This window comes from Amblyomma maculatum, chromosome 10 (genome assembly GCF_055883805.1).
Source record: "Amblyomma maculatum isolate TAMU_Amacu chromosome 10, ASM5588380v1, whole genome shotgun sequence".
Lineage (NCBI taxonomy): Eukaryota > Metazoa > Arthropoda > Arachnida > Ixodida > Ixodidae > Amblyomma > Amblyomma maculatum.
Window position 1 is genome coordinate 2413983 of NC_139353.1, and position 119409 is coordinate 2533391.

Here is a 119409-nt window from a genome sequence, read left to right on the forward strand (position 1 = left end):
CCTGCTCTCGGTTTGCGGCTTACGAACAGGATGCTCTTCGCCCCGCATGTCGCCCTGCACTACTCCCATACCCCTGTCGCTCGCATCGCATTGGAGGATGAAAGGACGGTCATAGACTGGAGCCCTCAGAATTGGCTTGCTCATCAGTGCCATCTTTAACGCTACGAATGAACTCTCCTTAGCCTCATTCCACCCGAACAGGTTCGGTCTTTCTGTCAGTAAGAGCTATCTCTGAGTAGTTCGGAATGTAGCCATGATAATAACCCGTCAAGCCCAGATATGCCCGGACGTCGGTTTTGGTAACTGGCCGAGGGTAGTCCTGAATGGCATAAACCTTTGCATCTAGGGGCCTCCGGGATCCTCCGCCAATGACATGATACCCAGGTATTCGACCTCGGCCTTTGCAAGTTGGCACTTTTCGGCTCTGACAATCAAGTTTGCTTTCCGCAGGCGGGTCAGGACTTCGCGCAAATGACACAAGTGCTCTTCTCAGCTGTTAGAAAAAACCGCAATGTCGTCAAGGTAAGGTAGCACGAAACCTTCTGTTCCTTTTAGGACATGGTCCATGAGTCGAGAGAAACAAAATGGGGCATTTTTCAACCCGAAGCTCATCACGAGAGGCCGAAAACTGCCTACGGGCGAGGCGAAATGAACGCCGTGTAACGGCTCGCTCTTTCCGTCAAATGAACCTGCCAGTATCCTCGCGTGAGATCAAATGTCGAAACATAGGCAGCCCTGCTGACAGTCTCTACGCGTTCCTCCAGATTTGAAATTGGGTAGAGTTGGTCCTTAGTCACAGCATTCAATTTACGGTAATCGATGCAAGGTCTTGAGTCTTTGCCAGGCACCTGTACCATGCAGTATACGAGCAGTGACGCATATTCACTGTCGGAGGGTACAATGACTCCCAGCTCCAGCATGCGTTGGATCTCTGATGCTGTATCTCTTTCTGCTTTGGAGAGACTCGGTAGGCGCGACAGCGAATGGGTTCGTTTGAAGTTAGCTCAATGTCGTGCTGTAACAGATCTGTCCTTCCGGGCCGATCCGCAAAAAGGTCTTCATACTCTAGAAAAAGTTGTTGAAGATGGTCCTGCTGTTCTTTGTTTAACCTATCGTTTACGTTGATTTTATCTAGCAGGCCCCTGAATGAAAGATTCGGCGTCACAAACCGGAAAAACGAATTCCGTATCGACCTCCTCCGGTACGTTAAGTGCAAGCTGAGCTATAGCTTCACGCTCTCGGTATTTTCATAACGGTTCGAGTGGTAAATTCTAGTTTCCTTTCTCTTGCCGGGTAACTTTACCATGTAGTTAGTGTCAGACAGCTTACTGGTTACCTCAGCCTGTCCCTCCCATTGAACGTCCAACTTGTTGGCCTTGGAAGCTACCAGAAGCAACACCTTATCGCCCACCGTAAACGTACGTTGGTGCGCCTTTCTGTCGTAGTACCGCTTTGTCGTCTCCTGTGCGGACCTCATGTTACTCTCTACTAGCTCCCTGCATAACCTCAGACTTTCAAGCAGGCAGCACATAGTCTACCACGGTTGCATCGTCGCCGGTACCCTCCCAGGCCTCTCTGACCATTTTGAGGGGTGATCTCAGCGATCGTCCATAGATCAATTCTGCTGGGCTGAAGCCTGTGGTCTCATGAGGCACTGACCGCAGCGCGAACATAGTTGCAGGCAGACAGGCCTCCAGTCTTTGCGATGCTTGTAGCACATGGCCCTTAGCACCCGTTTTAGAACGGAGTGCCACGCTTCCACGCTGTTGCTTTGAGGGTGCCTGACTGAACTATGAATATGGATGCCGCACCTTTCCAAGAAAGTGGTTCAGTTCAGTTCAATCGTTCAGTCGTGTCCGACTCTTCGTGACCCTATGGACCATGTCACGCCACGCTTTCCGGTCTCTCACTATCTTCCTAACATCACATAACTTCATCTGCAGTGCCTCGAGGATGCCATCTAACCACCGCGTTCGCTGCCTACCCCTTTTCCGCCGACCCTCAACCTTTCCCAACGTCAAATCTTTCTCCAGCGACTCCTCTCTTCTCATCAGATGACCAAAGAAAGTGGTTAGTGCGCTTGTAAAAACGCTTCCCTGGTCGCTCTGTATCTCAGCTGGAAAGCCTACCCGAGAAAAGACCGACAACAACCCGTCCACAATATTCACTGAGTTCAGTTCCTTGAGCGGAACTGCCTCTGGGAATTTGGTTGCTGGGCGAATTATTGCCAAAATGTGGTGACATCCAGACTGAGTCACAGGGAGCGGACTGACTACGCCTACCACGAGGCGACGAAAGGGTTCACTAATCACCGGTACATAGCTTCATGGGAGCCTTCAGTACTTCGCCCTGTTTCCCGACTCACTGGTAAGTATCGCAACTTTTGACAAATTCTTCGACATCCCTGAAGCACCCGGGCCAGTAGAATTCCTGTAGCAAACTTACTTCATTTTCTTCACACCAAGGTGGCCCGACCATCCGCCCCCATGGCAAAAATTAAGGATATGCCTGCCCGGTACTTTTGTGGCACTATGAGCTGGTCGAACCGAACTCCCTTGGAGTCTCTACACTGGCGGTACCAAACTCCGGATCGCGCCTGAAAAGATATGTTCTTCTTTGATATGCCGTCTCCTACTTGGTTGGTTATATTTTTGAGCGTTACATCCGCTGCTTGTTCTGCTACAATCGTTTCTCGGTTTACCTTTGCGAAATCTAGCAAGGAATTCAAGCGCGGTGGCACAAGGGACGACACAGCTTCTGGCGGTTCATTTGGTGACCTCACGCTTTCTACATTCCTCCGAATCTTCCTCCTCCAGCCTATGATGATGTTGTTCTGCTCTCAATCGAACATGTTATAACCCGTCATAGCAAGCACAAACTTCTTATTTTAGGCGATTTTAATACTCCTGGTATCAACTGGAACTCATTAACTTCTTCTCACAACAATCATTACATATTAAGTAAGTGTAACACTCTACTTGATTTTATAGCCTTTAACTCTTTGCAGCAACACAATTTCATTGGAAACTGCTGTGGTAATATTCTTGACATCTGTCTATCGAATTTTGAAAGTGTTCGAGTCTAGAGTTCAGACATACCGCTGACTCGCTGTGACAAATTTCACCCTCCGCTTCTAGTTACTACTGCTGTCTCATCCTCACCTTCTACTAATTCAGATCGGGTGAGGAATTCGCCCCGTTTCGCGTATGCACGTGGTGATTATGTCGGTCTTTTCAATTCTCTTTCGTCGACTGGTCCCTTTTAAATGGCATTAATGATTCAGACGGACAAGTCAGTCGCTTCACTGAAATAGTTCTTGATGGTATGCGTCGGTACATACCGTTGCATACTCCTATGCGTAGGAAGTTCCCTTCCTGGTTTTCAAGGGAACTAATAACGGCGTTAAAACTCAAGGAACGGGTCCATCGTAAAGCGAAACGCTGTGGGTTTCACAATTGGGCAGATGAGTTTCGCCGCTTGCGTTCTCTTTGCAAACGCTTATACAAGCGGGACTATACGACTCCTATCTTGAGTCTTTAGAGAGGAGTGCCTCAAATCGTCCTAGTCAGTTCCGACGATAAGTTCGCAAGCGTTCCATTAAATCAGATTTGAGTATCAGCTTAGTTGACTCTCAGGGGTCGGAAATTCGGGATGTTGCCGACAGTTTTGCCCAACATTTTTCCTCCGTTTACAAACATCCACATTGTGATTCCGTTTGCCTCCCATCTGGTGCGCTGTCTAATTCCGTTCTCTTTGACGAGGAATTGATAACTGAGAGTCTTAAGCGTCTGAGACCATCTTTGTCTCCTGGACCCGATGGCATTTCAGCCGCCATAATAAAAGCCTTCAGTTATATCTTTGTACCAGTACTGACTGCCATATTTAATAACTGTTTAAAAAATGCTGCCTTTCCTCGCGTGTGGAAAATGGCACGCGTGTTTCCTGTCTTCAAGTCTGGAAACAAATCTGATGTTTCCAATTATCGCTCGATTTCTCTTCTATGTGCAACCTCTAAACTTTTCGAATTAGCTTTGCACAACGTACTTTCCTTCCATCTCAAACATATCATAGTACCGAATCAACATGGCTTCATGTCGGCTCGCTCTGCTTCTACCAACCTAGTCACGTTTATGACGTATGCCTCTGCAGCAGTCCTTCAGAGGGGTCAGGTTGACACTGTGTACTGTGATATGAGCAAAGCTTTCGACGTTGTTACTCACTCACTACTTCTTGAAAAACTTCTACTCTCTGGCGTTGAAGTCTCACTCGTAGCCCTCCTACGCAACTATCTCCTTGATCGCTTCTGCTTTGTCAGTGTCAATGGACAGACTTCTTTCGTTTACCCTGCAACGAGTGGAGTTCCTCAAGGTTCAGTACTAGGCCCGCTTCTCTTCTCCGTTTGTATTAATGATGTTTCCTCGGCGATAAAGAACTCCTCGTTTCTTCTTTATGCTGATGATATAAAAATATTCAAGGTAATACATTCTTTTCAAGATTGCTTGTTGTTGCAATCGGACATATCTGCTTTTTCTGATTGGTGTGCGAAAAATCGACTTGCCACCAATTCTTCCAAAATTAGGGTTGTCTCCTTTACTCGTAAAACACACAGCTTTCTCTACCATTATTCTGTGAATTCTGTGCTGTTGGACAAGGTTGATGAAATTAATGACCTTGGTGTACTTTTTGACCGCACCCTCAGCTTCCTTTCTCATACAAAGCGCTTTGCTCAGCGGGCTATGCGCACACTCGGATTCGTTTGCAGACTTTCCAGAGAGTTCAGTACTCCACTTCCGTTCTTAAAACTGTACCTGTCCATATGCTTGCCTGTTTGGAATGGCACTTGCAAATCGAACTTGGACAAGGTTGACAGAGTACAAAAAAAAAAAAAACGAATATTTCATTATCGCTTTCCTTGCGCAACTTCCTCCTCTCGCTCCACCAGGAGCGCCCCACTAAATCTTCCTTCTCTTCACTTCCGTCGTATCAGAGTTGATATCATTTTTCTGTACAAACTCCTTCATGGCCACATTATGTGCCCTCAGCTCTTAGAGTACATCCTACTGCGCGTTCCGAGAAAGAGCATGAGGGAATTCAGACCATTTCAAGGTTCTCCGTCTCTTCATTCCCATTCCCCCCTAGACAGAGTGCAGTGGTTATTTAACTCTTTTTGTCCTCACCTTGACATCTTCCAAAACTCGCTCTGTTCATTTATATTGGATGTTCGTAGCGTTGTATTCTAAATAGTACTTTATCACATATAACTCCCACTTTCTAGCCTAAAATATTGTATTTACTTCACTTTTTGCTTTTTCTTCTGTTCAATGCTGTCTGTATCTTGAACTGCTTTCTATCCGTTTCTTACTTATATTTCAACTTTAAACTTTATATTTGAATCTTACTGTCCCGTGTTCAATTTGATTTCTTTATTAAATTATTCTGTATTTCTAGCCTGTGTTTTAAGTACCATTATTAACTACCATTATGATCGGAAGGCGCTACTGGAGCCTGCAGCAGCTACAAAAGGCTACGCGAGCCACTTCGACCCTGCAGTCAGCGGCAATCTGTTGCAGCGCTCTGAATGTCACTCTATTGGCAGGTGAGCTGCATATGTATATATATATATATATATATATATATATTATTTTTTTTTTCCGCCGTTGACTGCAAAGTGTTTCTTCGTGCAGTGTTTGATCTGGTACTATGACTGATGCCAGTGCAGAGTGTGGTTTATGCAATGCGATTTTTGAAGATGAGTGTAGCATTACTTGCGCAGAATGCAGTTTGTCTTATCATTTTGGGCAGCACTGTTCTGGTATTGCTCAGTCGACATCAATGGGGTCTGCAAAACGGGAGAAGTGGCGTTGTCGTGCATGTCGCGGAGAGCTGCTGTCGCTTCTGAGATGCTGTCGCTCTTCAGGCATATTACAAGGTTATCATCCCTCGAAGATACGTGGACAGCTATCCTTGGTCTAAAAGACGCCATTGACAGTCTTGCACTGATACCAATGCACGTTGATAAGTTGACGCTCACTTGTCGGACCTTGCAAACCACGACTGTTGAATTAAAAGCATCAGTCACGTTCATGTCATCACAATACGACAAGCTTCTGGAACAGTGCATTAGCATCTCGCAAGCAACGATGAAACTTGATCAGAAAGTGGTCTATCTTGAGGAAACTGTATCGGAGCAAGCAAAACAGACAATCGCAACTAAATGACACTGAACAGTGTACTCGCAGAGCTAACCTGGAAATAAGCGGATTGCCGGTCACGGCAAATGAGGACTTGCCGGCGGTCTTGTCGGACCTGGCTGTGAAGCTTAATTTGCATGACCATACGGCGGAACACCGCTTATCAGGAGGGAAAGACGCCGGTGGTATTGGCTAGATTCACGTCGCCAGACAAATGGCTGCATGCAAGGGCTCGACTCAGGGCCTTGGCTGAAAACAAAAAATTCCAGACATTTTTTTCAGTGAGAACCTGACTCGTGCGAACAGTGAAATTTTTGGGGGGACTAGGGTTCAAGGCAAAGCAAATGGATTGGGTGCGAAACGGGAAAATATTTGCGAGGAAGACCGAGGGTGCTACAGCTTTAAAAATCACGTCTTTAAGTGACGTTGATGGTCTAAGGTTAGTACTTCTTCGCAAAATAGTATGTCGCTTCCAGATTTCGACTCCTTTGTTAAGACAGCCTTGGGTTGTTCTTGTACCATTCTTCACATTAATATTCGGAACATTAGGAAATACTGGGATCAATTTGCGGTTACGGCCAGTGCTCTCAGTGACTTTGTTGAGGTGTTTGCATTAACGGAAATTAACATTACCGACACTCTAACCGATGCCTTTGGGCTTCCCGGTTACCATGCCTACTTCCTTACACGCAACAACAGCAGGGGTGGTGGCACTGCGGTATACTTTAAGGAATCACTGATGGCCTGCGAGGTTAGCGTTTCCTTCGGCACAGCAGAGGTCATGGGCTTTGAAATATTCTGTCGTGGTATTTCATTTAACCTTCTTGCTATGTATCGCCCTCCTAGTCTAAATGTGTCGGGATTTATTGAAGAATTACAAACAATATTGAAAACCAATTTCGTTGCTAAAAACGTGTGCATGATAGGGGATATCAATATCGATTTGAATTTTTATGAAGGGTGAACCACAGATCGCCGGTTTTACTAGAGGAGAATTTCTTAATAATCGCATTACAACTACTTACACTGACCACTCTAACGTCCGTGCGTCGGACATTTCCTCAGTGTCCGGAGCTGTAATCAGACAGAAACTGGCAGACCATTATTACATTGCGTGTCGCCTTACGAAAACAGACTCTATGCAGCACGCCAACTCTACGTAGTGTGTTATGACCACTTTAGACCAAAAAAAGTTCGATAATCATGTTACTGAATATGTTTGGGATTCATTTATTCATCATAACACTAGCGACACTGCGTACAATAGCTTGGTCAAGGTATTAGGCGAAATAAAAAAAAAAGTGTGCAAAAACACTTTGGTCGTGAAGAAACGTAAAATTGACTGTCAGTGGCTGACTGCTGATCTCCTGGCTGCTATCAAAAAAAGGACGCTATCTGGTCTCGATGCCGCAGGGCACCAAAAAATTACAAGCTTCAAGCAGAATATCGTTGCATCAGAAACAAGGTAACTGCGCTTATTTGCTTATCAAAGAGGAAGTTCTTTTCACAGCAGTTTCACAACACTCGTCGGGACGTAAGGAACACTTAGTCTCTAATAAACCAGTTACGCGGTAACATACGCTTGTCCATCCAGGAATCAGTGGAACAAAATTTCGGTGTAGTGTCGCCTATTTTGGCAAATGAGTTCCACGAAATTTCCTATTCGCCTTCTCAGCCCAAAAATACCAAGGTCATTCGAGAGAAGTTAGCTTTCTCTAGTTAAGCGAGATTTCTAGGCTACAGCGAGGTCAATAAAAAAACAAGCAGAACACATTTGCGCATCCTGTATGCCATGGTAAAGCTGTTCTCCGATGTGCGGCAGGCAGCTCCCAAAAAGAGCCTTAAAGGTCAACTCCGGTGGTTTTTTCATCATTCTGTGTTTTTGGTTGAATTACATTCCTCGGCACGTCCTGACTCGAACACAAAAAACCGTTTTTCGAAATTCCAATTAGAAGTATTTTTAAAAAGAAAAAACAGCAAATCGAAACCGAAACTGCTTTCACGACCAGAAACGACGTCCCAGGTGACGAAATGGTGACGTCACACTCAGTATTAGAGAAACACTCGTACGTGCGTTGGATGGTGAAAATAAAGTATGGAAATCATGAAGCATTGCATAAAATGTCTGAGGTAGTTCAATATTAGCCTCACAATTTCATAATCGTGCGGGAAGTGGACAGTAACGCCGGTATACTGATTGTGACGTCAGAAACTCAGTGTTGCCGGCTGAAATAGTCTCAACTTAAGCCATGAAAACAGCATATTTTAAAGTCGTGTTGAGCGCGAACGGATTATCGTACGGCGCCCAAATTTTGTAGAATGCGTCAGGACGAAGAGGAGAATCTACAGTAAAATTTTTATTAGAATATTCGAATGTCAAAAAAACCCCGGAGTTGCCCTTTAAGCCTCGTCGTTTTAGTACTAAGCACATTGTCTAGAACACAATGCCTCGAGGATGTCCATCTCTGCCAAGGAACCCAGGGTGGCCATACTCCCTCACTGCCATCCAAAAGCAACTTCTGAGCAAACAGCTTCCACCTCGTCCAGCGGTATCGGAGCGCCCCGGTGCTTTCTGGCAATCACCAGATTGCGGCACCCGGCTCCCAGAGCCAAAGAGATAGAAGAGAAAATATTTACGACTATGGCACAAGAAAAGTACGGCCACCGTTCCGGTTGAGGCACTCACTCGCTTCCGGCTTGCTGTTCTCCGTGCTGTTCTCCTTCAGCTGCAAATCTTAATATGGCAGGTATCCCTGCAGTCGCATGGAAACTACCATCTGCTGCCGACGCAGATGGAATTTCGAGCCCCTTTTCGATGTCTGAGCTGCTGGCTGCAATTGACGATGTGAAACGGAAAACAGCGCCCGGCCTGGACAAAATTCAGTATGAGGCTTACAAGAATCTCAGTACTGCTGCACTTCCTGAACTACTAGACACCACACAAAGTGTGGCGCGTGATGGTGTCGTACCCGAGAGCTGGAAAACCGCTGTCGTGATCCCTATTCCCAAACCTGGGAAGCCTCTAACAGACCTCGCCAGCTTACGACCAATCTCCTTAACATCAACGCTTTGCAAGCTTGCAGAGAAAATGCTAGCCACGCGGCTTTCTTGGTGGCTTGAACAGCACGGTTTTTATCACCCTGCTCAAATTGGATTTCGTCCATACATAGGTACAGAGGACAGGTTGGCTGTCTTGGCATCAGCAGTTCTGACATCTACCCGCAGCCGCAATGTACGTACCATATTAGCAATGGACGTTGAAAAGGCATATGACATCAGCCATGCTGCAATCCTGAATGCCATTGACATGCTTCATCTCCCTCCAAGAGTACGCACTTTTGTCGCATCATTTTTAGACGGAAGAAAATCTGCAATAATCCTCAGCATGGTGACACAGTTGGTTCATTCGTTTCACTACGTGGCATGCCCCAGGGATCGGTATTAGAGAGATTTAGCTTACCGTGATCCGCGATCCGCCACCGTGGCTCTCTACTGCGCGTGGGCGGGGCGGTCAAGCTGATTGTCCCGACGCGGCAGGTCTGTGTGCCGACATCCGGTATGTGGCGCCATCTGTCGGCGTCAAGGGGGGTCTGGGCATGCGCAGTGGAACGCGCGGTGGCGGATCCCAGTAGCGGATCGCGGATCACGGTAAGCTAAAACTCTCTATTGTCTCCGACGTTGTTCAATATTACTTTCATCCCATTGGCGTGGCGCTTACATGATGTCCCTAAAACCAAGTTTTTGCAATACGCAGATGATATCACGGTATGGAGCACTCACCATGATCTTCTCACTCAAGAGGCCGCCCTTCAGTCAACATTAGACGTCACCTCTGATTACGCATCCTCCATTGGCCTTCAACTTTCTGTGTGTAACTTCATACACGTCAGTCGCCAACCGCTGGGGACGCCGTAAACTTACCTCAAATCCAATTCGTCTCTCTCTATCAGGCACCCCAATACAAAAAAGTTCGAGCCTGAAAATTCTGGGCTTAACAATTCACCAATCAGGATCAGCGACTGCTTGGCTTTCTCAGGCAAAAAAGCAAGCACTTCAAACTATGAGTTTAATAAGAATTGCACCTAAAACGGGTGGCGCTGGCTCGTCTGTTGCACGCCAGTTAGTGAGGGCGGTTCTGCAGCCACGTATTGTTTATCAGGCCCAGTTCCAGCATCTTACAAGAGCACAATGGGATCGCCTTGAAGCCGTAAATCGAGAAGCTATGAGGACCATAACATGCCTTCCACGACTTACACCGCTCGTAGCGTTACAGGAGAATGCGCAGTCAACACTATCGATGAGCTGGTGCAGCAGCGCCGTGATGCTCGCAGACTCAAGGCCACTTTGTCACATTCCACGCAAGCACAGAGGGCGTATGCAACGTCGCACATTATTCTTGAGCCACCTGCGCCAGTTCTCCCTCCCTGGAAATTTGTACAGTTAGGAAACAACAAGTCAGCTGATATCCGCAGACCAACGTCTGCTAACTCGGCATTGTTGCTTCGCCAGAAGTTTGAAGAGCACGATACTCACCTGCCTCAAGATTCCATAGTAGTCTACGTGGATGGAAGCCTGCAAGGCTGTGAAGCCAAAACGGCAATCTACTGTTCACGGAGACCTAGCCTGAATCAGACCACTACGTTTCAACTTTCGGTACCACTTACATCTTTCTGCGCTGAGCTCGTGGCAATTCAGGAGGCACTCTGCTCCGTGGCTTCCATAACCATGCTCCCTACAGCCCACGTTGTCATCAGCACTGACGCACTTCAAGCAGTACGTCTGCTCCGACGTGTCAACCGCTGCCCTAAAATTTGCCAAGACATCCACCAGCTTGCGGCGCGCATCCCACAGTCAATACGCATTGAGTGGGTCCCATGGGATCTGCTGCCTTCCCAAAGTCAAGCTGACTTAGCAACCCGCCTGACGCATCAATCCCACGGCTCCTCGAAGTAGACGACGCTACCCTCCTTTTGTCAAGAAAGGATCACCTCCGGCGCCGCACACGTGCACTTATGTGCGATATCCCTTCCCCGCGGTCTCACCCGTGCAGAGGAGGTTGCGCTTAGGAGGATCCGGGTCGGTGTTGCCCTTACACCAGCTGTCACTAGGACGTGGTCATACTTCCAACACTTATATCCTCGCCCAGGGTGCCCGATCTGTAAAAACGAAGATATTGAGGCCGACAGCCACCACTTGCTGTGGGACTGCCCAGCACTCAAACCAACCCGAATCCGGCACCTGAGCAAAGCTGGCCTTTCAGCAACCAATCCTGCTTCATACGTCACTTGGACGCAGGGACCTCATCATCGCTGACTTCTGGACTTCATAAAATCAGCCAACCTTTTTCCATTCATTTAATCATTTATTCATCCTTCATCTCATAACCTACTGATGCCCTCAGGCAATAAATATCGATTAAAAAGCACACACACACACACACACACAAAAGAAAATAATAATATTACCACGTGCCTAGCGCCGCGCGACAGCTGTGCTTGGGGCCGACGACGACGAAGCGGTTGTTGGCACGAGCGGTGCGCTGGTGCTGGACTCTGTGATCGGAACTACAAGCCGACCTTATTCTCGGGTCCTCGGCTACGTGTACCTTCACGGCTCCCTGTGACTTGAGTCGTGACAATATAATAATTGGTTCATAGGAAGGGAAAGGCGCAGTATCTCAAGAACACAACGTTTCGAATGTGACGTTTTGCAGTCCATCCCGACCAGACGAGTTTTCATCAAACTCTCGATTTCAAAGAGACGACGTCGCTATATATGTTTTTTCGCTGCGTTCCGCAAATTCCCAACTCATCTACCCTGTGGCCGCCTGTACAGCGAGAGCTCGTATTCCCGATCGTTCGTATATACCTCGAACGATCGGGAACGTTATGCCAGAGTTCACCCGTAACGAGAGCCTGACGTATGTCACGCTATGCGTTCTCGTTCGTCGAATCGCGGCCAGCGCAAAGCTTGACATGGTTCGATCTATGTCCTGTGACACTTCCCATGAGCCGAAGCCTTCCCTTTGGCACAAAAATCCCCCATTAAACCAATTTGTCCAACATTCGGGGGCCGTTTTAGCAACCATCCAGAAATAACTTTCTTATAGAGTCAACCGTATACAGTTTCCTTTAAACTTGAACGGACCACGCAGTGTTCATGCGGTTGTTTATTTTGTTCATTTTCGAGCCCCAAGTGCATTCCACGAAGTTATTCACGCTCGTGATATATACAGACGCCAACCCCCAAACCACAGCGACCAAGCTGTGGCGTCTGGTGTAGGATATATACTCGCGGGATATATAATAATAATAATAATAATAATAATAATAATAATAATAATAATAATAATAATAATAATAATAATAATAATAATAATAATAATCAATCTTTATTTAATGTGAGCAGGAACAACCGCATGATCTTCGTGCTGCAGCACAAAAAAAGAATGCACACACAGATAGACTACAAAAGGAGAAACAAAAACACATGAAATGAAACTGAGACGAAAACAGTCACGGAGAAAGAGAAATCGCTGAGTAGAATGTCTCGTATACACGGTGTGAGAATTGGAGAGCACACCACGAAAAAAAAAATGATAGAGGGAAAAACAACAGCTGTCATTGACTATAGTAATATAGAAATATACGTCAAATAAACAACCACTCCAGGCGCAACAAGTATGTGGTACCTAAAACAGAGTCTAGAAATGCAGGGAAATACGATAAAGAAATAGAATTGAACACAGGACAGTAAGATTCGAATATAAAGTTTAAAGTTGAAATATAAATAAGAAACGGATAAAAAGCAGTTCAATATACAGACAGCATTGAACAGGAGAAAAAGCAAAAAGTGAAGTAAATACAATATTTAGGCTAGAAAGTGGAAATTATATGTCATAAAGTACTGTTTAGAATACAACACTATGAAGATCCAATATAAACGAAGAGAGCGAGTATTGAAACATGTCAAGGTGAAGACAAAAATGAGTTAAACAACCTCTGCATTCTGTCTAGAGGGGAATGGGAATGAAGAGACGGAGAAACTTGAAATGGTCTGAATCCCCTCATGTTATTTCGCGGAACGCGCAGTAGGATGTGCTCTAAGAGCCGAGGGCACATAATGTGGCCATGAAGGAGCTTGTACAGAAAACTTATATCTACTCTGACACGACGGCAGTTAAGAGAAGAAAGATTCAGTTGGGTGCTCCTGGTGGAGCGAGAGGAGGAAGTTGCGCAAGGAAAGTGATATCGAAATATCTGCAAAAATTTTTGCAGATATTTCGCAGATACTGCAATATCTGCAAAATATATTTACAGATATTGCAGAAATGTCTTGCAGAAAAAAAAAGATAAACATTGAAAAGGAACAAAGAACAGTCGTTGGCTGTATACAAAAAATAAACAACCATTCCAAGCGAAACAAATATGTAGTACCTAAATAACAAGCTAGAGATACAACGAATGCACATGTGTTAAAGTGAAAATATCAATAAAAGCAGTTTAAAAACCATTTTGAGAACATTGAGAAATAAAAGGAGGAGTAAAAGTATAAGCGAAGTAAATACAAATGACTCGAAAGAGCAAGTAATATGTGATAAAAAGGGCCGCAGTCTCCTATTATGAACGCGTTCAAAATAGGAGACTATACGAACTTGCAATAAAAATGAAGAAAGCGAGTTGCCGAAGACATCAACATGAGGACAGAGAGAAAAACAGCCTCTACATTCTTTCCAGGGGGGAGTGAGAATACAGAAGCGGAGAAACTTGAGATGGTCTGAATTCCCTCATGCTCTTCCGCGGAATTCGCAGTAGGATGCACTCCAGGATCTTACAGCACATATATGTGGCCATGCAGGATGTAAGGTACCGATGGGCACAACGTATTAGCGCGGAAAGTCGGGGAAAGCATGTGGCCTGTAGCTCCTCTTTGTTCTCGTAGCAGGAGTCGACGCAGGCGGTGTGCAGACTGGAGGGCGCCGCGAGGCACCGGGCGAAGCCATTTAGGATGACGAGCGTTACGAACTGAGTGACAGTCAGTGACGTGGTGAACACCAGCTTGCACGCGCCGTCTTAGCAGTCCGCAACATAGAGACTGCGGAGGAAGTTGCGATAGCGCTAGTTTGCGTAGGAACGAAAGCCAAGCTCATAATTAGCGACAGCAAAACTGCCATTTAAAATTTTGGAAAGGGGAGGATATCGCCGGAGGCGGCCAAACTCCTCACCCAAAGAATGCTGAATAGGAAAATTCAGTTAATTTGGATATCCGCTCACGCTGCCGTCCCTGGTAACGAGGCGGCTCACGAGCTAGTCCGAGCTCTCTACTTCCGGGTAGCCTTCGAGACCCCCGAACACTGGGCATACGACGAGCGTTTGCAAAATTACGGGGAAATCATCGACCATTATAAATTGGGACGTAGACATGGTACCCCCGCCAGATGTTAGCCTAAATAATAGAGACGCTGTCGCGTGGAGGCGGCTACAAACTAATACGTTCATGAACCCTGTCTGGGCGTTTCACGCGCTACCAGACCTTAGGTACAATGATCTGTGGAAACACTGTGGAGCGAGAGGGACCTTCGACCACATAATTTGGGAGTGCCCACAATCTCCAGGGATAGGACAAAATATTACGAGTAGCCTGGGATACCCTGCTGCGAAGCGCGGACCCTGCGATCCAGCACCAAGCACCGTCCATCTGGCGGAAGAGGCCGCAACAATACAAGGGCTATACCTGCCAGCCTCGCGGGCGCACGATTCCCCGTCTTCCCCGGCACGGGTGCCGGGGGCGGGGAAGAGGACGCCCATTTCCGATGGAAATAAAAGTTGTGCAACCTACCGCAGTCGCAGGCGATACACACATTCATGCGGGCACCCAATGGAATGCTGTGGCGTGCGCCTAACAATAGCACTGCACTCGTGACGATGGGCGAGTCTCGACCTCGCGGTTGCGGGTGAGACGCTCGTTCACGCGAGCGCCCAACTGAATGTGGTGGCGAGCACTAACAAAAGCGGTTTACTCGTGAGCTGTGAGAGAACCACGGACCACTCTTTTTTTTTTCTTTTTTTTAAGCAACTGTACCCATTGATTTGAACGTTGCAACGGCCAGGTGAACGGCCACGTGTACCGCGTGATCCTAGGAGTTTTGCTTTTTTGTTTTCAATGAGAGAGAGAGGGTTTAGCTGGACGTCGGAACCAACCAATCAGGGTGGTGATTGAACGTTGTGTAAGGCAGGGCTGGACCTCAGGGGGTTAAAACCGAGCCCAGTCCGGTGTTCTGGGCTAGGTTTAGATGCTCTGCATCTTCGGCTATGCCGAAGTGAGAATATTTCCCTGTTAGCCACTTCCACCTTGCCACTATGTTGTAAAAGTTGTTCTTGTAAATATTTGTTGTGTACATAAATATTCAGTTATTCTTCTAGCAACCTCCTGTCTTCAAGTCATCGCTACATACCGTCACTGACGGGGCGCCTCTGGCGCAAGGAACCTCCGCTGCAACACGGTATACCGTCTCTGACGGCGCAACCCTGGTGCACAGAGCAAAAGAACGAAACATCACTGAGGAGTTTGTACAAGAACATATCTGCCCTGAGCCGACGGCTGTTAGGAGAAGGCAGGTGCGGTGAGTTACGCCGTGTGGAGCGGGAGCTGTAAGTTGTGAAACGATGCTGAAATATGCATAAAACTTTTGCTGTACTCTGTCGATGTTGTCACAGTTCGATTTGTAAGTGCTGTTCCAAACAACAGACGCCTATTTCAAGAGCAGCAAGTACGCGGACAAGTACAGCTTTAAGAAAGGAGTACGGAACTCTCGCGAAAGCCTACAGATGAATCCGAGTGTCCACATAGCTCGCATAGCAATGCGTTTAGTATGAAAGGAGAAGGTGCGGGCACATTCGAAAAGCACACCGAGGTCATTAATTTCATCCGTCCTGGACAACCAATTCACAGAATAAGGTTTTAAAGAAGATTCTGCGTTTAGTTAAATGAGACCACCTTAGTTTAGGAAGAATTGAGAGTAAGCCTATTCTTCGTGCACCAGTTAGAGGAAGCAGATATGTCCAATTCCAAAGACAAGCAATCTTGAAAAGAATGGCTTACCTTGAATATTTTTATATCGTCAGCATAAATGAGGAAAGAGGAGTTCTTGACCGCGGACGAAACGTCATGATAAAAACGGAGAATAGAAGCGGGCCTAATACTGAACCTTGAGGAATACCACTGGTTGCAAGGTAAACGAAGGAGGTCTGTCCATTGATACTGGCAAAGCAGGAGTGATCAAGGAGGTAGCTACGCAGGAGGGTTACGAAACTTCGATTCCAGAGAGCAGAAGCTTTTCGAGAAGTAATGAGTGAGTGACAGCGTCGAAAGGTTTGCTCAAATCACAGTACACAGCGCCAACTTGTTCTCTCTGAAAGACTGCAGCAGAGTTATACGTCATAAACGTGGATAGGTTAGTTGTAGTAGGACGACCCTATATGAAGCCATGCTAAATGGGTATATGATGGCTTATTTGAGATGAACGGAAAGTGCTTTATGCAAGGCTTATTCGAAAAGCTTAGAAGTTGCACACAAATAATAATAATAATAATAATAATAATAATAATAATAATAATAATAATAATAATAATAATAATAATAATAATAATAATAATAATAATAATCATCATCAATTGTATCAATAAATGATGTAGTTGCTAGTCGGGGCAAGCGTCTGTATCGCTCTCTGATACTGTCGTCTCAGAGCCGTTACTTCCTTACCGCTTACCCAACGCGCGTGCGGCTTAGAAATACGATTATACGGAAGAGAGTTAGGTTGACAGGGATAGCAGGCCTCTAACTTAATCTTGCTATTCGCTATTTTTTTTTTCGGCGTTAACCTTCTGCGTGTGGCGCTAACTGATAAAGTCGCCCTATTATAAATCTGTAGTCTGATTCAATTACTCAAGTATACAGTAACTGTAGGGCCGCCGCTCGAGGTTAATCACTTCCTGGTGCGCGTGTCGCCGCCACCTGCTTATCTGCTTCTCCCACACACGCACCATGTACGAGGGAGACCGACCCGACCTATACCGCTGTCGCCGGCTTTGCGGGGAGTCAATCAGCGCAAAGTCGTTCTTTTTTGCAAATTCAGTTTTTCTTCCAGTTTATATATATATATATATATATATATATATATATATATATATATATATATATATATATATATATATATATATATATTAGAAATTATATGCTTTATTGTAGTCTAAAAACATAACAAGGTTTTACTGACGTTTCGACTGGGGCCCAGTCTTCATCAGAGTCAGTTGAAGATTAGTCCCCAGTCGAAATGTTTTAAGCTTGTGTCAGCCTACTTTATAAACATATCAATTGTTACGGTGGGGAAGAAAAGGTAGGATGGTGCTAACGCGTGGAAGGTGGAGCGTGCAGAGGAGATGACAAAGATGGAGACCGGTTGGTCGGGGCTTGTTTATCGTCCTTTAAAACAGAATCCAGTCATAATTGTTTTGCAAGAAACTTGGCTTACAACTGAAAAACATTTTCATTTACAAAATTATCGATCATTCCGACAAGATCGCCAGTCAAGAGGTGGTGGGTTACTAATTCTAGTTTCTTCAAAATTTTGTCATAGGGCTAAGATTTCTTTTCAATATTCTACTTTAGATTCTGAATTATTGGCTTTAGATTTGGAATTTCCAGGGTTCAGTCCGTTTACATTAGCGAATGTTTATTTCCCTCATGGTGTTCAGGACACCAGATCTCTAGACCCCTTACTAGTTAATTTTTTTTAGTTAATTGTCAAAATTCGGTTATTTTGGCTGGAGATCTTAATGCGCGCCATGTTTCGTGGGGTTACAAGACGGATCCCTGCGGCAAGCGTCTGGGGGATTGGCTTTCAAATAATAACCTTAACTGCATGGATTCTGGCTTACCAAATTTTGTACGTGCTCGCAGTCAATATGTGATAGATTTAACTCTTTCCAGCACTAGTGTTTCTATACTCAATTGGTCGAAAGTTGACGGTGGCACCTCTAGCGACCATATACCTATTGTTTTTTAGGTTAACTGCTGCTTAACTCCGCCGACATCTCAGTTGAGGTCATACGTTAATTATAACCAGTTTCACTCATTTTTGATTCCGTCTCTTGAGTCAGTGGTTGAGGCTACGGAAGAGTTAAAATCGCAAACATTATGCCAGACTATTGCATCCTGTCGTAAGAAGTGTGTATTCTTAGTCCGTGCATCAAAAGACAATACATCAACAAAATGTTGGAATGCAGATTGTTCGCGTGTTTATAGAAGAAGAAAGGCTGCATGGAAGAGGCTCCTTCACAACCAGTGCCCCAAAAATTGGCATGATTATAAATGTTTTGGAGCTACATTTAAACGCACAGTCGCACAAGCGAAAGATAATTATGATATTGAGCATTTCAATTACCTTTCACAATCTAATAACCAACGTGCACTTTTCAGGTTTTTAAAATCACGGAAAAAGATTCGTCTCAGAAAATTTACCCTCATGTGTTTCGACTCCTAAAGAAGCTCTCAAAACAGTAGAAAACGTTGCTAAAGGTTTAGAAAAGCGTTTTTTGTCAACACTTCCCAAATTCCCCATGTTTGTAGGCCCTGTAGATACGGTTAAGGATGTCCCTAAAATTATATTTTCTCAGCTTTCTTCGACAGTAATGACATTGCCAGCTGCTGCGCCTGGCCCTGATGGAGTAACGTCAAAAATGTTAAAGATCCTCTTTGAGGTGTCTCCAAATTCCTTGTTAGAGTTGGTAAATTACTCAATTATTCATTCTTGGATATCTGGTGACTGGACATTAGCCAAAGTGATTCCTTTACTGAAACATAATGGTGGTGGCTATACTTTGGACAATATCAGATCAATATCATTAACATCAAACTTGTTAATTGAAAGGGTCGTACTCCAACGGGTTACCGAGTTTGTGGAACAAAAAAATATTCTTAGTCCCTACCAAATCGGATTTCGCGCAAAATGTTCAATATGGAATGCGCATACCGACCTTGAGAGTCGAATTCTTCTTGCGCGGCGCAAAAAAATGCATGCTGCATTGGGGACTCTCGATATAGAGAAGGCTTATGATAGTGTAGAGCCCCAAATTTGATTGCACAGATTAGAAACTCTAAGTTTTCCACATTATTTAATTGAGTGGATATCTACATTCCTACAAAACAGACAATTTTACTGTTCATTGAATGTTGTGCATTCTGGCAGATATCAGCAAACCAGAGGTGTTCCTCAAGGGGCAGTTCTCTCGCCCGTGCTCTTTAACATTTTAATGAGTTCTATTCCCACTCATCTAGACGTTCGCGCGTATGTCTATGCGGATGACATCGCGTTCTTTACGACTGCACCTGACATTTAATCCCTCAACAGGCGCCTGCAATCGTACCTAAGCTCCCTTCAGAATTGGTTATGTGACTTAAGATTTACATTAAACGTTAAAAAGTGCGCTTTCCTTGTTTTCCAAATTCAGGATCCGGTAAATATTTCTCTAACATTTAAGCAGGGCATGATTCCTCAAGTTAAGTCATTGAGGTATCTAGGGGTGATTTACGATGACCATCTGGCATGGAGGGATCACATTGAACAGGTTGCAGCGAAAGGGGCTCGTGCTGTAGGTATGTTACGCAGGTTAAGCAATCCAAGGTCTGGGATGCGGCGAGACGCTCTTTTAATGACTTATGTTATGTATGTCCGACCAATTATGGAATTTGTATCTGTGTTGTTTTCTGGTTCACCTGCTTACAAAATTCGTCCGCTTGTTCTTTTAGAGCGGGAAGCGCTTAGATTATGCCTTGGGCTCCCCAAATTTGTGGCTAACAATGTATTATACCTTGAAGCCAGAATAGCACCTTTGTTAGCTAGATTACAATTCTTGACTGTCCAGATGTATCTAAAATATATGAATCACAATTCCACCGCTCCCTATCAATTTTTTGTAGCGAGCCAGACTCCTTTTTTGGAGTCAGTTGGCCTCGGTTTCATACCCCGCAGGTAATACTAGTGCAAAATCTTTTACAACCTTTGCACATAGTCCTTTCTAACATCCTTCCAACAAAAATAAGTGCATCTTCGGTTCAAATTGTCTATGATGACATTTTCCCAAATAATACAAAACACTTATCATCTCAAATTTTAAATGGATTATTAGAAGATCATTTACAGTCTTCCCGTTAGTATAATGATATTAACTGATGCTTCTCAATGTCATGAAAAGGCCGGCGTTGGAATATACTGTCCGCTTCTAGACTAGGCTTTTTCAGTCCGTCTTCCGGATTTTACCCCAATTTTCCAGGCGGAGTTGCTGGCTGTGGTGCTTGCTTGCTCTGCGCAAACTAGACCCACCATACTCAACAGTGGCTGTAATTACAGACTCTTATTCCTTGTGCTTGTCGCTTTCTTCGAATATGGATTCGCCAATATTAAACACCTTTCTTTCATTGCTCCCCTCACATTTTAGCCTCATACATATAGTGTGAGTACCAGGCCACAGTAATGTGACAGCCAATGAGGTTGCTGATAGACTAGCTAAAGAATCTCTGAACGGCCCTGTGTTTCCCATCCTCCCGGCAACAGCGTACATAACAGCAGCACGATTTCGTAGGCGTTCCTTATTAAGCACGCAGTCTGGATCTATTTTATCATCGGACGGCTACCTGCATCTCAAGTATTCCTGGAATAGGAAATCATGCCAATCAAGGCAGACTGAGGTCTCTCTAACCAGGCTACGCTGTCGTACTCCGCCCCTAAATTTCTATATGCACAGGTCTGGTTTGGCGCTTTCTCCCGTCTGCGCATTCTGCCGGGAACCGGAAACAATAGATCATTTCTTGATATTTTGCCGCCGTTTTACCATGATGAGAAAACGGTATTTGGAGAAGCCGTTACAACGGCTGGGTCTTAATTTGAGCAGCCAGATTTTATTATCGTTCGGTGCCACCATGCTTGGGTACAGCCACAGGTCTGTTTTTAACGCCATTCAAAACTTCTTAATAGAAACAAAACGTCTGCCTTGCTAATATGCTTTGATTTTTTAATCTGTACAAATAAATCTTAGTATTTTCCTACTGCTTGCGTTAGTATTTATCCTTTTTTATTTTGGTTTTTCATATTTACATTTCCTTCTCTATTCCCTAGCAATTATTTCAATTTATTTTTTGCGATGTAGTTACACATCTCAAAATCTACTATCTCTGCACCCGAATTCTTGGCCGATTCCCCTGTGTGGATATGTGCCATCAAATTAGAAGAGAACAACAACAACAACAGCTGGTGTCTATGTCCCTCCTTAGGTACCATTCTCCACCGTAACATTTTGGTGGCAGCGGCGGGATGGCGCTCACTCCCACCCACCGCCGAGCGCCATACGAGGTTGTCGGTAGATCTCCGCTACCTAGGCAGCCATACCAGCTCATGTGTGTTCGCCAGTATACGGTCCCGGGGAAAGCCTCCAGCAGCATCCAGTAGTTGGCGTTGCAGTCGCTGCCGGGGGCGCCTAAGAATGCCGCGGCCTTGATCGGCACCGAGACCTTTCTTGACGCCATCGGGGATCCTAAGGTCCGGCGCCAGGTACGTCTCTTGATTCGATCCCCGCCGCTTTGAGTGTCGCCATCGAGGCGACCGGCAAGTGACGCAGGCGGGGCCTCGATCAAGAGGCCCACACACAGAGGAAGCTGGACGACATGGAGCGGGCGCGCAGCGATCGATGCTGCCATGCGCTGCTAGAGGCTGCAGAGTGATCTCGACCAGGCCAACGGGGCGCTTGAGGAGCTTGAGTTCCGTGCCTCTCAGGCTCTCAAGAGTGCACAGGCCTTTAAGACATGGAACGCAGAGGTCCAGGAACTGCTGCACGAAGAGACCAAGCAGAAACTGGCACTAAGTTTGCGTCTTCGCCAGCTAGAGAGCGAGCGCACGGCCTTCCAGGAGCAAGGGGAGGAGGAGGCCAAGCGCAACCTGAAGAAGCAGATCGCCACCCTCACGCAGCAGGTGGCCGAGATTAAGAAGAAGGTGGACGAGGAGGGCGAGGTGGCTGCACAGGTGGAGGATACCCGCAAGTGACTCCAGAAAGACATGGAAGCCCAGGATGCGGCAGATCCATGAACTGCAGGCCCTCAATGACAAGCTGGACAAGTCCAAGCGCAAGCTCCAGACCGAGGTCGAGGACATCACTATCGAGCTTGAGAGCCAGAGGACCAAGGTTTCGGAGCTAGAGAAGAAGCAGCTCAAATTTTACCAGCCGTGACGGAGCAGAAGACCGTGTCGGAGCGGCTAACCGCCGAACGGGACACGGCCGAGCAGGTGTGGCGCGAGAAGGATACCCGCATCCTTGCCCTGGTCATTGAGGCCAGCTCTTCTTTGACAATGCTACGCAGGTCGGCACTTGAAGGATGTGGCTCAGATGCAGGGCGGCACAAATTACCTTGAGCTGAGAGCTCTTCACGAATTAATCCGCGAAAAAGCGTACGGAGGTCAGCGCCGGCAGTGAAACCAAAGGAAGTGGGGTCAGGCTGCAGGCCGTATTGACTGTAGTTCGTCAAGGCGTTGACAAGTCGATATGATGGCGTCGATAGTGGTAGGGTTCTGCACAGCCAGGGCGTTAAAGGCGAGTGGCCCAATACCTTTAAGGACGTGCCGAACCCGCTCGGCCTCTGGCATGGTGTCATTTATGCGCCGGCAAAGTGCAAGAACATCTTCTATATAAGAGGTATAGGTCTCATGGGACCGCTTAAGTCGGGCTTCTAGCTTCTTCTTGGCGGACTCCGTGCGAACAGCAGGAGCGCAGAAAATCTGGCGTAACTTTTGTTTCAAGGTAGCCCAGTCCGGAATCGTCGATTCATGATTTAGGAACCACGTTTTGGCCACATCCGTCAAATAAAAGGGCATATTAATTAGTTTAAGGGAATCGTCCCACCGGTTGAAAGCACTGACCCGGTCGTAGCTGCCGAGCCAGTCATCAGCGTCGTCGCCGCGGAGACCGGCGAACATCTACGGGTCGCGCTGACGGCTACTGACAGTCCAAGTGGCAAGGGGAGCTGGGGTCGAGTTGGTAGAAGCCGGAATAGCGGAGTGGCCCTCTTGAGTCATGACGATGGTGGTCGGGGTCAAACGGCGGCCAGAACGGAGCTCTAGGTGGATGCAGGTGACGAAGCAGCGGGGAAATCAAGGCGCACCTCCACCACGTGTAAGGTAACGCGAAGGTCGGACTTGGGGGATCAAGTTAATTATTGGAGACCTGAAGCCTTGGCCGCACACTGCAGCCAACCACACTCCGCGATGACGATGGGTATCTACAAGAGGGAGCAGGATGAAGATGAAGCAGCACGTTCAGCCGGTTCAGCCGTGTGGAAGATGAAGCGCCGCACAGTGCTCACACTATATATATATATATAGTAATAGAATACTTTATTAAAGCGTATGTATATGCGTTCTGCTGTAAATATACGCTCTGCTGTCATCACCTTCAAGTACGCCTCCTGGTCTTCTTCCACGCTTAACTACACGACTGGAAGAGTTTAGGAACATTCAGACAAGGAAAACGAACATCATAAATTCTACTGTAACCGTCGTACACAATTCCACCATGATGAAGTCATCATCAGCGGGACTATACCCACTGCAGAGAGTAGTGCTGCGGAGTAATTGAAACCAACATCATAAATTCTACTGTAACCGTTGTACACGATTCCTCCACGAGAAAAAGTCGTCATCATCATCATCATCAGCCAGACTATACCAGTGCCTGATCTCCTGGCCTGATCCAGAACTTTGTGATCCCCCGATACAAAGGGGAATGGCCGAATCAGCATCAGCCTCCTTCAGGAGGCACTGACTATACCCACTGCAGTGAGTATTTCAACCACCATGGGGATTAACGTGCACTGACATTCCACAGCACACAGACGCCTCTACGCTTCGCCTCCGAACGCAGCCGCGGGCGGTCGGGTTTAACCACTGAGCCACCGCGTCTTTAAGTTGATTTTGGAGGAAAGGAATGCGCAATGTCTGTCTCACGTTTGGGGGGTACACTAGCTTTAATTAGGTCAAGGTCGTTCGGACCCAGTGAGGCGAAATGCGAAGTTGTACTCCGAGCGGTAGAGCTAACGCTCCAAAGATGTGTTTTATTTTTGTTTTTTATTGTAGCCGTTATGATTACGTGTAGCACATAAACAAGAAGAACCAGCTGCAACTTCCCTCCTGGTTTTCGCCATAAAAGCACTGTGTATATAGAATGAACAAGTTGATGCTAGTCGCATCCTCTCCACTTTATGCGCAGGATCTCATGTACATAGAGTCCTAATTTTCATCTTCAGCTATATGTATTTCATTTCCATGGGGTAAACGCAACTCGCAGGCGTCGATTTTCCGGGAGAATAGCAGAAAGATTTTCGTCAGATAGTATATGCTTCCGCCGTGTATTCCACGTATATTGGCTTACTCATAAACGCCTTTTAACGGAGACACTTCCATAAACACAAACAAAAATATTTCATTTCATCTGTCAAAGTAATTATACCACAGGTGGAGCTCCTGGAGGCCTGTTCTTCATTTTTATAACGCGGGCCCTCGCTAAAAACTGTCATCGTTGAAAACTCTGCCTTTGGCAACACAATAACCAGCAAAGTTCAATTTACGAGCCTGCCAAAGCAAAACACGGGCTCATCGTCAGATGAGAGCATTGATAATTCTGTGAAATACAAACATCTGTCAAAGTAATTATACCACAGGTGGAGCTCCTGGAGGCCTGTTCTTCATTTTTATAACGCGGGCCCTCGCTAAAAACTGTCATCGTTGAAAACTCTGCCTTTGGCAACACAATAACCAGCAAAGTTCAATTTACGAGCCTGCCAAAGCAAAACACGGGCTCATCGTCAGATGAGAGCATTGATAATTCTGTGAAATACAAACATCAATAGAATAAAAAAACAAGCACCTGAATGGTGTTTCATAATTAATGTTGTAAATCAGCTTTTTGTGGGAATGGAATAAGAACATTCCTCCGCATGATAGAGGTCGTGGGTTCGGATCCCACCGGCGGCATGTAGCTGTTTCCTACCGTTTTATAAGTTATTTTTCAGAAAAAAAAAAAAGTAATTTACGATTGATCGACACCAAAATATTCCCCTAAGCTTTCCTAGGTGCAATGACCGTTGGCTTCCTTCATATGCATGTCTTAATGAGCATCTATTATACCCTTGGCTGCTAGGAATGTCTGCCATTTTCAAACATGAAAACACATTTAAGCGCGTCAACAAGGCATGCTCCATTGTGATAACTGATAAACAATCCTAAAATATGAAATAATATGTAGCCCTTACCTATTGTCCAAAACATACGGTATACATACAGCTACAGCTGTGGGTATACATATGCGCGACAACATATATGCGAACACCACTGCGCAGTAAGCTGCCATTGCTTCCTTATTGTTTATGTGCCATGGAATAAGTTGTGCATCGTTTACCTTTTCGGGACGTCCTTGAACTCATGGTGAATTATAAAGATTATTTCCAACTGCGATTCTGAATAAGCAGCACTATATATCAAACATAGCCAAACAGTTTAAGTATATATTTTGATATCTTCGACGCAACTCAGGGAAATTAGCATTAAAAAAGCTCAAATGCATCATTTATAGTCACATAAAATATTTAAAAACAAAATTTTGGCTGTTTAGGAAGATGTGCTGTTGAGACATGCGTGACGCGGAAATAACACGCAGACCGCGGTGAAATTGAACTCCGGCAGCTCCGGCTACGCCTTTCACGTTTTATCAAAATGTGTCGTCGCTAAGTTGGTTATATATTTCTTATAAGTTCGTTAGATATGCCTTATGGTTATATATATGGCGAACAAATGGTGTTTGGGCCGATCGAGATGGACAGGTATTTCCCATTCCGAAGGGATATAGCTGAGGAAACAAGCTCGCCGAATTAAACTCCGCTCCGGAAGCCATCTGCTTGCGCCAAAGCGCCGCCAAAAGCAAAACAAAAAGCCGCCGTGGAAGCGGATGCTTGCGAAAAAAGCGAACAAAAGCTCACAAAAAAAGCGCAAAAAAAAAGAAAAAGAAAAGCCGGTTTGCGTGTGTTCGCCGCTCCGTGCGGAGCAGCGTGACAGTCGCCCAAGCTCTAGCGCATGCGCCGTCGGGGTGCTCTCGATGTCATCAGCGGGTGAAAATGGCGGAGGGAGACCTGAACGTAGACAGCATAATTTCCAGGCTCTTAGAAGGTGAGTAAATCTTGCTTCTGAACGGTTTAACCGCTTGTAGAAGGAAGCATGTGTCCGTAATTACTACCGGGCGGTTTCTAGCTGTGGTTCTTGTGAAATGCGACTTGATTTTGGACGCCGGCAGCGACAGGTTTTTTGCTGTCATTGTCATTCGTATAGCCGCGGGGTTGAGCAGGCACTTCATCAGTTTTTTCTTACCTTGTTTTTTTGAGAAACGCGCCTTTAAACGCTTGATGTAAAAAGTTTTTCTTCTTTGTATGTAGCTGAAGTCGGTGCAAGTTTGGTCACACCCGCAAAATAGCTCGTAGGTCCGTTCAAAACTCGAGCATCCTACTTCGGCCGCTGCGAGCGGTTGTTGGGAAGGGGGGAAAGGCGTCCTGAAAGAAATGGCCGATGCCCGGGGTTTGGTGCGCACGATAGGTAGTACGGTCTTGCCTGTGATAAGCTGGGGCGTTGTTTTCGATTGTTTCTTTTCCTACCCACGCCGAATTCTTCGCGGCGTGTATCTCATGCACGCGAGCGGGAATCTCGTGTTTGCGTCGCCCTGTGAATAAGCCACGGTTGCGGAGTCTGCAAGCTGAGTCCGTGAACCTGCGACTGTGTCTGTAGCGCCGCACCTTGCCCAGGGGCTGTAGACGCCCAGAGCGGAAAAGCACTGCTGCGCAGTGCAGTTTTCTTCGATTTCAGGTGTTTCGGGCTGTGGCGTGGCAGCTCTACGGTGCATCGCGCGGGTCAGTCTCCTCGCCAATCGGTGGTCGGTACTGCCGCGTCGGTATTGCCGGACAGTGTCGGTGTCGTGGGTAGGCTTAGCTGTCGCTCGCCTCGAGCGTAGCGTGCTGGCTGGAATCGGCTGTGGCGCATGGGCGAGCGGGTTCCAACTCTGCTTCGAGTCGCTGTCGAATGGAGAATGAAAGACAAAACTAAGAACTCTGATTAATGCCGAGTGTGCTTAGCATCTGCTGTTACCCGGCGGCGTATGGATGGTGGAGTGGAGCTGTGTTGAGAGGCTCCGAAGTGCTCCTCGTGTATTTTAACCTTGAATCTCGGGTGTTTCGTCACTTGGCGTGACGAGAGGGTAGGGCACGAGCTCCGCGTCCGGCGTTTTCGGCTCACAGCGTCTCCTACTGCCGGCGGTCGTAAGGCGACGCGCCTTGGTGGTTTATGCTGCTCGTATTATTTTTACGACACTGCGGGCGTGCGTGCTAGCAGCATTCTTTTTCTTGCGGCAGCACAAATAGGGCTGCATCATCGTCTGCCCGTTTATTTTCGTTTTGTTGCGCAAATACCTGTGCTGGGTTTCGCGCTGCGTCTAGAGTTGCCCCTCCTCCATTATTCCTTTTTATAAACACGTTGCCGGTAAACCGTTTCCGTCTCTTCTAGGGTTGCGAAACACGGAAATCGACCCGGGGGCGCCTGGCTCGTTTTCTGGGCGTCTTTATAATTGCGGATCGCGGACAGCAGACGCGAATAAGGGAGAATAGTGTCATGCGGTCAGATGACCTGGCTGCCCCGTTGGAAGACGACTCGATCGAACGGTGTCCTGCGCAATAGCTGCATGTATTAAATTCTTCCGATCAGTCCGTCCGCCAATGAGCGTTCACTATCACGCCCGATAAATCCCTGGCGCAAATGCCTCTTCCTTGCTGCAGCCGCTCTTGCCGCATTAGCCGCGGGCGGCTTGATAAGGGTCGAGTGTTTTTCTTACGCAGTTGGGGAACAGGCTTAGATTTTAACGGTATTGGGGAGTATATATAATAACTAGCTCATGAAAAAAAAAAAAAACGCCTGCAGGGAAGATTCTGTCCGGCGTGTTTTGTAGGCGGCTGTCGAGGGAGACCCTGTTTGAGGTGCGACTGTTGCATGCGACGCGCCTAGCGTCAGTGATGATGAATCACTGCCGGTTTTTGCACGGCTATTGTTTCTAATTGGCAGGGCAGAGCGTTTCGGCGGCTAGCTGGGGCCGTTCCTTTGTCGGCCCTTAGAGTGGAAAGAGGGAGCACGCCTTCTCACCGCCTTTCACGATGCTCGTCTAGGTCCGTGTTGCATTTTGGTTACGGGCCACCATCGCCTCTACCTTCCCTGCCGTCTCCGAGACGCGCGGTTTCTGAAATAAAAACTAAAGGGGGAAGCAAAAAAGAAAAGCAGCCCCACTGTGCCCACAAGCAGTTTGCCGCTGTCGCACAGAGCTCACGTGAGTTGCCCCGTTCCAGCAGGAGTTATTTGTTCCGCCTAATTGGGGAGCGAGGTTGCGCGGGTCCGTCCCCTCTTTTTCTGGAGCTTTGTCGGAGACGAGTTTGCCTCCTCGTTGTTTTCATTCGCTTCAGTCGCCTTATGCTTCTCTCTCTTTGGGGAGGGGGGCTTTAATCCGTGCAGCACGAAAACCGGAAAGTGTGTGTGTGTGTGTGCGTTTTTCTTTTTTTTTTTTTTTTACATGGTCCGGAGTCGGAACAAACACAGGCGTCTAACGTCACCGCTTAGGGAAGAGAACATCGTAGCATCCTTCGCTGCGGCTTACTCCAAAGTGATCTTTTATTTGGGTGTCAAGAGGCACATCCACAAGTTGAAGATGACCGCTGTCTTTTGTTGTTCCTTCACTCCTGGGCAGAGATAGATATCGGCAGAATTGTATGTTTGCTGCAGGAAATCAGTGTACCAGCAACAAGGATTAGGACTTCGTGCTGACAGTTGACAATTTTCGGGGGCATTGGAATGCGGCTTTCAGTTATCAGTGTTTTAAGCCTGCGTCTGGGGAGAGCCTGCGCATGTGACATTCTATGCAGTTGCATAGCACTGCCAGCTGTGGAATGCTTGTGTCGTGCGAGGCTAGATGGGACAGCTTTGATCTGGTCGCGTGACAGGCCTGAGCCTAGTGGATGCCACTGTTTTGCAGTGGCATTGAATTTGCTGCCTGCACTTGCATTATGCACCTCCCAGCACCTTGTTGCTCTATGTGAATATATTAATTACTCTCCCCTAAATAGCTCTGTGCAGACTGAGGATAGGTCACACATATGCAACACATTCATACCTTTTAACAAACTCTCCTGCACCACATTGCCCGAGATGCGGAGACCGACTAACAGTGATCCATGTTTTAATTGAATGTCCGAGACTTCAACGGCAAAGGAGACGTCATTTTCCCGAATTGCACAAGCAACATATACCCACAAATCCGTCCATCTTTCTTGGTGATGATCCAATGTTCTCTTTAGATAGAGTTTTTAAATATTTATTTTAAATATTTTAAATATTTTTATTTATATTTATTTATTTATTTATACGGAATTATTCATCAACGTGGGCGTAAGCCCGTTTCTTTTACTTAGATAGCTTTCTTTTTCTTTTTACTTGGACCACTATACATCGAAATTCAATGTTTTAGGCCCTATACACCACTGTTTTTAGACTATACACTCCGAAATAACTTTTAGGCCCTATACACCACCGTTTTTAAGTTCATCATAAACACCACACATCGGACATTTTATTAACTTCAGTTGACACTTCACCTTGTGTTTGGCGCTCTTTGGCCTAAGATGCCCTTGCGCCAAAAAAAAACCAGTTCATCATCATCATCAATTACTCTCCCCTCATTCCATCTGCTGCTGAGGAATTCATTGCTTTGCTTGCAATGCTGAATTTATCCTTGCTCTCCAGCTGGTGTAGTGGGTGCAGTTTGAGTCATCACGCAGCCTGCTGTGCTTTGTTTGCTTGCAAGGTACATGCATCCTCTTACTCATATGTTTAGTTGCTAACTGCTTGTAAATTGTTAGGTTTAGGTAGCAAAGCCCTTGCCAACATTTTTCTCCCAGTTTGACTTGCTTGGCAGAGGCAGTTCAAACACTTGATTACAGTGTTACAGTGTTATTGTAACTGTTTAAACATGAATAGGCTTTTATTGTGAGTCATGTTGCCTTGGCAGCAAGTGCTGACCATGTGTGTGGTGTTATGGCAGCAGGTTATACAGCAAAAGGGACATACTGCTCCGAGGTGGGGACAAAACATTTCGGCAAACCTCCGTTTCACTACTTACCTCCTGCAGTCTTCCTCCTTTTTGGAAAATATCTGGTTTCAAGGTTATGTAGAAAATTTGATCGTTGTGCCTTTCGCTGACATTTTTGTTGGTGACATTTTGGCGACCGGGTATTGCAAAGGCTGCAAATAGTACTCATCTGCTGTTGTGTGACAAATGAATTGTCAGATTCTAGGGTGGTTAACTTGGACAACCGCTTGTTGTCGCAGGGTGCCTGTAATGTCTAAGGGTAAACTAGAACATACCAGGGGAATATTATTTTGGGCTAGTTAGGTGTCACTGGATTTTGATTCTTTGGTCATCAGCAATGATAGGAAGCAAACCGATCAGCAGCAATGGGCATTGTCTTCACTGAGCAAATAGGTTAATATTTAAATTTCACTAAATGGTTCACTCCATCGTTCACTTCAGTTCAAAGCCAGTTTTCTGACACTGTTATGGATTGGCTCGCATAAAATTACCTGAGAACGATAGATATTGTCAGTGTGCCATGAGAAGCACCTTCTGCGCTTGCCGGGCTGTGGTGGGATGCAGGCTGTGTTGTATATCGCACACTGCAGTCTCTGTGCTCTTGTTCCAAGGTGCATAACCTGCAGAAGTTTCTGGGAAGGACATGTGCTACCTGGGGTTTGAAGCTGTAGCAAAAGTGGAGACTCGGCCGGAAGTTTAGTCTGTGCTGTGGTGGAGAGCACGGAGGATGGAGAGGGTGACATGACAGGAGGCTGTGTCTTGCCCGCAGTCCGGGGATGCCGCCCAGGGAAGACTGTGCAACTGACGGAGGCGGAAGTGCGGGGCCTCTGCCTCAAGTCTCGAGAGATCTTCCTCAGCCAGCCAATCCTGCTTGAGCTCGAGGCCCCACTTAAGATTTGTGGTGAGTTGGTTGCTCCTTTCGGGTGTGTGGAAGAATGGAAGGAAAAGCATTTTGCCCAGTTTTACCTACGACACCTTTCTTGCCCCTGGCCTGCTATTGGGAGACAATGCAGCTGTAGATGCTTCATCTTTACATGTTACCAGGTTGTGAGGAGGAGGAGGTGCTGTATTTTTTATTTTTAACAGCTTAAGACCTTCTGTTCCCATGGTGCTAACCCTTTAACATAAGAGCACTGCCAAACTGCATCAAATGAAAAATCCTGCTATGTGCTGCTATGAAATAGTTTTTGCTCATTATGGCACCACACTGGTGCCAGAAGGCTATTGAAAACATTCGGGGAGGATGAAACTAAAGCTGGTGGGTTCATAAATTGTGGCAAGCGCCTTTCAAGATTGTCACAAAAAAAGAAAAGGACTGAAAATATTCTGGCTCCACTACGAGGTGTTCCGGAAGAAACCCACTCTGAACCTTAAACGTAAAAACTCTATGGTGCAAATGGGATTTGCTGCTGCATATGTGGTGCACAGAGTATACATTCGGTTCGAGATCAAATACAGTCGAGTTCCTCAAACTCAACGTCATTTGAGCATATTGGCATTAAATGTTCCCTCCTAGTAGCTGATTAATAACATTGGATGGCAATACCATTTCATCTAAACGGCATTAAAATGGGCTAGCAAGACTGGTATAGCCTGTTAGGCTCAGTTCCAGAGCGTGCTGGTAAATGGATAAGGCTGAACTGCATATTCATATGCTAGTCTTAAAGGGCCCCTTCACTGAAAATGAGGCACCGCTGTTGTGAGCAAAAATCGCGAGCATGGCGCTGGCTGGCAGCTGACATGGCCGCACTTTGACTGGCCGTAGGGTTGCCTGATGCAGGAGCTGCCAACTCGGCGCTCTCCTTCCATATGGGAGGGTAATAGAATCAGCCTGCCAGTACCGTTGCATTCGCATTACCCCTAAGCCACACGGGCACATTGCTTGTTTAAAGCGGAGCTTTATACGTGGCGTGGTAGCCTGCACTTATTGTATCATACCGTTAGAGGTGGAGCTTGAGTGTCTTGCCATAATTTAAAAAAAAAATTTCTGGTGTCATAAGGCATCTCAAAAATGAACTGGCAGGATGGAGTGTTGTTGTCTAATGGAAGTATGCTACTTTCTTGATGAGGGCTTTATTCATTGCCGTAATTCAGATATTAGCCACCTTATGCTTGGCTTGGCAAGATTGTTGCCACAAATGAGGATTCTTCTGTCCAGTCATTTTCCTTTTTGATGGAGGCAAAACTTGAAATGATGCCTCAATGATTTCAGTAGATCCCCAGGGGGGCTGTCGTTCACTGTGGTGTTGCCACAGGTGATATTCACGGCCAGTACACGGACCTGCTGCGGCTCTTCGAGTATGGCGGCTTCCCTCCTGAGGCCAACTACCTGTTCCTGGGCGACTACGTGGACCGGGGCAAGCAGTCACTGGAGACCATCTGCCTGCTGCTCGCCTACAAGATCAAGTATCCCGAGAACTTCTTCCTGCTGCGGGGAAACCACGAATGCGCCTCCATTAACCGCATCTATGGCTTCTACGACGAGTGCAAGCGGCGCTACAACATCAAGCTCTGGAAGACGTTCACCGACTGCTTCAACTGCCTGCCCATTGCCGCCATTATTGACGAGAAGATCTTCTGCTGCCACGGGGGTGAGCATCATTGAAATTGCATTTTGATGCGCGGTAGCATCCATCTTGTCTCCTTGTGTGGCTTGAACTGAAATGTTGGGATGGGTGCCTATTGCATATTTCGCAACACCGTTGTTTTCGTGAAGGATGGTACAGTAAAACCCCATTAATACATAGTTGGCAGGACGCGGCAAAAGTATGTACAATCTGTCAGTACACCTTAACCGATTACTACAAATTTGCCATTACTCACCCTCCAAAAGTGAAGAAAAAAACCAGGCACTGTAAATTTCCCGTGAATACACGTACATGCACTTTATTCCCGTCCTGCCAACCAGAAGTCGGTCATTTTCATTTGCCGCCGTGGCGGTCACGCGGCGACAACAGCCGTCTCAAAATCAGCGAGACGGCGATCAAGCTTCTTCATAAGGCCCATCTTCTCAGTGAACGCTCTCATAACAGTTATGCCTGAGCGGCTTCCGTCACAGTAAGGCCTGAATTGGCTCTTTTCAAGTCATCGCCGCTGTCCTCATTCTCAATATCCTCGTCGCTTTGGGGAGGGGCATAGTGCCGCCTTTTCACACACACACACACACACGCAACAACCACTTCGCAAAACACCACAGCTCAATACAGACAATGCAATCACCGGTTGCATACTACATCCACAAAGAAAAGAAAGAAAGATAGGCTACGTTCGCTACGTCGCAACTGCACACCTGCATGCGTAGCGCGAAGTCACGTGGGTGGGTTGGATTAGATTGGTACTGAGGCTGGGTTGGCTTTGATGGTTACTGCGATAGGGCTGCCAACAACGATATCGAAGCGGCCAACGATTTCCGGGCTGTCTATTGACATGGACATCACCGCGGCGAACAGTGTTCGTTAGAACATGGTCAAAATAACCACATACTTTCTCTAGAATACTTTCTAGTACACTATAGTTGTATAACCGGCAGTCCGCATGTTCATAACGCTTTTTGGAAAGGTGAAAACGGTTTGCGTCGCAGCGTGGCGTCAGCCGAACTGCAACAAAAAGTGCGTATTAACAGGTAGGCATTTCACGCGCCACTACGCTTTAAGTGGTCAACCAATACATGGGGTTCAATAGCGGCTCAGCCGGGGAATCTTCACAACTACGTTTTAACCGCAACTACTTGGTAAGCGGGTACATATTAACGAAGTTTCATTGTAATCACGATCAGAGCTCTTTCAACATATCAGTTAAAAACTCTATGCTTCAAAAAGCAACTGGTCCTAGTGCCCATTCTGCTGGTGCTTGCAGATGGCAGCACCATCAGGAAGCTGCTAAATAAGACGTCAGCCATTACATTCTCAAGAGCATTTTTTGCTTCACCTCTAAATTTATTTTTCGGGACTGTTATCTTGCAAAATTTTCAAGGGTGGGACAGCTGCGCCATTATGATACAAATTCAATTTTCTGCGCTGTGCTGTACCAAAAGCATTAAATTGGTCCAAATTGCACCAAAAAGGCCACACAACGCAACACGATTTTGCTTCTCACTGCTTGCCGTGGCATCAGTGCAGTGGTTGAAAACTCGTTTGTTGAATCCTTGTTGATTCAGACTAGGAGTGCCATCCAGGCCCATGTAAGTCTGATGTCATTGGCCGGTTGCTTGTTAATTCGGACATGGTCGGGCTTGCACAGGTAAATTGGGATGGGAGATCGCATCAAGGTACGAGCGGCGCAGCCAGCAGTTGGCGCAATTGTCCTCCCAAAGCTGAATTTAGTGGAACAGTGGTGCACGGGCACTTCTAGCAGGCTGGCAATGGTCTCCCACTTCTGAAGTGCAGCTCAGTGGTGCAGTTTTGGTTTTCTTAGTTTTGTGCCATATCACGGCTGCGGTCAAGCATGTGCATCGGCCAGTCGCGCAGTTTCGAATGCTGATTGGCACATCACTGGTTTTCTATTTTTCGGAGTGGAGGGGGCATTCACTCGCTCTATAATGCCTAGGGTTATTTCCTTCGCTTACATCCATGTGCATCTGCCAGCATGCTATAAAAGTGCATGGTGGTCACGCGCTGTTCAGTTTGTGCTGTGAAGCATTCTCCAAACATAGTGGGGCTGTTTGTAAGGAGGCACCACTTCTACTGCGTTGAACTCTGAAGGGGGTAGTGAAGGCCTTTAAAACTTTTATGGGGATTTTGCCACATGCTCTCAAGTTGCTCCAAAATTCTGATATTGCTCCATAGCGGCTTAAAAACTCGCATTTTCTAGCTCCAAGAGCTGCTTTGAAACCTATTTTGGCCATCCCACCCCGATTTTTTTTTATTTCATCTGTTTCAATTTGTTGTCAGGCGTTCGTAAGCAGTCTCGAAGTTAGCAACTCGGACATAGTGTACATTATTCATCACTGGTTTTGCAACAGTCTGTTAACTGTCGAACAGTGGCCCTTTAATGGGGGACACTGGTTGGTCTTAAAGCTATTTTCCCCATTTTAAAGCCAATCCTGATGAAATTGCTATTTCAAATATGCAACATCTTCCCCTCTAAGTCAATTAGGTTGATATATTAATTGGTCACTAATTAGTACCTCAGTGAGAAAAAATTGCCTAGGTAATACAGTCGAACCCGGATAATTCGAATTTTGGTTATATCGAACTCGTGGAATATCTCCTTGAAAATTTCATGTAAAAGTATAGGAAAGCTGCATCGTATATCAAACTCAATTTCACAAGTCATTCGATATATCGAACTCCGCACCACGCATTGGACGGTGCGCCTTCCCCAAAGACGATCGCATCACCCTCGGCCGTTTGCCGCGTGACGTTTTCAAGCCACGCGCAGAAGGAATGAGAGATCACAGTTCGGCGACGGCTGGTCTAGGCAGCACCGCGCCCTTTCCCCAGAGGCGCCCACGTCTGCGGTGATCGCTGCCGCATTGGCACGTGACGTTTGCAAGCCATGTGCGTGAAGGAACGAGGGGAAACCAATGCAGCCATGGTGTTCGAGAGAGGGGAAAAACACGATAGAGCGAAGCGCAAGGATGTGTCCATTCTTCTGCCTAGCTTTATCTCTCCCCTTCCTCTTAGTTTCCCGGTCTTCGTTTGCAGCTGCCCGCACTACGCATGCGCGGACAAGCCAGCTCAGCCCGGGGTAGACGCTTTCTCTTGGCGCGCTGCCAATAAATGAGCTGCGAATGCTAGGACCTAAGCCACCACCGAATGCTTTTTTTTTTTTTTTTAATTCTCGGGGGCAAAAGTGGGGAGTGGGTTCATTATTCGAGTTGGTTGATTACACGACAAATACAGTATCATTTTTCACGATCGCAAGTGGCAAAGCCGATTTCTGTATGTCGAATGATCGATATATTGAACTGTTTTGCGATCCCCTTCGTGTTCGATATATCCAGGTTCAACTGTAAAATGACTCCCATTTTATCCTTAGCAATTTTACAGCTCTTGGAATATCATCACTCCAGTTGGGACCATTATGCTTGAATTAACTTTGAAACAAAATATTTTTGAAGGTTAACTGAAGAACCCTGCTTTGATCGTTGCACTCTTCACACTTTCAGCTTCCTGTAGCGAAAGAAAGTGTGTCTCTGTCTTCTTGATGCAGAGATATCGATGAACTAAAACAGCCAGGTGACCAAAATTTGCATTTCGAGAAAAAGAGAAAAAACAAGCTAGGTATAATTTATTCAAAATTTCAGAAAGATGTATGTATATTTACATATCTTATGGGCACATGAGCACCAGGCATGTAATCTGACTGTTTGTTCTGGCCTGAATGCTGCTTTTCCATAGTCCGATGGATGTTTTCAGCCGAGGCACACTTGTGTACAGACTCTGCGGTTTGACGCCTGTCCTTTTCAGCCATCCTTCTGATGTTTTGGAGGCCTGGATCCATACTGAGCTCACTCAGTATTTGGGTGTGCCTATTCCAGGCACGGTTTGTCTATTCCCCATAATTTTCAGAGCTAGTGCAGCAAAAATGTTCACGGCAAACGGATTTATCTTTTGGCTGCCTTGCACGCGCAGTGAACTCCATCTTGATGAAATGCCTCTGCATTTTGTGCACACCAAAAGCAATTTCTCCGCTAGACTGTACTCACGATCGCCTCTTGAAGCCTGTACCACACACTTTGAGCTTCACGGTACACAACAGTTCATTGAGGCACTCCGAATTCACAGTACTGAGCACTGTCGTCTGCACTGTGATAATTTGTATCGTCAGTAGGACGGGCACCACAGCTGTCGATGAGGCAGACTTTTCTCTTCGTCATTGCGGTCAACTCCAACTGCTGTATCATTTTTTGCTTTTTTCTGGTTTTCAACCAAGTCCGAAGATTGCAGTATCGTGTCGCAGCGGTCGCTTGGCGCTGACGCCTACGCGCTCGGTAGGCGTACTTCAACCGCGGTGCCGTTTTCGCTCGCCGTTGACTCCTGCACATCCTTGGAGCTTTCGAGTGACGCTGGACGCTTTGGAAGTTGTCACTGCACGCACTCTTTTTCTTGCGAAATTTTGTGACAGGCGTGGTCTCATATCGATCACGTCTTCTAACAAAATGGCATTTTGCAACGGCGGGCTGGACTTCTGCCGATGGGCCAAGCAGACGACGCATGGCAGAATCTGCCAATCAAGTGGCTCGATTGCAGTCGCGTGCGTTTTGCAGTGAACAGAACTCATCCTTTTTGTATTGTTTGTGGTTTTTCTCAGTAGCCATTGAGGGCAGGCGAGCAGCAGCAGCAGGAAATTGAAGCCCAGAGTGTGCTCTTTCAAACGAGCCCAACATGGCCGAGATCGGTACGGTAGAACGGCAGTTCCGTGTAATAAAAAATCTGCTTTTTTTTTTTTTCGTCTGCTACTGCGCAAATTCTGCCTGTGCGACGATCTGAACTCAATACAGCAGAACCCTGATATAGGAAAAGTGAAAGTCCCAGTTCATCTTCCATAGACAACTGTACATTTTCCCCCCTTTCTTAGTAAAGACATTTTGTATAGAAATCGGTTATAGTAAAGTGCCTCTGGCTGCGGCAATGCCTTCCCACGAAATGACATCGCCGAGTGTTCTTTTGTCTTTACCGCTAGGCTTAGTAGCACTAAGAAGACAATTTTATGTAAGCCTTGGAGCCGTGAGGGAAAGCATGCAGCACATATGAAAAAAAGAAGTAAACCTGTCTACAAACATGGTAAGAAGGCAGCGTGACCCGTTCAGAAGGTAAAGGAGAGTAAAAGTGCAATGAGAAATAGGGGAGGGAAGAAACGACCGAACATTCACAGCACTATGTAGCACGAGGCAGCAGTGGCAAGAACTGGACGTGCAGCATGTGCGGTTTTGCAGCCTTTGACTGCCGTGCACATTTCTCACCTATTGCGTTCTTAGTAAGGAAAGCGAAGATGACAGTGTTCATGCAACGTTTTTGGTTTTCACATGAAATCAAGCATTCATAGCCACATTGCCCTTATGCAAGATGAAGTACTTCCGCAAGATCTGAACAAAAAATCTTATAACTGAAAAAATGGGATGAAAAGATAGTAACAGAGAGATAAAAGATATGTTCAGGAAGTAGCCATATGTTACCAAACGGCAACTTCAGGACCATGTTATCACCAACCGCCGATATAGTAAAGACCCTGGTATAGTAAAGATTTTTGGTGGTCCCACTGACTTTGCTATAAAAAGGTTCTACTGTATTATGCTGAAAGTACTGACTTTTGGAAGAATTGCTGAACTTTAAGAATAATAGATTCCAAAAATGCCATTATCAGAAAATCAATTCTTTTGGTTATTTTTTGGCCGAAAAAGACCAGTGTCCCCCCTTTAATATGTGTACCTTGTCGGAAATTTGGCAACTGGTGAGATTAAAGAGCTGTGCGTTGCTGTGCACTTGTCAACCCACCACCAATTCTTGGGCTATAAAATTACTGAGTAATGACTGGCAAGAATTTTGTTGTACCTGTGACTCGAGTACAAACGACCAGAGGTGTAGAAACGAAAATAAATTATGCCACCTCGAGAGGCGGACGGCACTTCCAATGTGCTGCTTTGGGGCATTTGTTTGTGCACTCTGGTTTTCCCTGGTCACCTGCAGGCTACACATGAGTTTTTAGCTTCAAGTAGGCAAATGTTATTTAGGATTTCAATCAATCTGCACATTTTATTTTCACCAAAGAAGGAATGTCCTATGCAGAAAGGCACTGTGGCACTAGTGTTTCTGAGGCTCGGACTTTCTCCTCACTGCTACCTCCTTTTCACATATACTTGCCTGCACAATCCGAGACCCTTTACAAGGATGATGTATGTGTGTGGAACTATCGAGAGCCAGAACGTCATGAAAATTATCGGAGTGTCTTGCATTTGCTGGAACTAGAAACGAAAATTTGGTGGAATGTGTTGTGAACATTTATTGCCTGTTGTGCTTGGCTGCTGCTGTGTTTCTCGGCTAGTACATTTCATTTCAGTAGGCCTCTATGCCTTATTGTACTGTGCTGCTATATCACTATACTTAGGGGTTGGTCGTTTTCGTTTAAGATAAAAATTTTGTACACGGAATTGGGTTTGGGAATGCGGTTTTAACTGACAGAGGTTAGTATGCAGCGCCGGCTGGCTGTTGAGTAGGAGTTACGCAGTGAAAGGGTCTGTTAATGGAGTATGGAAACCAGGAGTGTAGCGAGATAGTGATAATGCAGTTGTGCATACTCGGGTACTGGTCTGATACTCTACATGTCCAGACGCTCTGCATCATTGTTATCTGTTAAGTGGACCTCTGCGAGAACAGTGGCGCGAAAACTTGCATAAGCTACTACTGAATCAAATAATTGCACTGAAGAAATGATGGCAATTCCCTTTTCGAAAACATTTCCTGGAAAAAGAAGTGCGTTCTGAAATGAACTGTGAAAGAAATACATTCATTTTTTAATGAATGGGAACTGAAAATTCCAACCGATAGCTACACTACAGCACAGTGCCCGAATGGAATGGGTGGAGTATGTCTGCCACGAACAGCTATGTGGTATTAATTTTGAAGTGAGGCCAGAGGAACAGTTGGGGCCAGGGCATTTATGAGAAAATTAAAACAGCACCCCAAGGAATGGAGGGCAGCACTTGAAAATGCCTATCAGCTGAAATGAAAGCTGTAACAGGTGGAAGCCAAATGAAATAGTAAGCAGGTGGCTGGGCATAGATGGAGTTGTTTGATGTGACATGACATTGAGTTGGCAGGAGCTGCCACTAATGGGTATGTGAGAGAAATAAGATTGGGGGATTCATGGTTAAGCAAGCAGCAAATCATGCTTACATGCGTGAGGATCGGTGGACAGGAGCCATTCACACTGCCTCGAAGGCGGAGCTACAAGGATTTGCAAATCTTCTTTTATGCTTGTCTCGAGGCAGTCGCCTGTTAAAGTGCAGGTACCAAATTTTAGTTGTGTTCTTTCTTTGGAATGACACAGAGCAGATAGATGGCATGAGGCAGCCACATTGGTTGTACCAACAAGGTGCAAATAATTTACAGATCGTATCGCACTTTTTATGTGTCTCATGGGACCTTGTCTTTTGTGGCACTGTGCTGTTCAAACCTGAACGACGTAAGAGAAATTTGGTTATTAAAAAATTCTAAGGGGCACTTTGGACCACTGAAGTGCGATGAGGCAAAAGCATCTGTTCGCGGTGGTCCGAAGCCCTCTACTACAGCACCTCTCTCTCTATTTTTAACTCCCACCTTCCTCCTTTTCCTTATGCCTTGGTTAAGGTGTCCGCGGAGAATTGTGACAGATACTGTACTTTTTCTTTCCTGTAAACCAATTTGAAATGCCGCTGATGCCTGCTGTACTGTGTCTGCTTCTATATGCTGTCTGGTGCGGCGTTCGAGGAAGCGCCAAATGAAAGGCCCCGACGGACGCCTACATTGAACGCCCGGTGGGGTCAGCTTTGTATAAGCGTGAATCGCCTGGTGACGTCATAGCCACACTCATTTCAAGGCACGCTATACTACACCACTGATGATGTCTCATTTATTTTAAGGTTCGACATACTACACTACTTTGACATCGTCATTAATTTCAAGGCACAACATACTACACCGCTGATGATGTCACTAATTTCAAGGTATGACATGCTACACTGATGACGCCATAAAACAAACATTATGGACAGACGGACACAATCATGGCCGCGAGCCATTAAAGGGTTTTGCCTAAATACTCTGCCGCTGTAGGCACCTTCCACACCTCGGTTTGGGTATGCTCTCCCCATTCCAAAAAGGCATGTTAAAATAAATTTACTGATGATTACGTTACTTCCTAAAGGGAAATTTGAGCGCAGCTCATCAGTTATTTCACCTTTGTCGATAGATTGAGGCAAAGGTTTCGAGCAAGACATGCGTGTACAATGACAGACAACTATTTTATTTTTCACACATATTCCTTCAAGGAACATTCCACTAACAGTTCTTGACTGTCATGAAGGAAGCTTTGTGGTCGGAGAAATGAAGAGAGCAATTAAGTTATCGGAAGGTTGCAGGAGGCAGCACGTGGGCCCATAGGAACGTTGCGCGGTGAAGAGACTAATGTCACAAGCTGCAGACGAGAAGAACCTTCGCAGATATCTTAAACTGACTTGAAAATGCTGTAGCCAAAGCTAGCAAGCGTCTCATCGAGTTTCTAGCAGTATGTTTTAAAAGAAAATGAGGGCGGGCTAAATCCTGGCCAGGCCTTCCTCGATCGGCTAGAGATTCCGACTATCAAACTAGCTGTATATACGCACACTACGTTAAAATATGATGCTTTTCTTTGTGAGTGTGTGAATTATCAGCTACTGCACATGTTTGGTTTGTTTTGCGGGGTTTAACGTCCCAAAGAACTCTGGCTGCGAGAGACGCCGTAGTGGAGGGCTCCGGGAATTCGACCACCTGGGGTTTTTTACCGTGCACTGACATTGCACAGCACACGGGCGCCTTGCTTTTCTCCTCTATCGAAAAGCGGCCGCCGAGGCTGGGATTCGATCCTGCATCTGTGGGAACAGTAGTCGAGCGCCGTAACCACTGCGCCACCCCGGCGGGGGGTTACTGCACATGTTATCCTGCAGTTCGGTGTGGGCGCTTTCATTATTCATGAAATGATTTTGCAGTGTGCACCATGTCTTCCACTTGAGCTCTGAAGCGTGCCTTTCATAAAGAGTTCACAGGAATGGAAAGGCGCAGTATCTGTCACACTTGTTTCTGTCACACCTGTTTCTGTGGACAGCGCTGTTAAGGAAGGAAGGAAAATGGGAGTGAAAGTGGAACTGGTTACAGTGGAAAGGCGCAATATCTGTCACACTTGTTTCTGTGGACACCTGAATCGTGCCATAAGGGAAGGAAGGAAGGTGGGAGTGTGTCTAGCTGGTTACAAGGGACAACGCTGACGCCACGATACCCAGGAACAGGCGTCAAAGAGCTGCAAAATTTGGCGTGTTGGAAACTTGGACCTTTATACAACAGCAGTGCACGAGTGGCCCTTCTCTCGCTATTGTAAAATGTGAACCAAGTGTAATGAGTTTTCTCCTGGGTGCAGGGCTTTCTCCCGACCTCCAGTCCATGGAACAGATCAGGCGCATCATGCGACCAACGGACGTCCCTGACACAGGTACGTTAATGTGGGACTCTTTTGCTTGTGCTAGCCTACAATTGGAGGCAGTGCAGAGACAATGCTTATTTACCTGGATCATGTGATGAGACGCGAGACGAGCACTTCAAGAAGGGCATGTGGCAGGGACTCTCAATTTCTACAACTTTTCTCCTTTTGTTGTGAATAATTAGTGCGGTACAGGCACTCTTCTTAACTTTTAAATTAACCGCTGCATTCTGAAATTGCCTTGATATCTTGCATGCTTTGGTTGTGCGGTGGAGGGCTTGAAACATTTAGCTCCATGCTTTCTCCACCTAACGGTGGCTACCCTTTGCTGTCTGCACAGTCTCTTGTGCGGTTCATAGCGGCACTGTCTTGCAGAAGCGATCTTTTGCTGGTGTCTGCTTCTCTTTGGTGGTGGTGGTATAGAGTCGTTGGATGCAGCATACAAGATATGACTCCGGCGCCACACTTCGTAGTTGGCTGTGACACTTGTGCAAGTTCTAGCTCCTAGCAGGAGTTAAGTGGATGTGTCCAATCACGGGTCATCCCTGCGTCAGAAGTGGTAGCAGCAAGCGTGATTGGTTGGGTGGTTTTCAAGCATCTGTTGATCAGTTCATTTCATAAAGTGTGCATGCTCTCTACACCCGGGGATTGCTTTCACCATGGGGCATGGACCTTTAACGGTGTTCGCAAAGTGCCAACCAGTGACACCTGGTGCTTTACTTTTGATGTAGGCCTATTGTGCGACCTGCTGTGGTCTGATCCGGACAAGGATGTCCAGGGCTGGGGCGAGAATGATCGCGGTGTCTCCTTCACCTTTGGGGCTGATGTGGTCTCCAAGTTCCTCAACAGGCACGACCTGGACTTAATATGCAGAGCACATCAGGTGGGTACCATGTGGAGAGTTGCCGTGGCATCCTCACAGGAATGGGGCTTTTAAATGTTTTACACTTCATCTGCTACATAGAAATCTTTATATAATGGATTATGCGGGACCGCCTAGAATCATTTGTTATTTTGAAATATTGTTGTAATAAAACATTTCCGGTTATACACCATTGGCGAAATGTAGGTATGAAAAACTTACCTTGGCAGTTGACACGTGCGCAGACAAGCAAAACCTGAAATGAAAATCTTCCACTGACTTCAAAGGTGCTTTGTTTGAATAAATAAATTGCTTTTCTCTGTCACGTGGAGTACACGACAACGCACTACACTACACCTGCGTTGTATGTTCGCATCACGAGCAGTTTGCGCTGATGTGTGGCTCGCACCTCGCTGACGTCGCGATTGTCTGTTGCGCTCATGCCGGGAAAAATTTTCAGCAGTGCATGGTCCACAAACCGTGGACGTCGCAACCGCAGGAGTTGGCGGTGGTGTACGTGGCAGGCACGCACGGGAAGCCCATCGCTGGCTCCGCGATCCACGAGCAGTTTGCAGCGGCATGCTGTCCGCATGTAGTCTCCTGTCGTACTGTACGCGGAGGCGGGTGGATCACACATTGCCGGCATCGCAATCATTTTCCACGCCGTGGAAAGTTTGCACTGACGCACATCCGTTAATAGTCGGCGGTGGGCGCACATGGCCCGCACATCGTAGACTTCACGACCTCTAGTCGCGCTCTATGCATCGCGATTAGTCTGCGGCGCCACACGGCCGGCACGTCGTCATCTCTTCTCGTGCTGTACGCGCTGCGAGAAGTTCGCGGAGGCCCGCATGCATGTAGGAAAGGAAACTAAGGAGGGAGCGTGCGGCAATACTCTTGAAGCCTAGTCATGAAAAATAAAAGGAAGCAAGTCGGTCTCCACGTGATAGCGTGCAGTGATATCTACTAATGCTGCGTATAGGGAACCCAAGCTCAAGTTTTGCCGCACAACGGCAGCGCCGCATTCCTGGCATTGTGGCGAAATGTGAAACGATGGGGCTTCACCGGAACAGACGCTCCGCTAGCGTCCTGTGCACGCGCGGCGATCACGTTGCGTCTGGCGGTTATTTGGCGATACAAAAACGCTTCCGCTGATGCGAAACGGATGTACTAAGTAGCATTGTGTCATGGGAAGCCACAATAGTAGGCGAAGCACCAAAAGACTAGGCTCACGTGTGAAACTTTGCAGATTCCTTTGGAAGCGTGTCCGCAAGACCTGTTTTTCAACCGCATGACAGCGTTCTGAAAAGTCTCGCATTCTTTGTGGAAACGAAAAGAGCCAATTTCCCCTTTCTTCGTAAACTCAGAAATGTTGACAGTTGACAGACTCTTGGAGAGGCATCAAAAAAGTACAGTGGTTTAACACCATGCATAAAAAGTGAAGAGGATGGAAGATTATCCTGCTCTTCGCTCCCCGCGTGTCTAGTTTTGACGATTTTCTGTGCTCTCTCCCTGCTTTGTGAGTGCTCTGAAAGCAACGAATTCAACAGATGAGACGTCCGCGATCGAGACTGATGTGTGAATGTGCCTTAAGTGTCCACAGCTGCCTTCTCATTTTTAGCTTTTTTTTTCGTGGGTGGGAGCGGCGTTGGAAAACATGCCTTGCTGAGACGCTTTTACAGATTTTCGCAAATTGGCCAATAAATGAACCAATTATTATTATTATTAATAATAACGAAGATATGTCGGAAGTGCAGTACAAAAGTGATCCTAGCTATATGGCTCGACTGACATTACTCGCACAGAGCACCCCATTCGCGTCACAGGGTTTGCGAGTGCAAACCAAATATCATAAAGGAAGCACAATCATTTAATAAGAACTGAAATAAAACGCAATGTACTACAAGCTTGGATTTCACCTGCCTTCCGAGCCAGCGAGCCGGTTATGTCGCGTGCAGCACACTGAGTACGCATGTGCTTATGAGATTGCTAGCGTTCTTGTCTTTAGAGAAACACCTCCTTCGGACTATATACTTATTCTTCTACTGCACGATTTCCTTTGGTAACATTGTAATAATAAAAAACAAATCCGTATATAGATCGCATGCTGCAGGCCAAAACAATGGTCAACGAGCGGGCCACTTTATTTCACAGTACTGATGATACTTTAGCAGTTTTTAAACATAAAATATACAATAATGTGGGACGCATTCACAATCAATATTTACTCATCCCAGTCTGTTGTCTGCTCTACAGTGCAGACGTGAATGAAAAGTTTCCCGCCTATAATCAAGTATCCTTCATGAAAATATGCATCAAGTTGCCCAATCAAGACTGAATGCAGATGGCATGTCGCGGTGCGCCTGCGGGGGCGCGTCAAGGCGCGTGCTCGTTTGAGAGAAAGCGCACGGCGCACGCCGTGAAGGCAGCGAGCTGAGCCGGCAGCGTCCAGTGTGTGCCCGCGCAACAAAGCAGGGCGAAACGTCTGCACGTGTGCGGAAGCGAGCGAGCGAAAGGAGAAAACTTGCACGGGATGCCTAGGTGGTGCTGCCGCGTGTATCCCCAGTTTCTATTTTTCTGTCAGAGATGGCACTCCCTGTCAGGAGCAGCAGCGCCGATCAACGGTGCTTTGGAAGCCTATAGCGCATGCGCAAATCGGCGAACGGGGAATCTGCGCGATAACCCATGCTCGCCATAGCAGACAGCAGCGCGCCCGCGCCAAGGCAGACACATGCATTGAAGGCAATCAAGAGATTGCCTTGGCTTGTGAAGGTTGGCCTCGTGACATCCCGCTCTGTCCTTGGTTTTTTAACCTCCGTGCCCACACGTCGTGATCGCCTGTCGCGATGTGTGCGCCTTGAGTGGCAAGCTGTGATCGCACGACGGTAATAGATCTCTGACATAAACAAATCTGCGCGACTACCCTTCCCTTCTGCACACTTATTTTCTTCTGTTTCTGATGATAGAAATGTTTGGATGGTAAGGATATTTTTGCGACTCCGTGAAATTCGTGTCACCGAGGTTCTACTGTACCTGGGCGGTCTAGGGGTAACATGAATGTAAGGGTCCTGGTAGGCTGATTCCGATGGCACTTTCCTGGAACGGGACTAAAAGATGAGGTCTAAATGTGCGACAAAAAAAAAAAAAAAAAGAACGCAGTGTGCATAGATTTAAAATTTTATTTCTCTCTCATCGGGGCAATCGGGCTGAGAAGTGTGCTTCGAGACATCTGCGAGCTGCTACGCAGCATGTTCTCTCTGTGCCGCCGCCGATGCTAATTGTTCCGTGCCCACCACCAATGTTTTCACTCTGCGTGCCGTTTAAACATGCTGAGATATTCTTTATTTCATCACTATCTCCCGCCAAGACAGCAGCCACCTGCTCTGTGGGTCGCGCGCATCAGATGTTTCACTCGCAATGTTCATCTGGCGCCTGCTGTCAGCAGTGATTTCCCAACACAATCCCCAGGGAGCAGGGGTGTTTGTGTTAGTGATGTTTTTTGAGATTGGATTGTATTGTGGGACTGGATGGGGCTGGAATTGCTGCCTGAGAAGCAGGTAGGCACTGTGTGGGAAAGAGGGGGACGCTTTTCCGGAATGACACAGAAATTGGCAGTGAAGTTGGGCGCTTATATGGATGAGGGCGCTTGCTCGGAACTTTACGGAGACTCTCTGTAGTGCAGTCGTTAGGGCATTCGACTACTGGGCCCAAGGTTGCGGGTTCAAATTCCAGCCACAGTGACCAATTTTTGATGGAGGCAAAACGCAAGGCGCCCGTGTACTGTGAGACGTCAGGGCATGTTAGAGAATCCCAGATAATCTACAATTTTCGGTGCCCTCCACTGCTGCATCCCTCATAGCCCGAGTCACTTTGGGATGTTAAGGGGGGACACGGGTCTTTGGGACCAAAAAATGACCAAAAAACCGATTTTCTGAAAATGGCATTTTTGGAATCTGTGGCTATTAATCTACAAGTTCACCAATTTTCTTCTTCCAGAAGTCAGTATTTTCAGCATAATAACGAATTGAAATCATCGCGCGGGCTGAATTTGCGCAGCAGCAGACGATAAAACGGCACAATTTTCGTTGCGCGCAACTGCCGTTCCGCCGGACCGATCTCGGCCATGTTAGGCTCATTTGAAAGAGCGCTTTCTGGGTTTCAATTTCCCGCCGCTAGCGCTTGTCTGCCCTCAATGGCCACTGAGAAAAATAACCACAAAGAAAAACGAAAACGCGGCGTCTGATTCGCTGCTGAGCGCACGTGACTGCAACTGAGCCATCCGATTGGCTGATTCTATCGCACGTCGTCCGCATGCGGCGGGCCAGCAGCCGTTGAAAGCGTCCGAGACGCCATTTTGTTCCGAGTCGAGACCGAGGCGAGACGATGCCCCTCAGTAAATTCCGCTCGCGCCACAAATTCGGCAAAAAGAAGAAGAGTGCGCGCGGCGACAACTTTCGGAACCGTCCTGCGGCACCCGAAAGCTCCGAGGATGTGCAGGAGCCAGCGGCAAGTCAAGAAGTCCCCGCGGCCGAAATAGGCCTAGCGAGCTCGGCGGCGCCTACGCCCAGCGGACGCGTCCGCCACGACACGACGATGCTGCAGCCTTCGGACTTGATTGAAAAGAAAAGAAAAGCCGAAGGAATGCTGCAGGAGCTGGGTTCAACCGCAGCGACGAAGAGGAAAGCGGATTTCATCGCCACTTCTGACGCCCGTCTTCTTGACGCGACCGGCGGTTGCCGTGCGGACGATACGACGTTCACTGTTGTGAGTTTGGAGTCGCTAAACGAACTGTTGTCTGCTGTGAAATGTAAAGTGTGTGGCGGGGATGTCCATATTTCAAAAGGAAATCGTGAATATGGTCTAGCCGTTAAACTCTCTCTCGCGTGCGTTATTTGCGGGGACATTTCATCGGCATGGAGTTCGCCGCGCGTGCAAGGCAGCCAGAAGATAAATCCGTTTGCCGTGAATATCCTTGCTGCACGCGCGATGCAAAGTACCGGACATAGGCAAACGGCGCTGAATGATGTGTTTGCGGCGATGAACATATCTCATCGTGGCCTGCACACGAAAACGTGGCAGGACTACGTAAAGAGTAAGCTGACGCCCGCAGCAACACGCGCAGCCGAAGGAGTGTTGAAAGACAGCGCCCGTTCTGTTCGGCAACTCTATAACGAGTTGAACCTTGACAACCCCGGGAACATTTCTGTCTCTTTCGATGGTTCATGGATGACCCGGGGTCATTCATCCCACATCGGTGTCGGCGCCGTAGTAGAACTTTTTACTGGACTGGTACTTGACTATGTAGTTTTCAGTAACTTTTGTGCTGGGTGTGAGCGTGGGCCCAAAGAAGGTGACCCGTCCTATGAGGCGTGGAAAGAAAGCCACTTGTGCCAAAAGAACACGGACAAAAAGTCCAGTGAAATGGAAGTTCAGGCCGGACTTGTTTTGTTCGAAAGGTCACTGGAGAAACATGGCCTTAGGTACACGACCATGCACTCAGACGGCGATAGCCGCACATTTCTTGCATTGCAAGAATCAGCTGTGTACGGCTACATCGAAATCAGCAAAGAAGATTGCACAAACCATGTGCAGAAGCGGATGGGAACGGCCCTACGCAATGCAATTGCCAAGCATAAAGGTGATGCAAAAGAGAGCTTGAGTGGCAAAGGAAAGCTGACAGGCGACCTTGTCACCAAGTTGACATCGTATTACAGCTGGGCCCTGAAGTCCCATGCTGGAGATGTTGGGGCAATGCATAAGGCAGTGATGGCTACCTATCATCACGTAACCTCCAATGATACCGTGTCAAATCACACCCTCTGCCCGACAGGCGCAAACTCGTGGTGCCGCCAGAATGCTGCTGCAGCCAAGGGAGAGCCTGCTCCCAAGCACAGATACAGTTTGCCACCACATGTGTGCAAAGCACTTTTGCCTATTTATGAGCGTTTGGCAGACCCAAAGCTGCTGGAGCGGTGCCAGCAGGGAAAAACCCAGAACAGTAATGAAAGCTTGCACTCCCTAATATGGTCACTCGCACCAAAGGAGCGCCATGCGTCACTGTTCTCCGTTCAAGCAGCTGTTGCAGAGGCTGTTGTCCGCTTCAATGCAGGAAACCTACAAGCATGCTCAAAAATACTGAGTGAGCTAAATATGAACCCTGGCGTCCAGAATATCAGGAGGATGGCTGAGAAGGACAGGCGCCGAACAGCCGAATCAGTACGCAAGCGTGCCTCTGCGGAAAACATGCATCGGGCACTGAAAAAGCGGCATTCTAGTCAGCCCAAGCAGTCAGATTACATGCCTGGTGCATATTAGCTGTCTGCAAGTGTAAATATGCATATATCTTTTCGAAATTTTGAATAAATTGTGCCTAGTTTGTTTTTTCCCATTTTCTCAAAACTCAAATTTTGGACACTTGGCTGGTTTAGTTCGTCGATATCTCTGCATCTAGGACAGATAGAGATGTAATTCCTTTTTCTACATAAAGCTGAAGGTGCAGTGAATGCAATGATCGAAACAGAATTCTTTATTCAAGCTTCAAAAATTTTTTATTTTGCCAAGTTAATTGAAGCATGATAGATAGGCACGTCTTGAAGGACAACTTTCAAAGTGCAGCAAAATTGCTAATAAGGGTAAAATGGAAAAACTGCTTTGATCATTGCACTCTTTGGTCTTTGTACTGTACCGCCATGCATTAAAAATGATGTTTTATAGAGGCGTTTTTTTTGCGCGGAAGTACTAATTAAATGAATAATTAATATTGTTATCTCGGGAATTAACTGACATAGAGAAAAACAAGTTACATTTTTGAAATCAGCATAAAAATCTGAACAAGAGGGTATGATTTTATCAGGATTGGCTTTAAAATAATGAAAATAGCTCTAAGACCAGTGTCCCCCCTTAAGGGGACACTGGTCGTTGCCGAACACGGGAGTTGCCGAACAGAACGGGCGCTGTCTTTCAACACTCCTTCGGCTGCGCGTGTTGCTGCGGGCGTCAGCTTACTCTTTACGTAGTCCTGCCACGTTTTCGTGTGCAGGCCACGATGAGATATGTTCATCGCCGCAAACACATCATTCAGCGCCGTTTGCCTATGTCCGGTACTTTGCATCGCGCGTGCAGCAAGGATATTCACGGCAAACGGATTTATCTTCTGGCTGCCTTGCACGCGCGGCGAACTCCATGCCGATGAAATGTCCCCGCAAATAACGCACGCGAGAGAGAGTTTAACGGCTAGACCATATTCACGATTTCCTTTTGAAATATGGACATCCCCGCCACACACTTTACATTTCACAGCAGACAACAGTTCGTTTAGCGACTCCAAACTCACAACAGTGAACGTCGTATCGTCCGCACGGCAACCGCCGGTCGCGTCAAGAAGACGGGCGTCAGAAGTGGCGATGAAATCCGCTTTCCTCTTCGTCGCTGCGGTTGAACCCAGCTCCTGCAGCATTCCTTCGGCTTTTCTTTTCTTTTCAATCAAGTCCGAAGGCTGCAGCATCGTCGTGTCGTGGCGGACGCGTCCGCTGGGCGTAGGCGCCGCCGAGCTCGCTAGGCCTATTTCGGCCGCGGGGACTTCTTGACTTGCCGCTGGCTCCTGCACATCCTCGGAGCTTTCGGGTGCCGCAGGACGGTTCCGAAAGTTGTCGCCGCGCGCACTCTTCTTCTTTTTGCCGAATTTGTGGCGCGAGCGGAGTTTACTGAGGGGCATCGTCTCGCCTCGGTCTCGACTCAGAACAAAATGGCGTCTCGGACGCTTTCAACGGCTGCTGGCCCGCCGCAAGCAGACGACGTGCGATAGAATCAGCCAATCGGATGGCTCAGTTGCAGTCACGTGCGCTCAGCAGCGAATCAGATGCCGCGTTTTCGTTTTTCTTTGTGGTTATTTTTCTCAGTGGCCATTGAGGGCAGACAAGCGCTAGCGGCGGGAAATTGAAACCCAGAAAGCGCTCTTTCAAACGAGCCTAACATGGCCGAGATCGGTCCGGCGGAACGGCAGTTGCGCGCAACGAAAAATGTGCCGTTTTATCGTCTGCTGCTGCGCAAATTCAGCCCGCGCGATGATTTCAATTCGTTATTATGCTGAAAATACTGACTTCTGGAAGAAGAAAATTGGTGAACTTGTAGATTAATAGCCACAGATTCCAAAAATGCCATTTTCAGAAAATCGGTTTTTTGGTCATTTTTTGGTCCCAAAGACCCGTGTCCCCCCTTAAGGGGGGACACCCCTCTTAAAACTTTTTTCCTTATTTATGGGTGGATCTGACTGAAACTTGCACCATTAATGTACTTTTGCATGCTGATTTCAAATATCTGATTAGTTTTCTTGTAGATGAAATAGCTTTCAAAATAATCCCTAATTCATGTTCTTCGTTTGGAGGTGAGTTAATTACTAAACACTTTATGGCATGAGGAGAATAGCCCTGCCAGAGTGATCTAGAAGGATCATAGAGTGCCGCTAGTCATGAAATAACGTGGTAGAAGAATTTGAACCAAAGTTACAATAAGTCAAACTTTTATGAATAAAAGCCCAGGTTGGCACCTAAGATTGATAATTAATTCGGTAAATGTTGCCGCATAATAACTGTACATATTTTTGTCCTACGGCACTGTCGAAGGTTTTCTGTTTCTAACAAGACAAGAATGAGAGCTATAGCACAAATAGACTAAGAGATATCTCTCCTCCAAAATTGCAGCACCCTCAAAATTGCAGTTTTGAGAAAACGAGGAAAAACACTTCACAGCATGTAGGTGCAAATTATGTCAATGATTGATATGTCAACAAGATCAGAAACAGGTGGAAAGTGATCTGAAGCGAAAATTAATGGCCTATGCCAATTTGAGCCAAAGTTACGCAATAGGAAACGTTTGAAAGGAAAATTCCATTTGGGTACCGAAGACAACATAACCTTCTCAGCAAATTTTCTTTTGTGGTCACTGCATTTACCTTGGTTTCATGAGACTCGCAGGATTCCCTTTCTAGAAAAAAAATTTTCAAAGCAATAGCAAGAACAGGACCAGAGATATTGATCTTTAAAAAATGCAATACTACCAAAATTGGGGGATTGTCGGAAGCACTCAAGCCTCACGGCATTTAATCAGGAAGGGCAACCCCAAAGACTTCATGCTATTAAAATGCACCAGGAGCATAGTCGGGGTGCATGCTGTCGCGGTGTTTTCTTTTTTCTGTTTTAGCAACGCCAAGCGAAGCCGCCCGCTTCTTTGCAGAATGTGCGCTACGGCGCAAGTCCTTTTCTTCAGCTCTCCTGGACCCAGTTGCTGTCACATTTGTACTGCATTCTTGCAGAATTGCTGCTGCTGTATGCTTGCAGCCGGCATTGAAGCGCAGCACAGCTTCTGCTGTGGCTGCTTCCACAGCAAACAGTGATGAGTGCCGCTCTTTGTGGATCAAGGTCCAGATGACCGAGTGGAAGCTTTCGTTCGAGTTCTGGGTCTTCCCCCGAATGCACCTCTGCAGCAGGCTCTTCTCTGATAAACGACTATAAACAGGCAAAAGAGCATCAGCCACATCTCTTGGCAGACTGTAATTGTGCTTTGGTGCAGGCTCCTCTTTTGCCTTTGCAGCGTTGTGGCGGCACCATGACTTATCACCGGTAGGACACAAACTGTGTTTGGGGCAGTCATCAGTAGATGTGATGTGGTAATATGTCGCCATCACAGCTCGCTGCATGGCATCCACATCACCTACATTTGATCGAAGCGCTCGGCCATAATATATTGCCAGCTTGTCAACTAGATCAGCTGTCAGCCTTCCTCTGCCGCCAAGACTTTGCTTCCCTGCACCCTTGTGTCTCTGCAAGAGGTTGCGCAAAGCTGCTCCCATACGCTTGTGCACGTGATTTATGCAGTCCTCTTTGACTATTTCAATGTAGCCATAGATTGCAGCATCTTTAAGAGCACTGAACGTGCGACTGTCCCCATCGCATAGCATGGTTGTGTAGCGCATGTTGTGGCGCTGCAGAGATCTTTCAAACAGAATTTTGCCAGCCTCTACCTCCATTTGACCAGCCTTGGAGTTGGTGTTTTTTTGGCACTGGTGGCGTGATTTCCAAAGTTCGTAGCCGTCAGTGTTTGGCTTAGGACCAATTTCGCAGCCCAGACAAAAGTTTGACAACACCACATAATCAAGCACGTAACCAGTGAAGAGTTCCACCACGGCACCGACGCCTATATGTGATGAGTGTCCGCGCGTCATCCATGTGCCGTCGTAGCACACGGCAATGTTCCCCCTATGCCCAAAACACAAGTCATCGTAGACCTTCGCCACTGCCTGCGCGGCTTGTGCCATAGCGGTCGTGGCGGCTCGGGTAGCAGCGGGTTGCAGTGTGTTCTTCAGATGCCGTTGAAACGTCTTGTTGTGCATCCCACGCCGCGACAACCCCATCGCCGAAAAGATATCGTTCATTGCTGTCTGGCCGTTACCGGTCGACAGCATTGCTCGACTAGCCAGAATATTCAGCTCAAAAGGATTGCACCTTTTCTCGCCGTCAATCCTCCGCGAGTTCCACTCGGCCGCAATCTCACCGCAGTTGTCACACAGCACGATCAGTTTTACGGCGAGGCCATAGCTCCGGTCGCTGGTAATTAAACGCACGCATCCACGACACGTTTTGCACCGCACGGCATCCAGAAGGATATTCACAATGCTGAGGTCAATTACCGCATAGGAGGCCGTTCCGTCCGCATCTGACTCTGCGGACGCACCACTTGCATCGGCGAACAGCGCGGTCTTTCGTGCCGTCGCCGGCGTCGATACCAGTCTATCAAGCGTAGCCTGCTCACGGGCACTCACTTGAGTTATGTCACTGTTAGTGACAGGCGCGGTATCAATACGTACACGACTGCAGTCGGCACGAAGAACGGCGCCGTTGTCCAGCGGAATCGGAGAAGCGTCGCCGCCCGCAACGTGATCGTCACACAATCCCGCAGCACTGGCACTTGCTTCTTGCACAGTATGCAACGAAGTCGCATTCTTAACGCGTTTCTTTGGTTGCTTTCGCCCGTACTTGTGCAAAGAGCGGTACTTCTTCGCGCCTGGCATGACTCTCGCGTTGCACTAGCGTGGTCGGCAGAAAGACAAAATGGCGTCACTGGGAGTCCGCATTTCAGGGCTAGCTTGCCGGAACCAACCAAACGACGCCATTTTGATCACGTGCCTTAACCGGCCAATAGTAGCGCGCGCTGCATGCTATCTTTTTGTTTGTTTTTTATGGAGAAGGCGGAGCGCACAGGGTTGCTTTCCGAAAGAAAAAATAAGCCGAAAGCGCGCACTTTCGAACGAGACCAAAATCGCCGCGGTGGAGCGCGTAGTTCTCATGCGCCGGGCGATCGAAATTGGGTGTCGTTTGTCCACAATTTAAAGGGCAGTGGGTGTGGTACTGCATTTTTTAATCGCTATAACTTCATAAATACGCGGGGTATAAGGATGAAAATTTGCGTGCAGATGCGGAATGGTGCGAGGAATACGAAAATGAAAAAATTGAAAATCCGATTTTCAGGCAGATTTTCGGTGCCAAAGAGCCGTGTCCCCCCTTAAACCCCGTGAACCAAACAAAGCCACTTAGTCAAATCCTGCAGCAAGGAACGCCTGTACAACAAATTTTCAGTTGCCTCAATGTGTTTTTGGTTTCCTGTCAGGAAGCCATAATACAGTCGCCGACCTATTTTTCGGACCCTCAAGGGGCCGAGATAGCGTCCGGAAAATCAGGCAGTCTGAAAAAATGAATTCACGCAAAAAAAAAGTCACTTTATTTAGCGACTGGCTTGAAAAAGGGGTCCATATGCCTCTGCGGGGCGCTACGTTGCCGTACAAGTAAGTCTGCTTGCATGTCGGCAAGGGTGACATTCTCGCTGTATACAGCTGAAAGCACCATCAGAGCTCGGGTTCACTGCTGGTTGGCAGCACAGCCTCTGGCTCCTCACTGTTGGAGCCCGAGTCATCACTTTCAAGCACCTGGCGAACAATTTTGTCGTCAATAGCTCGCTGTCAGGTCACTTCCATGGGAACGGCTCCTGCAGCGCGCAAGTGCTCGCTGAGGTCATCAGATGAAGATGGCTGATGGGGTTCACTGGTGCTACCATCGGATGACGACGGCACTTTATCTCTGATCGCAAAACCAGCGTGGCGGAAGCAGTTCTGCAGTGTCTCCTCGGTCACCGCTTTCCATGCATCGGAAAGCATGCCGAGTGCGGACAACAAGTCGACGCTGTGGGTTTTGCCGCTCTCCATGCATAACACCATGCAACTAAGCACGTGTGACCGATAGAGATGCTTGAGTGTCCAGATAGCTCCCGACGTTAGTGTCCGGTAGTTGACGCGGCGATGTAAACAGCAGAACACACACTTGAATGACGACCGCGGCACTGACGACTGCACTAGCGGGAGTGTGACGGTGCAGCAAGCGGTGCCTGCTATCGAGGCTATACCGGGTATGCGAGGTTCCGATGGCATGATCAGCTGACAATATGACACGTGGGTTCGAGGTTGCAGAAAACCAAAATGGCAGCGGCCAGGAAAGCAAAAGGGCACTGGCATTGTTTGCATTTTCGGTAACTCTGGAGTCTCGAATCGAAAGAAGTCCGGAAAATAAAACGAGAAGGATTTGACACGTCCGAAATTTCGGTTGGTGTTATACATTGACTCTATGGAGTGCTTGGTGGTGCCATGGCAAGGTCCAGATTTTCAGGCAGGTCCGGAAAATTGGGCGTCCGAAATATTGGTCGGTGACTCTATAAGGAAATGCAGTTATTTCCCCTCATTCGACGTCTTTTGCAGCGGTATTCCGATTCAATGAAATGTTAAGAGCGGAAGCAGATTTTTAATTTTATTGATCTATTTTTTGGTGCACCAGAATATGTCAATCTTGTTTGGTTTCATCACAAAGGCCTGCTGAAGTCATTTTGCTTTTTTAATAGCACAGCGGGAACTGTGTGCAGAATTGCATGTAATAAACAGTCACGTGCACAACAAGATGCGATCTGACCACAACTATGAGCAGTGGTTTGGTGCCAGCCTGCTTTGAACCCTGCACATTCGAATCACCGTTTTGCCGCTTGCTTCGCTTGTGAGATAAGGCGTAATAAAAATAACTTCTGCATTCATTACAACGTAGAGAGATTGTGGCAACAGTGACAGGTATGGCGTCAAATGTTCTATGAAAAACTGTTGGCTAGTTCCAAAGTTCTATCGCTGTGGCTTCGTTGCGAAGTACATTAGGCCCAGCGACACCAAGCAAGCGACGCACAGCGGTCCGCTGACGCCCGGCATGCCCGCCGGTGGCACGTTGTTGCAGAAAGTGTTTTGCAGGCGTGAAGTGAATGCACTATAATTTAGCCTTTCGCATCCAGTGATCTTGTTTCCAAATGTCAGAATTCCTGCTTGAAGGATAGGGACAGTGGAATTTGTTTGCAGGCTCAGTCAAATAATTCAGATGGTGTGTGATCTCACATCGATGCATCTTTTCTCCCTGTCTAGGTGGTTGAGGACGGTTATGAGTTCTTTGCCAAACGTCAGCTGGTGACCCTCTTCTCGGCACCCAATTATTGCGGTGAATTTGACAATGCGGGCGGCATGATGTCTGTCGACGAGACGCTCATGTGCAGTTTCCAGGTACGTGTGCTTTTGTGTTTCAACTGGAACTGGCCAGTTGCCTCTTAGGTGTTGCGATTTGTAACACTGAATAGGAACGCTAGCATTGTTTTGTCGAACCTTCGAGTAATTTGGTAATTTGTACCGGTACTTTCCAGTACAAATTAACAGCATTTTAAGGTTCTTCGAAATGCGTTGTTCGTAGCCTTTATTGCCGCAGAGTGGAGGTGCACATTGTGGTGATGGAGGGCAGCATCATGTTGCAAATCTGCTTGTGTGAGAATTCGTCTTGTGTAAGCGAATTTAGGAAGTGCTGAAAGCTTGCTATTAGCACCTCCCTCCCACCTCCCAACCCTCTTTATTTTTTTTTTATTTTTCGGCATTACCTCTTAGTTTGTTCTCATAATTTGCAACTAAATTAAGGCTTCTAGGATCGTTTAGTTTCTCTGCCACTTCACCTGCTGTAGCTGTAATTCTTGCTTGGTCACATTCGGGGAATGCTGGCTGCTTTTGTTTTGTGCGTTGACAACTGCCAGATGAGTTTTTGCTCTTCAAGGCAATTGGGGGGAAAGCCTTGAATAGTCCAGCAGTTAGATAAGAAAAAAGGCTTTCCGTTAACTCTGTAGTGTTGTAGTGGTTCTGTGAGATGTCTGAGTGGTTGAGATGTTAAAATTTTGGGTGTTCAGTAAGCCAATTTTGAGATTGGTGCATTTGAAATCTCTGATAATTGGTAGCACATTTGAAGTCTTACCTAAAGTTTGCCGGGTAATTGGAGCTGGCAGCTTGCACTGGTCTGGCAGGAAGATCCGGGTTGCTGTGCAGTGGCTAATTGCACGGTTGATTGCTTCATGCACAGTTGCGTGGACAGCGGCAGCACTCTGATTTGGTGCGCCACATGAGACGAAAACTGTCAACATTTCTGCTACAGCGACGTGGAAACCTGTTTTGAGAGGCCAAAGTGACAAAGCTCCAATAATTTGGAAATTTTTCACTGCATCTCTGCCACTTGTTGCAGAGCCTACTCATTCACATGCTTGCAAACCAGCCAGCGCTATCTTGCCCCTTAAAAGTTGACCCTGTAGACTTACCTGTCTAAAATAAAGTTGACTCCAAATATAAGCCGAAGCAAGTCCTTGTAGCAGCACTCCCATCTTGTAGTTTCCGGTAGGTTGACGTCAGGGCACATACTCAAACTGCATCGGTGTAATAAACAAGTGAAGATGCTATTGCGAGAACAGCGGTTTGCAACCAGTAGAGATCAAAAGCGGAGAAAGCGCCACTGCACCCTGTCGCCCACATGCTTGTATGGCCTGAATTAGCGGCAAACCGAACTGCAAACATTTCTTTGCAATTCCAGACTCCAGCATGGGGCCAACCTTAGAGTTTCTCACACTGCTTGAATTCGCCATTTTCTTTGGTGGAAGTGATTTGTGTAGGAATTACATTTTAGCATGAAAGTGCTACTTTATGACCAAATCTGCAAAAAGCCAGGTGGGGTTTGAGCCCCGCATAGCAACAGTCAAATGTAAAAAGAACAGTCATCTGTAAAAATAAAATGTCTGAGAGGATTTGAATCCAGGTATTTCACGTGGGAAGCGAGTACAGAACCTCGTAGCTATCGCTGCAGCCAGTGACACTGCATGTTTTACTCCCACTCCTCTGAGCAGACGATCTCAGTTTCAATTTGTTTCATTTTTCACTGCGTGGTGGGATTTGAAACCCTGCTGGAGTCTGGTCAGATGACACGTGTGCATTGCTTACATATCATGGCGTCGGCACTGGAGGCACATGGAAACGGCGCAGTTTCTTCAAGTCTTGTGCACCCGAGGACAAGTTTTGGGTGATGGACTGCATCGGTTTGCAAAATATTAGTATGGTCAGTGAAACTGGGTCAGACCTACCCTGAATACCAACACTCATTTGCCGCTAGGTTTCGCTTTCTTCGAACGGTTGCGCGGCTGCCTCGTGCTGATCTAAAGGTATTCTGTGTGTACTAAATTTATAGTCTTATGTGCAAATATGGTGATTGAGACCAGTACCATTAGAGAGGGAATTTTTTCCTCCAAAAATTAATTCTTAGCATGTTCCGGTAACCGCAGAAAAATATTAGCTCTACCAGCCAAAAGCTGCCACTTTTCTCGTGGGCAGGGAAGTGTTAGACAATATGCTTCTGACATTGTGCCGTGCCACTAACCTGAGTTATGTGACCTTGGCCTATTCAGCATCTCTTGTCCCCTTCGACATTCTGCTAAAATTGCCCTATGCCTTAGTCTGATAGAACTCAACTTTGCAGTAACCACCACACACAATTCCTCTGCAACGGAAAGTAGTCCCCTGTTAAGGCTTTTCTTGATACCTTGGTAAACCGGTAGCCATCTAACCAAGTTATAGGCTCAGCAATTTAATTTTCTCTGGCTTGTATGGTATAATCAAATATGAAAAACTCATTCCATTCTGTTTACTGTTCAGCAAAGTATTGCATGCGTTGCGAACCACTGCCCATAAATGGCAACTGCTGCTTTCTTTTTTTATAGCATTTGTATCCTACTATAGAGTCTTCTTTTTATTTTATTTTAAACAATGTTGTTTATTGCATCAAGGCGTAAACCACGGAGGTTTCTAACTGTATTGTGCGAATACATTTGCGCTGCAGGTTTTGACCATGTGTTATCCTGTTGTCTGTTCTCTTTGGGAGATGACTGCTCTTGTTTGCAATTTGATTTTGCTGCCTGACATTGCTTTGCAAATTAAAGGCAGTCGAGTTGTTAACCTCTGCTGTGATTTTCTTGTCGTTTGTATTCCGGCAGATTCTGAAGCCCTCAGAAAAGAAGGCGAAGTACCAGTACGGTGGTCTCAATTCCGGCCGGCCCGTCACGCCGCCCCGGGGGCCCGTCAAGAAGAAATGAATATCTTATTTCTGGGGATGTACGGAGGACAGGACCGAGGGGGGAACAAAGAAAATCACACGGAGTGTCTCCACCCAACATGACGCCGCCACCACCACCGCCGCCGCCAGACAAGAACTTAAACGCTTGCCTCTTCCCCGCATCCCCTGAGTTTCCACGCCAATGTCACCACCACTGCTCCCGCGCTGGCCCAGTGCTGGCTCTTCCTTGGGGTCACCGTTTTCATAGCTCGTGTGCGGATGCCTTCTTTTTTTTGGCGGCTCTGTCCACATATGATGTTATGTTTAGTTCTTATTTTTTTGCCCTTCCAGCTCTTTCTACTGTTGTTTTATACCTCTTATCTCATTGTGCGATGGTTCTTGTGTAAAACTTTCTCATCTTTCATCTTTTCTCTGTTGCGCATGTTGTCCGCTGCATTCTTTAATTCTCCCTTTCCGTGCCTGTTTCGGCACCTGCTCTATGTGAAGGCCAGAAGGCACTGTTATGAACAGGGTAGGAGCTTTCCCCCATCCCCCTTGCTGCTTGCATCTGGCCCTGTAATCCTCAGTGGACTGGGGGAGTTGCCGTTTTTGTGCGAGATGAACTTGAGATTGGGAGTGCTGCTGTATGTTTCGAGTGGTGTGTTTTAAGCCCGCCGGTAACCGAAGCTCAAGTTTGCGCTGACCTTTTATTTTTGATGCACTTGTGTATACAACTGTTCCTTGAGATATGGCAATCGAACATTTGGTTAAAAAAAAAAAAAAAAATAGAGGCTTCGATGCCGAGTGAGTTGTGTGGTGCATCTATAAGCAGCCTGACGAACTACTAGACTTGCCCCACCTCACTCATTCACCAAGTTTGCTGTGGTGTTTACAGATTAGCCCGAGCGGCAAGTGTAAATTTCCTTCGTTGTTTCATGATGTTATGTCTGGAATTTATCTTGTCCCCCCTTTTTTCTTGTGGTGTATGAAAGGAGGCTTAGTGCCAGTAGCATTTTTTTTTATGTGGGCTTGTGCCATCAACAAGTTTCCCATTTGGTTTTTACATTTTCTTTTCCTTTCGGACATAATGAAGACCCCTGCCTGGAAACGTAGGCCAGGTGTTATTTTTGCCGGCAATTTCTTGTGTGGAGGAAGGGAGGTCTCAGGCATCCCGATTCCTCCCCTCACCCTACACACTTATTTGCCTTTTCAGTACTTTCAGAGAGTATGCAGATGAGTGTTCTTGCGGCCTTTTTCTAATTAGTATTTGAGATGCATCTTCCTCGTAGAAGCTTACACTGCAGTCATTACAAGCCTTCATTTGCATATGAAGCAGTTCGTGTGTCATTTGCACATCATCCACTCGTCTGTCTGCCTTATGGCGAAGGAGCTGTGTGTGTGGCACGTAATGCTTGCATCCTGCGAATAAAAAAAGGAAAATTGACATCTTTGCAATTGAAAAGTGGCAGATTTTGAACATTGCTCAGTGAGTGGCAGATTGGATTCCTTCGTGTTCACATAACCGTTTTTCGCTGTAGGCTTTCAGTAGTTTTGCTGGCAGAATAGTTTTTCTTTGGACGTTCTGATTTTCGATGTGCTCCTGTGTCTGGAGTAACGTGTCTGTAACATATTTTAAGCTCTTCTTTTCAAAAGAAGTCCTCCCACTGTGGTACAGGTTCCAGCAAGACCACCCATAATGACAACCCACAAACTTGCTTTTCTGCATTTTTTTTTTTCTTGATGGTGCGGTCCAAGTGCGTCACAAACTGATATTGTGCAGTGTTGGCAGTGAAAAGCAGATGAAGCCCAGCGCTCACCTTTCCCTGGGTCCTAAATATTGCACGGCCATCGGTGTTTTTGGCTTGCATCATGCAGTGAACATCGTGATAAGTGGCACAACAGACGTTTTTGTTCAGAGCAGAATAAAATGAGCAGAGATGGATGCCATTGTGTTAGCTGGCTGTGGGGCCGGTAATGGGAGTAACACCGCTGAGCCAGTGTGGTTGCTGTCCTAGGCGCCGTGGCATTAGCGGCCACCGACGCGGCTTGCCGTGTAGCGGCCGTTTCTCTTCTGGAAGCTTGAGGTTGTTAAGAGGCATGTCTTTCTCCTTTCAGAGGTTAATAAACAGTTGGGAAAGAAATAGACTCCTGTGTCCTTCATTTGCTAAATACCCCATCACCTTGCCGAGCGAAGAAAATTGTTTTTGGCCTGCTGGGAGCTACCTACCATGGTTTCTTAATAGCTACAGCATTGAGGTGTTGAACACAAGGTTGCGTTATTGAATGTTGGCATTGGCAGGTGCGTTCAGATGCAAGCAGAATGCTAACCACCCCCTGCACTTTTTAAGGCAAGTGTGGTTGAAAAAATTTGAAACTATGGGAGAATGCAAAAGCATAAGTGCTGCAATCATGATTTATTTTTAATTGTTTGCTATCAAGTGTCATTGGGATCGTCACAAATTTTTTTACATAGCCTACTACTGCTTTAGTAATCGATTTACAGGAAGGCAAAGTGCAGTATCTGTCAGACCTGAACCTAGGTCTTGTGGCTTCACTTTTTGCATCTACGATTTTATTGAGGCTTTTGCCTCAACTTGGAGCCCTGAAAATTGGCCAAACCCTTTCTGTGCTTTTACATCCTCCATCCATTCCCTTTAGCAGTCTTGTAATTCAATGTTAGGTGGCTGCTTTTGTCTCGAGAGGTTGCAAGAGCAGACACCTCGCTTGCAGGCCTCCGATCTGCGCAGCAAGGCCACATAGTTTTCATTGGCACATTCAACCTCTTCATGTTTGTTCAAGCTTGTTTATATGTTCAAGCATGTGAAGTTGTTGCCAAATGCATCATTGCTGCTGAGAAAATTTTCCAGTGTGCAGAAACATGAGAACAAGGCTGATGTTTTCGTCTGTTGCTTTTCTCTCTTGCTACTAATGTAGTTACACTGCAAAGTTTGCAATTAGTATACAATTCACCAGCGACGCAAGTATAGAAATGCATTTCAATAAAGCAAGTGCCACAAATAGTTTGTTCTAATCTGTTGCATATGCCAGATGTGGCTTCTTGAACAGAGCCTGCTTCTGTTGAATGCACACCTACAACCAGCTGTGGCCTTAAGTACACCTTGAATGTATGCCTGTACAGAGTGAGGAGCCTTATCTTGAGCATGGAGGACATGTTCCGGAGACAGTCTGCGCTATCAAACATCGCTCCTGTGCTTGAGATGTGTTGTGTGGGCATGCACGTCCTAAATACTGTGGTGTCCTCCGCTTCTCTCCTGCTGTCGATCTTCGCGCTTGCTACTAGGACATTCTCATTGGCATTGTCGACATGCAAGTTGGCAGTTGGCTAAGTGTTTTACAATGCACTGTGATCACCTCCTCTAGCTGTGGGCAAGTCTGCACTCTGTTTAGGAACAGCATAGTGCATTTTGGGCCCATGCAGACCAGCAACTTAGTTTCATGCACAGGTGAGCATACATTATCATGGAGGGTTTGTATGTTGTGCTTTAGACAAGGCTGCCTGTACTTGTCACCAGTCTTTCTGAGGCATGAAGTCGTACAGATCTCTATGGGACCCATCATGCCATGTGGGGGCAGTCTACTTCAACATGCAGTATGTGGACAGATAAGGAAGGGGCCAGGATTACTCACCCTTTTGTCACCATGTTTTGTGCACTTGATGCAATGTAGACTACTGAGCATGCAGAGTCAGTGTACAAGTGCTTGAATAGGCACATCAACTTCATGATGTATTGAGCTAGTACATGTGACTAAAAACCATTCAGCTTGCAAATATCTTAGTCACACCAAAGAAGAGCTACTACTCGCAAAACGGTTTTATATCACATTTGCTATACACAAGCAGTTGCATGTTGAATCAGCTGCCTGTGTCACGGGCGGCAAAATGGGCGGACACCCAAGCCAGTCCCCACTTGAGGTTGGTGAGCATGAACTTGAGTGCTTTGGTCCACTGCTCTTCTGAGTTGAACTGAATCTTGATGGAGCACGACTGGCCCGTGCTGCTGTCTTCAATTTTGCCCTTGTCTATTCGGTACGGAAGGCAAAAGTTGGAGTCCATCTTGCTCACCTGCATGGCAAATGAGATTTTCTGACATGTTTGCACCAGATGCTGCACTTTGGCTACAAGAGGCGCCACAGTGGAGGGGCTTCCAATTTTGATGACCTGGGGATTCACCGAGAACAATTCTATCCCATTTACATTCCTAGTAAAAATTGCTGCCTGTAGCCGATCTGACATTTGTCTTGCAGAAAAGGATGGATTCATTATTGTAGAAATCGGAAGATGAAAAACTTTCTTGCCTCCGCTCAATTAAAACTCTTAGAGGGATTATGTGGAAGTGATGCAACCTAGCCGATCTCGACGCACTGCAGCTTGCTTGCAAGGACGGCCGATAATGCTGCTACCTGTATTTCATTTCTCGACCTTTACTACATTTTCAGTGAAGGCAGAGCCACTGTCATTAGAATGCGCTAATCTATTAATACGGGCCAACTTATATTTGCTGACACTAGAAAGCATGTTAGCACTTTTGCATTGTGAATGCTGAATTGCAAAGTATTTTTAACCGCACACGCTATCCACTAAAGTGAACAGCAAATAACACAAGCTGCTATGCGGCGTGGTGTGGCTGCAGCGAAGTGGGCAGAAAAACTAGGTCTGCAATCTTCATAGAGCAAAAATGTTGATGAACGCAAGGGATAAGTGCAGTGGCTGCAAACTTTTTGCTTGTGTGGCATAAGATTTAATGTCCAAAACCGACACTGGCTTTGCAGGACGACATGGCTGTAGTGCAGGGCATTAATTTTAACCACTTGGGGTTCTTTAAAAATGCACTGACACCTCTTAGCACATAAGTGCTTTGTGCTTAACCTTTATAGAAATGCAGCCAGTGTAGTCTGGATTGTGCAAGTGAGAGAGATGGAACAAGCACATCTAAGTCCTATGAAAGCATGCACCAACCAGTATGCCAGCGAATATTAGGCTCCGCAGCCTAGTGCTCTAACCGCTCTGACACTATCATCATCATCAGCCTGACTATACACACTGCAGGGCGAAGGCCTCTCCCATATTTCTCCAATTAACCCGGTTCTGTGCTAGCTGCATCCACTTCACTCCTGCGAACTTTCTGCCGCCCCCTGCTACGCTTTCCTTCTCTTGGAATCCAGTTTGTTACCCTAAGCGACCATAGGTTATCCTCTCTTCGCACTACATATCCTGCACATGCCCATTTCTTCTTAATTTCCACTAGAATGTCATTAACAAGTTATTTCTGACTCACTCTGCACGCTTCCCATCTCTTCATGTTACCCCTACCATTTTTCGTTCCATACCCCTCTGCGTTGTCCTCAACTTAAGTAGAACCCTCTTGGTTAACCTCCACGTTTCAGCCCCATAGGTGAGTACAGGTAAGATGCAACTGTTGTATACTTTCCTCTTGAACGATACCGATAAGCTGCTAGTTATAATCTGCGAGTGCTTGCCAAATGCGCTTCATCTCAATTTTATTCTTATTTCCTTTTCATGGTCCGGATCTGTGGTTACTACCTGTCTTAAGTAGACATATTCGCTTACTAGTTCCAGTGCTTTGCAACCTAATGTAAACTGCTGTTCCTTCCCGAGGCTGTTGAACATTACCTTAGTCTTCTGTATATTAATTTTCAATCCTACCTTTCTACTTTTCCTGTCTAGGTCACCAATCCTTCTTTGCAGTTCATCTCCTGAGTTACTAAGCAAGGCAATGTCATCAGCAAATTGCAGATTACTGAGGTATTCTCCATCTACCCTTATCCCTAATTGCTCCCATTCCAAGTCTCTGAATACTTCCTCTAAGCAAGCTGCGAATAGTACTGGGGAGATCGTGTCTCCTTGCCTAACACCTTTCTTTATTGGAATTTTGTTACTTACTTTATGCAGAACTATGGTTGCTGTGCAGCCACTATATATATCTTTCAGCACTTCCACGTACGGCTCGTCTACCCCCTTATTTCGCAATGCCTGCATCACCGCCAAGGTTTCTACTAAGTCAAATGCTTTTTCATAATCAATGAATGCTATGTATAAGGGCTGGTTATATTCCGAGCATTTTTCTATCACCTGGTTCATGGTATGGATAAGATCGATAGTAGAGTATCGTTTCCGAAACCCTGCTTGATCCTTTGCTTGATTGCAGTGTAAGATTGCCCTGATTCTATAAGCGATTACCTTAGTAAATACCTTATACATAACAGACAGTAAGCTGATTGGTCTGTAATTTTTAAGGTCCTTAGCATCCCTTTCTTATGAATGAGGATAATGTTTGCGTTCTTCCATGGTTTGGGTATCGTCGATGACGCCAGGCATTCCGTATACAAGGTGGCCAGTTCTTCTAGCATGATATCCCCCCCGTCCTTCAACAAATCTATAGTTATCTGATCCTCTCCAGCTGCTTTCCCCCTTTTTCATAGTTTCTATTGCTTTCTTAACCTCGTCCTTCGTCACTGGTGAAACGTCTGACTGTTTTTTCCTACCACCAATCTCATTACGGTCCTGACTGCTTTGGCTACTGTAGAGATCAGTATAGAACTCCTCGGCCACTTTGACTACCTTGTCCATATTCGTGATGACGTTGCCCGCCTTGTCCCTTAGCGCATACATCTGATTTTTGCCTATGCCCAATTTCTTCACCGCTTTAAGGCTTCCCCCGTTCTTTACAGCATGCTCAATTTTCTCCATGTTATACATCCTTGCATTGGCCACTTTGCGCTTATTGATTAGCTTTGATAGATCTGCCAATTCTATCTGGTCTGTTGGATTGGAAGTTTTCATGCTCTGGCATTTCTTAATCAAATCTTTCGTCTCCTTAGACAGCTTACCGGTATCCTCTCTAACTATCCTACTGCCTACTTCTACAGCGCACACAGTAATGATATCTCTGAAATGATTGTTTATTGCTTCTAGAGTAATGTCGCCATCCTCGGTTAGAGCTGAATATCTATTCTGTAGCGAGATTCTGAACTCTTCTGCCCTGCCCCTCACCGCTAATTCGTTAATCGGTTTCTTTCTTACTAATCTGTTGCGTTCCTTCTTCAGATTAGGCTAATTCGAGACCTCACCATCCTGTGGTCACTGCATCGCACTTTCCCGATTACCTCTACATCTTGCATAATGGCGGGGATTGAACACAGTATGAAGCCAATTTCATTTTTAGTCTTCCCGTTAGGACTTTTCCATGTCCATTTCGGTTCTTCCATTTGCTGAAGAAGATATTCATGATTCTCAAGTTATTGCGCTCTGCAAACTCGCTTAGTAACTCACCCTGCTATTCCTAGAACCAATGCTATAGTCACCTACTGCCTGATCTCCTGCCCGCTTTTTCGCTACCCTGGCATTGAAGTCGCCCATTAGTACAGTATACTGTGTCTTTACTTTTCACACTGCCAATTCTACATCTTCGTAGAAGCTTTCAACTGCCTGGTCATCATAACTACATGTAGGTGCATAGGCCTGTACAACCTTTAGTTTATACCGCTTATTAAGCCTAATTACAATGCCTGCCACCCTTTCATTAATACTATAGAATTGATCTATATTACCTGCTATATACTTATTGACAAGGAAACCTACGCCTAGTTGTCGCCTCTCCGGTAAACCTCGATAACACAGTACATGCCCATCCTTCAGCACAGTTATGCCTCATTCGGCCTCCTAACCTCGCTAAGCCCCATGACATCCCATTTCATATCCTCTAGTTCCTCTAACAGCACTGCTAAACTAGCTTTACTAGCTAGGGTTCTAGCGTTAAACGTTGCCAGGGTCAGTTTTCAATGGCGGCCTATCCAGCGGAGCCAGGAATTCTTAGCACCCCCTGCTGCGTCACAGGTCTGACCGCCGCCGTGGTCACACCTGTGTTGGAGCGACCACCACACGTGTGTTGGAGGTGCGAGTGGATGAACTCTTTACGTCATTTTCTCTGCTTACATATTATGAACACATCAGGCGGTCAACCATGACATGATAAAGCACTCCAGTGCTGGTACAGAGCAAGACCAAAACTGCCTGTACAAAATCAATTGCAATTATAGTTCATCTCGCAGCACACTGGGGACATTCGATTTTAAGCCCTAGTGGACAGTCCCCGCATGCTGACAGCAGGTGTGCATTACATTTTTTGCCTAGATTATTCATCTAGAGATACGCCTAGATTATTCCACTGCAGAAATGCGTATGTACAGTCGTGAGCAAAAGTGGTATACAACACTCAGCCGGTGGCGGAGCTAGCGAAAACTGCATGCCAACTTCATCTAGCAACAGATATCTGTGATCGGAACAAGAGTGGCACAGCCCCATTTTATCCACATGCATGTGTCACTGTCGCTGTCTCGTGCGCTGTCGCTTACGCATTTTTCCTGAGCTCTGTCACTGGCTGAGTGTTGTATACCACTTTTGCTCACGACTGTACTGGTCCAGGTTCTGTTAGCATGAAAACAAAGTAGAGATTTTGAGGAAGGTTAGTCATGCATGCACTCCTGTGCAATGGCATGTGATAACGAAGTAACACAAATAGTTGATGCTGGTTACATCGACGTGTCGCGCAAAGTTGCAATGTACTCCTGGTACTGGCTTGAAGTGGGTTATTACCAATAATGACAGCTCAGAGCACCTTAGCAACATAGGTGGCAGTTGACGAGTGAAAAAGGAAACATTACAGCCGATTTTCATAGTTTATCAAATGCGATGTAGGTGCGTAGCACTGCTTGCCCCAACTATACTTTCACAAGCATTCTTATACAGGGGTTAAATGCTGCTGAACAAAATGTGGAGCGAAAGCTTTTGCTGTAGGCCACCGAGTGTTGCAGCGGACACCACCAGCGTCCCGTTGAAGTCCACCAGCAAACGCTTTACTGCTCCACCCGATCAGCTCCCCGCGGCAGAGCATCCGTCTCCTCTCCGGACCGGCACGCGCATCTGCTGGAATGCAGCTACCCTCCTCCTCCTCTCTGTGGCAAACACCATGTGCCTGAGGAGTCACTGGGTGACATAAGTAACATAACTTGCAAGAACGGGTTGCACTATATGCAGTAGCGGAAACCAGCTTCCAGGACCTAGAGGAGCCACTGATACACTCCATAAGGCAGTGGTTGCACTGCAATAGGAACAGTGACTTCCAAAAAAGAGTGGTGGTGTCAGTGTGCTCTGGTGCAAGGATATTACATGGACAAGGTTGGAGGGTCCATGGCATGAGCATATGTGGATGATAGGCACCATCTTGGACATGCCAGTGATTTCGGGTGTGGTATACCTTGGTGCGCGACATCAAGATTGGGAAAGCAACCAGCAAGCATTAAACAAGACTTGGCCCGCTGGGAAGCTAATAGGGAGATACTCATGGTAGCAGATTTTAATGGTAACATCCAACTTCTCTATGGCTACCAGGACTACAATGGAGCACTACTGCTGAAGCTGGCCGAAGTTCTCTCCTTTGACGTGGCAAACATCCGGCAAAAGATTGAAACAAGGGTGCACCATCACCATTGCTATATAGGCTGTATGTGGCTGACCTTGAGACTATCCTCCTTGAATCGGACCACGGTGCAAGATATATAGGTGGGGACACAGCGTACCGCGCCGGTTCCAGATAAAGTCCCCTAGTTAGTCTAAGCAATACGAGATGGCAGGTCGCTCAGCGGCCTGTGACGTAGTGGTAGGCAATGATTTTCTATGGTGAATACACGCTTTTTGAGAGCCATTTTCTCGTAAACTGTGACCGATGATGAGGAAGAAATATTTTTGCCGCGTTGATTTTGTCTAGGTCCATTATTCAGCGCAGTTTTATGAATCTGTGGCTTCGTGAATGCTTAAATAAAAGCGCAGAAGGCGAATGAATTTTCGCGCGAAACTTGAACCTGCTGCACGCATAAGCGGCGGCACTTTGACGAAAAAGCATTAACCATCGGTGGTTTCTTTAGTTCTTTGACTTTGCATCTTTTATTCGCCCATCAGTGTGCCCGCTCATCCTTAGTTTGCTCCTAACTTTGTTCCTTCCCTACATTAGAGGTCCTCTAACTGGATTCTGCTAGCTCCCACTGAATCCCCCCCCCCCCCTCTCACTTCCTCTATACCATTACTTCTCTTAGCTTCTTTTTTCCTTTCCCTTATTCTTTTATCTTCAGGGTATAGGGTACAGTACAGAGGGGGAGAGAATTTCACAATGGAAGAAGAACATAAGTATAACTTATTCAATACAAAACAATAAAGGTAAAATTACGGTTAACAGCTTTCTTGAATCTACGTTAGAAAATGGCGAACAGTAATGTAGTGTGGTGCGCCAAAGCCGCATATAAGTCAGTTAATGAACATAAACAGATAGATAGATCGTGCAGGCATTCGTGCAGTCGTGATTCGTGCAAATATTGAAGACAATTGAGCTTGCTTGAGGCAAAAAAGTCTTAAATCACGGCAGCATTTGTTCCGGTTTTCGTACACATAACTCGTCCGTACTTCCTCGCTTGCTTATTCCATTCTTTTATTCAGTTTCCAAGTTAGTGATTTAGTGATTTATGCGATAGAGAAGCGGTACGGGGCGCTGTTGCATTTCCTTCATTAAGTGGTTAAGAATACCCGGTGAATTTTTATATTTTTCTCCCATTCGCCCAACCGAACGCAGGATTCGCTTAGCCTGCTCTATTTACGCTATCCAAAGTGACAAAACGGCTTCCCCGGCGCCTTCAATTGAATAACGATGACTCAATGGTTGAGTATTGTAGTACTCACTCCATCATATTTCAACATAAAGTGCAACTTCAACCTTTTCTTCACTTCGTTGTTAGGAAGAAATTACTTCAATAGTATTGACAAGCCAATAAAGTATTCTGGACCTCGCTTCTGCTCTGATGCAGTGGGCACGGCTTAAGAATAAAGTGCTACGGTGATGCTTCTGGCGACGACGGGGGAACAGTTGGGGCCACGCAAACGGCTCACGCAGGAGAAACGCGCCGCGCCATATCAGCGGGTTGCTATCGCAACGGCGTTGTCGATATATGTTTTTGTTTTCCTGCGACGAAGATTCACCGCTACATCGACACTGACGCTGCTATCAGCGGCCCGGTTCGGAGGAGCGTGGCTGGTACCTTATCTGGAAACTTGCGTCCAGTGCCTTGCCCGTGCTGTGTTCCCACCTAAATATTCTTACACCGTGAATCGGACCTAGGCTCCCCCCCCCGAGTTTCGAGTTTCTGCCTAGAAGGGTCTCTACAATCCTGGATGCTGCCGGGGCTGGTGTTTGCAGACTATTTGGTTCTCCACATAGAGGATTTCGACTAACTATGGCAGCTCGTGATCTCAGCTGGACACGTGGTCATGCTGGGCCTCTCAAGGCAAAGAAGTTGGCTGTGCTCTCCTTCGCGGAGCCTGTGAGGGGTGCCCAGGATGTAGCATTACCAGGTGGGGAAGAAATACCGCAAGCGGTGGAATTCCGCTATCTCAGGATGACGATTAATGCCTCGGGAGGACCGTACAATCCGTCTTCGGAAGACGTCCGTGGAGTTTCAACAGATATGTGATGGTGCACAAGCTCTGGAAAGCTGTCTATATGCCGAGCCTAACATTAGCGAATGCCATAGTGTGAGTGCCCCACCCGTGCTTGGCTGGAACGTGGGCAGCATAAGTGAGCTGCATAGCCCTGGCTGGGCTGCCACAGACGCGTGGCTATAGAGGTTATCCGGGGAGATGTGGCATGGTCGACCTTCCAGGCCAGGGAAGCCAAAAGAAAGGTGGCCTTCGGGGCCCGCCTACGCCGCTTGGACGATTCCCGATGGGCCCGCAGCGTGTGCAGGTACCTCAAGGATGTCCGAACTCTATGGGCGACCTGTGTGCACACGCAAGTTTGGCCTCTTTCAATGTTTCGAGGAGGGACTTACAGAGGACATCTTAGTACGAGCTGAGCAAGCGAGTGTCAGCAAGGCGGAGAGTGAACAGTGGAGGGCGGCGATGGAACACAATACAACATAGCAACTGTATAGTGCCCATAAGTCGGCTATATCAAAGGAGACGATTTTCGACAACACCAATAGAAATGCCCTCCTGTTTGAAGCACAAGCCGGAGTGCTACGAATGCTGGTGTACTGTCGCTAGTTTGACCCAAAGCCCGCTGTACAAGCTGCCGTGTGCCGTAGCTGCGGAACTGATATGGACAGCACTGAGCATCTCGCGCCCTACTGCACCAGTCTCTCCCTGCAAACTACAGAGGGCGCCATGTTGCTACAGGCGCTTGGATTTGCAAAGACAGAGGGCCACCCAGACATCACTGCAGTATCCATCACCAAAAGCTGGGCTACAGAAGAGGTGACAAACAACTGCAGCTAGACCACAAGTACCTGATGACAGCAGCGGCACACCACGTGAGAACATAGTGTGAGGACGATCAGCCTGCTCCAGACTGTGACTGCGCAGTCATCCTTTTCTCTTTTTATGTATGCTTTTTAACTTATGTGTAGGCTAGGACACATTCATTGTGACCCCCCGATACGAAGGGAAGAGCACCATCACCATCATGGCCACTAGCAGCAATTTTTTATGCTGGTCTAGAAGATTTCCCAGAATAACAATCTTGAATCTTTGCAATGTGTTACTGGTGGTAGGAAACTAAACAAACAATTCACAGTATACTACTTCACCTGACATTATTTTAAAGTAAAATTCCCTGAAAAAACATGCAACAATTTCTGAAAGTCCTCTGATAGTAACCGTGCCACCTGGGGATGTCCATCTGCCTTAGTGGACAGAACTGAGACGGAAAAAAGGAGCTTAAAATGTAGCCGTTAAATGCAATCCCGCATTAAAACCAGCAGAAAGGACACATTTACACAGAGGAGTACAAAGGACATGTCCTGTGTACTCCTCTTTGTGAATGCATCCTTTTCGCTGGTTTTTCACATACCATGCATGTAAAGAATTCTTGAAAGCCTCCATGGTAACATTTCATTGGTTCATACAGCATGCCGTTGCAAGTTTACAACTCCACTTTCATGAGAGCTAAACAAAAATGGTGCAGCTTTTCCGAATAATACACAACCCACAGTGCTCCTTTTTGGGTCATGCAGCGCGTGACTTGTATGGTCAGTATCTTTCGAAGATAAGAGGAGTCCTCATCCTAGAAAGCATCACCACACGGTTTTCAAGCAGAGTTGGTGGGTGTTTAGTTTTGACAAAACCTGTACATTTAACGCTGGCAATAGTGAAGAGATAAATTAAAATGATTTACATCCTGATCTCATGGTTTAACCTAATATCTGACACACGACAGCCTTAACTGCTTGTGTTACATAAACCCAGCACATCGCAGATGGCGACTGCTGGCCGTTCCAACTGAGACAAATCATAAGCGAAGTTACGGCTACAAGCCCTCTGACCTGCTCTTTGAACTGCTGCAGGCAGTCAAGGAAGGCGACCATGGCGTGGTCGAACTTGGTGTCCCACAGGAACTTGAAGCCGCCCGCGAAGTAGAGCGGTAGCTCGCGAGTCCGGTCTTCGAGGCACACCAAATATGAATGGTTGCCGAATGGCACAAGCCGGTACCTCTGAAAGGTCATTTCCATCTTCTGGGCGAGCGCGTATAGCAGCAGCACAGTTTGACCCCAAGCCATGTTGATCTCGGACCACTCGACGGGGACATTGGGCAAGCGGCCCAGCCGAAAGTTGTTGATCGTGCCGAAGTGGCCATTGTGCCAAATGTGGAAGGTTGCGTTGAATACGTTCGTCTTGTGCAGCTGGCTAAGCTTGTTCTCCGAGTACTTGAGCTGGCGCTCGACACTAGCGTGGTCATCGGCGCACTGCATCAGCTGTCGGTTCAGGTCGGAGTACTCGCGCCAATAACGGTCCTCGTCGCTTCTAAGCCGCTCTAACTGCTCGGAGAGTCGCTTGCGTTCGCTCTCTACCTCGGCGCGCTCTTTCTCGATCTTCTCTACAGTCACAAGCAGTTCGTGCTCCTCTTGCTCGAGTCTCCTGAACTCAGCGTCCAGCTCTTCGAGGTCGCCTTCCTCCTCATCGCCGTTGGTCAGCTGGTCCAAATATTTCTTATAGTCCTTGCACTCGTCCTCGGCCAAGTCCAGCTGCCGTTCCATCTGGTCTAGAAGGTTGTCCGTGCACTCCTCGCAGATGGGGTAGTCGACTGCCGACTGGTTCGTCATCAGCTCGAAGAGGCGCGTCTCCACGTCCAGCTTGTGACTGATGGTAGTGTCGACGGCGGCCACCGAACTCTCGCCGATTAGCATGAAGCCGTTGCCACTTTCGACGAACCGAAGCGGCTCAACTGTGCGCCTCGAAACGCTGTCGCCCGGCGCTCGGTAGTGCACCACCGGAGAGGGCCCGCACAGCTCGATGGGGTCCGACTGACTCAGCATCGGTTCCGACAGCTCAGTGAGGGTTTGCTCGTCGATGGACGAGAACGACGCGTCCAGTCGCAGAGGCTGACAGCATCGCTGACAGGTGAAGTTAACGGGGAACGTCCGGTCCTTTGTCAGCGTCGCCGAAAGGCCGGCCATGTCTACGCCGTTCTCCAGCTGGATCAATACGACGAAATGAAGCTTTTTCGGCAGCTCACGGCATTGCGTCAGCGCGCTCGCTCTCGTGGTCGTTTCTCTTTCGCGATGGCGCTACAAGATGCCCACTGTACTCTGTATCTACTTGCATCTGTGTGCTATGCCCAGCGTATGACTATTATACTACACGCGATTGTGGGATTGTGGGCCGTAACGAGCGAAACACCTCCACACCTTACCATGACTGCAATGACTGACCTGACCGCCTTCGAAACTGTTCCGATGCCTTTCAGGATTTATGGCCGGCGTTGCTGCGACCCGGTTGGAATAAGCTAGAAGCTTGGTGCAACCGGGTGAAAATAAGCAAACCGTTATTGCAACCCATGGATTGGCTTGGCTTTGTTTATTATTTTCGGATTGGGGTTTTTGCAGGAAAGCCAAAGGCAGATCACGTGTCGTGTGTTTGTAAACGACGTTTGGAATGTGTGGTCGTGTGAATCGCGATTTTTGCGTCGTGCACATTTCGTGCCTCAGTGCTCATTTTGAAGTTTCTTCATGGATTACGTTAGTAACGACAGAGGCGATAGACGCAGTAGAGGCTTTGTGCATCCACGGAAGTTGAAAGAGTGCTCCTACCTGCGAACCCCGTCGGTCTCTCCGTTCATTGTGCAACAAATCATATTTGCGTGTTGCTTCACGAACAGGGCGTCTTGGATTTATTTTTGAAGCATGAATGGTGCACAGTACTAGAAACCAAGAGCGTATGTAAAAGGCCTGTGTTGGGGGATCGTGATTTGGTTTGTGCTGCCATGGAAGAAGAATATTCTCAACGTGTAGGTGGTCTTGGCTTTCGTTTTGAAGGTTGCGGTGTTTATGTAATCACCGTATGTGATCGCTTGGCTGATTCTGGAAGGGTGTTTATGTGCTCTTTCTTTTGCAATGCCGGGCACTCCAGATAAAACGAGTCTTTTCGAAGCTGCGAGCAGTTCTCCCAAAACTGCCTTAGCGAAGGGACACTTCTATTTCGCGTTATTCACGAGGTGTGCGCGTTCGCGTAGTGTACAAGAGTGTGTAAAAAATATTTAGCATTCACCCGTTCCTACGTTCCCTGAATCGCACAGGGTATAGGCACTAAGATGGGGCCGAAATGGTGCCTTTCGCCCTCAATATATCCCAATATTAACTTCGAAAAAAATATCCAGCAGGTTCGGTACTCGATTTTCTTTTACCGCTTTTCCCAAGTTGCGTCGTCTGTGTGCACGCATTTTTCACGTTGCCCGCATTCTGCTGAAGCTGCCTGAATTGAACAAACCTCTATCCACTAGTTTGATCCAAGGCTTTCTGACCGACCGCTCGCGGTTTGTTACTGCTAATACCCAGTCCTCTTTTTCAGTTTTCTTTCAGCTATGTGTTCCACAAAGCACTGTCCCTTACTCTTAACGATCTCCCTTCAGTAACTTCTACCATCCACATTTTAGTTGACTGTGTACTTCGCTGCTCTGTAACCAACTCGTCCGACGCTTCTGCCTTATATCTATATCTAATTCGCATACAATAGTGATGTACTATGTGGCGTCCGTCCCTGAGAAGCTTTAGACTGTTGATTTCTTCTCACCACTGCCAAAACAACACATCCTACTTACAAAATTAACACTAGTACTACTTTTTCAAAGAATTTGTTTAAGTATCTTGGTGTTGACCTCACTAATGGCTTAACATTGTCTTGCCTTGTAAGCCATGTAACTAATTACTCTAATAGAACTGTTGGATACCTCTATCGTAACCTACCTATGGCTGGCACCTCCTTGTGTAAAATTACTAGATTACAAAACCCTTGTGTGATCACAACTTTAATATACCAATGATATAGTTGATCCACTGTAACTTTACTGAACCTTATGAGCCTGTTCAAAACCATGCCACCAGTTTCATTCCCTCAAATACTCCTTCAGCATCTCTGCCATGAAATCTGTTACAGTCTCCGTTCTTGTCACTGTACTTCATGCCCCTGCCTTTATCACAAGCTTTTCATACAAGACCTCATGGCAGTCGTCTCGGCTAACCTGTGTATAAAACACCTCGCACAGGTCATCGTAAAAGTGGCGTTTCACCGCATGCCCGCACAACTACATTTCATGAGTCATTCTTCGCAAGCACTGTTCACAACTGGAATCATCCCTCATCAGTGATCCTGTAAGCTTCAATACTGCCATCGAAGAACCTGTCTAATCATAGCCATGTATACCACTAGCCTGTCGCCATTTATCACTGTGCACAAGCCCATTCCTTCTGTAAAGTCTTGCATTAGGACCTTTGAGGTATCAATAAACACATAAATAAAAGCATGGTTGATAAAGATTCCTTACAATATGGGAACTGTGATTATGTTCGGCAGGAATATATATATATATGTAACAGGATCATGTTGAACGGTGTTAAGCTTGAGCTTGGCACAATTGTCTTTCCTGTGATATTAAACTTAGAAATTAGGATACTGAGTGATAACACTGACATGGTGGCTTGCCTTTTGAACTTAGAATGAACTTAGAATTTAGAATTTGATTGCAGTATTCCTTTCTTTGCATTCATCCTAAATGCAGGGGTGGAAGTGCTGCTTCATTCTGCTCCAGCCTGCTTTCCCTCCTCCAAAATTGCTCCAACTCGACTGCATCAATGTTCTGACATTAAATTTAGTCGAGCACGGTTTTGCCGCACAGTGGGCCATTACTGGTATTGGCAGCAAGAACCGCAATCCGAGACAATTAAGTTAAGCGACTATGAGAAGCGCAGCTGGGCAATGGTCTGTTATGAATTCTGTATACAGGGTATGTGGCTGGTGTAGTCAAAACAATGGCAGCACACTGGTAGCAGAGGTGTAATGCATCTCACCCGAGCCTAATACGTATAAAATTTTAATATTACTTTTAGTATGCAGCATAATGTTTGCTTATAAGCAAATTTGAGGAATTCGTTACGGAAAATGTTCTGTGCACTTGATATAGCACCTACTCCTGGCCTTTTGAATCGCCTGTGGTGAGAGAGAAATGAGATCAGCGAGTGAAGCAGGCGCACCAAACTACTACGAGGTAGCGAAGCACTGGAAGTGGTAGACGAGTATGTGTACTTAGGACAGGTAGTAACCGCAGATCTAGATCATGAAAGGGAAATAACTAGAAGAATAAGATTGGGATGGAGTGGATTTGGTAAGTATTCTCAGATTATGACTAGTATCTTACCGGTATTGCTCAAGAGGAAGGTTTACAGCAGTTGCATCTTACACTTACTCACCTATGGAGCTGAAACATGGAGGCTAACGAAAAGGGTTCTATTTAAGTTGAGGACAATGCAGATGACTATGGAATGAAAAATGGTAGGTGTAACGTTAAAAAATAGGAAGCACATAGAGTGAGTTAGAGAAATAACTTGAGTTAATTACATTCTAGTGGAAATCAAGAAGATGAAGTGGGCATGGGCAGGGCATGTAATGCGTAGAGAGGACAACCGATGTTCGCTTAGGGTATTAAACGATTCCAAGGGAAGCAAATCGCCGCAGGGGACAGCAGAAAGTTAGGTGAGTGGATGAGGTTAAAAAGTTTGCAGGAGTAAAGTGGATGCAGCTAGCACAGGTAGAGGAGTATGGGAGAGGCCTTCACCCTGCAGTTGGTATAGTCTGGCCGATGATGACTACGAGCCATTAGAAACTTGTCCAGCTGCAACGAATTACACGATTTGTTTGTAGCGATTCTGCTGTGAATACATGCAGGTGCTTCACCATCTAGCCTGTCATGCCTACGACAGACAAAAGCACACTTGGAACTCTTATGGAGGTGATGCCACTTAGGTGCCAGTCACTAAATATGTTTTCAAAAGTGTTGGAAAGTCATACAGGGCCTATCGCCAATGTGTTGAAACTAAGATAGCTCAAGCAATAATTTGAGCAGCCACAGAGGGCCATAAAGTAATGAATTTGAAGGGGAAAAAGGCTATACTTAAAGTGCCACCTATCTTCCCTGAAGGCGTTACTGGCCAGTACCCAGAAATTTATCGGCACAGGCGCAGGGTCAAAAAGAATATGCGCAATATAGAAAGCAGAAATGTGCTGTTCATTGATGTGAACTTCAAACTAGTGGTAATACTTGAGCGCATCAAAGTTGTAAAGTCCACCTTTGAATCTTAGAAAACAGTATAAATCTCTTAGTTAAACGATCTTCAATTATGAAGTGTAGAAGGCAGCATTCCATTTGCTGCTATTTAACCCTTTGACTGGTTTTGCCGTACAGGTGCTGCGGCTGCATGCTGTCCCGCGGCGTTTTTGCAGTACGGGTATTGCGCTAAACGCATAGCGTTTCAAATAGTTCGACACTGGAGGTGATTTTTTTTTTTTTTCCGGAATATTCGACAGTCAAAGAGTTAAGTGAGGAAGCTAGAATTCTATTATTAAAAGAGAGTCTAGAATCTTGCTCCAAGACATAATGTGATTGCTCCGAAACTCTAGTTTTATTGCTTCAAAGCTGCTCCGAAGTTACTTTATTACTGCTCCCTGAGCTGTTCTAAAATGCTTGAGCCTGCTTCCTCCTGTGTAAATATGATTACTTTCTTCCTCTGTACGGCGCTTCAACCAAGAAAAAGCTCGGTTATAATTTCTTTTCCGTGTTTTTTTGTTTGTGTGACTAAACTATTTAAACTAATATTCTGCCTTAAGGTCAACCAACTTAATAATCTCCTTAATAATAAGCGAAGCATATAAGCAGAAGGAGCGATCACTTTCACTTTGACATTAGATGTTGCAGAAAGTCAAGTTCATCATGGTTGACAGCAAAGTCTTATTCATTGTAATAAATTTATGGCTGTATCAATACTTGTGCATGTTACTTTTGGAATGAGGTCTTTGAGATTGAGATAGATGTGGTCAGAGGTAGGGAGATGAACACAGCACTGACTGTCAACTGAGGTTTATTGGAAAACAGAGGAATTTATGCACATTTTCATAACATGTGACTCAGCCGAAGTCAAAACGTCTTATACATGTATACCAGTTTTCTCTCCTAACAAAGCATTGACAAAAAAAAAAAAAAAAAGTAACAATAAACAAGAAATCACAAAAATCCAAAACGCAAGTGAAGTAGTATACACCATGAGCAAGCACATGCCTCACCGCTAAACATTCAATGAAGACAAATGAAAAAGCCAGGTTGGGCTGTATATGGGCTTCTGTTGTCAAAATGTAAAGTATGAATGAGCAGGATTAAGTCGTGTCGTTAGCCTTAAAAACTACCAGATATAGAACCGAAAACTGCCATACAAGCAAAGATATAACATACTAAGCGTTTTGAGTAAGCCTACGCTACTTACAGGATCTCAAGTTCTTTTTCACTGAGCATTATTGAAGGTGCACTGACGCACAAGCCCTTTTTCTGTTTTAATGACTCTTGCCTCCAGAATCTCTCTTGTAATCTGCTTGTTGCTTCTACCAATAATCTTTGTTTTGTGAAGCCCAGTGCTTAAAGTCTGGCTCAATCGGAGGGGGTCTGTAGTGATTTGAGCATTGGTGGAAAGGGAAATAAAGAGAAAAAGTGGCTGGTTGCCTGTTTTGCAAATCGTTTTATACAAAGGGGAGAAACCATTACTTTTCTCCATCTCTGGTTTTTATTAATACTCAATGTGATACTGTTGAAACGGTAGAGAAAAAATCTTCCAATTACACCACTGACAAGAACAAAACAATGGTTACCTGGTTTGTATTCTTACAGTCCTCATGCTTGAATTCAAGCTTGTGGGGATCTCGGACCCCTCTTAAATATTATGGGGGGGGGGGGGTCTCTAACACACCCCCTGGCTTTAAGCCCTGTAGAAGCCAGGGCATACAACCTGTGCACCTGCTGCAGTGCAAAGCAACGTTTCCTTTGCAGATGTTTCTTTTTTGCAAGTTTTTCATAGGTATAATTGTGTTCTCAGAGCCGTTCATTGAGGCATCTACCCATTTGTCCAATGTAACGTTTCCCACAGCTTAATGGGATCTCATACACCGCACCTGTGCTGCAGGGTACAAATAAAGTCTGGTGTTCTATGCTACATGCGCGTCGCTGCACACCACAAGTTTGAGTGATCCTACAAAGCTTCGATAACTTTTCCGAAGCTGTAAAAACTACTTCGATATTTACTTTTTTGCCTATTCGTTTCAAATCATGCGATATGCTGTGCAGATAAGGTATTGCAACCAGATTTTGTTGTTGTATTCTGTCCACTGTGTTAGGCATAGCATCCTTGCTGTTTGTTTTCATTTTTTTATAGGTTCCTTTAGCAACTGAGATGACACCATGTTCCGGATAGCCGGCTTCTTTCAACCTGTCAATTTGATGAATGAAGCTGCTTTCCAGGCATTTTCGAGATTATCTCATTCTTCTTTTGACTCCTCTTCCTTTCTTCTGTCACTAAATCTCATGTCAAACGTAAAATGGGAACAAATTTTCTCACCATCCCGGCACATTTCATTTTCCTCACTTTTGTTTCCCGACCTGGTGGGCTTGACTAGTCTTGCATCAGCTGACGGACTGGTTGGCCTTGGTGACCCGTACTCAGGACATTCTCGGTGCCTAATACTCCGTGTCATTAAAGTTTCTTCCTCCTCCTCCCAGTGCATTCCTTTCGTTACCGTTTCCACCTAAAGCATCTTGTCCCAACTATATCTCTCATTTGCATTAACCTAGAACACTGCTTTTCCTTTGCACCATTGCCATTCAGTCCCCCATTTATCTTGACTCTCCTCCTTTTAATTGGTGTACCTGGCTGGAGTCCTCCATGTCGAAGTGACAGATGGCCCTGGTTCTACAAGTTGCAAACCTCTTTGGCACTCATTTTTGTAGCCAAATAAAGTTTATTACTACTACTTCTACTAGGTATTGAAGTACAGTTTAAAGAGTTGAGGAAAGGTCTACAGGCACCAGCATAGCTGAAAGCGAAACTTAAAAAACACAATTAGACCTTAAACGTGGGTCATTTTATTTTGCAGTTCATAACTTATATTTTGGATAGTTCCAAAGAAGCTCTGAATGGTCGCTTTTGATCGTGCTTCTATACCTTAACATTTCTAACTGAAGGTATGAATGCATTCTAGAAAAGAAAGCAAAAGCCTTCAGGGCTAGGCTTTTTTTGTGCTTCTAAGTGTTGCAATTTTTTAGAAAAATTTGGCATTGGCAGAACAGCCAAGTTGAGTATTAAATTTGGGTAAAATGAATTCTGCTTTAACCATACACTCTAAAATTGCCCAGTACTCTTGCTGAATTTTGGGGGTGCTATTAAAATCACTTGTTTTGACATTTCAAAAGCCTTTTTCTGTTTCTTCTTTGGCTGCATATACTGCAGCTAAGTCTCTTGATTTTAAGCGAGTATCTCAATTTTAAGGCACTTTTGATGACTCGGTACTCGTGCCTTTTCCTTTCTTAGAAATTTTTGCCTCAAATTCAAGTTAGTTTTTATTTCATACAAAGAGGAAGCAGCCACAGTTAAGCAATTACTGTAAGTGTCTTGATGAGCTGGCCCATCAGGTGATGAGGAATGCTTTGTATATACTGATTCACTAAATGAGAAGCATGGGCATGTTCAACTCAAATAAAATTAGCTACCTTTTCTTAATCTTCAAAAAGCATTTGATACAGTGACCCCTAAGATTTTAACTACCAAACTGAACTACTTAATTGTCTTCTGCTGTCCATTTATTGCTATTCTTATGAATTTTTGCATCAGATTAAACAACCAAATCAAACCTTGTATCAGTAAAAGGGGGTTGTAAAGGGTGGGGTTTATTCCATCTCCCATACTTTTTTCCTTAATTTAATAGCACAAGACTCAAAATTTAAACTTCCACGAGTTTGTCCTTCTAGAATGAACAAATTATGTCACTAAGTGTTCTGACAATGCAATTTTAGTGAATAAGAATCTGTTGGCACCATGCAGGGGGTCATGTCGACGCCCATGTCAGTATCTATATCAGTGTAAACTTTCCCAAAACATAATTCTGTTGGTGTATTTAACGCAAGAAATTTTTATGCGCGGGCTAAATTGAAACCACTGTGATGATCGAGCGCGTACCTGGCCATAACCTTCTCTATTTTTTCGACCTGGCTCTCCTATGAGCCCGTTTCATATGTGCGGGTATACCTTGCTCTCGAAGCTTGCCGTCCCTCCTGTGCGCTAAGAAGGAGCAAGTGACAACTTCGGAGCAGTACGCTGCCATCTACGCTACCTTCCGGGGTAGTTCCGGCCGTACACAGGCGAAACCGAAACTATACAGCGGGTGAGCGCAAATCGCCACGCTAGTCATGCATGCTGATCTTTACGATTCAATACGCGCCACGCACGGCCGCGGGTGTCACTCCTTTCATAATGTTCGGGAGCGCCCGGGAGGAATGGCTAGCGAAGCGATCGTACAACGTGCACCCGTACATATATATGCCGCGCGCACTAAATTATCCTCGACCGAGAGGTTTCGTTTTCTGCCATACGCAGCCTAAATTCGTGTGCTAAAAGCGGGGACGATAATGGTGTTTCCAAAATTTAAAAGACTGATATAGATATTATAATTGCGACCTCAGCAAACCTATAGCTGTTAGTAAATGAGGCGCTAGTGCGCATGACTAGTTAAAAAGTATTATCAGTTATATACCAGCGCCTGCTTAATTAATTGTTATCGCACCGCGCATACACGGGCACAATTAAAAGCCTCCAGCCAAACCAACCCGTGAAACTGCATGTTAATTCTGCAATGCCCGCAGTCCCGGCATAGTTTCTTTTTTCACAACTCGCACCCGCAGCAGCGGAGGCTGCAACGAATTGCATGCCGCCCGTAAGCGTGTACGTGGCGTCGATCGGCATTGCAGTGCACCGTTGTGATCATTTAAGAGCCAACAGATCCCGTACGTCTTTGTTGGCCAGCGTGTATAAACGAACTGCCTGGCGACTCGAGCAGGGTAAGCCATGCTAATTTGACCAGGAGGCGACTTCGTGCCAGGAATTGCATGGTTGCGATTTTATAGGAAGTCGAGATTGAATTGTGATGTCCCAGTGGAAGCTAGGTGGAACGGGACTGCATGGCCATGTCACAAAAACGTAGCAGCCGCGGGCAAAACCAAGCACCCAACAACGCAACAGTGTACGTCTTCTCCCTCCCCCGCTGTGCTGGTGCAGTTGACGTACTCGACTTCTGTGTCCAAGGGTGTGGGATTCAATCCTGACTGGGGTGACTGCTTTTCAATGGGAGCGAATACTAACAAGGCGCCCGCGTGTACTGCACGGTACGGTAAAAACCCAGCCAGATGGTCGAAATTCTCGGAGCCTTCCACTATATACGGCGTATCTCACAGCCTGATCGAGTTGCTTCGGGACCTCATAAACCAAACCATCTTTTGCAGTGCAGTTTAATTCGTCCCCCACGTACCCACCTCGCATACACAGCATATGTAACGCGACTCATTCGAACATTTGACCTCGAGAGCTATTATTCGAACTGAAGTGGAAGCGCGAATTTTCATGTGGCACTTGATCTCAGTGCGTGGTTATGCATATGTTTGTTGTGAACATAAAATATGGAAAAATAAGTAAAATTTTTGACTATATATTTTGCGCGGCCGGATTTAGAAGCAATGGTACATCCAGCAGCCAAATGACCGTGTATATCGAACAATTTGTTTAAATTATTCCATGGTCGTCTCTAACAAATCCAATGCGTGAGATATGCATCAGAGTGCATCGCCGAACTTTCTTCCTCTGATGTGCTCTTTATTCGCTTCGCTGGTTACGCGACTGCCATAGGGCTGCGCTATAAACTGAACTCGATAAAATATTTTAATTATGTGCTCAATTAGTAGAGCTGGGCTTACCTGCTTAGTACAATAATCAGCGAAAATTGGTGGCCATTAGCAACCAAACTGGAAAGAGGGTTGAATCCGTGCCGCGGAGGGCGTGGCGTCGCTGGGAGAATCGACGGCGACGATGCGCCAGCCGACAGCTGACAGTCGATGACCAGACGCATAGCATGCTTGGCTTGTAAAGGTGACCACTGCACAAGTGCTGCCGATACTTTACGTCGCAGTCGACAAGAGAGAAGTGAAAGCGATTAAGTTGACTTACGTTGCACTCTCTCCAGGCGTTTTAATTGAGCAGTAGCCCGTCCATGTTTGGTGTCAGTGCTGCGTTTTCATTTTTAGTATCAACCAAGCAGCTCGATCAGACCACTATTATTTGTGCTTGAGGAAGTATATATGACAAACACTAAGTGACGACTAGATATATCAAATTTTCTTTATTAAAAATAGTAGTTGGCAGGGCCCTTACCTGCAGGTATACGTAAAGCCTGATAGCATCTGGTTTAAGCACCCTTCCATATATATTTCATGGAAATCAGGTTAAGCCTAGCTGAGTCCACTTAGAAAGGTACCCTCTCGCAAAACATGGCTTGCCAGTGCGAAAGCACGAAGGTGCTGTATAAAAACTAGCAGATGTCGTCCTTACATGACGGAAACTGGCAGCTTGAAATATGAAATCTATGTGTGCCAGGAGGAATTCTATGTAATATTAAGCATTGCAATACTTTGCTTGAAAGCATATGCTTTTTTTTTGCTCATTAGTTTCATTCACAGTGCACATGGGGTGTCCACTCAGAGACATCTACTCTATTTTCCTTTTCCAAAAGCTTGCTTTGTCCCTGACACAGTACTGCCAAATTTTTCACTTTTTTGGGCTAAGAAATTTCTCACTGCAAAATTGGAAAGTGTACCAAGCAATTAAGTAAGGCAACAATGCTATGCTTCAGAATACTCAGGCTACTAGAGGCATTAAGCTGAAGGTTTCATCATTAAAATCTTGTCAAACATGAGGATAGTCCAAAACTGAATTGATAAACTACTGAAGTTAATACTGCATTTATGGTTCCAAAAATGGCTGGGATCACAGGTGCATGCTGAACTTTTGCTGCTATACGTACCTTAATACTATTTCTCAATCTTTTGGAACGCTGTCATCTTGGCAATGCTATTTTTTTAACTGCTGATTTTACTTACAATTACTGTGCCTAAAGGTTAAAGGTGTGGGAAAGGTTATACCAGAAACTGAAATACACCTAAATTGAGCAAATGCAACAAATATTTCGGGGGCACTTCTGCACCGCTGTTAAGGAAAACATGCCACAGCATTTACGACTCCTGTATCCTCATCCCTGTACATTTAGTTGGCTACTTGTTGACTCACCAATCTTAGTTTGCGCTTTTATCACACATGCCAATTTGTAAGTTTACTAATTATCACATGATGTGAATGAACTCGCAACTCACACATCTGACTTGGGATTCTGAAAGGCAATGAGTTTTTCTCATGTCAAAGGAGCTGCTTGGGTAGGCAGCTGGACCATACCATGGTCCCCACATCACCCAGACCAATCCATCCGGTCATACCATCTGCCAGTCATCCTTGTCGCTCAAATTGCCTTTTTTGGTAAATATGGCCCTTTTAATGCAATCACGTTAAATTAGGCGAGGGCTTCAACTATTGTTACATGGCAAGAATCACTGCACACGCTTTTTTTTATGCCCTTTTAGTATGCTGCCTCACCATCCCAGTAGCATAGAGGCACAGCAATAGCGTATTGAGAGGGTATCCAAGGTTAGAATCTCATTGCTACAAGCATGTCACCTCGCTATTGAACACAATTCACTTTGAAGGGCCAAGATTACAATATTTTAGTAAAGTGATTAGCACTGCCAAATGTTTGAGCATTACATGAGGTGAGAGTATGGGTGTATCCCACAGACAAGGGCATTGCAATTAAGTTGCTGCTCATCTGCAAAATACTGAATTAAACCAATCTTATGAAATTCAACAAACGCCGCCCACTTTGCCATTTTATCATCAGTCCCTGCCTGCAGTTCGAAACATCTTCATTGGGCTTACCTCTAAAAATTGTCTACGAAACATATCTGTGAACTTTTCTTACTTCACTGGTTTTGCGGATTATTTCCAGTCTCAAAAGGAATAACAAATACATGTGGTTCTATGACACATACAGTAAATACTTACCTTTCTAGGTAGGTTACAAAAGGGAAGTAATGCAGAAGGTAGGCAGTCTAAACATAAATGAGTGTGTCAATATGGTGTTTTGGCACTGGAGTGTTTATTACTCCAATCATGTGCGTTAATAATGAATGAAAAGGCACATAAGTAGGAATACTTTATTTTGACACAGAAGCTATGGCCAACGTGTGTGTGTTGCCATTACGCTCGTAAGTGAAGTGCAGACTTGTGAGTACACTGTTGAGCCAGTAGCACAGGGAGCAGTCAACTTGGGCCAGGGAATGCCATGCTTTGAAAGGTGGGCAGCTGTTGTCATCTCTCGACCAGTATCAGTCACGTGCAGGATCGGCTGTCACGGGGAGAAAAAACAAAAGAATGCAAGCTCAGAACAATAACAAAACACCCAGAGAAACTCAGAGATGTACCAAATTTAAATAAAAAGATAGCAGGACTGCAGCTAATGCAGCAGCTCATATATTCTAATAGTGGATTTGCATATGGTCACTCATCATCATCATCAGCCTGATTATACCCACTGCAGGGCGAAGGCCTCTCCCATATTTCTCCACTTAACCCGGTTCTGTGCTAGCTGCATCCACTTGACCCCTGCGAACTTCTTAATCTCATCCGCCCACCTAACTCTCTGCCGCCCCCTGCTACGCTTTCCTTCCCTTGGAATCCAGTTTGTTACCCTCAGCGACCATCGGTTATCCTCTCTTCGCACTACATGTCCTGCCCATGTCCATTTCTTCTTCTTAATTTCCACTAGAATGTCGGTAACTTGAGTTATTTCTCTGACCCACTCTGCACGCTTTCTATCTCTTAATGTTACCCCTACCATTTTTCGTTCCATAGCCCTCTGGGTTGTCCTCAACTTAAGTAGAACTCTCTTAGTTAGCCTCCACGTTTCAGCCCCATAGGTGAGTACAGGCAAGATGCAACTGTTGTATACTTTTCTCTTGAGCGATACCGGTAAGCTGCTAGTCATAATCTGCGAGTGCTTGCCAAATGCGCTCCATCCCAATCTTATTCTTCTTGTTATTTCCTTTTCATGGTACGGATCTGCGATTACTACCTGCCCTAAGTAGACATATTCGCCTACTACTTCCAGCATATGGTCACTACACCCTCAAAAAGGAAAGAAGCACAAATGCTGAATTCATGACTCGTCAAAGGAACCAGACAAGAAGAAAAGTGTGCACCCTGTAGCATAGCCCAAGAATGAGAAAAGCCAAAACAGCGAAAAGGTTACCCTAAGTAAGGCCAGTACTAGTGCTCTCTGCATGCGTGTGACAATGTATCACTGCAGTGCACATGCACAGCAGAAATGGACACCATGGGTGGTAAAGAACTTTATCAACACTGGCCGCAGACATCAGAACAGACAGCTGATTGTACTTTGGTATAACGCAAGCGTGCGGGCTTTGGTAGGTTGTGAAGCATATAAATAAACGTTGAGACATCTTGAAAACCATGTGTGCACATTTTCATTTGCTGCTGCATCCAAGAAGTTTCGCTTGCACTGTTCATTAGACGACATGCGTTGCTCTCGGATTGTAGCGTTTGTCGACTACACAGCATGATTCCAGAATTGCGACTAACTCAGCTGTGAACATTTCATTTTTCTAAACTTGCGAAATTCTTCCTATGGGCTGTGAAAAAGAATGAGGAACTGTTCCACCGAAATGTAGTCGCTCGCCCTCTATAATGCACATGATGGCAGCTATAAGTCATTTTGTGCCAAACAGTAATTTCCATACAAGTAACAAGAAGTTCTCAAACTATGTGACAGGACCATAGCTATTTACTTTGAGGGTGGCCACAGCAAACGGGCAACAACCACAAGATGGCCAAATCCCTCACCGAACTACAGCACCACAACAGTTGCTACAATGCTAGCATCATAAAACCTCTGGCTGTCTGATATATGGTCCTCATCACAAATACACCAGTTCATGTTGTTAAGGAGGCTGTCCATGAGCATCATACTTCTCAAAGCAGCTAAAAAATATTGCAAACAGAGACCAACACTTGATTTTAAGTGCAGTAGCAGCACTACTAACATTCAGTGTGTTAATGGAGTATAGACACCCTGAAACAGATGACAAAAATTCAATTATAAATTATTTAGCAGTTGAAGATAAAAGCCAGGTGATGATCTGTACAGAGTAATGTTTTGCATGTCGTTAACAAGCAAAATGCGACCAAAATTAGGTGCATATGCTCCTGTAAGATGAAGTGCTGCACTGGCCTAGCCCAAGCAGTGCGAGTACCTCGAGTCAAAACGCTTTCAAGTGCCATCATCCATGAGATGGTTGCCCAATAGCAATCGGAATTTTCATAATGCAGCGTTCCTTATCTTCGGCTAGCATTTTTCACTCTTCCCAATGGATGCAACCCTCCCCCAAAACTCCAAATTGAAGACATCAATTCAGTCATGCAGAATTGTCAATAATGACTTGAACCACAAACCAACTTGGAGAGGTGGAAGCAGGCTCGAGCACTTTGAAGCTATAAAACGGGAGTTTTGAAGCACGTTTCTAAAGTCAAAAGATTTTATTAGCTGAATTTTTTATACCTGACATACCAAAATAACCTTTTTGATTCCTTTTTATTCAAAGATCAATGCATTGCTGAAAATGCAAGACTAACAGCCAAAACATGTATAGATGTTTAAAATAACACAAATGACCTTAGCAACAATTTGGAACAAACTAGTAGAAAATGCAATGCTTGTTAGCTTGAGAAATGTGGACTATACCACTAAGATGTGCTCAAGCACCACTAGACTAGTTCGGAGTTCACATCAATAAGCAGCACATTTCCACTCTCTATCTTGTGCATATAATTTTTTTTTATCCATGCCTGTTCTGATAAAATTTCCAAGTCACTGATCAGTAATAACTTCAGTGAGGATAGACTGCACTCAAGGATAGCCCTTTCCTCCTCCAGATGCCCTACTCCATGGCTTTCTGTCAGTGGCTTCTCATGTTTTCGCTTGAGTGGCACCGGAGCTTCCTTAATTTTAACATGTTAATGATGGGCCCTCCATGCCTGCCCAACACTTGTGACATTTCTAATGATTGACACCTTCATGGTGTCACACCCATAATACTGTATGTTTTTGTCTGACGTATGTTTGACAAGCTTATTATTAACAAAGAGGTTCAATGAAATAGATCTATGACTGCCAGAAACGAGGCTCATGCTGGTCTGGCTTATGGGATTTAATGTCCCAAAGCAACACAGGCTATGAGAGGCTCATGTTCTTCTATTTAGCAGAAAAGGAAAAAATTGAGGAAAGCATATAATTAACTAATAAAAATAAAATCTGCATTGGTGATGAATGGCAATTAGAAGTGTATCTACTCTCAAATGAGAAATAACTCATTACAAACTAGGAAAACAAAACAAAAACAAGAAACATGCCACTGTTGAGGTCCGAGACCTCCACATTATGCATCCCATGCTTTACAAACTAGCTACAATAATGGCTGTGCAATCTTTTACTTTCAAGCTATTTATGTTGCATGTATCCCAACATAGACAGAGTTCATCAGTGCTAAACTAAACCACAGCAGCAGACATGGGAATGCCCTGTAAATACAGCAATAAGGTTAACGACTGGGCGAGTTGGTAATCATTCATTTTAAACCAGCCAAAAGACGAGACACAGAAGCCAGCCTCATCTCGTTCGCTTCTATTCTCTGTCTCGTCTTTTGGCTGGTTTAAAATGAAATACAGCAAGTGCCAAGTAGAACATGATGTGAAGCGTGGTGTCTGAAGGGTTGTGTATGAACGAGCCACGCCGGCGTGGCACGCCACTGCTCGTAGTGTACCCAACCTCCGACAGGCAGTGAGACCCACGGATTCGGGCAGTACGGCCAGTGTGACTCTTTTGTCTTCCCATGATAACTCTAGACTGTTAGAAATTAGCGGAAAACGAATATATTAGTTTAGGCCGTTTACAGTCTCCAAACACACCACGAAATATGTCAGCTGTATTGCATTTCGCTTCTGCTTAAAGGGGGACATGGCTCTTAAAATTATTTTCCAATTTTTGACCAAATTTGATAAAACCTGGCATTCTGATTCAGTTTCTTGCACTGATTTCAAACATGCAACCATTTTTCCAACTGGCCAATTAGTTCAAGAGATAATGAAATTAATTGTTCATAATTTGCAGAAACAATGAAAAAATAACAGCACTACAAAAAAATTCACATGGACACTTTGCTAGGTACTAGAAAGCATAATGAATACAATGTTAGGAGCATTTCTTTTTTTTTTTTAACAAATATTAGCGATGTTATAGCAGTTCAAAGTTTTCAATTTTGCTCTAAATCAGACAGGAAGGCACTCACATTTGGAGCAGTGAATTTTAAACTGCTATAACATCGCTAATATTTGTTATACAAAAGTGCACGTAACATTGTATTTGTTATGCTTTCTAGTACCTAGCAAAGTGTTCACGTGAATTTTTTGTAGTGCGGTTATTTTTTCATTGTTCCCGCAAATTATGAACAATTTCATTTTATCTTTTGAACTAATTGGCCAATTGGAAACATAATTATATATTTGAAATCAGTGCAAGAAACTAAATCAGAATACCAGGTTTTATCAAATTTGTTGAAAAACGTAGGAAAAATAGTTTTAAGAGCCATATCCCCTGTTAAGGATGGCGACAACGAGACAAACGCGAGAGCTGCCGCTTTCAACTATTGTGACAAGAATTCCCCACCGGAAAGGAACGCGGGGTGTTTGGCCAGACGGCGACAGCAGCCCAAGTCGGGCCATCGGGAAACAAAATAGGTTCAAGTGAATCCCGGCGTCTTCCCGCCTGGGTCAGTACCCTCAAGCCGGCCACGCGGTCATCCCCTTCGTCTGGCTGACAGCGCGCAAAGGCCCTTGCGACGCAGACGGTGTGGCCCAGACCAAGTCCTCGCTAGCCATCTACCCTACGCTTCTCCAATTCGTCTTGCCGACAGCGCGCAGTGGCGCGTTCGACATGGTTCGACGCGGGAGTGCCCCCGACATCGACGCAGGTGTGTGCCAGACTGTGAGACGCCGGCAGTCAGTGAGCTCCTCGTGTGCTGCCCTTTACACTGCCACAGCGGCTTCCTCCTTCCCCACCAAGTCTAAACTTTCGAGGGGGGCCCCGAAAAAAAAAAAAAAAAAAGAGAGAGAGAGAGAGAGAGAAAGTAATCGGATTTCTTGTGAGGAGGCTTTAATATTTAGACACCGCGTGCAGCAAAATATAACATTAAAATCTCGAGGAAACGCAAGGTAGCCAATTGCATGTGTATGTAGTCTTCACGCCATGCCAAAACGGCCGTTAGTCAAGCGTAGGTATCACCTCCATCAAAGAAAGAGAAAACCAATATTCTTCCCAATTTAGTGTATCTGTGAACTGGAGGCGACGGTGGTAGAAGAAAGACAAGAAGCTCAGGCGGCGTGCCCGCCCTGTGGTGTGCGAGAGGCGCTGTTATATCATAGCTATATTTATCGCACCGCCGCCAGGGCCGGCATGTGTTCTGGCTGCAATGCTCTTCGCTGATTCTGCATGTAGAAGGGCCCCCCCGCCTCCAATTTCCCCTTTCGAGAAAGATGGCGCCGTTGCGGCAGCAAGACTGTATCTGTGGCTGAGGCGTCCCGAGTGTTGAACAGCAACCTTGGAAAAGGCCAAACCTCATAAAGCGTTCAGACGTTGGCCCTTCCCAGTGGTTTGTATGAGGTTTCCAGTTCCTAGTCTCCAGTGGTATACAAAACTGATCATATGCGGAAGCACCTTATCGCAGACCAGACTGTCTGTGCTCGCTGATAGCTTAAAAAGCCTCATCCTGCGCTACTCTAATTTATTAGGCGAATGCCACGCTGCACCACACTAGAGTAACCCGCACATGGCATTTTAAGCTTTAAAACATGCAAGAGCGGTGTCTGACTGCTGCTCTTCAGTCACAGAGGGGAGTAATTTCATATATTCGTTTGAATCGTTCAATGTGGCCCGCGCACATCTAATTGCTTACAACATTAATTGACTCATTTAAACATTGTTCATTCAAGATTTATCTTATTTCAACGTCAAGGAGATTTCTAAACTCTATCAAGCCTTTGCGGCTATTTCTGTTATGAGACGTTCCAATCAACAGCTAAAAATGAAAACCATACCTACGTTTGGTTTTGAATTTTCTCACAACGAAAAAAAAAAAAAGTGTACATGACATGAAAAAAACAAGAGAGCTATGTCTGGAGTAATGGTCCCCAACCGGCTCAAGGTATGAGGATGCTGTAGCACAGGCGTTCGCATCACTTCGGCCACATGGGGTTCTTCAATGAAACTGTCATCTATAAGCATATGCCTGCCATGCTTTCAGCTCCGACCGAAATGCTGTCTCCCAATTAGGATCAGACTAGGGTATCCCAGCTCAGTACTCGAGAGCTTTAATGACTAAGCCACCGCGGTGCCGTAATAAGTAAATAAATAAGCTATGAAGACTAAACCTTTTTCTCGGAGCGTACCAGTTATTTCATCCGTTTCGTTGCTGCGCCGCCGCGGATTTTTACTCTGACAAAGTGACTATAAATCGGACATCGGCTCTCTGTGTACAAGCCCGAATCCGGCTCGGGCCCGCACGTTTAAGTCCACCCCGGGTCCAGTAAAAATGTTCACGAGTCGGCCCAGACGACCCGTGGGCTGAGCCGCACCCGGCTTTTGGGCCGGCCCATGCCCACGCAGTATCGTGTGAAGCACGTGCTACCTTCACCCGACACTTCTACACAAGGTTTGACGATCTTCTATTTTTTCGGTTCCTGGGGCTGCCTTTCAGTGGGTCGCTTTCTACTTTTCGAAGTCTGAAAGGTAGGCAAGGCCGGCAGAAAATATCGTAGGGACCGCTTCCTTTGCTAGCAACGAGCAACGCTTTGTAGCACATGCCCATTTAACTCTGTCATCCATGTTTTGGACACAAACCTGGGCTTCAAATGCCCCTCACAAAGAGTGACTGTATAGCTCGGTCCTATCTTGGTATGCCGGCCGCCATAGCTGAAGCTGTTCGACATCTTTTCGCACCGAAAAAAGCTGACATTTTTCATTGCAGAATACGTAGCCTGTATCGCAGTGGAGAACAATGCACGTTTTTTCCACATTACATTACAACTTAGAATATACCATGATCGAAGAAAGGCGTGGAGCGGGGGCGTCAGCGAAAGTTGAGAACTGACTGCAATTCCTTGCGGCAACCAGCGAACCCGCGGCCACCAACAGTCAACGCAGTCTCTCGGCAGCCTACAAAAATCAGCGCATCGGTATCGCCACTTACTGCTTGGTGTGGAGCAGCCCGCTCACGCACTTCTATTCTAACACCATGATGCGGAGGTTGTGTTTCCGGGCCGACCAGTGGCATATGGTAGTTTTTTGCTTGACAATTACCTCAGACAAACTCATTATGAAATCCATTGATAGCCAAGCCATTATGGGCATAGAGCAGCGGTCTCAAACTCATATTGCTACGTGGGCCGCATTGACAAAGCCTTTTCTGTCATGACCCAGGAGCCAGAAAACAAAACAACAGGAAACAAAGTACAATAAATAATGATAAAATGAACAAAAATAAGCAAAACTTTTTTTTTCCAGACCAAGCCCTTCCATTATTGCAAAAGAAAAGCAACGTGTGCTCCTTTCCGCTTGAATGCCGGACAAAAGCAGTTTCAGGATCACTCGGAGAGAGGTACTGAAATGACATACCTGTTAATAAATACCACACTTATAATCCTCAGCAAGAAAAAAAAAAACGCACACTTGGAAATAAAAGAAAAGGCAGGATGTCTGGCTCCTTGCTTTTGAAGGCATAGTGATGTCAAATGAAAGTTCATGCAGATTAAGTGGTCAACGCCTTATCAAAAATGAATGTGTACTAACTGGGTACTAAGTCTGAGCTTATTTTAGTTCGAAATCAGGGCTGGTGGTAATGCTTTCAAAACGTAGGCTAAAAATTGAGCTGGGCAGACTGCATCACGCAGCTTCGCTGGCCGTGCTCTAAGACCCCTGGCATAAAAGGATCATCTCTGATGAGTGGAAAGAGACTGCCCAGCGCTGCTGCGCCAGAAGATGCAGGAGATGACAAAGCAAGTGAGTGCGAGGGCATGCTCACAATTCTTGCTGCTACAGTGAGCCTCATTTGCTAGGCTGCTTTGATTAATGTGAAGCAACCCTGCCACAATCGGCTGGTAGGCATATCAGTGCCCGGAGAAGCTGTCACTGTTTTTAGCTGCTCAACGGCCCTGATAGTAACCAAATAAATAAATAAATAAAGTTCTTGCAGCAACTTTGTCACACGCACAAAAAAGCGACACAACCAATCTGTGTAGAATACCATTCGTTAAAGAAGGCAGCTTTGCTAGTTTCTCACAGCGAATTGAGAAGACAATATAGCGTGGTTTGATCTTCCATCTCGTGCAAACATTTGTTTGTTTTTGGAGCTAGTCTGGTTTTCTTAGTCTGAATCAACTGGTACATTGCACACTGTTTGCGATGCATTAATTGCAGCCGAGAAAGAAAGGCTGCGAACTACAAGCTGGACACCGCAACTGCAGCAAGCTGCAGGGATGCTTGCTTATTTGAATCCTTCATGCACTCTATGCAAACTGGTGACCTGTGCCATGTTCCCCATGTAAAAATTAAAACAAATGACCAGTCCCGGTGGCACAGCAATTGTTTTGAAATTAAGTACAGGGCTCACCTTGTGGCGTTGGAGCATATGCTGCCTCCGCCTTTCATAGTCCCATTTGTTCAGCCTCAGCAACCAGCAAGCCCATGCTAGACTCCAAAACACATATCAGGAAGGTCCCTGCGTACAAATATTAGACGTCAGCTAAGCGATGTTTACACACACAAAAGAAATTAAGACAAGTACAAGGCGAAATCGCTTACCTCACCGTAATTAGAAACTGGCCCTGCATACACTTGACAGTGCGCAGTCATAAAATGAGGTATGAAATCATTATTCTACACCGCGTCATTACAATGCGGGTCACACAAAGGGTCACGTCGCACAAATGGTTAGTACGTCGTGGTGCACCGAAACAAAAGCTTCCCACACAGGCCTGTGTGATCCTCGCCTTTCCTGCTTCTACGCGTTGTTTTGTCATGTCCTAGTATCTCCTTAAGTCCCTCCATCAGCTCAAAGACGTTACAATCAATAAATATTCATCCAGACCGCTGAGGAAAGCTCACCCAAGTTTCCCGCCCTTTTTAGGCGCACGCAAGACTGGTAGTCAGGCGTGTTTTACATGACTGAGACTTTTGTGCGGTTGGCCTAATAAACGGTATTTAACCGCATGTTCCTTGGTGTAGAACTACGTTGAGCTTTCGATTGAAACTTTCTATAATACACCTTTGGGCCGTTCGGGCCCACTGCCGGCCAAGCAGGCTCAATGGTCGTCAACAGAACATTTGGGCGCAGGGAAGTTGAAAACTAAATGTAGAGTTCCAGACAGCGGGCAATGACTCAATACATGCATACTGAAATATCTAAAAAATAGAAAAAATTGCTTACGTACCGTACAACACGAGAGCGCACGGCTGGCACGGCGACGCAGCTCCCACGGCTCCGACGACCAGCCATTCTGCTACTAAAAACAACCACCTACCCACAAAACAATAGCCGGACGTGACGTTTTTCTTAAACCGGATAAGACGTCATGGGTTGCAGCAAGCATTTTGCTCCTGCAACCCGGTTGCAGGAAGCATTTCGCTACTGCAACCGGGTCGCAGCAGACGGCGCCAGGATTTATTGAAGCAACAAGGTCGAAGCAATTTCTAGCTCATTTAGTTTTAATCGTGTAATTTTGTATTGTTTGTATATTGTTTACCACATCTACTACTTTTCATTCGTACTTCTTGCTTTTTCTGCCTTTTAATCATTTTTAACAGCGGCGACAATGCGGCGTACCTGAATCGATCGTAAACACGGTGGGTACGAGAGGAGGTCGTGTACGCCGCATTGTCGCCAAAATACTTTAGCTGCAGCATGGCAGCACGCGGGACTAGAGTGTACTAGAATATATTCTGTTCATACATTTGTTAACAAAAAAGAAAAAAAAAAGAAGAGGCAATGACTTCTTTGCTTAAATCAAAGCCAGCAGTTTTCTTAAGCGCTATCGGCGCCGGCGTGGGAGGAATAGTACTATTTAAGTAAGCCGGCATCAGTTAATATTGATCTTGAAGCCTAGCTCCTTAGTTGACCCGGTGTCATCTTTCTTCTTTTAGGGAATACGTAGGTGGCTGCCGCTTCGATAAAGAGACGAGACTAGACGGCAAGACTGTGGTCATCACCGGAGCTAACACAGGCCTGGGTAAAGCCGCCGCCAAAGAGTTTGCTAGCAGAGGTACGCTCACTGGCCATCGGCCATGGCACATTTTGATGATCCGCGGTATCTGGAGAAGAAATTCTGTACTGCGCGTGCACTGGTGTTTCAGCTTGCAATAGAAGATAGTAGCTATATTTTTTCTTTCTTTTTAATGTGGTAGCGGTAGCAGCCCTTGACGAAAATACCGGCGTCGTCTGCATGAATTCTTCGGAGTGAATGAATGAAAATGAGAAAAGTCCACCTTCCAGAAGCGCTACCCACCACCAGTCCACCAACTGTGATCTTCCACTAGAAGCAAACTCAGCAGCGGAACGAAAGGACGACGGCGATATCGAATTTAAAAACGCACATTGGGAAAGCCACCAGAAGTGCCACCCACGACGCACCCCCGCCCATCTTCACCACCTGGAAAAATTCCGTCGCGTGTGTGAAGCATCGGCTTGGAGTAAAAGCATTCATTAAAAATTTAAATTGCGACGTGTCCTATAGAACTTCCGAGCCAAATATTAGAAAACCTTTCCATAATATAAGGACAACCAAATTGTTTCCAAAAAATTTTAACACACGATTTTAGTAGATCGATTATTTGATTTTAGAAATTTGTAGTAGTAATCTTCGCTGGTGCATACAGCTGAGCGTTTTCACATTAGGTTCTACGATCGTTCTGGAATCCGTTTTTCTTTAATTTTATTTATTGTCAACTTACAAACCATACATTTGTAGTGCTTGCATAATGCTACAAATTTTATGTGCACTGATTTGCATGAGCACTGATGGCGTGCAACGTGCAGCACATGCATATTTTTTTAATTTTGTGCTTTTGCCTTGAACATAAAATCTTCATCCTCACCATCCAGTAGTCAATGCATAATATAGCCTCATTAGTAATAATAGCAGTAATAATTCTCCATGGCAGGCAGAGAGTTTAATCTTATACCTGCCAGAATGACTAACTTAAATTTCAGCATTGATTGTGGATATCAAAAAGGCCCTGCCTTGTTATGCATTCAGTTAGGCTGATAACGATAATGATGAAATAATATGGTTTCACCTAAAGTCTGGCAATAAGGTGATTGAGGATGTTATCTGAATCGAGTTGCTCATTGCTGATGTCATTCCCATCTCTGATTTGTGGTCACTCTTTGCTGAAAAGCTCTGATAGATGACATTGACAATTATTCATGGAATGCAAAATGACCAGCGGCTAAATCAGTAATTTGATGTGAACTGTATTTTCAGTGTTATAACTATGGTTAGGATCCAGGTAGAACGAGAGGAAGAAGATGGCTGCACGGTATGAAAGAGCACTGAACAAGGGTAGAGGCGGGAAGCCTCAGTTCACAGGTCGAGTCAACATTTCGACAAGTGGACTTGTCTTCGTCTGGGCAGAGCGATCATTGCTGGCAGGGGTTTAAATACGCTTTTGCTTCCGAAGAATAAAGGATAAGGGGGGGGAATGTTTCTTCAGTATACATTTCTCAGCCTGAACCGAAGGCCAACGACAAAAGGCGCATACTGAATGCCAGCCTTCTTTTGTAGCTAGATGCTCCAATGCCCTTCCAAACATAAACAATATTCTGCGGAAATACCACTCCAGGCTAACGTGTAGTGAACGCCCGAAGAAAGTATTCCCGGAGGCACCAAGTGTAACATACAAACATAACACAAACCTCAGAGATATTCCAGTACATTCCAAACTCTACAACAAGCATCCAAAACAACCACATCCTTGCTCTCGACCCAGATGTAAAACATGCAATCATATATAAGACAGCGCGGTTAAAAATACACCAAGCGATTTCACTTTTGACATAAAATCAGGCTTTAATTGCACATCTTAAAACATTGCCTACCTTTTAGAATGGTCCTTCTGTCATAAACAGTACATCGGAGAGACAGGGCAATCAATGAAGATAAGGCTTAATGGCCATCAGGCAGACACAGACAAAAACCTCCCGAAAGCAGTTTCCCAGCATTTCATTCAGAAACACCATGAGTTCAAAGAAATTATACTACATATTCTCCAGTCAGACTTTAAATCTCAAGGGATAGAAAATATAGAGAGGCATATCTAATCCATAAATTTAGAACATTGGAACCAGTAGGAGTAAATATCTCTAAAAGAATGTTAGAATCCATTAAATATGTTCCCTCTGCATCATAACTAGTTGGGAAAACAATCACATGTAGCCTTAATTGTACAGTTTATCCACAGTACAATTACACAGTATGTCCACAGTACATGTGCACTCTATCTCCCCTCCGCAATTGCATAAGCTGCACGTGTTTCTCAAAACACGCTTCCTTCTTATCGCTTCCTACTTTAGTTGTCACTTGAACTTTTTTCCCCTTTTTTTTGCGTAGCAGGTGTGGTTCACTGTCCTGTTATTCTATTTCTTTATTAAGGCGAAAGCCTTTAATGGCTCATGCTGTCGTGGACAAAGTGTGTCCCGCTTTTGCGGCGTACTGATTGGCCGAGGCGGGATGCGTCTCTGCCATCTGCAACGCCACACTGAACGTTCGCCAAGGAACGCCACGCGACAGGAGTGATGGTGTACCGCACAAACTCAACACTTTCCGGAGAAAGTGTGGTAGATACCGCGCCTTTCCTTTCCTGTAAACCAAATATAATTATATGTAGCACTGCTACGAATGCCGACAAGAGGCTAACGATGGGAGGCAAATTATAGAATAGGAAGGGTAGGCGCTTTTGAGAATTGTTCCCGTGAAGATTTATTCTTTATCAGTACCTTTTGGAATGCCTGCCCCTTTTCAAGAAAGGTGTGTCTGCACCAAACCTGCTTTAGGTGCTGACTAATCCACACCGCATTGTAGCTTTTTCCTGCTGTTGCTGCTTTTTATTTCTTTTTCAGGCTACAGGATCACCAGTTCCAGCTGAGAAATATTACTGAAGAAACATTTTTTTCACTCCTTGACCGTGCCAGTGATGATTGCTTTGCCCAGACGAAGACAAGTCCTTTTGTAAAAACATTGGCTCGACCTGCAAACTGAGGCTACCCCCCATCTACCCTTGTTCAGTGCACTTTCATAACTATGTTTAAAAATTTAGAGTGCTCTTTCTGTACTGGGTGTCATGAACTTTGCATGACTTGTGCATTTGCTATGCTAGCTTTCTTGGCATCCATTCAGGCATCACATGCCGTGACCTTAAAGATTAGAACCAGCAGGAACAAACATCATTCATCTGAAATCAAATGAACTCCATTCTCTCGAGTCATATATTTAGAAATCCAGAGTGCTTTTTGCAACTGGCCAGCATAAACCTTGTACAACTTGTGCATTTGCTCTGTTACCAACTTTTTCTCAGGTGCCAATGTCGTTATGGCCTGCCGCGACCTTACCAAATGTCGCCGAGTGAGGCGGGAGATTCTGACAGCAGTTGAGAACAAGCATGTCGTCTGTGAAGAGCTGGACTTGGCCTCTCTGGAATCTATACGAAACTTTTCAGCAAGAATTAATGAAAGTGAGCCAACATCTCTCTTCGTTTGCATTAGGCTATAGGGCACTCGGTTTTCTGCGATTTACAGTGTTGTCTATCGGTGGTAGTAATCTGAACGGCCGTCCCTCAGAAAATATCACCGGCGCATCATCATTTTTTGATCATGCTTTTTCATCCAAATAATTAATGGGTAATGGTACAGCAATAAAAGTTGCCATAGAAATTAAGCACATATTGTCCTAATGTTGTGGAAATTTAGAAAGCTCAATAATGGCAGCTAGATTTGAGCATGTAAGTTAAAGCAGAGTGTTGTCCAGCGATTATTAAGATCAAGTAGCTCAAGCACTTGTACAGCTCCCTGTTTAGATGCCCAACACTTGGTGTACTGAATCCTTGCAGTTGTGCGTTTTGAATTGACATTCAGGCTCTGCTTTGAAGCGCCTGTCTTTCTTTAAGAGACAGGGTCGTCTAACAAAACTAGTTGCAGAATTTCTTTCTCCATCAGCTGTTTTGCTGATTAATTACCTCTGTGTAATGGTATCATATCTGAGGCGTGCAAAACTTTTCTAGATTTGTTTTAATATTTTTCTTCTTGCAGGTGTTAAGCAAGTTGACATCCTCGTGAACAACGCAGGTGTCATGAGGTGCCCAAAACTTCTGACAAAGGATGGCTTTGAAATGCAGCTTGGCGTCAACCATCTGGGTACGTCCCAGCTCTGTATATTTGAACATGAATTTGACCACTAAGCCAAGCAACAAAAAATTTTCATAACCTCCTAGCTAGGTGCCAAGCAATAAAGCCTGCATAGAATTCCGATAGGAAGAGGCTTACCTTGTACATGCACCTTAGTTGTTTTCTGTGTAGCCTTCAGAGAGGGAAAAGACTCTGTGGCCAAAGCTGGAAATGCAGTGTGCAGTGCAGATTTCTTACTTCAGTCATTATGAGTGAAAAAAAAGAAAGACATCCATGCAATGCTAGTCTTTTGGTGTCACAGATTAATTTCTATTTAATTAACAGAATTTATTGTTTTTGTTTTTTAATGGTGTACTGTTCACTTCACTCCAAACCTGTACACTGTGCTCTGAGCAAGCAAGGACTACAGAAGTATAGTAGAAATTTATACATAATGTGTGCATAGCAGAAAAAAAATCAAGAAGCCACAATTGTTGGAAGACACGTAAGTGGAATTGTTGTTACTGTACTATTCGTGCTTGTGAGGTATCTTTGAGCCTTTTTATTTCGATACATTCATTTCGTTCCTATGGAAAATGGAGGAACAGTGATGCAAATTTCTTTTAGTTACATTTCTTTTCTTGCTTACTGAGTGAGCAGAATATGAGCGTTCATGGAGTGGAATTTCTCTTAGTGCATAATAAAAAATTGGCGGTCTAATCCATGCTTCGCCTGTAGATCATTCCACTGCAGGAATGCATGCGTGCTGGCCCATATTTTGCTGGCATAAACAAAGTACAGATTGTGAGAAAACTTAGTTTTAATCATGCATGTCTCCCGTGCTTTAGCGCAGGACAACGAGTAGCGGCATGTGATAAATGAGGTAACGCACATAGTTCATGCTGGTTACATCGAAGTGTTGTGCACAGATGTAATCTATACAACATGCATAGACGCATAGACATGCAGTTATTGCATTGGTGCCTAAGACGTATACTTATTTCACTCATGTACTTGAAGATTTTTTCTAACATCATTGACATGACGCTGGCTGAAAACGTGCATGTGCCTTGCACGCGTACTCATTTCACTCATGTACTAGCAGCTTTATTTAATCATTCGCATATGGCGCTGGCCGAAAATCATGCGCTATGCTCTCGCGAAATTAGGAGCGAATGCCAAAAGATACATATAGCTGTTGCATAACATCACAGCGGTACAATTTCATGCGGGTGCATCGACCACTTACTCACCAATTGTTGCCTTGGCAGACATCGTGGTCGTCTGCTTCCTCACTCTCAGAAACGTTGCCTGGACCATCAGGCGGCGGGCTTGGTGACAGCTCATCAGCGGGTAAAACCTATGTGGTTCTGTGGGCTCGCATTGGCAGCAAAATGGTCCTCCCATAAATCTTCAATGTCGCTTGATGACGGCGAGGACAAAAACAATGACAACGGCGATGTCGTCAGCACGGACGCATGTGATGTGTTGCGCATATGTTTTTCAAAGCAGACGAATGCTTATGCCTCCGCGTTAGAAGTTTTTGAGGTTACATAATCATTAACTAGTTGCGTGCGTGCGTTGTCTACGTCACGCCACAGTTCATGCTGCTAACATTGAAAACCGAAACTGACTGTGATAAATCGCTGTGTAATTAATTCATGGCGAACTTTCTATGCCATATTCTATGATCACTGGATACCAAGGCATCAAGCAAAATCATAAAACCAAAACTTGAAATGTTAGTGTCTCTACTCCTTTAACAATAACCGTAGCTCATAGTACTTACCTTTTGCAACATATATGGCAGTTGAGTGGGAAAAAATGGTCTTTCAAGCATGAGGACCTGATTAGCAGAGTATACGGCTACTTTTTGGACAAGTGATGTAATCTGGTTCCATTAACGCTATTCAAACAAAATTGCTGTATGCGGTGGCTGTGCTAGATGTCGCCACTAGTTCAATAGGTGGCTTGAAATGGCACAGTAGCAGCAATCCTTGGCACCAGGCTAGAAGCTTTCCCAGACTAACAATCTTTTACCTTTGTAACATTGTTACTAGAGGTAGTAAATTGAAAAAACTATTCACAGTTAGTACTCTGCACCTGACATTATTTTGAAGTAGCACTTACTACAACAACACATGAGAATTCCTGAATATCCTCCGATAGTTACTGTGCCACCTCGGGATGTCCATCTGCCTTGGTGGACAGAACCGTGACAAACAATAGGAGCTGAAAATGTAGCTGTTAAATGCATTCCTGCATTAATATTTGATTGTATGTTGGTGGCAGTAGTGCTTTTCTGTTTAATAGTATGTGAATACGCTTGAATACACCATGCAGACCCTTTCAAATGGCACTGCAAGCTTTGCGATGCTTACTGAAACTCTGAACCCATGTTGCGTGCCGCAAGTCATATTGCAACTGGGAATGTTGCTAATGTACCGAACTCGTTTCATTGCATTGATGTGCTGTCAAATAAAATGCTAACCAGATTATTCAGTCATATGACGGCTGCTATCCCTTGGGCAGCGGCGGCGTTTTTAGCCAGCTGGATAATTTTTTTCTGTGTCCTTGGGTCGAGGCTGAGCAATAGAGCCTCCTAGTGATCAGTCACGTATGAAGTGGCTCGCAGGTAGGGATTGTAGGCATTTCCAGATCATATGATTTAGGTCGACTTTGGCATCACAATTTTTGCATTTGTCTGAATAGTCCGTCCGAATATAGGCAGCATAATTGGGGATTTGGATAGGTATTAGTTTGAAGTTTGTGCCATTCTTTCGCCTGGCGTTTGGAGAGCGTTTTGTCTGCAGAGGGAATTTGAGTCTGGCAAACCTGTAATGCTGCAGGATTTCTCTATAAGAAAACAACCTGTTCTTGCCTTAGTTTATCATGAGTGGGCTGCATGATCCAGCTTTGTGGGACAGTTCGCGAGATAGGTTATGAGCCTCCTCATTTCCAGCAAGGGAGGCATGAGCAGGCGTGCAGATTAAGCGAATGCACCGTGAGGGCTGACAATTTTGCACAATACATGCTGCTTGTCGGGAGATTCTTCTCAACGTGTAATTACATATCGCCAGTTTTGAGTTGCTGACTATGGTTTCTGCTGAAGATCCTGCAATGGCTAGAGCAATGGCTGCTTCTTTTCCAACATGTGTGTTGAGTATGTATAGTGCCCCCAGTTATGGCTGTACATGTTCTGTTTTAACCACGGCTACCATTTTTTCCAGCCGAACAATCTGCTGCATCGACATACTACAGATGTATCATTAAAGGGACAGAACACTGGAATTTAGGTCTTGAATTTTTTTCGCCGCAGTGAAAAGATTGAGGTCTAAAATGTTCGATTCCATAACGGTTTTGTTAGAAACGCTGTAGAAAATTTTTACCGAGAATTTTTCGATCAGTGCATGCGCCCGTTTTTATGTAGTCCGATGCTAGAAACCATGAGCAGCGACCGTGATGGCGACTGGTGGTTGGCAAAAAAGACTTAGCGAAAACAAATATAACTTTCACTTGCCAGACAGTAATCAGACATTTTTCCTTTCCTTCCCTTTCCAGTTTCACACTCAATCCTGTTACGGCACAATAATGCATGCCTCGTCGATGAAAGTTTTAGTGGGCACTATCATCGCTTTATTCATCATCATCATCAGCCTGATTATACCCACTGCAGGGCGAAGGCCTCTCCCATAATTCTCCACTTAACCAAGTTCTGTGCTAGCTGCATCCACTTGACCCCTGCTAACTTCTTAATCTCATCCGCCCACCTAACTTTCTGCCGCCCCCTTCCGCTTTATTCATGGAATTGCAAACACTGTGGTGCCATCTTGTGGCAAAACCTGGAAGCATACCTCTCGCGGTGCGAAAGGAGGGGTGGTTTTTATTTAACGACGCACTGGAGAAAGCGCAAAATATAATAAATTATAACAAGCACTCCTAGAAAAAAAAAAAAAAAAGAACAGTGTGCAGTTATGAAAATCAGCGATAGTTTGTTGAAATGTAGTCACCTGAGGTACTACACTGAAAGTAATAGGGTTTCTCCGCTAGATAGCGCCTCGGTTGTTTTTATGCGATTTTCATGGCAAATTAAAATTGTAAAGCCTCTTTTCTTTGATATTGTAGTGCTCGATCTGTACTACATGTGGCAAGATCTTTTCATCTCCACCATAATTTCATGAAATATTTTGGCCAGTGTCCTGTCCCTTTAAGAAAACATTTGGCCAAAGATTTGGCTCTCTCTGCACGACGTTCAGAATGGAAATCTGGGTGCTTGTTCCGAGGTATCGGTGGAATGACCAAAAGCTCTCTTATATGTTTGAGGTCAGTTGTCAGCCCGCCTTGTCATTCGTAATTTATGCCTAGTGTGGACAGAATGTATTTGCCTGTTGATGTGCCTGATAGCTGTTCATATTGCGAGATGGTGACCGCTTCAATAATCTCAATTAGGGTGTTATGAACACTGAGGCCTAAGACTGACTCTGTCGCTGTGTGAATAGGAAGCCAGACTGCTTGTTTGATGCACATGCACCATGAGCTACTACACAAGAGGTGCACAAAATTGGCCTCAGGTTTTCAAGGCTCAGGGGCCTGCTTGGTTTTGGAATGAGAATGATCTCTGCCGTTTTCCATATTTGTGGTATTGAGCCCTCCGACCAGCCTTTCTGTATGTAGAATGTAAAGGAGTGTAGAGTATCTTTAGCTAGGTTACGGAGTATCTTGTTTACTTTATCTGGGCTGGAGGCGGATTTACAGTTTACCCTGGCAATTTCTGCCCTTACTTCAGCCAGAGTAATGGGGGAGTCGAGCTGCAGGTTTTCTGGACCGGCATAATCTGGGAAGGCTTGGCTAGGAGCGCTGCCAATATATGTCTTTCAGTTCAAGAAAAAGGTCCGCTGATGTGTCTGCATATGCATGTATGAGCTCTTGTAGGTTCTTCCTCTGAGTGGTTCTGCTACCTGTAGGGTCAAGTAGATGGCAGAGCAAATTCCAAGTCTTAGAGACTCTCATGTTGCAATTCATGTGTTTGCATATGTCGTCCCAGTTTTGTTGTGCAAGTTTAGCTGCGTGATCCTCAATGTCCTTGCCTATCTAGCTATTCTTCTGCGCAGATTGCGGTTCCATCTCTGTCGTTTGAATTGTTGAGGCCTTTCTTCACCTCCCATAGATAACGAATGCGGCAGACCGCAATGTCTTCTGTCTAGGTGGTCAGCCTGCTCTAATTAGTGAGTGGCAGTCTTGACGTCTTTGCATAGATCCTGTGCCCAGACCTTTATGTCTAGAATGTCGGGGGTATCTACTTCTCTTGCGGCGCTTTTAGCACGGAATTTGTCCAAATCTACAAGGGTGGGGGCGCATGTTTTACGACGTTTGGGGCCAGTGGAGACCACTATTTCCAATATGTAGTGGTCACTCACTGCCGAAATATTTTTGTGTTTAAAATGTCTAATCGGGGAATGTGTCCTTGGAAACACTGTTACCGCAGCGAGTGGGCACCATAGGGTCTATAAGAAGGGTCAACCCACACTGTTGTGCGTTGAGCCAGTTTGCGGCCTTTAATGTCCTCATGTACATATCCCCAAGCCGGGTGTTGGGCATCGAAATCTCCAGCAAAAATTACGGGGTGATTGCCTGCAAGTTTGGGGTCTCCTAAAAGAGTGGGCCAAAACTCGTTTTCCTTAGTCTCGGGCTGCTATAGACATTGAGTACAAAGAGGCTGTGGTTAGGCTTTTTATGCGGAATCAATTTGACTAGCACGTGTGTGACATTTGTAATTGGGGTGTCGTGCTGGCAACCGTAATGTTTTGTTACAAATATTGTTTGCAATCACTTTTGAAGAGCTGGGGTAGAACGAGAGAAACAAGATGGTTACACAGTATGAAAAAGCACTGAATAAGAGTAGAGGGGTAGCCTCACTTCGCTAGCTGAGCCAACGTTTGTCGAAACATTGGCTCAGCTAGTGAAATGAGGCTGCTCCTCTAATCTTGTTCAGTGCTCTTTCATATTTTGAAGAGCTGGTCACATCACACTTCAGAAGTAGTAATTGACAACTGTGAAAAAATATGATTTTCTTGAGCGATCTCTTTTGTACTTTATTCGAGGCCAACTATGAGATACTCAACCTTCGAGTTATTGGTCTGTAAAATCTTCGAAGCCAAATAATGGCAGTGTTTCAAGAAATGGAAAGTGAATTCCATTCTCGGATGTACGGCGCTACAGCTCATATTAAAGCACTTAATGGCTGTCAGTCAAGCTACCAGCTTGGCATCTCTTTGGTGACTGCTGCGCAGAGAGGATTCATTTGCGGTCAGGTCAGACTAGTTTGTTTGTAATAGGCGCAAAGGAAGAACTGTGCGAGCGAAGCGCTTTTGTGGGCGAAACGAATAAACGTAACAACTTGAAACTTTTTATTTGTCTCACAAGAAACATTAATAAGGGACGAAAACACTTGAAACAGTGCCTCAAATATACCAGCCGCGACACTCAAGTGATGACCAGAGTGAACGCAGCAGCCTCCTGTGCAAATGGCGAGCAAAGCTGCCTCTCCAGACTGGTGTTTGAAAAAGCGCCACACTACGAATGAAGCAAGAGCTACACTGGAAGGGGTATGAAGTAAGAATCTGGCAGACGCGTAGTGTACGAGTTGGAATGAGCGATAACCGGAATGCCAGCCCTGTGCGTCCGGGCGCAGGTATGATGCAAGCAGCGCCACGTACGGTAACTCATTGAACTGAGGCGTACCAACGGCTCACATGCAAAGCATGCGACTGGTATTGTAAAAATGGAGGAGGCGCTGGGCATGCAGTCTCTCAAATTCTTCTTGAGTAACTGGTGTTTGGGGAAAGTATTGTGCTGGGCCTTTTAAGTGTATGCTTTTGTTTATACAAAATGCCAGCAGACGAATTCCCACCTTTGGTAGGATTGCTGTCCAATCTGGGTTTTAATGGAGCCAAAGTTATAGTTGTTGGCAACAAAAGGCTCAACGTGGTTCTGGCTGTGTTCTAATTTGAGAATTAGGTGGTGCCTACGTGGGCCCCAGAATGGACATGTGTATTCTACAATGGGACATTTTTTGTGTGGAGAACACCTTTTTTAGTGCTTTTGTAGTTTTGTGTGGAGAAATTTAATATAGCACTAGATTGGTTCTTTGAAGGCAGCCAGAATCTGTGTTTGCTCAGAGATTATTTCGGCTTTGTGTTAGTGCTTCTTTAAGCCTGTCTGCATGAGTTGGTCAGCCATTGATTAAGCGCTTCCCCAATTGTGACCAGGCCACTTTTACCTGACCTCTCTGCTGTTGGACAAGATCAAGGCAGCAGCACCAAGCCGCATAGTGAACGTCTCGAGTGTGGCACATATGCGGGGCAAGATCAACTACGCCGACTTCAACTCGGAGCATGACTACAACCCTGCAGACGCCTACAATCAGAGCAAGCTGGCAAATGTCCTATTCACCACGGAACTCGCCGAGAGGCTCAAAGGCATCATCCCCCTTTTTAATCAGTTGCTCACTTAATATGAGGCCAGCTAGGCAAGTTTGTGCGAAAAGAGTAGGCTGCATTTGCATCATTACATGATCGTTTGTTTGCTTGCTTACACGTAAAGTGCTTCACCCGTTTTTGTTATGGATTCATAAGTGCCTGCATTTGCCACCAACCAGTAATTTTATTTACTCTATTCCTCAATCATTTGTTGTCGCTAACCATCTTTTATTTGTTGGGGAACAGTGCAGCCTACATTTTTGTAATTCTGTGGCAAAGCTAACTTCTTTTTTGTGCACGTTTAAGTGTTACAGTATCACAAACGGGGGCGTCGGCTTTTTCCCCCATTTCGGTTTTTTTTTTTTACCGATGACATATAACATCCCCTGAAAAATATTTCTGGCTACGTCACTGATCATGAATGTATTCTATATACAGCAAAACCTATTGTACTATACCTCTATGAAGGAGGTGCTTCTTAAATGATTTGCATTCATTTTGCTTGGGTTTAGGGCGGGGGCAAATATAATCTCCTGTGTGGTGTACAGTCCTCGCATGCTAAATCATCATGCTAAAAACAAATTAGAGGGTCTCTTAGATGTCTCAAGGGAAGAATGGCAAAAGCCTGCCTTTCCTCTCCTAGACTCTCAGCGGTTGCCTCTTATTGGCGTTCATTGCACTGCTACATATAATTATAACTGGTTTACAAGAAAGGAAAAGTACAGTATCTGTCACAATTTCTCTGGCAAGTGTGAGTTTGAATGGTACACCATCGCTCCTGTCACGTGGCATTCCTTGGCGCACGTTCAAGTGTGGCATTGCAGATGGCAGGAACTCTAGACAAGAACTAATTTTGTGGAATCTCACTGAATACGACAGATCGTGTGCACAACTCTCGCGCACGGGATTTTGTTTTATGAGCCTAGAAAGGCTTTCGCCTTAAAAACATGATCAGCTATTCCCAGGTCAGTTTTCATTGCTGTTTGTGCACTTTGTGCTGCAGTTCCGTTTAGTTCAGTGCTTTCGAGCCCCTAGGTTCATTTCGATGAAACGTAAACTCTTGTTCCCAGGCACGGGTGTGTCTGTTTTTGCGGTGCATCCCGGAATAGTCAACACCGAGATTACACGGCACATGGGAATTGCCAAATCATGGTTCGCCGCAGTGTTCGCCAAGCCACTAATATTGCTCTTTGCCAAGTCGCCACGACAGGGAGTGCAGGGCATCCTTTACTGTGCTATGGCCGATGGCATTGAAGAGCACAGTGGCAAGTATTTTTGGTAAGTATACACTGCTGGAACTCATTCCTTGTCAATGTTTGCTGTGCTTATCGGCAACTTTCCTTGCCGCACATAGAATACTTATTAACGTGCGGATCTTGTGCAAGCCATGTTACTTTTGGCTCTTCTCTTATTCAATTACTGACTACACCATGTCAATTAATTTCCAGTAAGAACAGGGATAAGAGGCTTTCAGAACATATACAGAAGCCAACAGTCTGAAACCAAGGAAAACACTAAGAAATAGTATATATACATATATAGGTATATATATATATATATATATATATATATATATATATATATATATATATATATATATATATATATTCCCCTTCTAGTTTTGGGGGAAGCGATAATAAATGACACGTCCAAGTAAGAACTGTGGAGCCATGCCCTAAATGCTGCATCTTGTGGGCCACCAGTGGAGTGCTTCTCTTTAACCTACTCTATCATATGAACTCCTATACCCAAAATATTACAATAATTACTGCCCTGCTGCGGTGGCTCAGTGTCTAGCTCAATCAACTACTGAGCTGGAAGACCCGGGTTCAGTCCCGGTCGTAGCAGCTTATTTTTTCGACAGAGGCGAAAAGCAAGACTTAATGCAGTGTTAACCCAGGTGGTCGGAATTTCCATGGACCTCCATCATGGCATCTCTTGTTAGCCGAGTTACTTTGGGACGTTAAACTCCATATACCAAACCAAACCTAAATTGGTTACTACATCTTCTCTCTCCAAATGCAAGGAGAGTTTCACTTACCTTAGCCTCATGCTTACCACACTTATCTTAGCCTATGTCTGGTGACTGCTTTTGTAACTGCTGTACCTAATACAGTGGTGGAACTGGAAACTGGCTTCTTGTAGCAGCTTTTTTTTTGTAGCAGAAGAAATCGAAATTTGTAGCAGAAATTTCAAGTCTTGTAGCAGGAAAAATGCCAATTTGTAGCAAATATTCAAGCTTTTGTAGCAGAAAAAAAATTCTTTGTAGTAAAATTTCAAAGCTCAAGACGCTTAAGTAAAGAATGCTTGTTTTATTTCTGGAACCTAATGCTCAGATGTTTATAACAATCGTAGCCATGCAAAAACAAGCGTTTACCTCAAATGCAGTCTAAAGTGCTGTTCTTTCCTCAAAAAGTTCCAAATTAAGCAAAGAGGAGGTTTTGCTAAAACCAAAGCCGTTTTTATTCAGAAGAAAGGCATAAGAGATATGCAACTACACTATAAATACTGTAGCCTTGTAAATAAGATAGCTAGCTGTCTTAATATAAAAACTCTCTGTATAAATTCAGAACTGCCACTCTTTAAAACTGCAACTTTAAGGCACTATTTCTCCTGTTTGCCTTGACTCCAGCTTGGACAGTGCCGCTGCGAGCCTTTCCTGTTCATTCTTCAGAAGGGCTTGTCCATTCTCAACGTCTGCAAATTTTTTAGACGACCCTTTTGAGAAAAGCAGCTCAGCATTGGTGCTCATATTCCTGGTCAGCCTGATCTCTTCCTGTACCTTTTCCTGATTCTGCACTCTTTTCTGGGTGTCCTTATTCTGTACATCAGGGTAATGTCGACGTGCCTTTGTCCTTCAAGACCCGTGCTCATTGGAGGGAAAGGGGGAAGAATAATTTTGCAGGTCCTGGGTGGAGATTATTTTCCCCTCTAGAGAGGCACTGCTCAGTCAAAAGGCACAATGTGCAGGGATGTAGTAGAGTGAACGCCGATTTGCAATCATTTTCTTCCGGTGGTTTGGCGGGGTAGCTGGTTAATCAAATCGACGCAGGGAGGCTCGGAGTCGTGAGTCTGCTTCTTCGCAGCGGGTTAATGAAAACGCCCAAGGGTACTTACTGACCGTATGTGGGGCTGCAAATATATTGAGTATCTTCGCAAAAGTTATTTGCACGCGCGCGCGCCCACACACATGCGGTTTTGTAGAGGCGGAAATGAAATAACTGTCTAGACTGAAATATTATTTTAATGGGTGCGTAAACGTTGACATTTGGAATTAAGCTGTGAAATTATACAATATGTTCCATGTAATAGGGTTGAACTTAATATACAAAAGCGGCCAACAAAGTCCAGTGCGCGCACACAGAAGCAGTCAGATCTTTAGCGCTTCTCTCCGTTGCTACTCAGGCCATACGAAAAAAGAAAAAAAAGCAAGCGTATATACTGCTGCAGCTGTGCTTTACCGAGGGCAGTTCCAAACCGTCACAAGTTTGAAACCGCACCGCCTGCGTTGGCCAGCCTGCTCGCACATCCTTTGCACGCACCATGGCACGCACACACACACACACACACACGTGCATACAAATTTAGCGAGCGCCCAAGGCAGCTCGAAGCCGTCACGCGTTTGAACGTGCTTCGACCCTTCGATGGCCAGACTGCCAGGTAGATAGGTAGGGGTCTTTGGGATATTCTCAGGGGGGATACCGGACATGGGTTATGCCGGCCTTAATTCGCGGCGGCACTCTTGGTGTCCGGGGCAGACTGCCAGCATAGAGAAAGAGATGCTGCCAGCCCCTCCTTTCACCCTTGCCACTCATTGGACTTGAGGGATATCTTGCAGCACGCTCTCACTCCCTCCCAGTAGATCGTGAAAAAAAAGAAAACGAAAAAAAAAAAAAAATCCGACAGGAGACGCAGAAGTGACAGACAAACGTAAATTTTTGTGTCACGTGATTGTTCGCCCAGGACCTGCAAAAATATTCTTCCGCCTTGCACAGTGTTGCCAGCAGATGTTATGGTTTCGCGACAGTTCGGTTTCGCTGTTGGCAGAGTTATTCAGCGACTTTTGGCACAGGCGTGGCGCAGAAGTAGGCAAAAAATCGATTTTGTAGCAGCATGTAGCAGGATTTCTGATTCGGCGCAGTTTGGTGCAATTGGCGCAGCAGTTCCACCACTGCTAATAACTTTCTTATAGTCTTAGCATTATTTTATTATTTGCATTGCATGTCATTGCACAGTAATGCTTATTGATGTTATTCGCTGTAGTTAAGGCATATTTTTTTAATCCTTTCACACAGAAGCTTTGAGAGAGAGAGAGACACCCTTTAATAAAAAAAACAATCTAGCTGGAGTTTAGGAATTGCTGGCATGTTATTCTGCGTGGGAGAAGGAATTGAGGTGAGACAGATGGAAAGAGAATGGTGTGGAAAATAAAACAAAGAAAGGGAGAGTATAAAATGTGACCATAAAATATTGTTAAGGTGCATTGGCGAGTAATGTTATACTGCATGAAGAATGTATGAGAGTAACATGCAAGGTAAAATTGGAGCCCGTCGAGGTGTCTAATGGCATTTAAATATGCTAATGAAAAGTTTGTTGCATGTCTGTTTCGTTAGAGGGCACTGGGGAGAGCTTCTGCATGCAGTGTTCGTAGTAGTACACTAGTCAGCATATGCAGGGCACTCAAGTGTTACATGTCCAGTTGTAGAGGTGTTCGGCTCTCACTCAACCTTTACAGCTAAGTGCTGAAATGTTTATGATATCCGTAATGCAAGATTGCGCTTTTTTTTTCCCCATGCAGCAACTGCAAGGTCGCTCCATCGAACCCAATTGTTGAAGACAACAAAGCGGCAGCTTGGCTGTGGGCCACCAGTGAAAAGTGGACCAACTTTGGATAGATTTGTTGCAACTGTAAATACACATTTCTGAGAGGAGCGCTTGCCACTGTTGTGTGTGCTGGCGACGAAAACAGTCATTCAAGTGCTTTGCACTCGTAGTATGACATTATATGTATAAGCAGAAATAAGGTGCACAGTGCCAAACAGCTGCTCTCTGGCCTTGTCACAATGATAACTGCAGCAGTAGTTATGCACCTGTGCTTATTAGTGCCTAACGATTGCAAAGGAAGGAATAACTACAGCAACACCCAGTTTAGCATAGCAACGCAGCTTTGTTGGCTGTTGCTGTTCCCTCCTTTCAAATATACCGCTCCTGAGAAGATTCCAGTGAACAAGCCTGTCCAAGAATGGTCTGTGGTCAGCACTAGACAGTCATTGGACATATTTATGCTCTACCAAAGTCCACCTCTCATTTGCCTGTGACATCACCTCATGGATGCCCCGAGAAACAAAATGAGTGGCAGAATAACAGGCTATATGTTTCATGACCTTGCCGACCAGAGGGACCCAGGGTCATTTCTGGCCGTGGTGGCTGTGTTTCGATGGAGGCAAAACTCACGAAGCCCTGTGGTGTGTCGGTGCATGTCAAAGAATCACAAGTGGTCTAAATTATTTGCAGCCTTCCACTACAGCATCCCGTAAAGCCCAAGTTGTTTTGGGATGTCGGGCCACATAAACACAAAGCCAGAAGTCTTATGACAACATGCTGTGAAATACACTCAGAACCAGAGAGTAGAATGAACGATGTGCGGTGAGTCACTGGCATGTACATTGGAAATTTAACATCAAAACCAGCTCTGGCTATGAGGGACTTCCATAGTGGAAGCCTCCAAATAATGTTCGCTACCAGTGGTAACATGCACGCTGACCTTGCAAGATACACCGGCACTTTGCGTTTCGCCTCCATCGAAACGCCGCCAGAATCAAACTCTGGTCTTCTGGCTCAGTAATTGTGCACCATAACCACTGAGCCACAGTAACGGGCCACAGGGTCCCCCATTTCCTTTGCATCCTTAATGCCATATCCTTCTGTAGAAGGAGGGAAGAGGCACAAATGTTTGTGCTGATTCTTTTTAAAATAGCAAGCTTCTCATGGGGTACATATTTTTACGCTCAAGAGTGGTCTGAAGCAGGAGGGGTGAGACACAATTCAATCTAGTGAATGAAAACAGCACCATAAGATAAGCATGTTACACACATTAGATACAGCACCAACACTAGTGTCAGCAGCTTGCAAGAACATCAAAGAAAGCTGATTCCACTCATTTGCCTGACTGCAATTTTTACATAGCAACTGCTTGATCCCTTTTTGGTTATATCACATTAGATTAAATAGTCTACACTGAGGAATTTTCAGCTGTGTACTTGCACAAATCACTCTTCACATTACCTCTGTGCTGTTATACAAATCTCATTTGTTCACAAGCAGTGCTCACAAAGCCTACTGCACTAACAGATAAAATAGTGGCAGATATAATGACAGTCAAGGTGAAAGCACATCAGCTTTTTTTGGAAGCCGCATGCCTTATTTTCCGGAGCAGTGAGCTCCCACCAAGAGGCACACAAATGTCACCAAGGTGCAAAGTTCAACACACATTCATTCTTCAATCACTTGCTGCATAATGTAGCTGTTGTGACGACGGAAGCCTTCACATACAAAAATTTTTTGTTTTCAAGGGTACATTTATGAATATACATTGAACTGCTTGTGTTTGCACCACTGATTTCTGAGAACTCTAAAACATGCTGTGATGCAAAAAATTTTTCTCGCAGATTTTTGAAATGTACTTTACAACAAAACTATATTTTCTCGACGTGTTTAACATCCCAAAGCAACTCAGGCTATGAGAGACGCCATAGTGGAGGACTCAGAAATTTCGACAACCTGGGGTTCTTTAATGTGCACTGACATCACACAGCACACAGGTGCCTGGCTTTTCGCTTCCATCGAAAAGCGGCCGCCGAGGCCGGGATTCGATCCTGCATCCTTGGGAACAGTAGTCGAGTGCCCTGACCACTGCGCCACCCCGGTGGGGCCGACTGCAAATATTAAAAGCTGGAATTGTGCGCTTGCAAAATATGGATTTAATAATTGTTATTTAATTTTTTGTGACTGTCACAGCCAAATAAGCGCAGCGTGGCAGCAGCCCAAGTGTATTTGCAATATTTCTGCCATACTAAATCAGATGCACGAAACCTTGATGTATAACACAAAGGGCAGGGAAGTAATGTCTCACACTGTGTGTACTGAAGAAGGTATCCTGGAAACTGCCACTGATGACTTCATGAAAGTCAGACGAAGCACTCCTGCAACAGATGCGTCGGGGTCTGAAGAGGATGAAGGCTTGTCGAATACAATGCACTCGGTCTCTTTACAGCCCAAAGGGGGTTTTGGACCAGACCTCTACGTGTTCCATGAAAGGCACAGAGGTCTATTGCTTAAAAATAAAATATTTGCTTGCAGATGTACTACTTCTTGCCGATAATCTAAGAAAAAAGTCAAATACAATACACTCAGTCTCTTTTGTTACAACAGCCCAAACGGGGTTTTGGAACAGACCTCTACATGTTCCATGAAGGGCACAGAGATCTACTGCTTGAAAATAAAATATTTGCTTGCAGATTTACTGCTTCTTGCCGATAATCTAAGGAAAAAAAAAAAGAAAAAAAAAACTTATTTACAGCTGAAATTTTGTCCCTGTGGATTATGCATCGAGTGCAAACTATGTTCTGGAAAATATGGTAGTACAAAATAGGTGCAAATCGTGCTGCTGAAGAATGGCAGGAATGCACAAAACAGACAATTGCAACATAGCCGGAAGAAAATGACCGAATCTTTTTTAAAGCTTGCATGGCTTGGATGGTTCGCATCAATGGTTTCTTTGTGTGCGTGTTATCTGTGACCAAACCTGGAGACAGCTATGCACCACTGAAAAGGACAGGAGATCAGAAATAACTGGCTTTATATTCAGTGGACAAAACTGAATCATACTAAAACACACTGTATGGCAAAAATAGTATACGCAGTAGAAAATAGAAAAAATTTTGTGACTGTCTCACTCATAGAAGACATTGTAATAGTGCGACAATGAGCCACTCTGACCATTTAAGCTTACCGGACTATTGTGTTGCTTGGAGCACAGAAAAAAAAAACTGCAGCCAAACGATTCGCTGGTTCGGGCTCAACTTTCGCACAGAGGTGGCAATCAGTGGTATGCTTTTGTTTTATGCTATGATTGGTTGGGGTGCTTATGACTGCAAATTTTCTTCTTTTTTTTTTTTAATCAGATAGAAACGATTAAAAACGTCATGGCGGAATCCATTTCAAAAGGCCTAGCTTATTGGACAGAAATGAAAAGAGACAAGGAAAAAAGTTCTCCAAATCCATGACATCAGAGCAGCTACAAAGAAGCTAATAAAAATGCATTGAACTAGTGCATTATTTACAGTTTAAGGCACTTTTCACCATTCCAAAGTATACAACGACAAATGAAAACAAATATTTAAAGAACAGTTTGAAAGCACATGAAAAAAAGATCACAGTGGCTACAGAGAGAACTACTAAGAGAACTAAAAGCTATGTGTGTCTTCCATAAAACCAACAGCTATGCAAGACAAAGATGATATGGCACAAAGGAGGACGCACATTTTGTAAGGGAGTGCACGACAAATAGATCGGTCAACTGTTTTCATTTACCAACAAACATGCATGTGCAAGAGCCATCAAAATTTAATATAAGATTACCATATGGTTGCACGAGTAAGGACACTTGGTTGCTGGTGCATGTGCTTGGTGCCACGCTGTCAATATGACAGTTGACTAACCAGCCCAAACCAGACTTCTCATCCAGTTTCTTTCAGTAGCCGAATGGATCATCAGTACCACTTCTTTCAGGTTATGATTAGGCCATGGACTTTCTGGTGTTTGTGAGAAACATCGGCATATGTTTTTCAGCACTTATTTCTTTGAAGATTGGTGCTTTGAGGCCAGTTTTACGATGTAATAGCTATAAGCGGTGGTTGTCGACAAAAATAATGCCGAAGATTACAAGCAGGGTGATGGAAGCCAAGAGCATCAATACCCTCATTTTTGCACGAGCTATGCATAGTAACAGCAGGCTTGTTGAGACTGCTTCATGCCAAGCTGTCTGGTCGCCCACTATCTTTCGAATATCACACAGATTCAGCTGCAATGCCTTCAGGATGCCATCTTACTATCACATTTGCTGCCTTCTCCAGTGTCCAATCTTTCCCAGCATCACGGTTTTCTCCAATGAGCAGTCAAGGTTTATGGTCGCCAGTATCAACTGAGTTATCTTCTGTCAATCCAAGAAACTCTTAAGGGTCTCCGCCAGCACCACAATTCAAAAGCGTCAAGTTTTCGGCAATCAGCCTTTTTCACATACTAGGCGGTCGAGGCTAGTTTTCGTTCTCTTTCCCAGAAGCAGGCGTCTCCTATACTCCGTTTCATACATCAAGTGCAACACTGCCAAAGCTACAGCTCTTGTTTGCGCTCTCCGCATCCGCGATGAAAACTAGTGCCTGCTCTTGACGAGAGGAAATAATAGTTGTTTTGTCTGCAAGCTTAATACATCTTGAATTTGCCATCAACTTCATAAATAGCACCTTTTTTAGGGAGAAAGTATCGGATTCTGTGAATTTGTGTGTTTTTTATGTCGTTTTTGTTCGTGTCGCGTTTTCGCTGCCCCGCAACCTTGCCAGTTGTGCCACTAGATGGCGCCGGCTGTGCCCTCCGCACTGCACATCTCTTTTTGAGAAAATGGTTCTTCAGTAAGCATTTTTTTCTATAAAATCCGCACTGCTAAGATGTCTAGGCATGCGAAGCAAGTTATTGCAAACGTGTATGCTCGGAATAGAGCCTGTTTACGCAGGTACCACTCGGCCACAAAACGAGCGCGTAGTATACGCCTCCTTTTCTTTTCTTGAGGACTATTTGCATAGCTTTCGCTGCGTTGCACCTGATGTATAAAACGGAGTATAATTTCAAAACTGCAGTCACCTTCCGGGGTAATCTTGGAGTCCAAGAGAAAACAGCTTCCACTTGTTCCTCTATACTCCAGCGCGCCTTGCTTTTCGCCTCCACTGAAAAGCAGTCAGTGCAGCGGGAATTCAATTCTGCATCCTTGGGGGCACAGTAATCGAACGCTGCAACCACCGGGGCAAGGTCATAGTTTCTGTTACACTGGGTGTTCTAAAGCAACTTGCCTCGGCACCTTGTAAGATGCTGTTAAAGTGCTGACAGGTAAATTCATCAGTTTTCATTTACCATGCTCATTGGGCTGTCTATAATTCATGGGCCTTCTGCTGGTGTCTGATCCTACTTTTTTAAGCAAGACAAGTTATACACCAAGACGGGGTTATTTTGTATATGAGGTTATTCTTTAGCTTGAGAATCTTCATAGACTCAAGTAATGACAGAGGTGTCTAGTATATTCTCAGATAAGTTTGTGTGAATATTCTATAGCCTGGACTAGTGCTTTGAATTTTTGGCTCCTCTCTAAGCATTGCCAGTGCTCCTCAGAAAATGCAAAATTGGGCACCCATGCTTAACATCAATGAGAGTCTGATGAAAATCAAGATGGGGAACTCATTCTGGAAGGCTTTTTTCATTAAAAGCTTTGTAAATGATCGAGAATGTTGCATTTAGTGCTGCAGTTCCTGGCAACTCTTGGTAGCAGCCATGCTCCAGTACTCCCCACAACACAGCTAGTACTTTTTCACATCTGCTCGCCCTAACCTAAGCATTCTTCACTGTGGGTGAAAAAGATTGTTCCATGCATCTCTAAGCAGAATTTGCACTAATGAGAAAAAAAGTTTCCACAATGAAGTCGGCTATGCTCTTTTAAAGAACAAAAGAATCCACTGAGATATTTTTGGCGTGGCTTTAAAACACCAGTGGTATTGTTATGAGTACCTCAACTTTTTTTCTCATTAGTGAAAATTCTGCTTAGAGTTGCACAAAACAATCTTTTTCATCC

At 45.4% G+C, this 119409-nt stretch overlaps 3 protein-coding genes and 1 long non-coding RNA gene across 4 annotated transcripts; 2 read left to right on the forward strand and 2 right to left on the reverse strand.

The window, feature by feature from the left end:
• The first annotated feature begins 26290 nt into the window (after window positions 1-26290).
• On the forward strand, window positions 26291-62085 carry LOC146175383 (serine/threonine-protein phosphatase PP1-beta catalytic subunit). Its single transcript, XM_084581724.1, has 7 exons — window positions 26291-26451; window positions 31224-31355; window positions 32710-33045; window positions 42545-42616; window positions 43336-43487; window positions 56965-57099; window positions 59886-62085. The coding sequence occupies exons 1-7, from the start codon at window positions 26400-26402 to the stop codon at window positions 59982-59984; spliced, it is 978 nt and encodes a 325-aa protein (XP_084437850.1). The 5' UTR covers window positions 26291-26399; the 3' UTR covers window positions 59985-62085.
• Window positions 62086-63759: 1674 nt separating this feature from the next.
• Atg6 (Beclin-1-like Atg6) lies at window positions 63760-74758 on the reverse strand. Its single transcript, XM_084581723.1, has 2 exons — window positions 73349-74758; window positions 63760-64028 (listed from the first exon to the last, which is right to left on the reverse strand). Exons 1-2 carry the CDS (start codon window positions 74477-74479, stop codon window positions 63819-63821), a joined length of 1341 nt encoding a protein of 446 aa, XP_084437849.1. The 5' UTR covers window positions 74480-74758; the 3' UTR covers window positions 63760-63818.
• An 11922-nt stretch (window positions 74759-86680) lies between these two features.
• On the reverse strand, window positions 86681-96253 carry LOC146175385 (uncharacterized). The gene is made up of 3 exons (XR_014701382.1): window positions 96095-96253; window positions 95275-95382; window positions 86681-86885 (listed from the first exon to the last, which is right to left on the reverse strand). It is a non-coding gene; the product is annotated as an uncharacterized LOC146175385 (long non-coding RNA).
• Window positions 96254-96491: 238 nt separating this feature from the next.
• On the forward strand, window positions 96492-113447 carry LOC146175386 (retinol dehydrogenase 13-like). Its single transcript, XM_084581726.1, has 7 exons — window positions 96492-96728; window positions 96804-96922; window positions 100233-100388; window positions 100963-101067; window positions 108306-108515; window positions 109586-109793; window positions 113314-113447. The coding sequence occupies exons 1-7, from the start codon at window positions 96649-96651 to the stop codon at window positions 113408-113410; spliced, it is 975 nt and encodes a 324-aa protein (XP_084437852.1). The 5' UTR covers window positions 96492-96648; the 3' UTR covers window positions 113411-113447.
• Window positions 113448-119409: the final 5962 nt, after the last annotated feature.

Coding starts and splice junctions, on each gene's coding strand:
- LOC146175383 (XM_084581724.1), top strand. CDS start 26,400: ATGGCGGAGGGAGACCTGAACGTAGACAGCATAATTTCCAGGCTCTTA. Junction 33,046..42,544: donor GATCTTCTGCTGCCACGGGG/GTGAGCATCATT, acceptor TCCTGGGTGCAG/GGCTTTCTCCCGACCTCCAG. Junction 42,617..43,335: donor AACGGACGTCCCTGACACAG/GTACGTTAATGT, acceptor CTTTTGATGTAG/GCCTATTGTGCGACCTGCTG.
- Atg6 (XM_084581723.1), bottom strand. CDS start 74,479: ATGGCCGGCCTTTCGGCGACGCTGACAAAGGACCGGACGTTCCCCGTT. Junction 64,029..73,348: donor TGCAGCAGTTCAAAGAGCAG/GTCAGAGGGCTT, acceptor TTTGCCATGCAG/GTGAGCAAGATGGACTCCAA.
- LOC146175386 (XM_084581726.1), top strand. CDS start 96,649: ATGACTTCTTTGCTTAAATCAAAGCCAGCAGTTTTCTTAAGCGCTATC. Junction 100,389..100,962: donor TTCAGCAAGAATTAATGAAA/GTGAGCCAACAT, acceptor TTCTTCTTGCAG/GTGTTAAGCAAGTTGACATC. Junction 101,068..108,305: donor GCTTGGCGTCAACCATCTGG/GTACGTCCCAGC, acceptor AATTGTGACCAG/GCCACTTTTACCTGACCTCT.